This window comes from Panthera pardus, unplaced genomic scaffold, assembly GCF_024362965.1.
Source record: "Panthera pardus isolate Hobbes unplaced genomic scaffold, ASM2436296v1 HiC_scaffold_16, whole genome shotgun sequence".
Classification (NCBI taxonomy): Eukaryota; Metazoa; Chordata; class Mammalia; order Carnivora; family Felidae; genus Panthera; species Panthera pardus.
In genome coordinates, this window is record NW_026526721.1 from 42,070,441 (window position 1) to 42,214,619 (window position 144,179).

Below are 144,179 nucleotides of genomic sequence, written 5' to 3' on the forward strand. Positions count from 1 at the left end.
GACATCAACCTAAGTAGCACCAAGTAGTTTCAGAGTTGACCTAAGTGCTAGAGAACTTTAAAGACACTAATGAATTACGATTACATAGCAGATAACGATTACATGAAATAAATGAAAATCATCAGAATGAATGAATTCTTACTTAAAGCATATTATGTACCATTTAGGAAACCTGCTGAATACTTGGCCTGGGATGAAAGAAAATTTGAAATAAAGTTCCTTAATTTTAGATAGCTGTTCTGTGAATGCATGTGTTTAATAGCATTATAAAGTATCGCTTCTGAAGCACCATTATATTTGCAGACAGCATATTCTTAGGTCACAAAGTTATGATTCATATATATCAAGTCACTTAGCACTGCTGGCAAGTGTTGCCAGCCTGAAATATAAAACAGAGAGGATAATAAAACTTTAACAAGCAGCAATAAAACTAATGAAATATAATCTCAAATATACTACTCTAATTCATCCAGAGAGGAAACATGATCACCCAATCCTGAGGATGAGGAAATGAAGCCAGCTCCATAAAAACACATATTCATCACAGTAACATGGATCATTTTAGAATTACAACCAAAGAAAATTCAAGCCGGTTACAGTAGTGTAATTATCATGGCCAAGTAGATGAGGATGACAGGATAAAGCAACAGTTCACAAAAGCTTATTTTGGCTCCATATTTAAAGCGATGGAGGTGAAAATATCGATATTTTTTTAATAGAGGCAATCTTTCAAGCTGAGGACAGAGAAACTTCATGATAGTCAGATTGAGCAGCATTTAAGAAGTTAAGACTTCCAAGATCAATATGTAAGTGGGTCACAAGTTTATGTACATACAGTTTGCATATGCCTGTAATAGCCATGCAACCTAGTAGGAAAGAACTTCAAGTTGATGTTTATCACTGTGTCCCTTGGGTTGTAATTTAACAATTACAAGTTTCCCGCTCCCCACCCCCAACCTATTTCTTGTCATTCTCACCTGTGCTTGAGAACCTAAAATTCCAAATTTAAGAAGAAGCGACGAGACAGCAGGAAAGGGAAGGGAGAGTGAGAAAGGGCGGAGTGAGGAGAGGAAGGGGGCAGAGGAGAGGAGCAGTTTATTACATGAGCCCTGCCTCTACAGCTTTGGTGTTCTGCCCACAAAAGTAATTTAAGGCAGCAAGCTAAACAGAGAACAGACCTCTCCAAAACTGAAATCAGAAGAGCCAAGGAATATTGTCTTTTAATACACAACCTACGTGATTGTGCATATAGTATAGTTTATACATTCAAGTAAATTAGTAAAGGGAAACAGGTCAGTAGCTACCCATTCTCAGAAGCATCAGAAAGACAACTAAGGGTTCTGTGCTTGGTTTTCCACTGGGGAAGATTAAGGAAAAAAATTAGAGAATTCATATCAGTGATTGATTTCTTTTATCCGAGGAGACTAAGGAAACATACAGTGTCAGGTAGGGTCAAATAATGAATAAGCCAAGATATGGAACTCTGTTCAGGTGTGTTTAAGATAAGCAAAAATAATGGAGGAGAGCAAGATACTGTACAGAGATTATATAGGAGTTTGGAATTTCTATTAATCAAAGGGCAACCCGGATAGGCTAGTGGGAGTGTCTTCCTAATGAACCCACTAAGAGTCAGATTATCTGCTGCAGGTTGAACTGACTAAGGCATTTTTAAAAACTCAAACTAATAAGGTGCTTGAAAAACAATAATGGAAAAAAGTGTGTCACCTGAAAAATGTATGAATGATAAGAATGACTTTTTCTTTTTTTAGTCCTACACTTTATGAGTACAAGATAGAATATGAGGTTAAATTCAAGTATTAAGAACCAAATTCATCTTACCTTCTGTTGCCTCACTTTTCTTTTTAAAATATATGTGCTTCTCCTCATTGGTTTTATTTCAGTTTGTTTGATAGGAGCCTTAACGTTGACCACAAAATTGTCCCCTTGTAAAAGATAATTTCACTATTTCCCCCATCTTGAAATTTTAATATCTAGGCACATGACTTTCCATCTTAATGGTAGTAATTATTTAATTTACTACTCGCCTCTGAGAGGTGTCCTGAGAATTAATAATGCAAAAGGAAGAAAACACTTTATAGAAATGAAATGACAAGGTTTATAAGAGTTATACATTGATAAAGAGCTAATGCTATTATTTTCCTTCTGACTATAAATGCCTGATAATTCTTTTCACTAGAAATAAACTCAAGACAACATCTTTCACATCTACCTGCTTCCAGGGTTTATTACTAATTCTGTCAGTCTATGGTGGGGGAGAGAAAACTTCAATAAAAAGAGCATAAATTGACAATATTTTCATTATGAAGAACGTTCTGTGGAATTGCAGAACTAAATTAGGCCACATTTATGTTTTAAGTGGATAATTTCAGTTGTTCCATTATACAGTTTGAAAAGGAGTCTTTTTAGGGCTTGCTCTCATTATAGAGCATTCACTTAGCACCATCGTGTGGTAACTCAAGCACATAGCAGCTTATTTGGATTACTGTGAAAAGACCCCAAAAGAGATAAAATGGGCTATTTGTTTTGGTTCATTCTGATCACCTCCATTTTATCTAAAGAGCCTAGAAAGAGTTAGCTGCAGTAACCTCATGCCACAGATCTAAGCCAAAGAACTTGTTCTCTAGCAGGCTTGGATAGACTGGGTTTGAAGTCAGAACCACATCAACATAACTGATAAAAACACAGGGAGCAAGTAACATTTCCTATTTCAGAACTGTTTAATATTCTGGGTATTTTATATAAAATGTCTATCAACTTTTCAAAGTCATGTCATTTATATATTTCCAAAATCACAAGTTATGGGTAAAATGATGATTTATAACCCTAGTGCCATTTTTATCTAACTGAAAAAACCTGGGTACATGAATGGACAAGTTTAAGTGCACATAAGGGGTGTTTCAAAGCTACTTAAATTGGAAATGTTAAACATACAGCCCAATATCATGCTTTCCTCAATTAGATCATTTATACCCATTTTCAAAAGCACAAAATCCAACTTTTATTTTAACTCTCTGCTACTTAATTTTCAATGTCATATCTAATACTGAGGAATGGGTATAATAACAAGATCATCTTAACAGATTTATATTACAAGTTAATATTTTTCTTCTGAGATTAGAACATGGAAATCAAAAACAATAAGTTGGTAAGGGAGTAATTCTGGATTTAAATACAGAAGTTCTTATAAAGTGTCTGAATTTTTTTACAGAAACAAAAAATAATTAAAATTTAAATTTAGCAAAAACTACAGAGAAATGCAAATCTGTTAATGATTTCTCTCACTTTAGAAAGTATTAAATGAGCGGATGAAATTTTTACCTTTAATCAGTAGTGTAAAGCAAGAAAATGTGATTATTCAAACTCTATTACCTTTATATATTGTTTTAAGAAATGCCAAGTGTTTTCAAATATATTGCCTCAGACCATAAATTTAAACACACCAAACAACTTTGTGAGATGAAATCCTAATTTGTTTTCCTATTTTACTTTCTCCATTGAACACCAACCATAAATTGCTTATTAAATTTAGAAGATATAAAATTATCAACAGATATAAAGTCAGAATATGAGTAAAAAAAAAAAAGACCTGGTAAGTAAATATCCTAATGAAGAAAGAAAAGAAAGTATTGAGTAGAGAGGGAGCTTATCTAACCCAAAGATTAGATAAACTGTTATTTTGGCTATATGAGTGTCTATTATGAAAACAAAACAAACCCGGTAAATAGACATAACAAAAACATGTAAAATACCTAATGGAATCTTGACATTTTTAAAGGACTTAATAATTAAGGAAAGTGAGACCACAGCTGAGACAGTCCACAAGTTACTTAATTGCCTGCCAATCCCAGAAAAATTTAATTTAGTCATGGTGGCCTTGACTCAACAGGAGTGTCAGGGGCAGCTGCCAAATGGCAGGGCTACAACTCTAAAGTCTCCAGAATCTTCACCCCCATGAAGAAGATGAAGGGCATCTAGAAGTTCTGGCCATGAGGTAACATCAAGGAAGGAGTACTGGTCACCTTCATAGCTACATGTCTATTGTTTTAAAGAAAAAAAATGGAGGCAATCTTAGTCAACTTTCTTTTGACTGCAAGTTACAGATACTCATTTAAGATAGTTTTTACAAAGAACGGGCATCTGTTACATGGATAGAAATGTATAGTGCTACTCAAAGAGCAATCCAAAGACAGTGATGGGATTGGTTATACAAATGGAGACTAACTATTTTTAAAAGTTGTATAACATTTGATAGAGTACCCTTTTGTCTGCTGATTCTTTAATGAAATCTGTATTACTTTCCTATGGCCATTGTAACAAATTACCACAACTTGGTGGCTTGAAACAATAGATTTATTATCTCATAGTTCTGGAGGCCACTCAAGTCATTTTCTTTCAAGGAGGGCCTTGAGCTAGTGAAGCATCTGAGGCAGCATAACCAGAGGGCAGGAAGCCCTCGAGAGTTTACAATCACCATTGCCTCCCAAGATGGCTATAAGCCAACAACTGATTGGTGAGGGAATATGGAAGCCCAGCAACTTTGCCTTGAGTTAAGACAAACAGTGCATTGTATCTTACATTCCAAATTCCCCTACTGAATAAGGCTGTCACCACCCTTGCTTGAAATAGCACTTGCTGCTTACTTTCCCTCTCTTGCTTCCCTCACTCCCTTATCAGTTTATCTGGGAGCGCTTTTTTAATAAATGACTTGCATATGAATCCCTTGCTTAATGTCTTATTATATTGAAGAAAGTGACCTAACACTAAAGGCATTTCACAGAGACCTTGCTTAATGCCCCCTTAGACTGGGACACCCGACAAAAGCTATCTCACACAAACAGATGGCAGTATAAGCATCCAAACCTTATTGAAGAACCAGAACTAGATCCATCCAACTTTCCCTCTGGGCCTCCAGAGCCTCATGAACTATTCATGCCTATTTTATCTTTGTCTCTGCATGCATCCATCTCTGCTTTACTGTACATGACCGTAACTTTCAACCTAACTTTTTGGTCTCTATAATTTTCTTCCACTTAAAATAGTGACTCTCCACAATCTGCTAATGAATTTTATAGTGGTTTTATATAAAAGAAGTTTATTTATTTCAATGAACTTCAATAGAAAAAAAAAGGATCACTCTCTAGCTTTGGAGACTACAAAACTCTTCATAATGATAAACCAGATTAATTACTTCTCAGTCTCATTCAAGCGTAGAATGAAGGTGGATCTGATGGACCCAGATTACATTGAGGTAATAATACTTAGTAGGATCGGTAGAGATATATAGTGTACAAATGACTGCCAACCTTCACCACTTTAAGGTGTTTCCTCTCTTTTAAGAAAAGAGGTGCATGCCAAAAAGAATAAAATAACTAGGAGCAAACTTAACCAAGGAGGAAAAATATCCGTGTTCTGAAAATTTTTAAATATTGAAGAAATTAAAGAGGACACAAACAAATGGAAAGATATGTCATGCTCCTGGATCAGAAGAATTAATATTGTTAAAATGTCCATAAAACCCAAAGCAATCTACAGATCCAATGCAATCTCCATCCAAATATCAACACCATTTTTCGCAGAACTAAAAGAAATAATGCTAAAATTTATATGGAACCACAAAAGACCCAAAATAGCCAAAGAAATCTTAAGAAAGAAAAACAAAGTAGGGCTTATAACAATTCCAGAGTTGAGCATATACTACAAAGCTGTAGTAAGCAAAACAGTATGGTACAAAAATAGACACATGGATCAATGGAATAGAATAGAGAGCCCAGAAATAAACCCATGCTTATGCAGCCATTTAATCTATGACAAGGAAAACAAGAGTGAATGACTGGGAAAAGACAGTCTCTTAAATAAATGGTACTGGGAAAACTGGGCAGTTACATGCAAAAGAATGAAACTGAACCATTTTCTGACACCATATACAAGCATAAACTCAAAACGGATAAAAGACCAAAATGTGAGGTCTGAAACCATAAAAATCCTAGAAGAGAAAACAGGCAAAATTTTTTCTGACATTGGCTATAGCAACATTATTTTTGGATATTTCTCCTAAAGCAAGGAAAACAAAGCAAATGAGCTATTGAGACTACATCAAAACAAAAAGCATTTGCACAGCAAAAGAAACCATCAAGAAAACAAAAAGGCAATGCACTGAAAAGGAGAAGATATTTCCAAATAAAATATCCATTAAGGAGTTAATATTCAACATATAGAAAGAACTTATACAAGTAAACACCAAAAGTAAAACAATCTGATTGACAAATGGGCAGAGGATCTAAATAGACATTTTGCAAAGAAGACATCCAGATGGCCAACAGACACCTGAAAAGATGCTCAACATCACTCACCATCAGGGAAATGCAAATCAAAACCACATGCCATGTTGCTTCACACCTGTCAGAATGGCTAAGATCAAAAACCACAAGAAACAACAAGCATTGGTGAGGATGTGGAGAAATAGGAACCCTGTGCACTGTTGGTAGAAATGAAAATTGGTGCATCCACTGTGGAAAACAGTAAAGAGGTTCCTCAAAAAATTAAAAATAGAACTACCTACTCTATGATACAGCCCTTGCACTACTGGATGTTTACCCCAAGAATACAAGAATACTAATTTCCCCTATGTTTATTGCAGCCTTATTTACAATAGCCAAATTATGGAAGTAATCTAAGTGTCCATTGACTGAGGAATGGATAAAGGAGATATATGTATACAATGGAATATTACTTGGCCATAAAAAAAGAATGAAATCTTGCCATTTGTAACAACATGGATGGAGCTAGAGAGTATTATGCTAGGTTAGATAGGTCAGTCAGAGAAAGACAAATACCATATGATTTCATTCATACGTAGAATTTAACGAAACAAATGAACAAAGGAAAAAGAGAGAGGAAGAGAGAAACCAGGAAACACACTCTTAACTATAAAGAACAAAGAGAAGGTTACCAGAGGGGAGGTGGGGGGGGAGGGGAATGGGTGAAATAGGGGAAGGAGATTAAAGGGTACACTTATCTTGATGAGCCCTGAGAAATATATGGAATTGTTGAATCCCTAAATCCCTAAATTGTACACCTGTATGACTACAACCGTATGCTAACTACACTAGAATAAAATCTATTAAATATACATATTTTATTAATTGAATGTATATATTTTTATTAATTAAATATACATTTTTTTTTAATTCAGAGAAAACAGTATAACCAAAACTGCGGAAACTTAAAATAAAACTCTGAGGGCAGAAGCTCATTTGCTGCTTTTTTTTTTTTTCCTATCCTTAGCATTTATCACAATGCTTGCCATACAGTAGCTGTTCAGTAAATGAATTGTTCAGAAAATAAGTGCATTGAGAGTTAACTGAACTGTGGAATGCATAGAAGAAATTCAATATAGAGAATGACAATGGAAACACAGGCAAGGAGAAGTGCAATAACCCAAGTGAGAGAGGAAGTGAGCAGAGGGCAGAAGTACTGTAAGTGGTAAGTGAGAAGAGATAACAAATCCCAAAAATATTTCAGTGGTAGAATTGACAAGATGTGGTAACCGAATGAATACATACGAAGGAAGCGAGGAAAGAAAGAAGCATGAGGTCACAGATGAAAGGTTCGCAGAGAAAGCACCCAAGTGAATGATGATCCTTTTATTTAAGATAAAGAACACAACAGGAAAAACAGACTTGCAGGAATTAATAAAAAGTGCAATTTCGGGCTCTGTTAATTTTGAAATGCCAGGGATGTGCTGGGGACGTTCTAAAGATACAGAACAAAAGCTCAATAGAAGTCAGGCCAGAGATACATCTTTGGAAGTCATTTCCAAAGAGTTTGACCTCTCAAAATAGAATATGCACAAAAAGGGTCTATATACTTAGCAGCACAGTAAGTTTACACTAAGTCATAGGAGACTACAGGGTGTTCTCCTAGGACAAGTGATCTCAAGAATTGGCAATGGGAAAACAAATTTTAAAACTAAGCTCATGGCACGTAGCTCTTGCTGAAAGAATTCAGTTTCCAGGAAAACATTAAGAAAATGATTCTCAGAATGTGTCGATGCAGAACATCCTTAGAGGACAGGCCGAGGCAAATGGAAAGGTATCGCATGATGGGTAACTGCGAATACGGATGAACAAGAATGGCTAATGTCGCTTTGAAGTTACTTTTTAAATAACTGTCATCAGGTACATCAAAACTCTACTGAGTGCTGCACCTTTGAATTCATTGTGTCAGCTGTATTTAGAAAACTGTGGAGAAAGAAGTTTATCTTCTACACTTGGGGTGATGGTGTTCTGACGGGGATGGATGGTACTAGAAGGATAGTGAAATAGTATATAAAATGAACTACATCAGAAACAGCAGGAACTCAAAGTCAGAAGTGACTGAGGAAAGCTTAAATGCCTCTCGCTGCCACACAGAGTCACCAAATCCCCAGAGAGTTGGAGGGGGACCCACAGTACATGGTTATGAGGTTTAAGCAAACACAATAATCATTCCCAAGGACAGACTACCTCACCTGACATTTTAGTTACAAGTTTTATAAATTAAAGAACAATAAATATAATATCAAGTGGAATATAAAATCCACCTGAATTAAGATAAAACTCAGACCTTCGAAGTAGTTTTGTGCTTAGGGTGAACAATTTCATGTTATGCTTCCAAACCTTCACAAGACAAAAGTTCATTCTCATTTGCTGTTGGAGCTGTTTTTTCAGTTTGCAGAACAACTACAACAGAAGACAGGAGATGGAATGAGAGATTGTGAAGTCAACCATGGAAGTGTATAAAGTGAATAGAAAGCCAAATATGAAGTTTTTAAAAATTCAATTTAAAGGATGGCTTTCCCAGAGTTGGCCCCGCACCCAATGTTTTCTTTCTTTCTTTTTTTTTTTCCCCAGAGGGGATGGAAACAGAATCCTGAAAGAGACATAGCACAAAAACCAAAGACCAACAGTGTTTCAGATCAAATAGTAGGCCCTGGTCAACAGGGTCAAATGTGGTTAAAAGGTCTTTGAAAATTATAATTAAGATCTTCAGTTTGGTAAATGAGAGGTGACTTTTACAAAAACAGTTTTAGTGGAATCTGGGGCATGGGTTAAGTTGTAAATAGATGACTTTTTAAAATGAGCAAAAGAATACGATGGCTCTCTTGAGAAGTTTAGAAAAGCAGGCGGCAGTCAAGAGATAAGAATGGACTAAAGCCTTTCACAGAGTGGAGAAATCATGGACCAGGGAAACAGGTAGAAAGAAGAAAGAATTGATTAAGAATGCAAGGAAAGGGAGGCTGAGTGGCTCAGTTGGTTAAGTGCCTGATTTCACCTCAGGTCATGATCTCACGGGTGTGAGTTGGAGCCCCGCGGGGGGCTCTGTGCTGTCAGCATGGAGCCTGCTTCAGATCCTCTGTCTCCTTCTCTCTTGGCCCTTTCCCTGCTTGCACACATGCTCTCCCGCTCATCTCTCTCTCTCCCTTTCTCCCTGTCTCTCTCAAATAAATAAACATTAAAAAAAAAGAATGCAAAGGAAAGAGGGTATTTGGGGGCACAGGGTACCAACAAAGTGGAGGCAATATGACAGAGGGACCGCTGAGAAAAGAAGGCGTACAAGAGGTGAAAAGCTAGGAAGTGTGTGAGGCTTCTGCCTTCTCAGAGGATTTAGACACTGGTGAGAGCTGAAGGCACAGGGTTGAGCTCAGTCATGAAGAGATAACAAAAGTTTGTTAAATATGGTCAACTTGAGAGAAGTAAAAGAATTAGTGAGTACGTTGTAAATGCACTCGACGCCACCAAATGACTTTAAAATGGCTAATTTTATGTTATGTGAGTTTTACTTCAATTAAAAAAAACAAAAAACAAAAAACAAAACAAAACAAAAAACTGGTGAGCAAAAGCGGGAGCCTGAAAAGCACCCAGTCAAGGTTAGTGCAAAGCAATAGGAAGGGAGAGATACAGGTTTTGCTCAAAGACCATGACATGTTCTGCCAAATACGTTACAGTTCTAGTTTGACTTTACTGACCTGAAACAAAGTTAAGACTGAAATATGAGTCTATCTTCAAAGGCAGACAGAGAGAAAAAGCAGTATTGTAGGCAAAAATATTATATGTACAAAAGGAAAAAAAATGTAGTCAGATATTGGGCTTTTAAATCAGGAGGGGGAAAAACAGGTCTGTTAAATGTAAATAATGGGAGATTTTTCCCTTTGTGATGGAGTAGAGTTCATTTGAATTATTCCCAAGGATGTCAAGGTCATGATGAAACACTCCTTTTGTAAGAGTATTTGAAAAATAATGACATGACCAGGTTGATATGAAAGTTGAGGATTTCCTTCGAGACAGTTCTGGCAAGATTTGTGGGTGTGGGTTGTTCTACAGTAATATGAGTCATCTGTTTTGCCTGGGACGTGAAATTCCAAGAATGAGGAGGAAAATAGGATGCATCTTTGCATGTCAATATCTTCCCTACACGATAATCTCTCTTTAGAGTGCAATGCCTTTTGCCCTAAATCATCTGGTTGTGGACTTGCATAGAAATGGCTTGTTCTTGCCTCCTTTTAGAGACAACAGAAACACAGAAGCCTTCAATGTTTTCCTTTATATCCTGCAAATGTTCTGCTATAAACATTCAGCTCCAAAAAACTTCATTATTGTGATATTCTCTTTTAGATGAGATAGTAGGTGAAGCATAACATACTTCCTCTCTGTGTGCTAAAAAAGCGCTTACGGAAACTCACGTGCCTCATTCTTCCCCACCTTCTTGCTTGTTCTTCCTTTGACCTTCCCTAGTGCCTCATGATTTTAATGAGCCTTGATTTTTGAAGTATCCATGAAGTCACTGGTATTTTAGGAGGCAGACAGATTGTCCAGAAGCATCTGTGGATTTAAAAAGAATAACAGGTATTTTCCCCATATGAGAATATTTGCAAATTTGTTGCAAGTTGGAGAGGAAGTAAAGCAAATACTTATAAACAGAAGTATTTAACAAATATGTATGACTTAACAAATGCCAGGCACTAGCGTAGAGATAATGCCCGACTTTCATAAAAATTGCAGTCCCTGGGAGGGCACATTGTAAATAATCAGTGTATATGAAAGTGTATAAGTGGGATCAGTTGCTACAAGGGAAAATGGATAGATTAATTTGAAAAAGTCTGGATTAAAGTAGGGAGGGCTCCGTTAGTGGATGAAGACAAGGGGATTAAGTGGTAGATTAGTAGTACCTGTGAAAAGCCACAGAGTAACTGACCTAATGAGGTAGAGATAATGGCTGGGGAAGTACTGTGATAGGAGGAGAAAAGATTATGAAGGACCTGGGAAACTCTGCAGGGAACTTACACATAAAACAAAGCAATTAGTGACCAAGGAAGTAGTCTGTTTTTAAAATAAGCTTAAGCAGACTCATCACTTTTGTCTACAATGAGGATTTACTCTTAGTCTTTTCACTGGAGAATTTTGCAGGTGAGGGAAAAGGTAGGAGTCAGAGAAAGCACCTGGGGACGTGTGGTAACTTGTCATTTTGTCTCTAGTTGCCTTCGGTTTTACTTACGAACTTAACTGAAAGCATAAGTGGAGAGAAACTTCATGCAAAAGGCTTCTTTAACACCTGAGTAATTAATGGGGTGCCTGGGTGGCTCAGTCAGTTAAGCGTTTGACTCTTGATTTCAGCTCAGGTCAGGATGTCATAACTCGCGAGATAGAGCCCCACGTCGGGCTCCGTGCTGACAGTGCACAGCCTGCTTGGGAGTCTCTCTTTCCCTCTCTCTCTGCCCCTCCCCTGCTTGCTCACTCTCTCTTTCTCTCAAAATACATAAATAAACTTAAAAAAATAAAAATAAATAAAATAAAATTTAAGTTATTAAGAGCAAAAATGAAAGTCATCTGATCATAGTGTTAAATTTGGATAACTCATAATAAATATTGAGCTGCTTTTCTCAGCCCTTAGATACACTTTATAAACAGTACATTTTATTAGGCAATTAATGGAGCTAAATATTTTTTCAACGTACTTTATTACTGAGTAGTCGCATAAATGTAGAGTAATAGAGAATCCTAAGAATAACTTCGAAATATACGTTATTTTCCTGACTTTACCTCACCATGGTCACGAGACCACTTTTTTGGATCTAACAGCCTGACGCTTTCTAGTTTCTGGCCAGGCAAATTAAACGTGAGTAATAATAACACAGATAAAAAGCTACTTTCAGAAACACAGTTTTGTTCATTACAACTGACATTTTTCATACCAATTATTTGAATTATTTAGCATTTCCCATTCTGCCCACCCCCAGAAGGGTCTTATATTTATTTTTAACAAAAGAGATCTTATCCTTTCTCACTCCCATCCATCTTGGCAACTGCTCTTGCTTGGGACCATCCCGCGCCTAAGGCAGGAAGAGGGTGGCCACAAAGACGATGAAAAAGTCACTGGAGTGAATCAACTCCAGGCTCCAACTCACTGTGAAAAGTGGAAAGTACGCACTGGGGTATAAGCAGACTGGAAGTGATCACACGTGGCAAGCAAAACTAGTCATCCTCCTCAACAACTGCCTGGCCTTGAGGAAATCCGAAACGGAATACTGTGCCATGTTGGCCAAAACGGGCGTCCGTCACTACAGTGGCAATACTATTGAACGGGGTGCAGTGTGTGGGAAATACTGCATAGTTTTGCACAGCGGCCGTCATGATCCAGGTGATTCTGATGTCATTAGAAGCATGTGAGAACACACCGGTGAAAAGTAAACCGTGCAAAAGTCTTCTTTAATAAAACCCGCTGGAGCACGTTAAAAAAATAATAATAATTAATTAATTAAATAAAAGGGATCTTAAAAATTAAAAAACAAAACAAAATAAACTAAAAGTTCAATTGAATTGGATTTAAAATTAAAGTCAGAAAATAGAACAAAGCATTAAATAGTAATTGCCTATATAATTGACCAGATTGTGGAAGATAATTTTTATTTGAATGAATCTATGGTCTACAAATGAGGGTCAATTTGAAAATGGAATTCTAGAGTTTTTCTTCTTTTTAACTTTCTAAACCACATAATTGGCTATCTGAAAATTCTATAGAAGAAGCATAATATGTCAGTGTTTTAAGTAATTCCTAGAGGAAGCAACAAAGACATTTTAATACTTGCAGAGGAAAGGCATCAAAATGACTTATGTGAGTTAATTATATTTTATATTTCTTACCTTCCCCCTCACATAATTTACCAGGGTGTCAGAATCTATTTATTTTATTAAATACACACTAACATGAGTGCTTAGTGGACTAGCATTTCTGTTCTTGCACCATAATGAATCTGAATGAATGTTCTAGTGACGCTGATTCAAATTGTGATGGTGAAAGCATATAGCATTAACACATCTTTCAAGGTTTTCAAAGTTTGCTTTTTCCTAAATCTGGAACTGTTGGAGGAAGAGACAAACTTAAGCCATTTTGACCAAGTAGAAGGTATACATTCTCCTCTCCAATTCAAAAGAGGAACCAGGAAAACAAAGCAGCCTGTTACCATTTTCAAGACAGACCTGAGACAAAATTGGAATGTACAGATGAATGAAGTTGGATCTTTAGTCCACTCCTTTCAAACCTAGTTTGTGGACTTCTAAATGGCAAATTTCTGGTCTTGCACAGTAGAAGATTTTCAATCTTTAATAAAGGCCACTATTTTCATGAATCTTGGAAATCCAGCCAACTTCCCTCTACTTAATAATAACAATAATAAAAATGCTAATAACAAACACATATATTACTATGGGCAATTTAATCTTCAAACCAACCCAATAAACCAGGCATTATTATCTCATGTTACAGATGAGGAAATAGAGGCACAGAGACAATAAGTAACAGTGCTAACAGCTAGGTAGTGATGGAACTGGTATTTAAACTAGTCTGGCTCCAGATTTCATGTCCATAATAATAACATAATATTCCTCTCACTTTCAGGGCACATGGGTGGCTCAGTCAGTTAAATGCTTGACTCTTGATTTCAGCTCAGGTCATGATCTCATAATTCATGAGATTGAGCCCTATGTCAGGCTCTGTGCTGACAGCTCAGAGCCTGGAGTGTGCTTCAGATCCTGGGTCTCCCACTCTCTCCACCCTTCCCCCACTCTCTCTGTGTCACTCAAAAAGTAAATATTAAAAAAAATATTCCTCTCGTTTTCTCTGTTCTCTTAAATTTTAACATCAATCTAATATGAATTTTATAAATTTTTTTAACATTTATTCATCTTTGAGAGACAGAGAGAGACAGAGTGTGAGTGGGGGAGGAGCAGAGAGAGAGGGAGACACAGAATCTGAAGCAGGCTCCAGGCTCTGAGCTGTCAGCACAGAGCCCAACGCGGGACCCCAACTCACTGGCTGCGAGATCATGACCTGAGCCGAAGTCGGACGCTTAACCGACTGAGCCACCCAGGCGCCCCTCTAATATGAATTTTAGACTATAGTAAATGTAATGGGCTGGATGGTGTACCCCCACACTCCAAAAATACATGCCTACATCTTAATCCTTTAAACTACAGATGTTACTTTACTTGGAAAAAGAGATTTTTTTTGCACGTGATTAAGTTAAACATCTTGAGATGAGAAATCATTTGGATTATCTAGGTGGACCCTAATTTTTTTTAAGAGAGAGAATGAGGGAGGGAAGGAAGGAGGGAGGAGGGGCAGAGGGAGAGAGAGAGAGAGAGAGAGTGAGAGAGAGAGAGAGAGAGAGAGAGAGAGAGAATCTTAAGCAGGGTCCACACCCAGCACAGAGCCTGACACTGGGCTCAATCTCAAGACTGAGATCATGACTGGAGCCAAAACCAAGAGTTGGACACTTAACTAAGCCACCCAGGCACCTCAGATGGGCACTAAATTTAATGGCAAAGGCCATTGAAAGAGACAGACGCACAGAGAAAAGACACACAGAAGGGAAAACAATGTTAAGAAGGAGACAGAAATGGAGTAATGTGGTCACAAGCCAAGAAAACCGAAGAATGCTGACAGCCACCAGAAATTAGAAGAGGTAAGGAATGGATTCTCTTCTACAGCCCCCAGAGGAAGCATGACCTTGCCAGATTTTGAACTCTGGCCTCCAGAACTGTGAGAGAAGAAATTTCTGTTATTTTCAGCCACCAAGTCTGTAGTAATTTGTTACAGCAGCCTCAGGAAACTAGTATAGTAAACAATGTGTTGGTTTTGGATGACTACACTGGAAACAGATTTTGAGGAACTGTTAAGAGTGGTATAGCTCAGACAGACTTGTGAGAGATGATTCTTGAATATTCAAGAATTTTGCAAATTTGTTGTTAAGTTGCTACCAATCAGGCATCCCCTTACCCCCTCAGAATCACTTGCCTATTTCCCCACTACCTCTACTTGATACACTACTGGAGCTGGGTGTTCTCTCTTGGCCTAGGTCTCATCTTTTCACAGCCCTCACTTATTGAGTCTAGTAGAGCTCTGGATTCTGGCAATAGGCAATGTTTTCCTTTCCTCAGGAGAGGCATCTTATGCCCTTCAGCAAGTTTTGATTATTACTGTTAGTGTGTATAGGGAGAAGAAGTGTGGAGAAAGCAGGATAAGAATATGAAGTGTTGCTAAACAGCAAAACAGGGGCTTCTATAATAGACCTGTTAGAAACGCTAATTAAGTATCAACACATTCAACACCTCCCCCCACCTTCTCTCTACCTGCCTCAGACACACATATACTTCTATTCTAAAATTCAGCTTGTATTTCATAGGATAATTCCTGAGATCAGATATTCTTGAGTCAAAAGATGTTTCAAATCAAAAACTGGAATATTATAACTTCCCAAAACCCATAGACATGCTTCTACTGTCTGAATATCTGTTGATTTACCCTGTATTTTTTCCTTCTATCCCAAAAGTTTTACCTAATTCCTAACTACAGGAAACCTTCCGCTGTGTATTGAATTGTGCTTGCCCAAAATTTATATGCTGAAGCCCTAAACCCTAGTTTCTCAGAATGTGACCTTATTTGGGGACAGGGTCTTTACAGACCCTAAGTATCAAGTCAAAATGATGTCATTAAAGGAGCAGCTGGGTGGCTCATTTGGTTGAGTGTCACACTTTGGCTCAGGTCATGACTTTGGCTCAGGTCATGATCTCACGGTTCATGAGTTCAGGCCCCACATCAGGCTCTGTGCTGACAACTCAGAGCCTGGAGCCTGCTTTGGATTCTGTGTCTTCCTCTCTCTCTGCCCCTCCCCTACTCGCATTCTGTCTCTCTCTCAAAATGAATAAAATTTAAAAAAATTTTTTTAATTGTTAATATGTGTCCTAACTTAATATGGCTGCTATCCTTCTAAGAAGGGGACATTTAGAAACAATTATATAAGGAGGAAGATGATGTGAAGACATGGCAGGAGATGGCCATCTGTGAGATAAAGAAAGATGGAGGAACATATCTTCCCTTCCCAGTCCTTAGAAAGAGCCAAACTTGCTGATATCCTGAGTTCACATTAAGCTTCCAGAACCATGGGAGAATGAATTTTGTTATATAAGCCAAACAGTTTGTGCTATTTTATTCAGCATCACCGGCAATCACATTCATTCATGCATAATCTGAATAGAAAAATTGGACAAAGACAGAACCAAGAAAAATTATCTAGACTTACCCCACTTATGAGTATATAAAAGTGTCAGAATATAGTATAAATAAAAACCCTTTATTTGACAAATACAAGGATAGTTCAATGTTAGGAAATCTGTTGATATAACTAACTACAGTATATTAAAGAAGAAAAAAATAATCCCAGTGGACACTAATGACATACATGATAAGCTTCAATAAGCAATCTGGAAAAAACCTAGAAAAATATAAAGTATTACTGTTAAGTAATTTATAAATAAATTGATGAGTAAGTAATATTTTTAGATATCAACAGCAAATTTTAACTTAATGGTGAAATAGCAAAAATAATCCCATTAAAATCAAGAGCAATATAACAACAACTGTTAACAATCAATAATATTCTGAAAGTCTTAGCCAATATAATTAGTAATTAAAACAAATGAAGCAGTGTACAGAGAAGAAAAATTGCCACTATTTTAGTAGTAGTGAAAACAGTAAAAACCAAAGAAATATATGAGCCAATCAAATGGAACATTCAGTGATAAATAATAGATGATAGATGGTTTATAAGATAAATAATAGATGATATTTAATATCTATGATATATAAAGAGCCCCTAGACTTCAATAAGAAAGACAAACCATTGAATCGCAAAATACATAAAGAACAAGCAAGCCTCTTCTCCCCAACCAAGTCAACATAAAATTCCAATAAATGTGTGCAAAGTTTCTCAGCCCCATTCGTTATTAGTAAAAGACAAATAAAAACAACAAGCTGCCACTTTTTTCTCATCAGATTAACAAAACGTAAAAAAAGATTAACACTATGAAGCATTGGTGAGAAAGTGGAAACAATATTTAAATACATTTTGAGGGAATAAAATTTGGTATCTGACCAAATAGAACGGTAACATCAGAAAGCATGGTAATTTACAAGAGAACCAATCATTTAAACAGGTTTTACCAAGACTCTCCAAAGCAATATAAAGATAAATTCAAGAAAAAATTTAATATTGTATTCCAACCAGGGTTGCTTTAAAACATTTCTGAAGAGCCAGAACAGGCAGAACGTGAAACCTGGAAAAGAGTTGGCCTCAGTAGATCCCACTGCCAAAGTGGTATCTCCTCCACAATGGAAGAAAGTAATTTATAAAAAGGAGTTATCTGCTAGCATAAGTTTTATGCCAAAAGTTTGGTTTGTTTTAGAAGCATATACGTTTTCAGACTTTTCTTTCTGTATGAAAAGTATATTTCAAGTTAGAGGGTTTTTTAAACAAATATTATTTTTATAAGGTATATATATTACCTGCTAGAGTAAGTTACTTTTCCTATGGTACATGAAGGATTTTTTTGGCATGTGTTTTTAATAAAATCTTTAACCAAAAACGTGGCAAAACAAGACACGCTTTAAAAATGGGGTGTAGAAATATAGCTTTTATTGAATAGGTTAAGTAAGAAGGTTCCTTAGAAACAATGGAAAGTTTTACTTCATGGTGGGAATCTACAGGTGGTTGCCAGGACCGCTTCTTTGCAGTTGTTCACACTCCCGCCCCCCTCCCACCCATCTAGCTTCATGGGTGATGCATGTTCCTGAGATGTGCCTTAAAATCACCTGCAGAGTTTTAAAACTCTCCATGACCAAATGGCACACCAAACTGATTAAGTTAGAATCCTGGGCTGGAGTTTGGAGTCTGGGGGTGAGGCGAAGGGGATGGAGGTAAGTGGTCAGTATTTTTAAAGGTCTGCAGGTGATTTCGCTGTGCAATCAAGCTTGAGGACCACTGGTCTAATGTAAGCCCACCATTGTTGCTTTTCTACCTTGTTGATGGTTCAGAATGAACACTCGACCCAGGCTGAGCCACTCAAATATTCCCCTTGGAATTCTGGAACTGAAGATGAAAAAATATTACCTCTGAGCTGTATGTGACCTGAATATGCAAATTCAGAAACAGTTGGCAGCCATATTCCATGATGTTCCAATTCAATAGTTGAGGAAACCAGTATGTATTCTTATGGCAAACTATAGTTGTTCAGAGAGAAACAGCCATGAGAAACAATGTGAGGAAACTTTCCTCATTTATTACAGCAATCCAACCCTCAGGAACAGTTTTTACCCTTAAATTCTGTAAGTCAACTAAATACCTTTCTAAAAGTTATTTTTGTGTAAGCTAGTTCCAACTGAATTCCTGCTACTTGCAACCAATAGAATCCTAATTCGTTTGTGTCAGTAATAGAGGAGCATTTAGTGTTAAGTGTGGATACTCTGATTTTCTTTTAATATAAGGAGAGCTTTCTAAGAGAGCTGACGGTGGCAGATAGGGAAGCATGCTGCTTAGACCACCTTTGAGAACCTGCTGTTGGAACACAGCTGACTGACAGCTGCAGTTGTTCCCTCCCTGGATCCATCTGGAATGTTTCCCAGCCAATAACTTACCACAGTTACAGCATTTACGCCAGGCCACTCCTGCCTTGTGCAAAACTCTTCTGATGGACAATATTTTCAAGAAGTCCTCACCAACCTAGATGAAACTTTCTCAGAACTACACTGAGATATTAGACTCTTCCTATCAATCTATTTCCTTCTCTCTTTGTATGGGTATCAGACATACCTGGCTACCTGAAGATTCTCCCTACCCATTCCTGCTGTCTCCCGCTTTTTCCTTCACAGGTGATTCTCCCAATAAATATATTGCCTGCTGTATTTGCTAGGACTGCCAAAATAAAATACTACACATCAGGTGACTTCAACAAGAGAAACTTGTTTTGTCATGGTTCTGGAGGCTAGAAGTCCAAAAACCAAGGTATCAGCAGGTTTGTTTCTCCTAGGGCCTCTCTCTTCTTTGCCTTGCAGATGGCTGCCTTCTTCTCACTATGTCCTCATATGATTTTTCCTCTGTGTGCGTATATCCTGTCTCTCTCTCTCTCTCTCTCTCCTCTCTCTCCTTATAAGGATAGCAGTTGTATTGAATTAGGACCCCACTCTTACGACCTCACTTAACCTTAATTACTTCCTCAAATGCCCTATGTGTAAATACAGCCACATTGGGGTTTAAGGTTTTAACACACAAATTTTGTGGACATGCAATTCAGTTCATAACATCTGCCTAATACCTTCTTGGTATCTGCTTCTTGAAGCTTCCAAACTAATGCACTGAGCAAAGAGAAAAGGAGCTTTGTCAAATAGTGAGCCCTGCATCAGTGAAGGTGTTCACACAGAGCCTGAAGGATCACTTCTCAATGATATCATTTGGTCCTACTGATTAGGTTTCTATCTGAATTCCAGACTCAAATAAGTTTTTTTTTAATGTTTTATTATTTATTTTTGAGAGAGAGAGAGTAGGAGCAGGGGAGAGGCAGAGAGAGAGGGAGACACAGAATCCAAAGCAGGCTCTAGGCTCTGAGCTGTTTGCACAGAGCCTGACGTGGGACTTGAACTCACAAGCTGTGAGATGATAACCTGAGCTGAAGTCAGATGCTTAGCCAACTGAGCCACCCAGGTGCCCTCCACCCCCGCTTTTTTTTTAAATAAACATGAGCAGTAAAAAAGTAAACTGAAATCTGGAATACAAAGTAAAACCTGATTTAAATTAAGCCATGATATGCAAAGAGTCACATAATATACTTTTGCTTTCTGGGTTAGACCTCTAGTTTCTTTTTTTCCCATGACTATATTTGTACATAGGTGCAAGATTTTCACTCATGTAGCCCAAGTACCTACAAGTGTAGAACAAGTGTAGCATATTGTATGTGTTCCACAACAAAACTTTCAGAAGTTTTCCTACAATCGTGTGCAGTTCATGGCCTTCAGAAACCCCACAGATAATTCTCTGAGGTAAACAATCTGATCACCAGGAAAACTTGATGTTATTATACCAATAGTTTTCAAGCAGTCAGGGCCTATAAGGCTTAATCTTCCTTACTAGAAAGGGAGGAAGGAATAAAGATGGAAGGAAAGAAAGGCAGGAGCGAGGAAGACATCTTTGTGATCTTGAAGGGAGATTCATGATTAGATGCCATGCTCTATGCACAGAGCTCTTGTGAAGCTAGATTGAGCTAAGAGTGAAATAATTACTATTTAAAAGTTACAGATCCCTTGGGGCGCCTGGGTGGCTCTGTTAAGCGTCTGACTCTTGATTTCAGCTCAGGTCATGATCTCACATCATGAGATTGAGCCCCGCCTCAGGCTATGCACTGGGCTTGGAGTCTGCTTAAGATTGATTCTTCCTCACCATCTCTCTCTCTGTCCATCCCCTGCTTGCAGGCTCTCTCTATCTCAAAAAAAAAAAAAAAAAAAAAAAAAAAGGCTATATATCCCTAGTCTTTTCAGGCATTTCTAGAGTATTTTAAACAACAGACGGGAAAGTACAGATACCACAGAGTGTGAGGATTCAGCTCAAAATGGCCTGGCATAAGAGAAAAATTTTCTTTGAAAGCTACTATTTTTAGTTTCATATGCATCTGCCAAAGCCTTCCAAGAGCAACATGTTCAACAGCAAGTTTCACGCTTTGGGGAGATTCTGGAAAAATGTGGTGCTTGCAAGGAAAATAAAAACACATTACTTAAATTTCCAGACAATTAGTTTCCAAAACTAATTGTTCTACATGTTTTGGGGTCTATAACAAAGACAAAGGAATGTCAAAAATCGAGAGAAGCTGTTCCAAAGAGGTATAAGGAGATGGCTACATTACCTTAACGATTGATTCTACCGGAGGGTGCAATTCAAGCAAGCTTCTTCCTTCGTGGAATATGATATGACACTCTCTGTAACTCAGTAGTTTTCATAAACTTGTCATTTGCAAATATGACTGGATTTTCTTTCCTTCACTCCTAGGGGTTGCACATTTATATAACTAGACCACTATTAATAGGCCAGCAGCCACAGGCTATGATGCTTGGATTCTCATAAGACAGTGGGTTTAAAAGTTTTTGGGGTGCCTGGGTGGCTCAGTAGGTTAAGCGCCTGAGTCTTGGTTTCAGCTCAGGTCGTAATCTCACGGTTTGTGAGTTTGAGCCCCGCATCAGGCTTCACACTGACAGTGCAGAGCCTGCTTGGGATTCTCTCTCTCCCCCTCTCTCTCTCTGCCCCTCCCCTGTTCTCTCTCTCTCTCTCTCTCTCAGAATAAATAAAAACTTAAAGAAAAAATAAAATGTAAGTTCTCACTGTTCCAATTGTAGCATCGATCTCACACCATGTTTAAGAGTGCCCTCTCTCCTCTGCATTTCCCCAGATGTAATTCCTGACAATTCCTTTTGGTGTAAACTGACCGAGCCCCTAATTTCAAAGAGGTCAGAAATATGGCCAGAAAAATGCCAGCGATGCTAGTGGCAAGCCCTTCCATCCATTCCTGGCAGAATGGTACAAGAGCATACCTATGAATTCCCATAGAGGATTCCTTGGTGATGATTTGGGGGACACTCTGGGGTGTACCCTATTTAGCAGATACTTGGCCGAGAGCTCCACCTCCCAGCATGGAACATCATCTCCAGCCCCAAGTCTTATAGTCGCCACCCTCACCTTGGGTAAACTGAATGCGTCCCCTCTACTTCTTCTTGCCTTCCTCTATATTTCTGGTTCTCTTTCTTTCTTTTTCTCTCTCTCATTTCTTACTTTTTCCTCTTTTAATTATTACTATGTTCTTCTTGTTCCTGTGTTCTCTTCTCGGACATATTCTCTTTATTTCTACATCTGCCCCTTTCTTGTTTTTCTTCTGGCACTCTTTCACTCCTTCTTCCCATTTATATTTGTTCCTTCTGTCTGTCTGCCTATGCTTGGCTCATCTCCTTCCTACTTCTTTTTTTCTTTCTATGCTCATCTAGTCTTTTCTGTTTGTCTCTTTCTACCTTTCTTCTTTCACTTTTTCCTTTTAAATGTCTTTTCTTTTTTAATGTTTATTTTTGAGAGAGAGGGAGAGAGAAACAGATTGTGAGCTGGGGAGGGGCAGAGAGAGAGGAAGTCACCGAATCTGAAGCAGGCTCCAGGCTCTGAGCTGTCAGCAGAGAGCCCAACATGGGGCTGGAACTCACAGACCGGGAGATCATGACCTGAGCCTAAGTCAGACGCTTAACCGAATGAGCCAACTGGGCGCCCCTAAATTTCTTCTTATAAATTATCTCTATTTCATTATCTCAGTCTCTCTCTAATCCCTTTTCTATGTGGATCTCAGTTTGTCACTACTAATATCACCTACTCCTATCTAAGTGTCTAGAGGAAAGTAGATATTTCATTTCTTTTTATATTTTTTCTCTATATCATATTCTCTTCACAAATATCTGTCTGTGTCCTTTGCTTTTTCTCTTTCCTTTTCTTCATTTTGTATCTTACCAAATCTTTCACTGAATCTGTTTTCATCTTTCTCCTCTCATTTTCTCTTTGTCCTTTCCTCTCCTCCTGGTTTTGTTCACACACACTCTCATACCTGTCCCTCTCTCCCTTTCTCCTATCTCCACTTTTCACTGATTTTTTGCTTTATGTCTGTTTTCCTGTGTGCCCCCGTGAGCTCACATGCACATGGGAGACAAAAGGAGACAGAGGGAAGAACCCAGAGGCTGGATCCGTGCCTTGTGACTCTGGTTATCCATGGGAATCTTCTGATTCAGTTGTCTGCAATGGCGCCAGTGAATCTAATAAGCATCTTGGGTTGAGATTCACTAGTTTAATGATAAAAGCTCTTGACAACTAGGATTAATCATCTGTACTTCATGCAATAATCAATAGGGAAATAAGGGAGATTTTGAGAATTATGCTGAAATAAGATCTCTGTGTGAGAGATTACCAAAACATTATGGGAAAGAGGACTTGGAAGCAGAGAAACTAATGGAAATTCATATGTTCATATATATGTATATATATGTATATGAATATATATATATACTTAATGTTTATTTTGAGTGTGTGTGTGTGTGTATGTGTGTGTGTGAGAGAGAGAGAGAGAGAGAGAGAGAGAGAGAGAGAATGAGCAGGGGAGGGGCAGAGAGAGAAGGAGAGAGAAGGGAGGGGCAGAGAGAATCCCAAGCAGGCTTCATGCTCAGGGCAGAGCCCAATGCGGACTCAATCTCATGACTGTGAGGTCAAGATCTGAACCAAAACCAAGAGTCAGATGCTTAACTGACTGAGCCACCCAGGTGCCCCAAGAAATTCATATGTATCTTATTAGGCCTAATTTAAATAGCAACTCACTAGGCTTGCATTTGTAATCAATTTCTCCCTCACCAAAACCCCCTGCATACGGTTTATTCCCCTGTTGCACCTCTTACCAAACTCAGGCTCACATTTGAATTACTTGTACCATTTCTCTACTATCTCCTAGACTGTGAATATTTTTATGGGAGGACTAGAACATTTTCTCCATTGTTTTCCTAGGACAATATATAGCCCAGAGTTCTAATTATATACATTTTCAGAGTCATTGTCAGCATTTCCCTAATTTAATTAAGTAATATTAATTTGTCTTCAAAACTATCAAATTAATATTATCAGCTGAGACTCAAAGACATAGCAAGTTATATATAGAACTGAATACAGAATTTGTTCACACCAACAATTAACATTTACTGAGTGGTGGGATAACCGGCAAGGATAAAAGAGCAGTATAGATTTTTGAATTTGGACATGGACTCTTGATTCAGACGACCTAGTTTGGATCCCCTCCTTGTAACCTGCTAGCCACACGTACAAAGCAGGCTAGGACTGTTCCTATTTTCCAGGACAGCCAGCTGTTAATCCTCTGTGGCTGCCTTGTCCATGCTGAGTTGGCTCAGTAAGGTATTCATCCCTGAAGGCTCCAGCCTCAACCCATGTTCAATATAGCTCTGTTTAATTACATTTTATATTTATTATTTATATTTGTATAAAATAATTTATTATTATTTTACATTTATTTATTATTTGGCAACTCCAGATAATGATATTAGATTCTTCCTATGTCATTTAAATATTGACCCAACTCCCTGAAGATCAACTTGAAAAAAGATCAGATGTATCCAGTGGTTTTTCTGTCTGGAGACTACTAACAGAATAAGATTTTAGATCCCACCATTTGAAACTTTAGTAAGAAAAAGGATTTATCCCCTTCTGTAGGAGAAGATCCAATTTTCAAATGTAAGTTCTCTGGGAAGCCTTGAAGTCTGGTATAACAAGTAACCCATGTGTAAAATCATTGTCGGATGAATCTTGTTTGTAAGAAACACCCCCCGCCCCAAGCCACATGTACATGCATCGCAAAGAAAGATGGAGCCTCTATGAAGGTCACTGCATGTTGGAAGTTTTCTGTTTCTGATGGGAAATGTGGAATTGATCCCTATAGCTGTCCTCGTATCTGGGCATAATTAAGCAAGAATGTGAAAACTCCTCCGCAAAGAAAATTCATTTCCCTTCCTTCCTTTCCTTTTTTCCCTTTCCATATGCTTTCAGTTTTTGTACTTCTTTGCTTTTTTACACCAACATGATTGTCCATAGTTGTTGCCTGAATTCATCACCCATAGTACACCGTAGTAATTGGGAAAAAGATTACAGCCAGTAAGATGAGCTAGCACAATTTCTGGTATGAGTCAAACACTCAACACATATTACCTTTGCTTTTCTTCCCTTTCTGAGCTCCAGCATACACCTTACCCATAACTACTGATCAAATATTTGAGCTTTACACCTTTCAACTAAAGAACTACTGTACTGTATGAAGACTCACATGTATATTACATAATTATACCTTCTGTTCAAAGAGTTGATAGAATATAGATATTATTCACCTAATTTTTAGAAAATACCCCAGTCGATTATGTTGTACATGCTATAAAATATCTACAGTAGAAAAAAAAATTTGTTTCCAAAACTAGCAATGAAACCTTTGGTACCTACCTAATGTGACTGGTAGGTTTGGGAGTGATAAAACTGCCACTGGAAATGCATTACCAACAAGGACTTGGCATCCTTACCTCCTCATTCCAAAGACACAATCTTAACTATGTCCCTGTGTGGTTATCCTTTCATTACATCTGTTTTACTTTTCAGAGTTCATTGCCCTTCAACAATCACATGCTGGCAAGTTACCCTGGTAATTGAAGTTTGATTCAAGAATAACTATGAACTTCCACCTCATTCATTGTCTCATTCATCCTTTCCACTTAGGTTCTGCCTTTTCTAATCTAGAGCTTGTGCGCCCCCACACAGCCAAATTTAAGGAGTGTACCCGTCCCAGGTTTCCACGCCCATTCCAGCACAATCTAGTATCTCATCCTCGTGAACTCCAATTACTAACCAGCAAGAACCATGAGCTCTCGTGAACAGGTGTCCCACTTGTTTTGTAACTCACGAGAGCTACTGGTTAAAATGTGAAGCTAAGAGAAAGAAAAATGAAGCCAAAACTGGTCCGCCTGAGAAGCTGCTGGGAATAAAGCTTTAAAGCCTTCCACTCAATTCATACTGAGGCCACTGTCTCTCCTTCTGCCTTCATTAGGAAATAACGAAAATAAATAAAATAGTATCTGCTATGATCACAAGTATTTAGTACATGCACTTTTGTTTGAGTTTACTTCCCTGCCTTCCAAAAAAACACAGATATTTAAGCACCAACTCATGGTAATAAAATTAAATTTTACTTTTGCAAACATAAACATGAAGAAATGTCATTTGTAGCAAAAAAATTCAAATTAGAAATGTTTGTGTATTTCATTATTTAATTTCTAGGCAGCAATAGAGGTAAGAATTTTTTAATGTGGTTTGTATCACAAAAGGGTCTTGTTCTCTTGAAAAACAACCTTTTTTGAAATTCCAGGAAAGTTGAAGTACCATAAAATAATCAAGGCCTGCACACTGCAGGTAAAAACCCTTCAGCTATTATTGAAACGTAAGTATAATTACACACAGGAAAAAAATATCATCAGCACAGGAAAGATGCCCTAAGATTTCTTTGTTTTTTTCAAAACTGATGGACATGAGTGAGCTCTAATATCATTATGCTTAGAAATGGCTTCATCCAGATCCAACTGAACACCATTAATGCTCATTTCCATACAGCCATTATAAAAAGCATTCACTGGCGTGGCGCTGAACGGAATATCTGTAAAAACAGAACATTAAAATATTAGCCTAAGACTTTTGGCATCTTATTTGCTTACAACTAGAGGAACTATTCAGACTTCCCATTTCCAACCTAATTCTAATCATAAGGCAAATGTTAGTAATGTTATTCTATCCAATAAATTTATATTAAGTGACTCATGTATATAAAGTATTGTGCCTGGCACTGGATTCAGCATATCATGAGTTCCTGTGATTTCATAAACACAATCAGTCTCATCAAAACCTAAGATAAGTAAACACACTTGAAAAAGAGTCAAAAAGAGCATATTCTTACTTGCGATGTTCTACTGTATTATTTTCTCTTTTTAAAATTTTTTTTTGAGAGAGAGAGCATGAGAGCAGGAGAGAGGGTCAGAGAGAGACAGAGAGAGAGAGAAAGAGAGAGACAGAGAGAGACAGAGACAGAATCTCAAGCAGGCTCCATGCTCAGTGTGGAGCCAGATGTGGGGCTCGATCCCATGACGCTGGGATCATGACCTGAGCCGAAATCAAGAGTCGGACACTTAACTGACTGAACCGCCCGGGCGCGCTTATTATTTTCTCTTTAAATTTGAACAATAGTTTATAAGCATTTTTAAATCATTTTTTCCAGTCCAAGCTATAGCTACTTGGGAATCTTTTTAAAATGTCATGATAAATATATCTCTTTTATTATTGCTAGAATAAAAGCAGATTTCTGTATTTTCCCAAAAAATAGCTTCTTGCTGAGCATAAAATGGCAACTCATGATAGGGAATTCACTTTTATGTGCTGCTTGGTGTTCTAAAAAATAATTTTAATAATGCTTCAGTGACTAGTTTAGGGTCTTTGGGCCTTTCTACACTTTCACTTTCTTCATCAGACTTAATACTTGAGTTACACCCTTGAATTCCTAAGAGCTATGATTCATCTTAACAACATCCATCTCTATACTTGCTTCTTTCTTGGCATCTTCTCTCCATCAATTTAGTTCCCAATCCACATTTTTCAGCCTTTATTCTTCTTCCTTAGTGCCTTATGCAAAAAATATTCAGTTCAAATTTTCTACCTCTAGTTTGCCAATACAGTGAATAAAGTCCATACTTTTGTAGGGGCTCACAGCATTTTTTATGAACCCCTTTCAAGTCTGGCAGAGCATCAAAGATTATGCCACTATTATAAAAACCCTCAGAATCGTCAATTTTCCCTGATTTTTAATTCATAACATTCAATTCAATATGCCTATTTTGCATGTTAACTGGTAATTTACCTATCCCATTGTTTCTACTCCTAATATCTCAATTGTCACAGTTCTCCTCAATTTTCCTCACTCTTTTTCTAAACACATCTTACCTGAAGTCAATCTAAAGTGTTGGTGAAAAAGTCCTGGAACCACTAAAATTTGACAGTTTTACCTCTTTTGAACTCTTTCGTTGTCTGATTTACAAAAATTGCATTCAACTAATTTGTAAATAAGGAGGTAGATTTTGATATAGAATTCATTTATTTGAACAATAATTATACTTCCTAATAATTATCCACAGTAACTTAAGTAACTTTGTAATAATTAACAATGCTAGATTTTCTATCTGTCTAATCTATCACTTTAAAAAAAATTTTTTATGTTTATTTTTTTAATGTTTTTTTTTTTTTTGAGAGAGAGAGAGAGAGAGAGAGAGAGAGAGACAGACTCTGAGCAGGGGAAGGGCAGAGAGAGAGAGGGAGACACAGAAACCGAAGCAGGCTCCAGGCTCCGAGCCGTCAGCAAAGAGCCTGATGCGGGGCTGGAACTCACAAGCTGTGAGATCATGACCTGAGCTGAAGTCAGACGCTTAACCGACTGAGCCACCCAGGCGCCCCATAATCTATCACTTTTATAGAATCTTTACTTCTACCTGCCTCCTTAGCGCAGTAGGCAGCGCGTCAGTCTCATAATCTGAAGGTCCTGAGTTAGAATCTTTACTTCTATTCCTCAAAAACCCAGATAAAATTTCCATATACAAAAATGAAGGCCCTGAGCAGTTAAAGTAATATAATGAAGATTACTAGAAGTCCAGACATCAAACTCAGAATTTTCCTAGGAGAATAACCTGAAAATGGTATCAGAAAATATTCCTCAAAAACTCTCTCCCTCAATTATTTTTGCCATTTAAAACGAAAGATCGATGCCAATTTCATATTTTCCAATATTAAGTTAAAGATGAATGTGCTCTTCCTCCAGTTTTCCCCATCTCACGGTAAATGGAATCTCCACCCATGAAACTGGACATGCCAGATACCTAAGAAGGGGATCCCCACACCTGCCTTTCTACCCTATTAAAATTTTTAATGTTTATTTATTTGTTTTGAGGGGGGAATCATGGGGGGGGGGGTAGAGAGAGAGGGAGAGAGAGAATCCCAAGCAGGCTCCGCACTGTCAACACAGAGCCTGATGCAGGACTTGATCTCACGAACAGTGAGATCATGACCTGAGCTGAAATCAAGAGTTGCTCAACCAACTGAGAAACCCAGGTGCCCCAAATCCTATTAATTTTGTTTTTCACATACATCTCCAATCTAAACACTGTGCCATCTTCACTGCCATCATCCTAGTCCGGCAGCTTTCTCATCTGTAATATGGGCTTAATAATAGCACCTACCTCACAGGTCTATTTAAAATTAAAATTAAACAAGTGGATCCATTTGAAGCAGTCTGAACATGCCCAGACTGTTCACTAGGCACTGACTGATGACGGTATGCTTGTTGCTTCTGTTTGTTACCACTTCATTAGCCCCCAGCTCATCTCATCCACTTTTGCCTTCCACCTGTCCATCTCCATCCATCATGCATGGTATATTGATATACCATTTCCTTGCCTACAAATTTTTAAAGACTCCCATGGCTCTTACAAGAAGACTCAGGACCCCAGACCAGGTCTACAAATCCTCACCCAGTTCACAGCCTCATCTTGTACTACCATCCCCTTGCTCAATATGCTCTCACCAGACCCATCTTCTATATATTCCTCAAGCGTGTCAATCCCCCATTCTGTCCACATATAGACCATTTCACTTGCATATTAATTCCAATTCCTACCCCATTACTTGGTTAAGTTTAATCCTTCAATTTATCATATTTACATCTTAGCCTTTTCTGTAGAGAGCTCATTCCTGGCCCCCACAACCAGACCAAGTCCCCATTTTCAGGCTGTAAGAGCAATACCTACTATTCCTTTGTATGAGTTATCACTATTTTAACTATCCTCATATTTTCCTAACTGGTTATTTAATGACTGCCTCTACCACTAGATTGTAAAAGGTTTAGAAACAGGGATCATATCTTTTTTTTTATTACTATGTCTCTGGTACCTGGGATGTAGGTTCTTAATAAATATAAGGTAAACAAATGATGGATGAATTAAAGAATAAATGTTAAACTCACAAGACTATTTGAGGATGAACTGAAATAATAAATATGTTTTTTTAAATTTTTTTAATGTTTATTTCTGAGACAGAGAGAGACAGAGGATGAGTGGGGGAGGGGCAGAGAGAGAGGGGGACACAGAATCCGAAGCAGGCTCAGGCTCCGAGCTGTCAGCACAGAGCCTGACGCAGGGCTTGAACTCATGGACCGCGAGGTCATGACCTGAGCTGAAGTTGGACGCTCAACCAACTGAGCCACCCAGGTGTCCCAATAATAAATATGTTCTGACTAGGATAGTCAAATGCAGCAAAACTTGGTTAGTTTTAGTTCACTATTAAAAACAATTAATAAACAAGATGTACCAATAAAATGTCAATATAAATAAATCCCCAGGAAAAGACTAACGGATACCGGAATTTTGTCTTCCCTTCTAATGCCCTTTTATTAAAATGAAAATTTTAAAATAGTATCAATTTGATTAAAAACATACTTTGAAAGATGTTTTAAAGATAACTTTGAAAAAAAAAAAGTAAGAAGATACCTGGAAGGCCACCCAGGTAAGTGGACACTCTTTCTTTCATTGCTATGTCCAAAATGGCAAGTTGACTTTGAAGGTCTTCGGAGTAGATGATATCTTTTTTAAGTGGAGTCAACAGTTCCAGACTGGTTCTGTTGACCCTTACTTCCAGATGGAATTGTTCATTGGAACACAGACTTATGGCCTCTACCCGAGATACTACCGTATTTTCGATAGATACCAGGATATCCTGAAAAACAGAGCAAAGACAAAATATAAGCAAGTATTAATGGTAATGCCACTTAAGAGTGACTTTGGGGTTTTTAAGTTCAAAAACTGACTTACAATGAGGAAAAAATAAGTATGATAGAGCCTCCCAATTTAAATTTAAAAATTTTGTTATAATAATCATAACTTTAAAATATACATTAGCTTTACGAATTTCAGGGTCAGCTAAGATGTATAGTGGCTTCTAAAAATTCAGTAAGCCAAGAGAGTTGTTTGCCTAAACTCATGTCTTAAGCAATATTTTTCTGTTTGTGAGCCTTCCTAACTTCAACACTTACATGTGAAAGAGGAAGGAGCTGAATAACCCTTTGTTGGGGAAAAGACTTGGAAAATGTAAAGTGCTTTAGTAAGCACATGCCAGCGAGACTGAAAGGGTTTTGTGTGCCACACAAGCAATCCTGTTAAGACTTGGGACAAAGTGAGCGAAGAACTCCTGAGAGGGAAAAGCCAGGGTTCACCAGAACTAAGTTAGAGTATTCACCAGATGATATTCAAAACACAGAATGTTTTCATTTTGTTAACTTTTCAAAGTGCTGATACACAAAATCACTCAACTTGTTGACAGTGATCTATGCATATAACATATGTGTATGTAGAGGAAATGTAAAAAGACAGAAAATAAAATGGGGACTAGGAACATGGATGTTATGAGACGGTAGAAAGATAGTCTGAAATATTTACTCAAGAATCCAATATACCTATGTTAAGTCTCTACTTCACAAATACAGGAAATCTGTTACCGTTATACATGTCTATATCCTTGAACTCACTAATATGAGTCTTAAAATGGCCAGCTGACAAACTGTTCCAGAATGATCAATAGTATGTGAAATAATGTTATGAAACGCTGCACACAGATCTTGAGAAGGCAGTCTGACATGGAAATGAAGAAGGAGAAGGAGGAGAAGGAGGGGGAGCAGGAGGAGGGCAGTGGGGGGAGAAGCAGCAGCAGCCGCCATGGATTCAAACACGGAAAAGACCAAATAAACATCAAAGACATGGCATGCCTTAATGTCCTCTACTGCATGGATGTAGTGCTGAAGATAGGATTTCCATTTCATTAAAAAAAAAAAGGCAAACAAAAAGTTGAAATCAAGTTGAAATCTAAAACGTAGTAAGCTCCTGGTGGTAGACTGGAGATAAAAACTTGGCAGGATCTCTTAGGTTGCTTATGCTTAACCACCAGCAACTCTCTGCAATCATCATTAGTCTGCAAACAGCACATCTTTGTATTATTACAGACATGATTCAATTACACGTCTCTTTCCAAAAGCTACAGAGAACATCCAAACCAACCTGGGCATAAACACAAGCTTCTTGTTATAACTTGTTGGAATCCACTGTCGATGACACATGGTCAGAGCTATTAGCCTCTAATAGAAGGCTGAATAATACAGATCTTCTGATAACGGTCCTGTTTGCTTTTATCCAAGAGGTTTTTTCCTGTTCTTCCTCCTAATTTGAAATCAGAGTTGCCAGCAAGAAGCCAGGTGGACTGGTTTTACTTTTCTCTAGTTCTTTCTAATTTACTCATGGGAGAAAAGATTAAGAGTGCCAGAGAGCACAAAACATTATAATTAGGCACAGAATATCTGCGAGTGAATTTTAATCAGACTCACTTTTATGTTGTTAGCACAGACTCCCATGATAACTTCCAGAACTCTAAATAAAGGTGGATCTCTATGAACTCTGGGAAACCTCGAGGTAGCCTGTGTGTGAGTCTACCTAATCTTGGCTGTAGATGCAGTAACAGGCTTTTCAATTTCTCCTACTTCTTAGATCAGACCTTGGAAATAAGCCAGTAAGAAAGTAATAATAATGGACATTTATGGAGTCTTTACTGATGTACTAGAGACTGTGTGACAAATACTTTGCATATGTTATCTCATTTAATCTTCAAAATAGCACTTTGAGGTAAATACTGCTAATATATCCACTTTACAGATAACAAAACAAAACAGAAAAACAAGAATCACAAAGGTTTAGTAAAGTTACCTGAAGCTTTTCAGAGGCGGAGTCTACCAAAGACAAGGCAAAGGGCACGGTGTAACCAGAAACCAAGGCGAACATAACACCAGTGCCCGCGGATGGACGAATATTCAAGGACACGTTTACTTGCCAGCCCTCAGCGTTGGATATATTATCTGTTTAAACAATAAAACAGAAGTAGGATCAGTGTACTCCTAAAGTACACCAGAAGGAATTATTACAATCCTATTCATACTCAAAGTCATTTTCGTGTAATACTAAAGATTTTAGTTCTCCTTTCTCAATGATCTATATAACTTAGGCAAAAAAAAAAAAAAAAACAAAAAAAAAACAAAAAAACACAGAAAAACAAAAGCCATTTTTTTTTAAAATGCAGGCAAAAAACAAATAAATAAAGCCCCATTCTTCTGGTCTTTCTAGAATAAAATTCTAGATGTGGTATTTCAGATTATTATGAATTTTCCCTGTTTGCTCTTTTACAGATATTCCTTCCACCTGGATAATCACCACTGGTCAAATCTCAAGGTGGTCATATTTGAAAGCACACATTTAGAAGGAAGTTCACTGAATTTATTATAACATTTCTGAGGGAACACTCAGGTATAGCCCCACCACCCCACCATTCCTCATCCTTAAAGGGGGGGGGGGTCAGTTCAAAGCAGGGGGAAGGAAAAATAAGGATTTATACAAATAGGGGAGTTAGATATTTGATAGTAGAGAAATACTCTGAAATCAATTCTGGACTCTGAAATTCTAACAGGAACTCTTCTCCTGTGATTCTCTTGTCATAATAGTTAGTTAACATCCTTTTTATTCATTACTAGGTTAATTGTCTATCCCACTAGAGTACAGGCTCTACATGTCTCTAACACCATGTTGTTCTCCACAGCAGTCACTCAACAAATATGTGTTGAATTGATATGTTTCCAAAATAGTGTAATTCCTAAAAATATTAATCCACAATTTGAATGAAGTCTTCCTTATTTAATAAGAAGTAATATATTGCAATAGCCCAAATACCGCTTGTAGATTTTGAAAAGGTAAATGTCAATGGAGAAAATAATGACCCCCTGACAAGATGATCTTCCACTTAGCCACATCTAATGCTATTACATTTTTTCCTCCTAATCCTTAATTTCCACTCAAGAGAAAAAAAAAATATATACATATATATAAAATATAATCATTTTGAAATAAGTAAATTTACAATAAGATATTAACAAACTAAAACTAAAATAAACATGCAAATGTACAGAAATTATAATGTAACTTTAAATATTAATTTAAAAGTTGGTCACTTTTGGGCAGTATGGTACTGGCACAAAACCAAACACTTAAATCAATAGAAAAGAATAGAGAACCCAGAAATGGATCCACAAATGTATGACTAATTAATCTTTGAAAAAGTAGGAAAGAATATCCAATGAAATAAAGACAGTCTCTTCAGCAAATGGTGTTGAGAAAACTGGACAGCAACATGCAGAAGATTGAACCTGGTCACTTTCTTACATCATTCACAAAAATAAACTCAAAATGGATGAAACACTTAAACGTAAGACAGGAAGCCATCAAAATCCTAGAGGAGAAAGCAGTCAAAAACCTCTTTGACATCAGCCACAGCAACTTCTTACTCAACACGTCTCTGGAGGCAAGGGAAACAAAAGCAAAAACGAACTATTGGGACCTCTTCAAGATATAAAGCTTCTGCGCAGTGAAGGAAACAATCAACAAAACTAAAAGGCAACCAACAGAATGGGAGAAGATATTTGCAAATGACATATCAGATAAAGGGTTACTATCCAAAATCTATAAAGAACATATCAAACTCAACACCCAAAAAACAAATAATCCAGTGAAGAAATGGGCAAAAGACACAAATAGACACTCTTCCAAAGAAGACATCCAGATGGCTAACAGACACATGAAAAGATCCTCAACATCACTTATCATCAGGGAAATACAAATCAAAACCACAATGAGATATGACCTCATACCAGTCAGAATGACTAAAATGAACAACTCAGGCAATGACAGATGTTGGTGAGGATGCAGAGAAATCCCACTACTGGTATGAATGCAAACTGGTGCAACCACTCTGGAAAGCAGCATGGAGGTTCCTCAAAAAATTAAAAATAGAACTACCTTACGACCCAGCAATTGCACTACTAGGTATTTATCCAAAGGATACATGTGTGCTGTTTTGAAGGGAAACATGCACCCCAATGTTTATAGCAGTGCTATTGATAATAGCCAAAGTATGGAAAGAGCCCAAATGTCCATCAACTGATGAATGGGTAAAGAAGAGGTAGTGTGTGTGTGTGTGTGTGTGTGTGTGTGTGTGTGCATGTATACACACACACACACACACACACACACACACACACATATATATATACATATACACACACAGAATGGAATATTACTTGGCAATCAAGAGAATGAAATCTTGCCATTTGCAACAACGTGGATAGAATTAGAGTATATTATGCTAAGTAAAATTAGTCAGAGAAAGACATCATTTGACTTCACTCATGTGGAATTTAAGATATGAAACAGATGAACATAAGAGAAGGGAAGTATAAAAAAATATAAAAACAGGGATGGGGGCAAACCATAAGATGCTCTTAAATATAGAGAACAAACTGAGTGTTGCTGGAGGGGTTTGGGGTAGGGGATGGGCTAAATGGACAAGGGACATTAAGGAAGACACTTGGTGGGATGAGCACTGGGTATTATGTGGAGGGGATGAATCACTGGAATCTACTCCTGAAACTTTATTGCACTATATGCTAACTAATTTGGATATAAAATTTTTTAAAAAGTTGACCACTTTCAAGTTATCCATGAAATAGCTAATTACTTATGAAAGTGATTTTTTTCAGACACAATATAACTATTTTCATTTTCTTTTTTTTTAATGTTTATTTATTTTTGACAGACAGAGACAGAGCACAAGTAGGGTAGAGGCATAGAGGGGGAAACACAGAATCTGAAGCAGGCTCCAGGCTCTGAGCTGTCAGTACAGAGCCCGATGCAGGGCTTGAACTCATAAACCGTGAGATCATGACCTGAGCGGAAGTAGGAGGCTTAACCGACTGAGCCACCCAGCCGCCCCTCATTTTCTCTTCAGGGAGTTTTTCCTTCAAGCAAATTATTGTGGGCCTAGTTCTTTCCTGCATTCAGTCATCAACTTTAGTTGAAACATTTTTTAAAAATCATATACAGAACTAATGTTGAAGACATTGCATTAACTTATGTTAGGAATACAGAAAGTACCAACGTAAGATTCATCCTTAAAACTGTAGCAATACTTCATAGACTGCAAATAAACACATTTCACATATAATTTTTTTCTTGGGGCGCCTGGGTGGTCCAGTCAGTTAAGCATCCGACTTCAGCTCAGGTCATGATCTCACAGCTTGTGGGTTTGAGCCCCGCGTCAGGCTCTGTGCTGACAGCTTCAGAGCCTTGAGCCTGCTTCGGATTCTGTGTCTCCCTCTCTCTCTGCCCCTCCCCTGCTCTCTCTCTCGAAAATAAACATTAAAAAAAAAAAAAAAAAATATATATATATATATATATATATATATATATATGTATAATTTTTTCTCAAAGCAGAGATATCAGAATAACATTAAATTTATGACACAAAATTTAGTCACTCAAATAACGGACTCCTAAACAGAAAAAGACAAAGAACCTAATAAGATAGTTAAGATATAAAAATAGCTAATTAGCATCTGGAGAGATATTCAACTTCAGTAGAAACTGGGATAACCATACATAAAACTACAGGTTGTAATTTTGCAACTCTCAGATTGGAAACAAATCTCAAGCACAAACTCTCTTATTCTGTTGGTAGGAGTGTAAATTCATAAAACATTTTTGGAAAAGCATCTAACTGAGCAACAGGAACTATACATTTGCATAATCTTTGATGGACAGAATCTAAGCTTCTCTCCTACAGAATTAATCATATAAAAGTACAAAGATGTATGTCCTAGGATATTACAGATATATTATTTGTACACACAAAAACCTGGATCAGTCTGGCAAGAGCTCCTGTTCTGCTTAAGACTGTAGACAAAACTGGAAATAGCACTGCTCCTGCCCTTACAACCACAACAACAAAAGACCAATTATATACTTAAACACAATTTTTCTTGAACTGTCAGGGAGCTGTGGTCGCAGAGCAACTAACAAAGTAGAAATCTGAAGAAAGATAAGTGCTTCCATGGAAAGACAGGAAGAGTTTCCTCTCTTACTCAGAGCAGACACCAGATGCTATACAATTTGATGAGAAGAATTTAAATAAAAATATTAACAAACTGATAATTCCAAATGGGGCTCATATGAGAATACAGAAACCCTGGGAACTTCAGGCACATGAGGAATCCACACCCATTTATAGGCTCTTCTTCATAGACCTTAAATGGGTACTCAAGAGAAAAATGGGGCAGAGAAAGAAATTAGAGAAAGCTTCCCTCCTGGTGCAGGCCTAGAAGAGAGGAGCAGTAACCTGAAGGGAGTATACAAAGTCCCACCCAGATCCTTCTCTGTCTTCTTTAGGCAACAAAAGCCTTACAGCTTTGGGAGAAAGGCAACAAACTTTGTCATCATTAGGACACATGCAAAGACCCATTACATCTTCAGGTTAGGGAAAGGAAACTGGAAAAAAACAAAACAAACAACCAAAGAGCACCTACCATGGAAAAGAAGCAGAAAAACATCTTGAGTCTTGACCATTAGATATCTCCCCCGCTGGTGGTTGGGAGGGGGGAAAAGAAAAGTCAAAGGATACAACATCTGCCAAAAATTGAATCTGTACCAGAACATTAGAGAATGCTCTCCAGACCCCATTGCCTTGCTAGCAAATGTCAAGTAACAAGAGCATTCTTCTGGGGTGAAGCAAGACCATGGAGAGACACTTTCTTGAGGCATACCCTAAACAGAATACCTAAAACTAACGATGGATCAGCTATTAAGAAAAATCCTCTAGAAACCATTCCCTACCATAATCACTAGGTAACAATAAAGGAATTTGAAGAATACTCGTGGAAACAAGAAAGCTTAAGCAGCTCAACTCTTGATGAGACTGATTCAACCACCTTATTAAGGGCCTAGCAAATGCAGAAATATGCTCATTTCCAGACAAAATAATTATTTATCTGTCTCTACTATTCTACATAAGTTGCTCATCTTTAAACCAAAAATTATCCAATTCAGAAGGAAACAAAGAAAAACAACACATCGTCAAGAGACAAAGCAGTCAACATGACCAGTCTTAGCTATGACTCAGATATTGGACCTATCAGACAGGGAATTGAAAATAATTATGAATAATAAGTTGAAGGCTCAGGTAGAAAATGTGTACAGATGGGCAATTTCAACAGAGGGGTGGACATTTTAAGAAACAATTACATGAAAATGCCAGAAATGAAGACAAATCCTTTTGATGCATTAATCAATAGACTCAATACAACCGAGAAATGGGTGAACCTTAAAATAGGTTAATCGAATTTACTTGAAATTGATCGGGTTATGTGCCAATAATCTTTAAATAATAACATAAGCATATTCAACTACTTTTTCCCCCTAATATACTTCAAAAAGTTAGTTTAAAAAATATATAACAATAAGAATTAGCCTAACACCATTCCTGGCACATAGTAAGTACTCCATAATGTTTACTGAAGGAATTACTGAAGTTTGTCAATGAATAAATTTAGTCATTAATGAGAAAAGAGAAGTAAAATGAGAAATCACTTACTATAATCTATGCTAAATAGGGCAACTCCAGAACCAGGATAGTAGGAACCCTTCTCCACAGTGACAAGACAATGCTTATTTTGTTTTTCTTGAATAATTTCCTTTACTCCCGAAGCTCCTTGATTCATCAAATTCCAGCCTCGTATACATCCATCTAGACGAGGGTTAATCTAACCAATTGAAATATAGGTCAAGGAGTGCAACTTAAACAAGTCAGACTCAGAGTGGTTTAACTGAATATAGATGCAGTTTTCATTTAGAGGGAAAACCCTTTCTTTGACGACATTTTAAAATATTTTAAATGTTTCGAATTTTATCTAATTTTTTAAGGTACCCTTCAGATGGACAGTCTTTTTCAGTTTATGCCATCACAGAGCCCCACTGGGATCCTAATGATTTTTAACACCTCAAGTCCTACTGGCCTTTCCCAGCCAGAGATGGTTTTTCTGCTCTCAAGTTCCGTGTATGCTACTAGCTGTGGCCCTGGGCTGCAAGCTGCTTTCTTTAGTTGCATTTATAATATAGGTTTGTCTTGCCATCAGACCCTGACTGTCTTTGGGAACAAAAGTGTTTGCTTTCTTCAGTCAAAAAAGCATCCAGACTCGAGACACACAGTAGCCATTTTACCAATAGTTTTTGAATAATTTATTTTACTTTTAAAATGTCTTGATTTCTCAATTTCAAAGGAACAGATATATTGACTCTGACATGGGTGAACCAATTCAGGTTTTATATCATATTGCAGAAATCTTTCAAAAGTTATGGTAACTGAATTGCCATGAGTAAAAGATGGATATAAAATAGTAAATATTTAAGGTAGATCAGCAAGTATAATTGGCAGGCCCGTGACTTCAAATGAAATTTTTAAAGCTCTTCAAGGACAGTGATTAGTCTCCTTCATAAAACCTATTCCATGGTTATTAGACAAACATCACATGCAGAAAATCATCTTTTATTTATAACTTCAATTTATGACAGGCTGAAGTTGTACTCCCAGCAAAGATTTTTTTTTTAAGATTTTTAGAAGTTCTATCCTACACGCTATTCTATCTCCCAAATTTTAAGTCCTAAAATAGACCTAAGAAAATTCTTTGACTGGCTTCCATAAAATATTGTATTTTTGGACTCAAGTAAATGTATTTGTATCTGCAATAGCTGAATATGGACAGTTATGTTGACACTGAATTGATGAGAATTGAAAAGGCCTACTTCTCCATGGGTAACACTGGGGATTTATATGGGCTCAAAAACATAACATTCATTTTCTTATTTCCTTAATACAATTTCAAGGATCACTATGTGATTTTTCCTTGTTCAATTCAAGTTGTCACAGTTGGTGTGTTCAACAAAATAACTTCTTTGACTATAAGAAAAACACATCTTCAAATCTATTACAGACAAGAGGAATTCATCCATGATAAATGATAGAAGCTTGGATCATTACCGGTTTAATGAGTACATTCTCCCCTTTCCGAGGTAATCCTGCAAAATAAACTTTAGTTTCTAGAAATCCATTTGCAGGCTTAAAAAGGCTTCTGGGTTTATTTATATTCATTACGGCTTCTTTAGCTATTTTTACACTAATACTGTATTCTAATTCTTCCACAGAGACCTACAATTAAAAATACAGAAATTATCAAACAACCAAACATCACTGCATGTCATTTGAAACACTAAGATTGAAAAAATCCTGGTATTATTCCAGTAAATAATTTTTCAAAATAATCATTTTAATGTAATAATTAATTTGTCATAAACCCATTTGAAATGTCTAATTACTATAAAGGTGGTAAAAATGTGTTTTAAAGTGATAATTCTTGTCTGAAAAGTAAATGAATATTTTAAGGTAAAAAAATCAATATTATTCTTTTAAATTTAAACATTCAATTATAATACATCTTTCAACCCTAATGTGTAATTATACAAAATCTTAGGAAACTTTTAAGTGTTCTTATTTTGCAATTGTCTGGAAGTATACATATGGAATCAATAAGGGAAATAAATTTTTAATATAAATTATGAGAAATCAGTATCTCTAGTGTTCCGTTCATTACATGCAAATTATATTTTATTTCAAAATTCAAAAGTAATTGAGGTCATAAGGAAACACAATACATAAAATTAAATTGGGTTTTTCCAACTTGAAAGTGGTTTGGTTTTTTAAAAAAGATTGAAAGTGATGGCAAAAAACAATAAAAAATCCTCCCAAAAAGACGACTTGAAGAACCAATCTCCTCAAGCAAAACACTAGCACTCAAAATGAAAACTCTTCTTTTACTCATCAGTAATGGAAGTGAAAAGGTAGGCATGTTAAAGCACCACTATAGGAAGAGAAAAATTATGCTCTAATGTAAAATAACTTTGGTAACATTTACAGATTTAAAGTTGGTCAATGCTCTGTCCTCAATGCAGCCAATCAGTATCATTTTACTCAAATGACTATTCCCTTCTGGAGAAATTTTTTTTTTCAATATATGAAGTTTATTGTCAAATTGGTTTCCATACAACACCCAGTGCTTATCCCAAAAGGTGCCCTCCTCAATACCCATCGCCCACCCTCCCCTACCTCCCACCCCCCATCAACCCTCAGTTTGTTCTCAGTTTTTAAGAGTCTCTTATGCTTTAGCTCTCTTCCACTCTAACCTCTTTTTTTTTTCCTTCCCCTCCCCCATGGGTTTCTGTTAAGTTTCTCAGGATCCACATAAGACTGAAACCATATGGTATCTGTCTTTCTCTGTATGGCTTATTTCACTTAGCATCACACTCTCCCGTTCTGGAGAAATTTAAGTTAGCCTCTAGAACCTCAGTCTAGCTTGCTTCTGGAAGTCTTACCACTCCATCTCTGTCTCTTTTGGGGGCTCCTCCTTTTCTTTTCAACCTCTACAATAAGCCCCAGAGCTCAGTTCTCAGACCTTTTTCCCCTTAGTCATGCAAATACTTTTAAATGGGGGCTCTACTCTCCCACTCTAGGGCATTTGGAAAATTTGGGGGTGGGGAGGGTACTTAGCTGTTGCAATGAGTAGGATGCATGCTGACATTGCAAGATGCTGGATACCTGTAATAGGGAGGATCGTCATGCAAAATAATAAAATGCCCAATATCCTGCAAACCTTCTGAATATCCCTGCAGGATATTCATGCAGAGTGTACTCATGCTTATCTGAGTTTGGCATATATGAACACAAAACATTTTTTGTACCGTTTCAGCATGCACTGAATTTTTCAAGAATATCAACAGTCTTGCAAACCAAGGATAAATTGATGTTTGTTTTGCGTGGATCTTTACCAGGAGTCTCATACTATTTTGGAAGATCACCTTTACTGATGGTATCTATGCCTTTACAGTATTTGAATTGCCAATACAATACTCCAGCATGAGTCTTCATTTGCAGCTTTCACATTATTCTACATATAGGAGCAAGCTTTGACAAATACTGTGCTTGCACTTGAGCCCTTATATACTGAAATATGTATTATTTTCTTATAAATTACTTCCCTTTATTTCTTTGTATGGTAATTAGGGTATTATATTGGTTTCTACTAGGGATATGCAAAAGTAGCTTACATTATTGATGCATTTCATTATAGGACAGGAAAGGAGCATTATGAATATATGGGCACTTGATGAGACAGCTTAGAACCACAGATAAACAATAATCAATCTCATGGCTGTTAAACCCCTCTTTATGTTGAATATTCAAAACTTTTTATCTACCTTAAATTGAAGGCTGAAGCTCAAAAGTATATCCAGAATCTGATCACTTCTCACCACCTACCATCAACGCTCTAGTCAGAGATGCCATCTTCTCTCCACTGAGTTACTACAGTGGTCCAGTGGTCTCATAAGCCCATATCCTGTCTCATTCCTGTCTCTCTACTATCTAGTTTCCACAAAGTCATCATGTCCTGATTAGGATTATCTTCTTTTTTTTAGTGTTTGCTTATTTTGGGGGGGGGGGGGGAGAGGGAGAGGGGCAGAGACAGAGTGAGAGACAGAGAATCCCAAGCAGGCTCCACACTGTCAGTGCATGTGGAGCCCCGACATGGGGCTCGATCCCACAGACCATAAGATCATGATCTCAGCTGAAATCAAGAGTCGAAACCCAATCAACTGAGCCACCCAGGTGCCCCTAGAATTGATTATCTTTTAACATACATGCAAATTAAATCATGTCACTTCTCAAAATCATCTTAGGTCTTTCTACTTAGCATAAAATCTAATTTCTCAATAGAGTCCCCATGGCCCTACCTGGTGTTATTCCAGACCACATTTCTAACCTCATTTTCTATTCCTCCCTCCCTCCCTTACTCCACTGCATCTATGCTGAGCTTTGCGTTGTTCCTCAAATACAACAATCACATCCGCTTGCCTGATGGTCTGTACTTGCTGTTCATATGGCACAGAATCATCTTGCCCCATATATTGCTCATGATTTGTGCCCTCAAGTCTCCGGTCAGATGTGATTTCATCGGAGATGGCTTTCCTGATTCCACATGCACACTCACCATCATGACTCTTGCCTGGCCTTGCTTTTCCTTTTCCTCTGAGCACTAACCACTATCTGACGTAGCTATTTTGTTCATGCATTCGTGGTTAACATCTCACCACTAGAGTGCAAGCTCCACAAGAGTGGTGATTTTGTTTTAATCACTATTGTAGCCTCACTACCTAAAAGAAGGAACAGCACATAAAGCACTCAATAAATACCTTTTTGAATGAATAAAAATATGGTACAAAGTACCAATTTCCCACCAATATTGGAATTATACCTAAATATGAGATGTAATGATTTATAGCCTTATTTATTTCTATGGTTTATAACCATTTTAATTAACAATTACCCACATTCCATTTATTTCAATTACAACAATCCTAAGCTCTACATTTTAAATTCTTATTTTCAAAGTATTTTATTTGAGGGGCACCTGGGTGGCTCAGTTGGTTAAACATCTGACTTCGGCTCAGGTTATGATCTCACTGTTTGTGAGTTCGAGCCCCGCATCAGGCTCTGTGCTGACAGCTCGGAGCCTGGAACCTGCTTCAGATTCTGTGTCTCCTTCTCTCTCTGCCCCCACCTCTGTCTCTGTCTCTCAACTATGAATAAACATTAAAAAAAAGTTTAAAGTATTTTATTTGAAATTTTAAAATTATTTAAAATTAGTGAAGCAAATGGTACTAAGTGAACACTCCAGTTTGCTTAATGTAACTTAAGTATTAATGCTTAATGATTAATATAACTTAACTTTGTCAATTAAAGCAATTTAATCTATTTATTTGAGATATCTATTTATTTGAGATAATTTCCGTGTCTGCATAAATTTGCCTGAAACTGTACAAGTTATTAACAAACCAACAAAACTGTAAAATGGTAAAAATACCATGAAGTAATATTTTTTAAGTGAAAGATAGGGAGAAAAGAAATCTTATTTAAATGGCGGGGGAGAAAATTCATAAATTCCTAAAATATCAAATTAAGAATTTTTAAAAACCAGCCAGCATCAAATTTATTACCAGATTAAAGTTTTTCTCTGATTTCCTTATTATTCTTAAATTTTTAATGTCAAGTTGTATTCAATTTACAAAGGGAAATTTTGTTTTATTTAAAATATGGGCATATCATTAAATAATAGTTTATTTTTAATAAGAATCATAAATATAGAAGACAAAATGTATGGAACTGAATAGCTAGCTGCCTTCTATCCAATCCAGAAACCTGCCTCTAACATATCATTCATGGATAATTCATTAGTAAACACTATCTGCAACTCAAGATGTTAGCCTTGTAGGTAAATATTTACCTTCTTTATATATATTCTATATTACCTAAAATGTATCTAAATTCTCCTCCAAACAGCTGACATTTTCAATTTGTATCAATTGATCAGAAAAATTCTGTTTGCTCTCTTTTGCTGAAAAAGTAATTTTAGTGATTTTTAGATAGGAGATGTGGGGACACGAGGCAATAAAATGTATTCTTCAGGAGTGCCTGGGTGGCTCAGTCGGTTAAGTGTCTGACTTTGGCTCAAGTCATGATCTCATGGTCCATGAGTTCAAGCCCCCACTTCAAGCTCTGCACTGACTGTGCGGGGTATGCTTGCCTTTCTGTCTTCCTCTTTCTGTGCCCCTCCCCTGCTCAAGCTTGCCATCTCAAAATAAATAAATAAACTTAAAAAAATGGGACGGCTGGGTGCCTCAGTCGGTTGAGCGTCCAACTTTGGCTCAGGTCATGATCTCACGGTTTGTGAATTCGAGCCCCACGTCAGGCTTTACTGACAGTTCAGGGTCTGGAGCCTGCTTTGGATTCTGTGTCTCCCTCTCTGTCTCTGCCCCTCCCCCACTTGTGTGTGTGCGCACGTGCGCTCTGTCTCTCTCGCAAAAATAAACATTAAAAATTTTTTTTAAAAAACTTAAAAATGTATTCTCTAGGACAGTGGAGGAATAGCTGTATGAGCCAAGTATTCTACGTATAAGATGCAGTAGGAAAGATGTAGCGGCAAAGCTACGCTAATGAGAGCATTTGGAGAAGCCAGAAAATTTTAGTGATTTCTCTGACAGTTGCATCTGATCATGCGCAGACATTGTTTGGTCAAGAGTCAAGAGCCCCGGGGCACCTGGGCGGCTCAGTTGGTTAAGCATCCAACTCTTTGTTTTGGCTCAAGTCGTGATCTCACGGTTGGTGGGTTTGAACCCCATATCAGGCTCTCCACTGACAGTGTAGAGCCTGCTTGGGATTCTCTCTTCCTCTCTCTCTACCCCTCCCCGACTACCCACTGTCCCTGTCTCCCTCAAAATAAAATAAATAAACTTAAAAAAAAGTGTATTTAAGAGTCCAGAGCCCCAAATCTATGGCTATCAAAGGACAGATAGCCCCATTTTTGGTAAACCATATCTGTGCGCAACTGTACCTTATTTGCTACCTGTACTGTAATGATTTCACATTATATTGTATTAGTTCATAAGGCATCACCTGTTAAATTGTGAGGTGCCAAGTAAGCTCAAGAGCAAGGAAAATCTCTTGCCATAGCTCTAGTGCCTTGAACTCAGGAACTTAGCATTTTCATCAATTCTTTGTTTTAAGTTGATTTATTTTGAGAGAGAAAGAGACAGACGGCACATGTGAACATGAGTGGCGGAGGGCCAGGGAGGGAGAGAGAGAGAATCCCAAGCCGACTCCGCACCGACAGCACAGGGCCGGATGCAGGGCTGGAACTCACAAACCGTGAGATCAATGACCTGAACCAAAATCAAGAGTCAGATGCTTAACCGACTGAGCCACCCAGGAGCCCCAGGCACTTAACATTTTAGAAGTGCTCACTAAAGGCTTAGTTAATATTTGAGTGCACGAGTGGTAAATAAAGAAATGAAATAATGTAGTGATGATGTCACATGTCTTTTCAATATAGACCTCTTGCCAGATCCCACAGGCATATAAAGTGTCTCTTTTGGGTACCACGTTCTAAGGTGAAGCTGATTTCTCAGTTAGAACCTGCTGAAAACAGCAATGACTCTTGCAGAAAAGAGTTCTCCCCATTATAGATGAAAGTATTCCCTTCACGAAAACTTCCATTTTAGGCTCACTTTTAGTGATTATCTAAAAGAGCACTGTAATTGGTACTGGCTGGTATATACTCTCTATACAAATTGGTTCCTTATCTATATGCTAATATTTGAAATTGAATTAATTACTATATGTACTAGTCTTTCGATGTGTATTTCTATGTTACTATTGCATTTCTCTTTCATTTAAAAAATATTGGTGGCTATTCAGTATTTTTGTCCTTGATCAGTAGTATCTTTGCATAAACTGTTATGCCCGCTAATAACCTATAGGAGGGACATCAATAAGTCATTAAAAAAGGTAAAAAGTTATAGAGTAGTTTAAGCAAATAACTGAAAACAATGTTACAAAAATCCTAAATATATTCTGTGACATTATCATTTCTCAGACTATTTCAAGGATTTACAGCGTATGTAGTATACTTCATATAACATCAAATAAATCCAACTCCATTTTGATTTGGTATCACCATAGAAATAAATTATTAATGATGTTAAACTGTGTTAAAGTAGAGATATTCTTTCTAAAATCTATAAAACATACCGTATTCCATAAACCATTATTAATAACTTTGCCTCCAGTTGTGATTTTGGTTGCATATTCATTCTTAAACTGAATTTCAATCTTTCCATCACGAAGAGCAATCAGGAACCAACATGAGTGGTCAAGAGATTCTGCGTACAGGATAACACCTTCTGAATCATAGGTCCGGAAATCAAATTCAGCTGAAAATCTATATAATGGGCAAAGAGAGAGCCTTAATAGAGAAATAGGGAATGCTTAATGCATTATTCTTTTTCTCTTATACTAGAAACAGTAATATGTTGAAAGAGTCAAGTATTTCTTTCTTTCCTGGAATTAGTAAAAAAGTAGAGCACGATTAGACTGTTCATGTGTTATCTCTGGCTCTGTGTATGCTCAAAATCAAGGTATTATATTTTCTTTCGTATTCTTGGAGACTTTTTCTCCAGTGAACAGATGCTTTGGTACTTTTTCATCTTTTTTTGGCATTTGTTTTGAAGGTACTCTTGTAAATGCTGGAATTCATACATATGTACAAAATATTAGATATATTGTATCTCTCCTGGAGCTTTTTATACACTATATAATCTGATGTTAAGATTCCTTTTTTTTTTTTGGCTGTATCCTTGATTAGTAAAAGATGTTACCATCTCATGATTGGTTTATACATCAAAAGGCCTGTTTTCCCTGTGACTTCATATATGTCAGGAAGGAATCACTCACAGAGATATACAAAACAGCATCTGGATGACTGCAAACATAATTAAGTCTTTGTGTGCGGTAAGAAAAGTAAAGTAAAAAACTCTAAGATAGATCTGTTAGCTTGATTTAAAAACGTTCTCCAAAGCTTTAATTGTATAAATCACTACACTAGAGCACATGGAAGGAGACCTGAAAAGATATAGTCTAGTCATATGTTTGGGGGTACCTGAGTTTGGGTAATGTCTGTTGCTATTAAGACACTGAGTATATATGTAGCTATTACAGGGGAGGAAATATCTTATAAATGCTGGGTTAAAAACTAACATGTATCCGGGCCCCTGGGCAGCTCAGTCAATTAAGCGTCCGACTCTTGATTTTGGTTCAGGTCATAATCTCACATTTTATGAGTTTGAGCCCCATATCGGGCTCCACGCTGACAGTGCAGAGCCTGATTGGGATTCTTTCTCTCCCCCTCTTTCCTTGCCCCTCCCATGCTTTCCCTCTCCCTCTCTCTCTCTCAAAATAAATAAATAAATTTTAAGAAAAAATAACATGTATTGATTAGTGCCCTATGACACTGTAATGAAAATTAGCATTAACATTTCCAAGAAACCATCAAATCAAAATGATTGAAAAAAGACAAACAGGGAATAGAAAAAAATAGTTGTATAACTGTTAGTCACTTGAATTAAATTAAAATAAAGGTGATTTAAGTTAAAAAAAAAAGTCAGGACTTCAGATAATTTGCAAGAAAGGCAAGAAAGAATCCCCATAGAGGCACTATATGCAATGGGGAACAGACTTAACTTCAAATAGAACAAAGAAAGGCTGATGAAATAAATGTTTTAATCTTTAGAATTCCAAAGAAATATTTTAAAGAGGTTATGTGGAGGGAAGTATGTTGGACAGATAACAATGTAGTAGGGATTTACTGAACTAAGATTATTTTGTTTATTTACTTTTGCTTAGGATAAGGACCTCTATTCTCTTTCATAATCATCACATTTTGCTGATGTGAAGCAGGTATTATCTTGTCAAAACCCAAATCTGCGTATGCTCAGGATCTTCCAGAAGTTGATCCTCTTAGGGAGATAATTTCCTTCTCTTTGCAAAATCATGCTACACCAGTAACACAAAGAGTTGTGTTCTACATTCTTTCTGTCTGGAATACATCAGCATACCCCGGGGAACAATTCATTCTTTCTCTGAAGTTTTGTAGAATGAAAAAGAAGAGTGAATTTGTTAACTTTAGGGTAGGACAAGTATTTGATCATTGGAGACAGAGCTGAAGGAATTTGCAAAAAAAAAAAAAAAAAAAGGAAAAAAGCCACAACAAAGCACTAGTTATTCTTTGTGTTGGTTACCAGGTGGCAGTTTATAAACAGTTCATCAAGTTGTATATTTAAGATACGTGTTTATTTCTATACACACATATATATTAAACTTCAATAAAAAAGTTTAAACTATATAAATAAAGGACAAATAAATACTGGAAAAAATAATAATTTGGCTTATGTTATTCCGTGTTACAGCCCAAGCTATTGTGAATTGTCAGAAATGAATCCTCCTGATAGTGACTAAAGGTATGCAATAATTAACCTTTTTCTCTCTCATTCTCATTATTATCTTAGCAAGGAAATGTCTCCAGTCTATGTCACTAGATGACATTATTTGCTCTGAGATATTAAAGGGGAAAACCAAGTCTTGGTAGATAAAAGAGTGTTCAAGGAGCACAATTGCATTAGTGAATTTTAGAATAATGTTCCTTAAGGATACAATTTCTATGAATTTAGGTGAATTATTTAATGAATAATCATTCATGTATCTAATGAATTAAATTGTACATATGCATGCTTATCTAATTAAAATATTTTAAAATATGGATTCTGTAATCAGTCTTAAATACATTCCCTTTCTATTATTACAACAAAATTCTAATTTCCTTTTTTCTAGTTTCAATCATATATGACTCTTAGAAAATTTGATAATTAAAGGAGAATCATGACTCTAAATCATCAACAACTATTCTTTCCCTAGACACAACCTAACTACAGGAATAGCAGATAAGCTACTCAATCAACTAAAATCATGTGATGTGTTTCTTTAAAATACCACTTACACAATCTTATGAATTTTCCTTAGTAATTATGAATACAGCTATATTCTGAAAGCAATACTTCCAGCATTTTCTTTTTACTTAGCTTTTATAACATGTATAAAGAAGAATGAAAATTTGACAAATATATTAAATTTACTTTCCCAACTTCTTAGTAAATTTGTATTCACTAGAAATGGAAGAAGGATGGATTAAGGTACAATGATCATTGGGGAAGGTCAGCCTAGAAAGACCCAAATGATTTTAGCATGAAAATTACATGTGTGAAGGGGTGAATTAATGTTAGGGTTCCCTAAATTATCTGATTGATAATATATCTAAATTATCTAATTGGGAGTGCAATTTCATACATTTCAAACCTTTTTGGTCACTTTTCTTCTGTCCTTACCTGCTTACCTCTAGAGATCATCACTGACATTAGTACCTCACCTGGTGATTTCCGGCAAACGAAATTTTAAATATAAAACCACCCCTATGAACTGCTCTGCCAAGTAAAGTAATTCATAATTTTTGTCAAGGTTCAAGGGAAGGCACACTGGAACAGCCTGGAGAAAAGGAAACAAAGCACATAAAAAAATGCATAGATTATTGCTTGCTGTTTGTGTCAGGTTATACATTCTTTCTCTGGTTCCTAGTGATCTTGTCAAATGTATTCTTTGGGATACATTAAATAAAGAACACCCTTGGTAATAAAGCAACAGCTTTTACTTCCTTATATAGTCCATAAGTAAAACCTCCCAGAACACATGTTTTAAACTCTTGTTCAATGTGTGTGGCTTTATATTTTTGTCCTTAATATTTCCTTTGCAAATCTCAGCCCAAAACACAACCTTTTCCTTCCAGTAACAACATGTATCCCCTTAACTAACTGCAGTTCTGATGCTTTCAAAGAATTACATCGGAAGAAAAAAAAAAAAAAACTGGAGTCAGAAATCATGGAAGAATTAATATACCAATAAGTAGCATCTCATACACTCATTCATTTATTAAGAAAAAATTTTCTGAGCAAAAATATACTATCTAGACAGTGAAGCTGAAGTAGGGAAGTTGAAGGAAATTCATTTTAGAAAGGCTCCATTTCTGCTGTCTTCTTGCCAGGCCCTATTTACTCATGTTCTCTATTTCACTTTGAGTCTATATAGAAACCAAAGAAGCCATATTCCCACTCCAGGGGGGAAACAAGAAAGTTGATCATTTTCTGAGTTTTGTCCTAGGGCCCCCAAACACCTGATAACATCTAAGAAGAACCAGATCCCAAACATGTTGCAGGACATTAGCCTCGAATAAACCCCAGCTGATGCTGGCATCAACACCCCCTACCTTCTATGATTATAAAATAACAACTATTATCCACCACCACTTGCCTTTGATTGGACCCTACCTAGATTCCTGAAGGAACATGTATCCTGGACCCTTTCCAATATAAACCCCTAACCCTAAACAACGAAGAGACTCATTCTCTTTTCCTTCCTGTGTCCCCCAGACACTCTGTCTGCTATACTCTGTTATTCATGCTATTCAATAAACTCTGCTTTCACTTTCTCCGGTTTGCATTTGATTTCTACACTTTGCAAAGCCAAGGGACCTCTTGGATCATCCCGTGGGGACACCCCGCCCCACCTCAACCCAGGTTCTTGGACTCAGCCTGACAGCATCAAAGAGAATGCCTAGAAAACCTAGATAGGATAAATACAAGCAAATAGATTGTGTTAGTCTCCAAGGAATTTACAAAAAAGTGATTCAGAGTCATTAAATTTAATATCAAGTATTTTTTTCCTAAGAGTAACACCAAACATTAAAATGGAAAGATTTTGGGGTGCCTGGGTGGCTCAATCGGTTAGGCGTCCAACTTCAGCTCAGGTCACGATCTCACAGCTTGAGTTGGACCCCCGCATCAGCCCCCTTCCTGACAGCTCAGAGCCTGGAGCCTGCTTCAGATTCTGTGTCACCCTCTCTCTCTGCTCCTCTCCCGCTCATGCTCTGTCTCTCTTGGTCTCTCAAAAATAAATAAACATTCAAAAAATAAAAAAAATAATAGAATGGAAAGATTTTTAGGGATAAGTTTTCAGGCATACATACAGGGATGTTCTGGGGGAACTGTGCACACGGCACGGAAACATCTCATCTCCTCTTAGAACTTTAACAAACCTATTCTAAGGAAGATGGTGATGTGTAACTACTATGAATACTAAAATAATAAAAGGTTGAATTACAAAGTAGACATTCACGCGGCATGGAATTTCATTCAATAAAATCAAAGTTACTACATAGATATAGTATAATCTCACCTTCCCTGTCTTTACCAAGGAGGTAGCATATATTGAATGTTTCATTCTTGGACATAGACAGTTTTATCTTGGTAACACATACAGAGGTTTGTGTATATACATGATTAAATCATTATTGAGGTGGGGTTTTTTGTTTTTTTGCTTTTTGTTTTTTTTTCTTACTGTCTGCTTCATGATCATATAACATTTTACCTTCACTTATGAAAAGAAATGCCGGAGTTGGACCAAGAATCACTAACACATGATCCTTAGTTAGGGGGAGAAAAGCTTCAGATGTTGACCTATTTATTTCAGTGAAGGAAAAGCTACCCCCAACATTCAATTCCTGGATCAATAATGAATTAAATCCAAGTAACTAAAAGCAAGTTTGAGACATACAGATTAACAAAATCAACCTCTCTGAATTTTGATGTACTTAAACCTCACTGAATCCTATCCTGACAGTTATTTCCACCTGAGATTTTATGAGCCCTCTTGCAAGTACCAACATGACAAAATGTGATCAGACTCGTCAAGAGTGGGATAAAGTATATGTAGGAAAATGTTTCCGCTAAGGTTTCTACATAAGATTTTTTTCCTCACAAAGAGAAGTATGAACCTCAGCTTGTCTTAATTTTTTAAATAAACATACACATTGGATTTTGTAAACGTATAGGCTATACAGATGAGTGCTCTCTGAACTATGACCTTGCAGCCTTTTTCAAACCTAGTCACTAATTATCCCCAATATTTATGGCTTACATGACCAAAATTAGTAAATAGGCTGTGACTCTGAGCCTGCTAGATCTCTAGCAATTATTATAGAATATCTGTATTTCCCCGACTTACCTCAGCTACATGGAAATAAGTACCCAGTTCTCTCATTTTAGAAAAGAGACGGGAAGTTTAACGTTGCAAAATGTTACCTCACAACTCTTGTGATCTTGGGCAAGTTTGAATCCTTTTTTCCCATCACAATAACAAGAGTAACCTCCAGGGTAATTGACACAAAGTTGAGCACACATGTTCTCAGAGCATTCATCCACATCTGGGGTAAAAGAGAACATAAATCTTAATATCTTCTACATGTTCAATCCAAGAGGAGTATTCTGATTTTAGTGTAAGATAATCAGTGATAATAGATTCTTTAGTGAAAGGAATCTCTGTGACATGAAATCACATTTCAACACTTGGCAGAAAGTTAAATGAGTTACAAGCGTAATGCCTATCTATTTATACACCTAAAGCAACAAATGTAATGTATAACTTGCAGCAATAAATTATTAGTAAAAATATAACAACTACACTAATTTTCCAATTTTTGAATTTGAGGGAAAAAGGACTAAGAGTCTCAGGATAACTATCATTTCTTACTAAATAAATTCCATTAAGACTGCTTCACCATTCTTTTCTTGAAAGAAAAGAAAGGGAAGGGTAAGGAAGGGAGAAGAGAGGAAGGGGAGGAGGAGCAGATAGTGAAGAGAGGGGAAGGGGGAAAAGATCCCTTTTAACTGAAGGTTAATGTAATCGGGTATTAAATAATATCGAGATCATTTGACTTCCCATAATGCAGTGATTAATGGTGGCAATATATTTAAGGTTATATCTTTATTTCTTACCAATTAAAAAAGAAAAACACACCTCACGGTACTATAATCTCCCATATCGTGAAATCTTTGATATGGCCCTGTCCTCACTCCATATTTTGAGAAAGTCATTGTTGGAAAGTTGTAATGATACGCTTCATCTAAAGTCCACTTCAGAGCTACATAGGATCCTTGCTATTTTCAATGAATGAACCCTGCAATCTTTGAAAGTTCCCAAGTACATAAACGCATATATTCATGGCATATAAATTCCCCCATAAAATGCCTCAACATACAACTCCAAAATTAGTGATCCCTTAGCATTAAAATTAATTGGCATATAATTCAGTGTGCCTGGGTATCTCAGTCAGCTACGCATCTGACTTCAGCTCAGGTCATTATCTCACGGTTCAGGCTGACAGCTCAGAGCCTGAAGCCTGCTTCGGATTTTGTGTCTCCCTCTCTCCCTCTCTGCCCCTTCCCTGCTTGTGCTCTCTCTCTCTCTCTCAAAAATAAATAAACATTAAAAAAAAAGAACCTATTGCCAAATCCAAAGTAATAAACGATTTACAAAAAAAAATAAATGACATATAAAGTACTTTGAATATTGTACATAGGTACCACACATGCATCTTTTTTTTTTAAAAAAAGTCTGTCATTCTTGAATAAAACTACAGTATACACAATGAAGTTGGCTAATAATAAATCTGAATATTACCACAGTAATTTCTGTCTGGAGTCGTGGGAGAATAGAGATGGTATGTGGAGGGTATAATTTTTGATGAGTGTATGGGAGGTAAAACATCAAAATATCAAGAGAAGCACATATATTTGAGAAAAAAAACCTATTCTGGAATTACTATTGATTTAGGCAAATTAATATAGAGAGGAATTAGATTAAAGGTTATCTCCCAAAAAAGTAGATAGAGACAAAAGGTAGATTAGAGTTTAGGAGAGGAAGGAGGGGAAACTTATTGCTTAATGGTTACAGAGTTCTGTTTGGGATGATGAAAAGTTTTGGAAACAGATAGCCTTGATGGCTCCATAACCATGTGGAAGCAATTAATGCCACTGAATTGTACCCTTAAAAATGGTTAAAAGGGTATCTTATATCATATATACATATATATATATACATTTTTCATAGTGGAGACATATATACATATATATATGCATGTATATATATATGCATATATATGTATATATGTCTCCACTATGAAAAATCACTATTGATTTGATTAGTTTTAATTATGATATTAAGTTTATTTTGAAATTTTACAAAATTTAAAGGAGGATATGAGTCTATTTGCATATATCCATAATAAAAAAAAAAATCCCCCAAACATCTAAGCCTCTGGGGCGCACCTGGCAGTGTGCCTTCAGCCAAATGAAGTAATGAGTCCAAAGGGCTCTCCCAAATGCGCAGGTCCTGACAGTACTAATCAATACTTCTCAAATTTCTAGAGCTCAGTTATCATTTACTTATGATGAGATCTTTTACACGTATTTAATTATCACAGAACTACGTCATTTCCTATTTGAGAATAAATGACATAATAATACACGCACAGAAAATCATCCAAAAGCTTGGCATACACCTGAAGGTTTCTAACCATCCATGTAACACCTGTGTGATTTTTCAACTTATCTTTCATTTGCTTATGTTTTTCCTTCCAGGTTGAAATGCTTTTCGTCTTTGAATATTATTTAAATGATGTGAATGTATTTTTATCATCCACAGAAGATCTCCAATTCATACACAGCTTTGAGGGCAAACAGACTGCACAACCCCAGACCTAAAGACCATGTGTCTTACATACTGTTATTCTTGAAGGAAGCCAATGACCCCCAAACCGACCAAGCTACATCACGGAGCTTGCCATCGTAGAACATCTGATTGCTAATTCCAAGCAGAACCAGTGTTTCTAATAGGAAAGCAGGACTCAAACCCACCCTCTGTGCCATCAACAATGATAACCACCACAACTCTACCTTCACAAAACTTTAATGTGGGGTTATATCTGTAGCCTTCAGCACATTCACATTCAAAGTCTCCTGGAATGTTCTTGCACACAGCTGTGCCACAAATGTCTGGCTTCATTGAGCATTCATCCACATCTATAAATGAAACCAACAGATTAAAAAAAAATATTTTTTCCCATACCAGAGAATACTAGCAAAGAATGCTTGATTTGTGTTTCCTGGATCTAGTTTAATATATATAATGAGAAAAGAGAGTGGCCTGGGAATAACAAAATTTTAAATCTGTCACCATGTTTTAGTTTACTAAATATGATTTCTTCATACACACATACAGGGAATTTGATGTTTGCTATGTTCTTTATAGTTATGTAAAAGGAGAGGGCTGTAGTTATTTTCTTATCTACCAGGTTACATTACATGAATAAATGGGAGAAAAGATTCACCATATTCTCAATATATACCCCTAAATGCATGTTTTTGAAGTATGTTCTTAAAAGTAGATTCACTCTGTATTATCACAATCATAAACAATAAAAAAGAGGTGGCTCATCAGTCACTTTTTCCTTTGGAAATATACACTAGCTAAATCTGCATACTATTATTGCTGGCTAAAGTATTCAAGAGTGATTCAAATTTAAAATGGAATTGAGTAAGGTCTCAAAGTATTTATAAAATCCCAATACAAACTTTAGTGCTAAATTAATATCCAGAAATTTCAGACACATTTATTATATTACATGGTAGAGTAGGAAATAAAGTATTGATTGCAGCTAGTCACTAGATAAAAACATCTATGAGAAAAACAAAGCAAGAGACAGAAATAGTTCAATGGAGATGTAATTATTTTAGTGAACTTTTCTCATCTGTAATCTCTGGAGACAGACAAGTTCAGAATAGGAAAAATATTTTCTACTCTAAAAAATTGAGAGTTTAATTTTTTCACAGACTAATAACCAAAATTTCAGATAATACTCTAGCTAAAAAAAAGCATGCACAGAAATAATTGAATCAATTCCTGTGGTAAGGGAATTTTTCTGTATCATGACTGTATCAATGTCAATGTCATAGGTGTGATATTGTACTGTAGTTTTGTAGAATGTTACTGTTAAGGGAAACTCAGCAAAGAGTACATGGGATCTCTTTTTATAATTTCTTGCAACTGTATGTGAATCTACAATTACCTCAAATAAAATATTCATTTTTTTAAAAAGAGCTATAAAATCCATATTTTTAAATGAAAGTAGGGGCGCCTGGGTGACTCAGTGGATTGAGCAACCGACTTCAGCTCACGTCATAATCTCATGGTTTATGAGTTCGAACCCTGCATCGGGCTCTGTGCTGACAGCTCAGAGCCTGGAGCCTGCTTTACATTCTGCTCTACCCCTCCCCTGCTCATGCTCTGTCTCTCAAAAATAAATAAATGTTAAAAATAAAATAGTAAAAACATATGACTAAAATTATTTGGTTTCAGGCATATTGCAGAGAATTATTTAAGTCATATGAGTCCAAGTTATAGTACGTTGATTTTATTACTCTACACTGACATCTAATGTCTGATAAAAAGTTTCATTCTTCCATTTTTAGACAATTACTGGCAACTTGATCTCAAGCATATCCACATCTTGGCAAAGGCCTTATTGTAATAGCTATACACATATTCTTCTATCACCTAGTTTACAGATAAAGACTGTAAATCAGGATGCCTGGTTGGATCAGTCAGTTAAGCATCAGACTTCAGCTCAGGTCATGATCTTACGGTCCAGGGGTTCGAGCCCCGCATCAGACTCTGTGCTTGGAGCCTGCTTTGGATTCTGTGCCTACTTCTCTCTCTATCCCTCTCCCACCTCATGCTCTGTCTCTCTCTCTCTCTCTCTCTCTCAAAAAAAACAAACATTAAAAAAAACAGATTAATAAGAAAAAAATATTTGAAAAAAAGACTGCGTAAATGAAGTATACCAGAACACATGTTCTGGTCATCTGGGACATTCTGTGTGTGAGAACTTCTTGTAATAATTTGTATACATGTGTATTAACTCAATGGATAAGAATTAAATACCTTTTAATTAAAAATATAAGTTACAACTTCTTTAGAAGAACAGACCATTCAAGTACTAAGATGCAGAAGTATAAATGGGTATTATTTGCTTATAGAATGCATATGGTTCCTGCATTATGATGGCTTTCTATAATGTGTCCTAAGAATACTGGTATTCTAAATTTCTAACCTCAAACAGACCTTCAAATAGGCAGATGAGAAAGATGTATAGTCACAAATTGGGACAATGGTTCAGGAATAATTGTTAATGAATGCAGTTCACTTTAGAGTCATTTAACTGCACTTTAAATAATATAGTAAATTATACTAAACATTATAGTACGATGAGGGACAGATCATCTCTTGAATAGGAATTCAATCTGGGGATTTCCCAAAGCAGATATGAATAAAGTTGAACAAGGATACTTTATGTTTTAACTTACTAAATTTTCAACCTCACAGCAAAAAGAAGAGGAATAGGAGGAAGGAGGAAGGAAGAAGGAAGGAAGGAAGGAAGGAAGGAAGGAAGGAAGGAAGGAAGGAAAAATGGAAGGAAGAATGGAAGGAAGGAAGGAGGGAAGGAAGGAGGCATGGGAGGGAGGAAGGAAGGAAAGGGAAAATTGCTCCCAATTTCTAAAGGCAAAATTTAACTCCAGACTGGGAGATTTCATTTTTAGTCATCCACACACCTAGCACAAATATTTGAATATTTACCTATGGCAGATAAAGGAGTCAAATAGAAAGGACAACAGGCAGAAAGAAAAAGTAAAAATTGAAGGGAAACATAAAGACAAAGAAAAACAAAAGAAATACACTAGTAAAATGACTTACTGAAATAACCTGACAGGAATTTTTTTTAATCTGAAGGAAAAAAATTGTTATGACCAAAGATGAGATCTTAAATGTATAAAGAGAAAGAAAACAAGTTCTTCATCTTTCCCAAAACTGCAACAGGAGATAAGGTGCAAGAGGAAAGGTTTATACTGGATATGCAAAAGGTATTTCTAACAAGGAAATACGACCTACAGTGGAAGAGGTTATGAAGGATTGGATTATGGTGCACTACTTTGTATAGATGGTGTATACTTTGTATAGATGTTTACCTTATTGGAATAAAGGGCATAATATTATAGTGTCTGACAAAAGATACCAACAATGGTTTTGCAAAGACTCTAGTAAGCAAGGATTTGCACTGAGACTTCACGTTATCACCATTTGATGAAATTCTTTATTCAAACGTGCACAGGCACACACACACACACACACACACACAGAGTAAGAAAACAATAAAATACTCAGTAATAAAATACAATAAGAAAACACTGAAAAATTCTATAAATAACAAAATATGAGTATAAACATTAACCTAAAAGGCAGTCCCCTAGTATCATAAGGCTTCAAGGTGGATAATAACGTATATATATTAGAAGTACTTAGAACCAGACAGTTCCAAGCATTTTCGGGGGGAAATTCCTGTAGCGGAACTTTGCTCTCACACTTACCTTTACAGTCCTTCTTATTTGAAAGCATAACAAAACCACTTTTACAGGAACAGTGGTAACTTCCAGGTGTATTATCACATATCTGACTGCAACCTCCATTCACATTTGAGGGATCTTTGCATTCATTTATATCTAAGAAGGGAAGAACGGATTGTTTTCAAAGAGATAAAGCCTTTGGAGAACTTCCCAGGAGGTCAATCCGGACGAGCCAGGCGGGTTTACCATACGTACCATGTTCACACTTGTCTCCTTGCCAACCTGATTTACAAACGCAAGTGAATGTAGCTTGGCCATCTTTGCAGCTCATATATCCATCTTCATTGCATGGTAGAGGACTACACTGGTCTGGAATGGCTGAAGGAGATAGACAACTATTTAATTTTACCACGTGCCATGGTAAAAAAAGAATGATATGCCCTTTAATAGAAATCCTGTGCACGAAGCCTGTAATCAATACCAAAAAAAATTACAACCCCTTCCTTCAAGTGACACTTTTTCATAGAAAAGTGAGTCCATATTTATTTTTTATTTTTTTTAACGTTTTTATTTATTTTTGAGACAGAGAGAGACAGAGCATGAATGGGGGAGGGTCAGAGAGAGGGAGACACAGAATCCTTAGCAGGCTCCAGGCCCTGAGCTGTCAGCACAGAGCCCGACGCGGGGCTCGAACTCACGGACCGCGAGATCATGACCTGAGCCGAAGTCAGACGCTCAACCGACTGAGCCACCCAGGCGCCCCTATTTTTTCTTCTATGATTGTTTGCCTTGTTTTCCAAGCTCCACATATGAATGAAGTCACATGGTATCTGTCTTTCTCTGACTGACCTACCTCACTCAGCATAATACCCTTCAGCTCTATTCACGGTTCTGCAAATGGCAAGATTTCATTCTTTTTCAAAGAGAGGCAGACCGTGAAGCCGCCTTTTGACTATAGAGAACAGGCTGATGGTTGCCAGAAGGGAGATGGGTGGGGGGATGGGTTGAATGGGTGATGGGAATTGGAGTTACAATTGTGATGAGCGCAGGGTGTTGTATGTAGGTATTAAGTCACTATATTGCTCACCTAAAACTAATATTGCTTTTATGTTGGCTAACTGAAATTTAAATAAAACATTAAAAGAAAAAGGAAAAAAAGAAAGAAAACACATCACTTCCTGAAAAAAAAAAAACTGATTCTACTAAACAAACCTTTATAATTATTTTGCAAAAGGGAACTACTTCTTTATTTGCAAATATAGACAGTACTTAACTGTAATTTGATATTTTTCATATAAATTATTTTATTTGATCCTTAAAATGCTTCAGTGAGGTGTGCAGAACAAATAAAACTACTCAGTATCAACAGAAAATGAATTTGGGACTTCCAATTTGGCTAAGAAGAAGTAACATGGACTAGATTTATCTTCCTGCTCAAAATACATAAAACAGTGGTTTCCAGACACTGGACAACAGGTAGCAGAGTATTGGTGATGCCCAGGGGAAGGCTATTTTCTTCATAAAATGTTATAGCACCTTACCACGATTTTAAATGATATGCCCATTTGCTTCTTTACTAATTTGTGATCTCTCTCCCTCCACTAGACACTGCAATGGTCCCTTGGTTCCTGTACATTTCCACATCTGTTTCTCAAGCCTCCCCAGTTAACTCTGCAAGTTCCTTCCATCCTTCTAACACATTTCCCTTTGCTTAAGTTAGCTAAGGAATTTTCTGTGACTTGCAAAAAAAAAAAAAAAAGTTTTAAACCTAATCAAAACCTAATTACCCAATTTTTCAACAAACATCCTCATAAAATCATCAAGTTTTTTGAAAAGTAGTAATAAAATAGGTATTAGTTACAATGATAGAAAACAAGCTAATTAGCAAGTTATCAAATTATTTTCATATATTTTGGTAAATTAAAAATAAATAAAGTATGGACGCCTGGGTATCTCAGTGGGTTAAGTGTCTGACTTCAGCTCAGGTCATGATCTCGCAGTTTGTGAGTTTGAGCCCCACCTCTGGCTCTGTACTGACAGCTCAGAGCCTGCAGCCTGCTTTGGATTCTGTGTCTCCCTCTCTCTCTGCCCCTCCCATGCTTATGCTCTACTTCTGTCTCTTAACAATAAATAAACGTTAAAAAAATTTTTTTTTAATTAAATAAATACATACATACATACATACATACATACACACATACATAAAGTAGGGGTGCCTAGGTGGCTCAGTCGATTAAGCGTCCTACTTAGGCTCAGGTCATGATCTCACAGTACATGAGTTTGAGCCCCACATCAGCCCCACACTACCAGCTTGGAGCCTGACTGGGATTCTCTCTCTTTGCCCCTCCCCCACTAGGGTTTTCTCTCTCTCTCTCTCTGCCACTCCCCCACTCACACTTTCTCAAAAAATAAACTTTAAAATAAATAAATAAAGTATGAATTAAATATGTTTGTTCAGCAAACTGTTTTACCTGTGTAATTAAAACCAACTTAAAATTAGAGAAAATGCAGATAAATGAATATTTAGATAATGTCGATGCTATATGTACAGTGTTCACTAGATAAACATCCCAATTTACACCTTGCAATTTCACCTTTGTCTCTTTGACTCTCAATTGGGAAAATGGGTAATGAGAGACAAATAATCTACCAGAATTATCACTAGGCCCTATGTGAACTTTAGGGGGAGAAGGCTAATTTGATATTCAAACAGTTTTCACATTTAAGTTACTGATGCCAAAAGTTAGAAGAATAAACATGGCTCCACTTTGACCTATCAATCAACCGTAACATTTGGTCATACTACATGATTATGCAACAACATCCAAAATAAAACTGTTTGGGAATAAAATTCTGAAGTCAATGACCTAAAGCTTAGTAAACAAGGAACACTGTTCAATTTAAAACTTAGGTGGAATATTTATTTTGAGTAAAAGAGCAGCATATGCATTTGAAAAAACACTTTTCCAAATGATGTCAAAAATATCTCTTTGCTGGGCATAACAAGTCTTGTAGGGCTCATTCGTTGATTTTAAACATCAGTTATATTTACATGGTGTATTTACTTGCAGATTTTTATTTTGTTTTGCTTTGTTACTCAAATGGACGACAGCTTACCAGTGACACAGCTCCTTAGATCAGGGTAGGCATCGGTTGACTGACGTGCAGCAGTGAACAATCCAGCTCGGAAAGAGCCAAGACAATCTGGAAACACAAATGTAATCTTAGAGTAGATACATTTACCTCATCTGAAATCATGGTGGAAGTAGAAGTTATCCAAAGTGATAGAATATTTATGTTCCTGTGGATTTATAGGATTCAGCATTCAAAACGTGAGCCCTAAATGTTTCCATCCACCTTTTTGAAAAATTAAATATCTATAAGCAAGATGACAATACATACAGATGACAGTAAGGAAAGACAGATTTATGGAAGCTTCTTCTCAGAGAAGAACCTTAAAGCAACAAGTGAAACGATCTTAGGTTAACAAAAAAATTTATTCGCAAATAAGTCTATGTTCTTCATTCTGCAGCAGAGACCTAGAGTTACCCTCAAATCTGTAGATCAGAGCCTGATTTAAAAGCATCTATAATTAAATCAATAGACTAACTTAGTGTTTCTGGTCACTTTAGGCAACTTCTACTTCTCCTACTGTTGCATATAGATTAATATAATAATATTTGTATAATGCCTCAGTATTACAAAGTAGGTTTACTTCATTCATGTTATTCCTCACTACAACTCTGGGAAATTAGAGCAATCTGGCAGCAATAACAGCTGAAATAACAGATAAAAATACTTATATACTTAAAAAATAAAATAAAATACTTACTTATATACTTTAAATTAACTAGGAGTCATTTAGTCTCAACAACATAACATTTCTTAATAGTCCCTCAAGACAACATTATATAAATATATATGTATGTATATATACATGTATATATCTTACTTCATTGTACAGCTCATCACAACTTACTAAAAAAGTAGTATTTTTATTATCTTTTGCTGACTAACAACCCCTAAAATCAGAAGCTTAAATAACAACTCCATTTTAGATTAAATTTTAGGTCAAATATTTAGAAAGGGTTTGGTTGGGCTGTTTGTCCCTGCTGCACATAAGAGTCAGCCAGGGTGGCTAGGATCCGAAGATCCACTTCCCAGATGGTTTTTCACTCACATGGCTGACAGCTCAGGCTCCTTGGCATTTCTCTCTATACACATGTCATGTTTCAGGGCTTCTCACTGTGGTTGGGTTTCTCTTAGCAGGCTGGTCCTAAAGTGGTACTTCTTTCGTGGTAGCTAACTTCCAAGAGGAAAAAAGCAGAAACTGCCAGGCCAATGAAAGAGGCATTTTGTCACCTTTGCCACAGTCTACTGATCAAAGCAATCCCAGGGGTCATCCAAAGTCAGGGGGTAAGGGGGTACTATATTTTTATGAACACTTCATGCTGCTGCATAGAAGTTATTGTTTCTAATTTATTGCTTGTTAAACATTACTCCATGGCAAGCAACGACCATTTTTATAATCCCCTCTACCAATAAAAGATACTCAGGTTGCCCCCAACATCCCACCTCCACAGGTGCACTGTGATGGACATCTTCATATGTGTCTCATTAGTATATGCATAAGAAATAGATACCTGGGGGTTCCAGAATTGTGAGATCATTAGATAGGCAGGTACTTTGTGACTCTCTAGAGGTGCATTCCCACCAGAGAGCATAAGGATTTCTATATCTTGGCTGTCTAATTTTTGCCAGAATAGGTAATAAAGTGACATCGCATATTGTTTTTCTGATTTCTAGTGAGATGCAGAATACCGTTATGTCATCTAAAAAACTTTTGAGGGGCACCTGGGTGGCTCAGTTGGTTAAGCCTCCAGCTTCGGCTCAGGTCATGATCTCACAGTTTGTGGGTTTGAGCTCCGAGTCGGGCTCTATGCTGACAGCTCAGAGCCTGAAGCCTGCTCTGCATTCTGTGTGTGTGTGTCTCTCTCTACCCCTTTCCTGCTCATTTTCTTTCTTTCTCTCTCTCTCTCTCTCTCTCAAAAATAAACAAGCGTTAAAAAATTTAATAAAGAAATAAAAAATTTTTGAGTTTCTTCCTCCGAAAATTTTCATTACTTACTAACCATTTTTCTATTGGCAGTTATTTATTGTTCATGTGGGTTTGCAGAAATTTAAACATTTATAAATATCATCTCTCATTCTGTTATCTGTCTCTTAAACTTTTACGTCTCTTTTAAGAGAAGTTCCTAACTTTGTTGTAATCAAATTTACCAAATACTTTGCCTTATGGTTTGTGAATTTGCAGGTGTTTTTCCATGCTGTTGATTACAAAGATATTCTACTGTGTTATTTCTTTAATTTCATGGTTTGTCTTTAACATTTTTGTCTTTATTCCACCTAGAATACACCATTACATTTGGTGGTACTTAGGAACCCAGATTTATATTTCTGGTTAGAGTTAGCCATTCTCCCCCACACCATCTTCTCAACAACCCACAGTGATTTGTGGTGTCCTCTTTATCAGATATTAGGTTGGCATATATACATGGGTCTCTGAACTCTCTAGGTTGATTAGTCTACATGTTCTGACAATATTATATGGTTTTCTTTATAGCTTTGAATTAATATTTGATGAGGTACTTCCTCCTTTTATATTTTTAAAGGTTTATATAGACATAGGTGAACTTTTATTCCCTGATTTAAATGCTAAAGTGAACTTACTGAATTCCTTTAAAAAATCTGAAATTCTAAATGGGATTGCTTTGAATATATAGATCAATTTGCAGTTAACTGATCTCTCTTTAGCATTACTCAATTCAAGACCATGAAATATCTTTCCATGATTTCAGTTCATCCTCTATATCCTTAATTCACGTTTAAAATTTTTTCTATAGAGATCTTACAGAATTTGCAGCTATAGAAAAGGTATCATCTTTTCATTTTCTAGTGGACTACTGTTTGTGTAAGAACTACTACTGATTTTTATAGGCTAGTCCTAGAGCTATCTAAAAATCTCCTATGTGTTCTAATATATTGTCTACGGATCATTTTTATTTCTAGGCGTATCATTGCATCAGTTATAATTAATGCTAGGTATATACTTTGCCCATGAGCTATACAATTCCTATTTCTTTTTCTTTCCGTATTTCATTGGCTATAACTTCCGGTACTTCTCTTCTTGTCCTCAACCATAGACTATATCTAAACTTTACCCAGTAAGTATAATTACTGCAGATTTTGAGTTTTTCCTTCCTTCTTTCTTCCTTTTTTCCCATCCTCTTTTTCTTTCTTTCCTTCTTTTTTTCTCTCCAGTTGTGTGTATATCATTAAAGTGACCATACATGGCAATTTTTCCAGAACAGTCCTAGTACTGGGTAGTACTGGTCCTGGACAAAAGTATCAAAATTTGTAAATTATATGGTTATTCTGTATAACCTTCACCAAGTTCAGAAAGTTCCCTTAAAATTATAGTTTGCAAAAAGGTTTTATAATTAAGCTCTGAATTTTATCAACTGCTTTTTCTGTATGAACTGAAGTAATAATATACTATTTACATGGATAATTACATTGATAGATTTTCTGATGTTAAACCACTCTTAAATTTCTGGAATAAACCTAATTTATTATGATATACTCTCTTTGATACATTTTAGATAGATTGGATATCATATTATTTTCTTGTGTTGTTCTTACCTGATTTTGACTTTTTTAAATTTTTATTTAATTTTGAAAGAGAGAGACAGAGCATGAGTGGGGGAGGGGCAGAGAGCGAGGGAGACAGAATCCGAAGCAGTCTCCAGGCTCCCAGCTGTCAGCAGAGTCCAGTGTGGGGCTTGAACCCACAAACTATGAGATCTTGACCTGAGCCAAAGATCATGACCTGAGACGCTTAATCGACTGAGCCACCCAGGCACCCCTTACCTGATTTTGGAATCAAGATTATACCAGCCTTTCTGAATAAGCTCACAGCATAGAATCTTATTCTCTCTTCTAGGGCAATTTTATAAGAGAAAATTTAACTTTTTTTTTTTTTTTAATTTGGAAGAAGTCATCTCTAAAACATCTAGATCTAGGAGATCCAGAAGAGGGCTTTGGTTGAGGTTTTACTTTTTCACTAGTTATTTATAACCAAGTTATCTATATCTTCATGTAAAATTATAGATGTTTCCTACTTTTCTAGGAATGTATCCATTTTATCAAGTTTTCAAATATATTTTGGTATAGCTGTTTGTATTATTTTGTGATTATATTTTATTTTATGATACTCTTTATTTTACCATTATAAATTCAATCAATGTTGGACTTCTAGTATTTCTTCTTTTTATCCTACACCTTCTATTTTGGCATTTCCTCTTTCCTTCTTTTTCTTTTTCCTTAATTATTCTTGTTAAAGATCAGGCTAACTTAATAACCTTTGCACCAAATGCAATTTTGCTTTTGTGAATGTTCTCTTTTGTTTTGTTTTCCTTTTAACTTATTTCCATGTCTATTTTTGTTATTATTTTTTGCTATTCAGTTTCAAATTTAAGAATTTTTCTTGATTTGTATGTTTAGGTCATTTTGTAAATTCTCCAATGTGTTTTTTCACTGCTGCTTCAGAGGTCACCACCCAGTCCCCACACACGCTAGGTAAATCCAGACTTCAGCTTACCCATGGATTCCTCACATTTCTTGTTGTTTTTCATTTTATGTTGTTATCATTAGGGCCTGGAATGCCAATGTTTCTCCTGAGATGATTTTAAGAGAAGGAGTCAGCAGTTTGGGCTAGTTCGCCAACTTGGCAAGAACTAAATAACTAAAACTTATTTCTAACGTTTATATTTAGGCTCAGAATTAGCATTTTTCCAAAAATTTTCTCTCCCATTAATAAAATCATCCATTCTATCAGGTGATATTTTAAAGGCTCATATAAATGGTAGAGTTATTTATTCTATTTTCTAAGGAAAGAACACAACTCAAAAACTTATGTTTGTATAATGAAGCCCCAGAGTATTTCTGACCAAATTCTATGTTTCCAGTGCAGCACATAGGATATGTGGATAAATTGAACCACTTTCTAAGCCTCTGAATCTCTAAATCTAAACACTGCCCACTGTGTTAGTATTAGTGGTCTAATTTCTTAGGTGTCCTTATCTTGCTGCAAGTTTTCTGAATGAGCTATGATAATTAGTAAAATTATGTTAGATTTACCAAGGACAGGATTACAAAGTTTTTGTTTGTTTGTTTGTTTGTTTGTTTCCAATTAGGGCCACTGGCCTCTAGAATGCACATAATCAAATGACAGAAAGGTTTAAGTTAGGTAGAGCATTTCTTTTCTGTTTTCAGCAGTGGGATTCATTGCATATGCCTATATACATAAGTAAAGACCCAAATATAAAATATGAATCAAAAAATAAAACATAATAAAAAGTATATATTTTTTATATTATGAGTTGGTTAAATAATAATACTTTACATTTCAAGACAGTTCCGTGCAGTAAAAAACCTATCTGCATACATATACTTATTTGTTATTCCCAATAGGTCCAAAGTTAGAAAATATAATTATGGTGTACATTTAAATGCAGAACCTGAAAAGCTAAATAACTTGCTTAACCTGACACAGTAGAAATTTTTAGACCTAGGAGTAGAGCCCACATCTTGTGTTTTCATTTTTTTTTCCTTTGTTTGCACTTGTTTTTTCTACCAAGCTGCCACATAAGATAAGCAAAGAGAAGAAAAAGTTGAGTCGAGCCAGAAAAGAGGAAGTTGAGAAGCATAAAAGGAGAAAAAAAGCAAAGTATTTTATTAAAGGCACTTCCCCAGAATACATAATACTGTATTAAAATGTTATTTATCTTCATCCAAATATACTCTGTGATCAAAGGTCTGTGCTTCTAGAGTACTGATATCTGCAGAAACACAGCTTCATTACATAAACCTAAGAAACAAGAATTAATACTATTTTTTAAGCTTTTAATTTTTCACAGTCAAATATTATCTTTTGTTTTTAAATAAAATATGTAAATTCCTACCTAAAATTGAGTAGCTGAAGCAGGCTTGATATTCTAATTTTTCTCCATTTTAACAGTATAAACACTTAGTTTTTGTTTTAGAAAGTGAGTAACTTTACATGTGTAACTTTACAAAAGAAGAGAGCTTTTTCATGGATGTGTATCTATACCCCATTGCTCTTTAAGATACGGCAGCTAAAGATTTTAGAGAATCTTGCTGCATTTTCACATCTATAGACATGAGTAATATTAGTACACAGTTTTTATAGTGTCCTCTTTCCAAATTTGAAGGAAACTGTTTAAGTTTGTTATCAGCAGCTAGAAAAGGGAAGGAAAAAAAGAAAATGGGAATAGAGGGGAAGTCAGGGAAGAAAACTAAAAAGAACTAGCATAACATATTCCTCTATGTACTTTCAAAACATCATCTCATGTTATTTCTTGCTAGCAACGTATTGGTAAATTGCTGTTATCCATCTGACCACTGAGAAAACTCGGGCTCCTTGAGGTAAAGTAATTTTAAGATCTTGCAGTAGATACGTATTAGATTGGAAATTATAGAAAGAAATTATAATAAGTCAGCTGGAAAACACCCCGCAGCCCACAGAACATGGGTTCAAATGGGTCATGCCATGAAGATCTAAGAGATACCACTGAACTGATGTTTTACAACTGTTAACACAGGTAAAATGAGATGGAGTATATTGCAGTTAAGTCTCCTTGGCTCAGGATATGCCACATAAGTAAGAATTCAGACCGTCGTGGATACAAAACATGTAAGAGTAACCACTTCAGGAATTATGAAAAAGGGCACGTGGTTCTAAAAGGGTGTTCTACCCAGTAGTCTTGGGCTCTTCTCTTGCTAATTGTCCTGAAGGGAAAATATAAGAACATACCATCATTTCAGTATAAATTTTCCTAGGAAAAGGGGAAAGGTATAAATCTAAAGACCATCTAAAGATGGTCTCTGAAACTTCAGAAACAAAACAAAAGCAAACAAAAAGTAAAGCCCTAAACTATAATGAAACCGTCTAACTTCAAGAGAAATGCATTTAACAGAAAGAGTTATTTGCAACATTATATTAATAACTCTAAGCTGCATAGTTATTAATGCATATAAGATCACATTTCTACTATTCTTTCTCCAAGGAAGATTTTTCATTTCTGCAGTGCTTGAACCCTCAAATTGGCTTGGATTAGAGCTGGGTGGAAAGAGGTACAAATGGTGAATATTCTGAGCCTAAAGGAGGAGGGAGAGCATGCCTGTGTAGGTTGGACCTACAGAGAATTCCATCAGAAAAAGGGGATTTTTGCAGATTTGCAAATTATAGTCTACTTTTATTGTTTGGAAATATTGACAACTTTCCCAAGTAATATTAATATATCTCAACATTTGCTTAAAGCAAACTGGAGCCTTGTTATCTTTCATGTCTATTGAGTTGAAATCATCTAATCTATTTGGGTGTAGAAATACCACCTCCCTCCTTGAGAATCCAGAATGGTATTCAAAGGCAAAACATGGGTAGGGATACTTCAGGGAATGGTGAAATGATGTTTCAAAGAGAGATACTAGTAATGATTTCTGTAACTATTTAAATTATGATGATTTCTGTCATAAGCTCTGGGGAGTATAGAGATCTTTCCTTTCATTAAGAGATAATCTATAAGCTCCAGTTACAAAGTAAACAAGTCCTAGAGTATAATGTATAGGATGGTGACTACAGTTAATAATATTTGAAAGTTGCTAAGAAAGTGGATCTTAAAAGTTCTAATCACAAGAAAAAAAATTTACTATGTGTGGTGATGGATGTTAACTAGACTTACTGGGTAATCATTTTGCAATATATACATACACATATTAAATATTATGTTGTATACCTGAAACTAATCCAACATCATATGTATGTATGTTAATTATGTATCAATTTTAAAAAGATAATCCAGGGTGTCTGGGTGGCTCAGTTGGTGAAGCGCCAACTTTGGCTCAGGTCATGATCTTGCGGTTCGTGAGTTCAAGCCCCACGTTGGGCTCTGTGCTGACAGCTCGGAGCCTGGAGCTTGCTTCGGATTCTGTGTCTCCCTCTCTCTCTCCCCCTCCCCCTCACACTCTGTCTCTCTCTCTCTCAAAATAAATAAACATTAAATAAAAATTTTTAAAAGGTAATCCATGAAAGTTCACATGCTTATAAAGAATGTCCTGATATATAAATATAATGTATCAATAGCTCATAGACCTTTATAAGAAAGATGTGAGAATGAAAAAGGCTAAAAGTCAAAATGCCACATGGTAATTAAAGAACCATTTCAAATTTTTCTACATGTCTTTAAATAAAAGGACAGCAAAACTGAATATAAAATGAGATATTACTCCCAAGGCAAATTAAATTACATTGGATGGAATATATGGATGGAAGATTGGACTTGATCAAATCGAACTTCCTTTCCATTTCTAAGATTATATGATTAAGATTCTTGGAACTTACCTAAGTATTTTGGATAAAAATAATCCTAGGAAGAAAGAAAAGAGAAAAATATATCTTAGCAAGCCTAAATTTCACTATACAGTTAAAACTCAATTTTATCATGTGTTTTGTATTAATGATGCAAATATATTACATATAAGTATCATTTCCATGTTACATTTTTGCTATAGTAAAATATAGCAAGAGTAGGTAACTAATAACATTAAGTCAATAAGATGCTTAGCTTAACTCAATATTGATCAATAAAATCATGTCACAAAAGCTTCTAATCTGAAAACAGGCTCTATTGAAGATGTTAAATATAACATATGCCCTCTATTTGTAACTCCTTTAATTTTTCCATAATGATCAGATACCCAGGTGACACATTTCATGTCATGCTGATGACACACACCAGATTTAATGCTGAATAACAGTGCCATAATTTGAAATTATTAAAGTGAACATTATCTTTTAGCATCTTCTGTACATGTAATCCCTTACTTACAAATTGGTTACGTACCAAAAGCTTGTCTGTAAATCGGTAATTTGGGCTAAGGAATGTACTTTACCAAATGGAGAAAAATGTTAAAAATGATTTCTGCAGGTAACATTTCTAGGCTGGTTCCCCAAAGCCATCTTAAGCCACAATATATCTAATATGTAACATTAGTAACACAAAAAACCAGTGCTTCAACAGAAAAACATACTCTAGTAAGGAACATACCTGGTCCAGTATAGAGTCAAAGTCTTCACTCTTGCCTCCTCTCACATATAAACCTACACAACACTTACCTACTAGTTTATAAGGATGGGATCTCCCACCAAGTGATTCCAACAGTGGTGTTTTCCTCTACAGAACAAAAGCCAAGAGGACAAGCAACGACGAATGGGTTCAAAGAGAGATGATGTGAGGGGAAAGGAAGGTATTAGTGGCAGTGAAGAGGTAAGCAATAGGGTGGATTCTGGGAGTGCGGACTATTACAGCATGGACAGGGAGAGGCTGGGGTGGGATAGAAAATGAGAAGCAGTCACAAATGTTTTTTCCTTTCTCCCTTTTCTTCATTACTCTCTCTGTCCTCTTTCGCTTTCATATATGAGGCCAATGTCAGAAAGTGGAGGAGAGGAAGCACATAAATGAGGTTCCCTTCTCCACTACTTTCCATCTTCTCCACTATGGTCTTCTACCTCACTCTCCATTTGCTATTCAGAGGCTAAGCTACCAGAACATATCTATGGTATTAGACATATGTACTCAAGTATTTATGGGCAATGTAATAATATGATATCTCAGGGATGCAGGCTTGCCTTAAGTAACCCAGCAAAACAAAACAAAAATTAGACTGGGTGGGGTAGAGAACAGGCAAAACAAGAATGGCTGATTGCTAATAATTGTTGAAGTCTAGGGAGGTATGCTATATATACCACATATATGTGTGTGTGTGTGTATATATATATTATAGTATAGTATATAACAATATAGTATATAGTATAGTATATAAATACATACTATGGTATTTAAATTTCTATAATAAACAATATAATATTTTACACCCCACACAACAAGAGTACTGGTCTGCTATATTGTGTGAAATAAAATTTTGTTGCCTTGTCAATTGCTTACCCACACAAAACAACAAAACTGAGAGAGAAATGTGTTGACTTAATCCTGGAGAATATTACAAACGATTCCTTGGATATCTTGGGGGAAAAAATGTCTTTGAACCTGTTAGAATATGTAGAGGTAAAAGGATTAAAGAGGAACTGTGGAGAACGCAAGCTGTTACTGTCTTGGACAAGTTCTCTAATATAGACAAATGTTCCTGTTCATCCTCTCTCATCTAGTGTCACGGTCCCAGAAGCCACTGCCAAGCTGAAGGAGGTACTTTGTATATGTCTTCTTCCTCATTTCATGTTGGTTACATAGTTCATCTCAGGAAAAGTATCTGAGGTAACCCTGAGAGGTATCCGATTTGAATTCTCACGGTCATCCTCATCCTAACTTTTAGAGGCACTGTTTATAATCCTGTTTTCCACAGGCATATTAGAAAACACCCTCCCCCAGGGAAACTGGGGGACTACAGATAAGGTCGAGGGCTCCATATTTCTGTATGATATTTAGTGGTCTGTATGATTAAATTCTTCTAGACTAACTTGGAAAAATGTAGACACTAAATATATATATTCTAACCCCAGGAATTACTAATCATATTAGGTGGGCTCAGGAAACATCCCAAGGATCTTTGTTAAAGATTCTACTCAGGGAATATAATACAGTCATGAATTCTTCGTTAAGTATTCACTGGGTACCAATTATGTACCAAACTCTGGATCAGAGGGCCTTGTTTTCTAAAGCCTGGTAAAAAATGCCAATGGAGAGATTTAATGAAGTATAGTGATAATGCAGTCACACACACACACACACACATACACACACCACACTTGAGACACCTTCTTCCCCATCTACCCAATACCACCAAATTCTGGTTGGGAGAAAGTATTTATAAACCATGAGGTCAAAACCATTGCTGACTCTGAAGTATAAGGAAATCATAGTTTGGTCAGAGCACATGGCTATGGCAGCAGTGTCTCCCTAACAAAGCCCACTTTCCTTTGAAGGTACTCCCTACTGAAATGTTTCAGTGGTTACACGTGGAAGGCGATAGACACAATTGACTTTGTAAAGGAACACAAGGGAACGCGGATTCAAGCTGGAACTGTTCCGTCTTTCACTGTATGGCTAGTATGCTAACTTATTAGCTTTCATGAATTCTTACCGTTTCCGGGTTATTTTCAAAGATCTCCCTGGCTTCTTCCTTATTGCACAGTTCTTCAATGCATTCTCTTTCCAGATTACCCTTTTTGGTTTCTTCAAACATAGAATTTGCACGGCGTTTCCTAATCAGGACTTGTGAAGCATGCTGCTTTGACAAAACTGAAGGAAAAAACAAGTTGGGCGGGGGGGGGAGTAAGTCTTTCATTTCTCCACTTAAAATATTTTATTAAACAGTGAGAATTAAAATCATTGTCTGATTGTGAATTGCATAACATTTAAACTCAGTATAGGTGAACTGAGAAGAAAAAATGCAGGTACATAAGCACTTTGGTTAACAATTCAAAGAGCGGGTTTGGTGTGCAAACTATAGCACTTGTAGAATGATCCACACAAATCATTCAAGTTCACACACAAGGTCAAACATACCAGACAATATTTAATGTTCACTTTATTATGACCATACTGGAAAAAGCATCATGCTGAAATGTCTATATCAAAAGTTACAACCACACATCTTTAAAGCTGGAGTAACAAACCTTCTCAATTTTAATGGAAAACCACATGATCTCTGTAAAGATAGAGAAATGCAGGAGTACGGTCTAATCAGCTATTTGAAAGATACCTGATGGGCTAAAACATTTGATTTATTCATACAAAGGAAAATAGAAATCTTTGAAACAAGGAAGACCTTGTACCAAGCACAAAATACAGAAGGCAAAGAGAAAAAATTTGGTAATATCAACTATATAACAAATTTTAAACAACTGAAAAACAACAACAAAAGTAATAAAACAAAGTTCAACATCAAGCGACAGACTAGAGGAAAATATTTCATGATATAGAATGGAAAAAAATTACACATTATAGAATGTATAGACAACTTTTGCAAACTAAAACAATAACAACAGCATTAAGACAATGAATAATGAGAATGTGTGCTCATTCGGTGGCTCAGTCAGTTAAGTGTCCGACTTCGGCTCAGGTCATGAACTCACCATTTGTGAGTTCGAGCCCTGCACTGGGCTCTGTGCTGACAGCTCAGAGCCTGGAGCCTGCTTCGGATTCTGTGTCTCCCTCTCTCTCTGCCCCTCCCCTGCTCATTTTCTGACTCTCTCTCTCAAAAATAAATATTTTTTTTAACGTTTATTTATTTTTGAGACAGAGAGACACAGAGCATGAATGGGGGAGGGTCAGAGAGAGGGAGACACAGAATCCGAAACAGGCTCCAGGCTCTGAGCTGTCAGCACAGAGCCCGACGCAGGGCTCAAACTCACAGATGCGAGATCATGACCTGAGCCAAAGTCAGCCGCTTAACCAACTGAGCCACCCAGGCACCCCTCAAAAATAAATATTAAAAAAAATTTTTTTAATGAAAATTGTCTGGGATGCCTAGGTGGCTCAGTTGGTTAAGTTCAGCTCAGGTCATGATCTCCCAGTTTGTGAGTTGGAGCCCCATGTCCTGCCTCAGATTCTGTGTCTCCCTCTCTCTGTTCCTCCACAGCTTACTCTCTCTCTCAAAAATAAACATTAAAAAAATTAAAAATGAAAATTGTGGAATGCCACACCTATAGCATAACCTGATATATATATCAGCCATACTTGTAGATATGTAAGTATCACGTGGACAAATTCATAGAAAAGAGTTTGAGAAGACAAACTACTGATTGCAATTATATTTGAAAAAAAAAAAAAGACAGTATGAAGCTTTGGTGTCATTGCTTTAGTATGTAAACAGAACATTGTTTTATAGTACAAATTTTTTAAACCAAAAATAAAATCTACAAATAATTTTTTAATCTTGATTTTAACCACAAATGGTTCTTTCATTAAGATAAGCAAGTAATATAAATAGATAATTTTGTTTTTTTCTTATTTATCTTATTACCTGGTAAATAAGGCACACACAACAGATGACAATAGAAGGAAGAAAAAAAGCAAAAGAACTAATTAATCAAAAATCTTTCAAGAGGGAAGGAAGTAATGTTACTATTTCTCCTACTTGCCAAAACAGGTGTTTAAATGTGATGATTAAATAAATAAAGTGTCTGGGTTACATTTTTAGCTCTATGTTTTACCATTTTTATCAGTGTTCATTAAGATCAAGATTAAATCAAGGCTGTATGTGTCTAACAGATGGGTTTCTGTGAGCACATTACCTCCCAAGTGTGCTACTGACTGATAAATGGTAGTCCTATCCACAATGAAAGAGTCTGACATGGCCAATTATTTCATTTATTTGAAATAGTCTTAAGGATGCTACTTTATAATAAATATAGCAAAAACATGGCCCTTTTGAACTTCAAAGCAAATATGTAAGTTTTTCTGGGGAAAGCAAGAGCATCATTCTTTGAAAGATAAATACAGTGATTAAGTAACCAAAAAATCAAGGTCAAATGCACTTAGGAAACTAACCATAAACATCACTCTTTGGTATTTCTTCCTTATGGAATGTTAAGTTTTGGACTTTAGATCTTAATATTGGTATCTAAGAATATCTGGTCCCCTGCAAGGGACCCTGCTACAGGACACGGAATAGGTTTGATAACACAGACTATATTCACATTTGTGAAAGGGAAGGTTTTCAAGCGTCCAGAGAGAACTAAGGTAGACATTTAAAGGAATCCTTACATAAGTTTATAGAAGTAGAAGGAAACAAAAAAGCCTCCATTATTTCAGAGATGATGAAACTCACATAAAGAGCATGCAAGATAGTTACCCTAAGTTATAATAGCAAAATTAGGACTTAGATGCCAATGTCCAGACCTGTGACTATCCATTACCATTTGCTGCTTCTCAAAAAACAGACAGAGGGTTCGTTTTCTCCATTGATTAGAGGAATACTAAAAAGGAAAGTTATTAACACCTCCGTCCTAAAGGATAATGAAGCTAACAATAAAAAACTAATTTTGTCTAGATTTGGATGTTTATGTTTTATTTCATCTAGGTTCAAACCAATAATGCTTTAAATTGTCATGGTACTTAATAATTTTCAATGTGTATGTTATTTCATTTTGATCCTCACATAAATAATGAAATAAACTAGAGTGTAGAATTATCATCCCCACTTTCCTTGAGTTACTTAAACTTAAGCTGAGAGAGGCTTCATGATTTAGCCCAAGGTCATAGAGTTAGGATGTGGTCTCATGGGACAGGGATTCAAATATACCCATCCTTCTAATAAAGTGCTCTTTCCTCTGTATATTCTGCCACTAAATGACCACAATGTACTTGATTTAAAAAAAAAAAAAAAGAAATTATGTGACTGTGGCATGGACAAGTTTGATATCTTCAATAAGACATTTACTGCCCTTTAGAAAATAAACCCATCCATTTAACAAGTGTGCTTTCAAAGAAGTCTACTATTCCTTCTCAAAAAAATATAAACATGACATTACAGATCCGAATTAAAAACTACAGAACTGTAGGATGAGAAAAATATGTGCGTTAGAAGTGCTTTAACCAGATGCCTCCGTCTATCCACCTAAAAGCATCCACCCTGCTGGACTGCTCCATTATTAAAAAGTTCCATTATTTATCAGAATAGTCATGGTATATAAGCATATGTATGCTGTTTTTAATGATCTCCTTCAATACTAATCACAATTGTTCTAAGTAGACAGTAATTGTCCCATTTTATACATGAACAAACTACAACTCAGGGAAGCTGAGTTCATCTCACCAAGTTCACACAGCTGATCACAGAGCCAAGCCTGCCTCCAAAACATGTTCTCCTTTTGCATTACTACACTGTGGCTAGTCATTTGTTTCACTTCTTTGGGTCAAGAAGTATTTCAAGTAAGCCTTTGTTAAAACTCAACTTTGCTGCTTGAAATGTGTTACATTCAGATTCAAAATTTCAGGTTATTAGGTTCAGTTAAGAGTCTTTCAAGTTAGAAGAATGATGGAACTATTCACATTTTTAACTTATCTGAGTCCTCCCTTCTTCAAACAGTGTCCATAGCAGGTTCAACAACTACGTCAATAACAACCATTGTTCAAACATTAACTGGAATTCTTTCTTGACATTGCTTAACAGCCTTCAAATGTTCCTCTTTCTGTGGGGGCAAATCTTTGTTTTTTGAGCACAAAATTTGATTGTCTTATCTCCAAAAAAGTAATTTATTGTTATTGGTACTTCATCAAAGCACCTGTAATAAGGATAAGCGTTATCCTTATTAATAATTAAGCATTATTAATAATAAGTATTAGCATTGCCTCTGCTCACAGAATTTCCCAGTGTTCAATTCAGTTCTACCACGGTCACAGGGCGGTACTTTCCTCAGGCCCTTTTCCCACTTAAGTTTTCAAACTTGCTACCATCTGTTCGGGGGTGAGGACCACAGATCTGCAATTTGCCCAAAACTGATCAGTCAGATGTGAGTGAGGTTTCAGACAAGGGAGATGAAGAAGGTTCATGTTTTAGGAAAGTCCATCCTCTGAATCTTCTCCATTCTGTTCTCTTGTCCTTCGCAAAGCTGGTTCTCACATCCCTCCTTCCAAAAGCTCATCTCTTTTTTAGTTCTGCTTTCTGTCTCTCTTTTCCCCAGGATCTACTTATCTGGCATCCCAAGAATGAAAAACTACCCTAGAAAATGTGTCTGAGTTCTCTTGTAGAATTTGGGTTGACAGAGTGTTTGAATCCTTGTTTCTGCTTCAGTCTGGGATGAAGCAGGGGAAAATTGCTTTCAATGTACAAATAGAACAACCAGACAATACTCTGAGATATAACTGTGCCTCATATGTGTCAACTGTTGAAATGGCATGTTTTCATTAGTCAAAGCCTGAGAAACATAGACCTGCATGTAATATAGAAAAACTGTTAGTTAATAATGATGGGAAAACATATGCCCAGATATTACCAATTGTATTTAAAATAATCACATGATAATCAAATGTAAAATGTTTCATTTTTTTCCATAAAGATTTCTCCCACAGAATATTTCTAATTGAGGAAAGATTTTAAAATATGAAGGTTGCAGGGACTATGAAAAACCAAAGATAGATTTTTTTTTTAAGGCAGGCTTCAAACCTAGCACAAAGCCCAACGTAAGGCTCAAACTCATGACCATGAAATCACGACCTGAGCTGAGATCAAGAGTCGGACGCTCAACTGACTGAGCCACCCAGGCACCCCCCACAAAGATAGATTTTTAATTAGGCATTTGTCAGCCTGTATAATTATTACCAATTTTCAGAGAAGCTTGGGCTAGCTTTCAGGAAGATATGCTATGTCTGTATGCATGGTACACTTCAATCTTTTTTTAAGTCAATTTTTTGAAGACAGCTATTACACTTACTTTTCTCTAAAGTTCTTACTTTTGTTTACAATGAGGACTATGCCGCTGAGCAACTGATTCTTCTCATATTTTTATGTTAAAGGTTAGAAACGTGTTAGAAAAAAGTCTTCTCTAAAGGTGAATTATCCATTCTTCAAGACGACTAAGCAATAAATAGGCCAGTAAGAAATACTTTAAAAGAGTATAATGAATAGATCTGGATAAGAATTTAAATCTGGGAAACAAAAAGAGGAAATAATCTGTGAGTTACCTGTTGTACATATAAAGCTGAGTCCTGGAAACATCTGGATTAGAAGAGATGAAGGTCGGCTTTCATTTAGAAGTTGAAAAGCCACTGATGGCATTAAAAAAAAATGCGATCATCGACCCCCATTCTGGATGAGGAGGGAAACAATGCCTGAACTGTTTAGCCACAACTGGAGTGACATGGACCTTTCCTTACTCCAGGATTTAATTATGACTTTAATTTACAGTCCCTATTCTAGGGGGGGTGGGGATGGGGGAGAACAAATCAAACACTCTGCTATTGTTTACGCAAGGTTAAAACCTTTGATTGTAGCCATAGACAGAGAAAGTGGCACATTTCAGTTATTCCTTCCAAAACAACAAATACTTCTACCCAAAAGACAGCTTATTACCCAGAAAACAAAACAGAACAAAACACTACGTTAATCATTTCTTTCATTTGACTTGTTTGCTCTTGGTGAGTGATAAATTACGGTACTTCATTTGAAGGGACTCAGAGTTCAGATTTTGGCAAGGTGTGGAGAATTTTCTATAGTCCTCTCTTTTCTTCTCTCGACTACCACACTGCAGGCTATACTTCCTGAGGCTACAGCAGGAGGCCTCTTTTATGACGTGCACAAGATATTTCACGCAGTCAGCTCTCCTTGTCTTTTTTATCTCCTACACACTAGGACACCAAAACACCATCTGATTTTGACGTCATGTACCAAGAGGTTACAGCCCAGGAAAAGTTGTGTTTTTGTTCTATTTGACCTATTTGTTAGGATAGCATCAATTAATATTATTAGTTCACTGGCCTGTGTCTGTGTTTATGTTTGGAAAAGCAACAGGCAAACTGTTCCTGGACGTTTTTAAAGGCAACAATGAAAGAGTTGGCCTAATTCTGCACTATCCTACTTCCTGCAATATCTCCCAGATATGAAACAAGACTTAGAAAGACTCTAGATGCTTCTCCTTTGACTCCTAGGATATATTTTTCTTTAAGTGCTGATGTGAAAATGAGATTATTTGGAATATTGCTATAGTATTGAATAAATGCTTAGAATTCAATTTTTACATTTTTGCTAGCCCCTTGTTGACTTTCTAAAACGCTATAAGATACAGTCTAAATAACAATGGAATAACATAATTTCTTTTAAAAAAGGGAGAAAGCGATTGGGATAAGGAGTGGGAACAAGAAGGATAGTAAAACAAGTAATAAGGAAAGGTACACTTACCATACAGAAACTCAGGCTCACTTAAAAAAGTTAGCCACAAAATTAAAAAAAAACTACCTCTCTCATTCCATAATAACAAAAATAATAAATTAAGCAATTGTGTTCCACTTGACAAGGCATTATGGACTGAATGTTTGGTATTATGGTCTGAATGTTTATGTCCACCTCCCATCCCCTACGCCCTGAATTCATATGTTCAAGTAGAAATCCCCAGTGCAGCTGTATTTGGAAAAGGGGCCTCTAAGGAAATAATTAAGGTTAAATGAGGTCATGAGGGTGGGGCCCTAATACCATACGATTAGTGTCCTTATAAGAGGAAACATTAGCAAGCTTGCACACACACCCCCGGCCCCCCACCCCTTCTCTCTCCTTGCAAGCATGTGGGCCCTGAGGAAAGGCCATGTGAGAACACAGTGAGAAAACAAGGTCTGCAAGCCAGGAAGAGAGTCCTCACTAGAAACTAAAGTGGCCAAAACTTTCACCTTGGATTTTCCAGCCTCCAGAACTGTGAGAAAATATTTTCTCTTGTTTAAACCATGTAGTCTATGATATTTTTGTCAGAGTGGTCCAAGCAGACTAATATATAAGGCAAGAAGGTTGGTGACTATTTCTAGATGCTCTTTAAAGACATAGAAAGTGGTGTTTATGGTTAGTGATGTTAAAGAGCATTTATCTGTTCTCTATCCAAGACAGCATTAAAATGACTGCAGGATATTTTAAAAAGGAAAAAAACAACAACAGTTGAGACAATGGGAAGGGTCTTTGGCAGATAAGAACTTTAACAAATTCTCCAGAAGCTGGAAAGCTGAGGAAAACCTGTTAATAAATAAGGGAGAGGAAGCCTTGACCCAAAATACACCCATAGAGATATAACAGAAGTAAGAATGCTCTTGCCTTTGGGAAATAAAAGCTCAGAAAGACTGTAATACAGCATTTAGTGGGAGAGTGGGAGAAAGGCAACTAGAAGCAGAAGATTAATTTGAAAGTCCAGCAATGACACAGCACTGGTTTCCCAGTACATCACAAAATACATGAAGCAGTACACTTAGAGTAGGCTCAATAAACATTAATTGTATAAATGAATCATGTAATGAGTGTATGTAGAGCTACCTGCTAACTCTCCCTTTAAAAAAAAGAAAGAAAGAAAAAAAAAAGACCAGCAGGAAGCCACACAACGGAGTCACCTAAAGCCTACCCAGTACTGTTGCTTAAATATGAAGAGACAACCAAGAATCCTCAGAAATATGGAGGAAAAAAATTAACAGCTACCAATAGCATGAAAAAGAAAACCAATATGAGAAAAAACAGGTAATTCAGAGAAGAGAACTTTAAAAAAACTTTTTTAAAGTCTAATGAATATCATCATAGTGACTTAAGAAGATAATGAATCCGTAAAAGGATGAAAGTAAAATCAAAGAAAAAAATACTTCAAGAAATTTACAATATGATTGCCAGTATAGAAGGTTTGAAAGAAAAAGTTAAAGAAATCTCCTGGAATATAGAGCAAAATTTTAAAGATATACAAACATGAGAGTCAAAGTCATGAAGGATCAATTCCGGAAGAGTTCTAGAAAGAAAACAGAGGCTATGGAGAGAGGAAATTATCATGTAAGTACAGGCAGAAAAATTTTTGGAGCTGATGAGAAATACTAATGTTCATATAAAGATGGTATTAAAGACACAAAAGATAACTTAAAAATGTATACTAAATATCCTAAAATAAATTGAGAGGATCTGGCATCCATAAAACAAAAGTAGGCTGCTATGAAAAGGGAGGAGAGAATTAAAATACGATTTTGAAATAAAAAAGTTAATGGATAAACTGAAAAACAGAATGGACTACTTTTCTCTCCCACCCCAAGAAAGTCACCCCCATTTATATCCCTATTGCACTGACAAAAATTTAAAAAGAAGTTCATGTCTAATGTTGGTAAAGATGAGAGGAATTAGGGACTCTTAAAATCTACTTTTAAAACCAAATTTCCGGGGAGAAATCTAACAATATATACCCAAAGCCTTTAGACATTCAGCTAACCATTCTATTTCTAGGAAATTAATCTGAGGAAATAAATATGGACAAATGTAAAGAAACACTTATGAATATGTTCATCACAGTATTATTGATACAAGCAAAACACTGGAAATAATGTAAATCTCCAAAGATACATTTTTGGTTAAATATATTATGATGAACCTATATGAAAGAAAATTATAAATCTACTTTAAAGTGTGACAGAATTTATGGATATGAAAGCCATCATATCTTAATTTTATTTTTTTAATTAATTAATTTTTTAAATTTTACATCCAAGTTAGTTAGCATATAGTATAATAATGGTTTCAGGAATAGAATTTAGTGATTCATCACTTATACATAACACCCAGTGCTCATCTAACAAGTGTCCTCCTTAATGCCCTTTGCCCATTTAGCCCATCACCCTACCCCAAATCCCTCCAGCAACCCTCAGTTTGCTCTCTGTATTTAAGAGTCTCTTATGGTTGGTCCCCCTCCCTGTTTTTATATTATTTTTGATTCCCTTCCCTTATGTTCATCTGTTTTGTATCTTAAAGTCCTCATATGAGTGAAGTCATATGATACCTGTCTTTCTCTGACTAATTTTGTTTAGCATAATACACACTAGTTCCATCCACATTGCTGCAAATGAGAAAATTTCATTCTTTTTGATCACCAAGTAATATTCCATTGTATATATATACCACATCTTCTTTATCCATTCATCAGTCGATGGACATTTGGGCTCTTTCCATAGTTTGGCTATTGTCGATAGTGCTGCTATAAATATTGGGGTGCATATGCCCTTTCAAAACAGCATACCTATATCCTTTGGATAAATATCTAGTAGTACAATTTCTGGGTGATAGAGTATTTCTATTTTTTAATTTTTTGAAGAACCTCGATACTGTTTTTCAGAATGGTTGCACCAGTTTGCATTCCCGCCAGCAGTGCAAAAGGTGCAAATACTCGCCAGCATCTCTTGTTGCCTGGGTTGTTCATTTTAGCCATTCTGACAGGTGTGAGGTCGTATCTCATTGTGGTTTTGATTTGTATTTCATTGATGATGAGTGATGTTGAGCATCTCTTCACGTGTCTGTTGGCCATCTGGATGTTTTCTTTGGAGAAGTATCTATTTATGTTTTTTGCCCATTTCTTCAATGGATTATTTGTTTTTTGGGTGTTGCGTTTGATAAGTTCTTTATAGATTTTGGATACTAACCCTTTATCTGATATGTCATTTGCAAATATCTTCTCCTATTCCATCGGTTGCCTCTTAGTTTTGCTCATTGTTTCCTTCATTGTGCAGAAGCTTTGCATCTTGAAGAGATCCCAATAGTTCATTTTTGCTTTTGTTTCCCTTGCCTCCGGAGAAATGTCAAGAAGTTACTGTGGCCCAGGTCAAAGAGGTTTTTGCCTATTTTCTCCTCTAGGATTTTGATGACTTCCTGTCTTATGTTTAGGTCTTTCATCCATTTTGAGTTTATTTTTGTGTATGGTAGGAAAGTGATCCAGTTTCACTTTTTGAATGTCGCTGTCCAGTTTTCCCAACACCATATGCTGAAGAGACTTTTTTCCATTGGATATTCTTTCCTTCTTTGTCAAGGATTAGTTGGCCGTATGTTTGTGGGTCCATTTCTGGGTTCTCTATTCCATTCCATTGATCTATGGGTCTGTTTTTGTGCCAGTACTATACCATCTTGATGATTACAGCTTTGTAATACAGCTTGAAGTCCAGAATTGTGACGCGTCCAGCTTTGGTTTTCTTTTTCAGGATTGCTTTGGCTATTCAGGGTCTTTCCTGGTTCCATATAAATTTAAGGATTGTTTGTTCTAGCTCTGTGAAGAATGCTGGTGTTATTTTTATAGGGATTGGATTGAATGTGTAGATTGCTTTGGGTAGTATTGACATTGTAACAATATTTGTTCTTTCAATCCATGGGAATGGAATGTTTTTCCACTTTTTTGTGTCTTCTTCAATTTCATTCATAAGCTTTCTACAGTTTTCAGTATATAGATTTCTCACCTCTTTGGTTAGGTTTATTCCTAGATATTTTATGGGTTTTGGTGCATCATATATTTAGGTGAGACATCAAGTTCAAAATAATATTAGAAAAAAATAAAATAAAATACAAAATAAATTTAAAAAGGGGCACCTGGGTAGCACAGTCAGTTAAGTGTCTGACTTAGGCTCAGGTCACAATCTCATGGTTCGTGGGTTCTAGCCCTGCGTTGGGCTCTGTGCTGACAGCTGAGAGCCTGGAGCCGGCTTCGGATTCTGTGTCTCCCTCTCTCTCTGCCCCTACCCACCCCCTCCCAAAAGTAAACATTAAAAAAAAAAAAATAATAATAATAATAATAATAATAAAAGAAAAAAATAGTATTAGAGCACAATTCCATTCTTGTATTTATTTAATTTCTAAGAATGTGTATATGCAGACAAGGTTGCTTAGAAGAATATAAAGCAAAACAATACTTTGGTCTCTGGCTAATGAACTACAGATGGATTTTATTTTTTTGTTTAGTGCAATATTACAGTGAATATCTGTATTCCCAAATTAGATTATATTAATCATGGATTACTTGAATGGTTTAAAAATGTTAGGGAGTTGGTAGAATACAGCTGGTAGTTTAAGCTGGAAAAAGATGTTCAATGAGGCTAGAAGGTCAAGTGGAAGCCAAGGAAACTTTAATATTTAAGGAAAAACAGAGATCAACAAAACAACAGAAGTAGAATTAGTAACACACATATATAGAGAAAGAAAGAATAAATTTTTTTTAAGCAGGCTTCACACCCTGCACGGATCCCAAAGCAGGGCTTGAACTCATGACCCTGAGATCAGGACCTGAGCTGAGATCAAGAGCAGATGCTCAACCGACTGATCTACCCAAGTGTCCCAGGAGAGAAAGAAAAGTTGAAGATAATGTTTATAGACATAAAAGGAGGTCAATTTCAAAAAGATAATTTCAATAGTGTCAAATGTTGCAAGGAACTTATTAATAATAATTACCATGATTTGCGATGAGAGGTGAAATGTAGTTGGTTTAACAATAGGATCACCATTAAAATTCCCCATCACCAATACCAGCGGGAGGTATACCAGAAGGAAGAAAGGAAATAGAAACTGCTAGAATAAACTACTTCCTCAAGAAGTTCAAATGAGAGCAGGAAAAGAAAGAGGGGGTAATAACTTCTGTAGAGGGGGAGTAAAGGTAGCATTTTCCTAAAGATGGGAAGGTGAATCACAGAACAGCTGTAAAACTCAATGAGAAAATGCCAAAGACACCATTTTGAAATATGGAAACTATCACACAAACACATGAAGTTATAATTTCACCATTTTTATGAAGATTTAAAAGCCATTTTTCTTGAATGTGTCTTTTCAAAGTCGATTCCAAAAAAAAATGAACAAGAGGACTAAGAAGAATTCTACTAATGGCCTAGAACCAGTTTATATTACTTTACTTACTGTAGAAACACTCAGAATCTATTTAGATAAATATCCTTACTTCACTTCCCCTCAAGCCTGGAGGATTCAATTTCTATAGTTAGAACAATATAATATAAACAAAACTCTTATATGAGGTTGTTTCCTATACTAGAGTAATAACACAATTTATTATAGTTATTAAAAACAAAAAGGTATGGAAACCAATTTGACAATAAATTTCATATATTAAAAAAAAAAAGGTTAAAAAACTTAAATTAGATTGACCCAGGGGAAAAAAAAATAAAATAAATAAAATAAAAACAAAAAGGTAAACAAGGAATAAAAAGCATCATAACTCCCACTGAGTATTGTATGTAAATGATGAATCACTGAATTCTGCTCCTGGAACCAATGTTGCACTGTATGTTAACTACCTAGAATTTAAATAAAAATTTGAAAATAAAAAAAAAAGCATCATGCCTCTACTCTCTAAAGACACTCACTATTAAAATGTTATCCATTTTCTTCCAATATTCTGTGTGCACAGTATTTTCTTGTCTAAAATTAATGAATTATTAATATTGTTAATTAATTAATATTATTATAATTATTTACTTATGTATTTCCCAAATATATGTACAATAAAATAGGAATATTTAGGTAAAAAGGATTTGCTTCACTTAATAGAAAAAAGAGTCAAGACTACTATCTGTTTTTGCATCACCAAGGTGAGTTTTTTCTTTTAGTGTTAACAAAACATTTACCCCCAATCAAAGCTTAACAATTTAAAAATAGCTTGAGTTTTGCTAATGTCACATACCAACTTGACCTTTTTTTTTAAGTGTATTTATCTGTTTTGAGAGAGAGAGAGAGAGAGCAAGAACAAGCGGGGGAAGGCCAGAGAAAAAGAGGGAGAGAGGGAGAATCGCAAGCAGGCTCCCCACTCACAGAGCAGAGCCTGATGCAGGGCTTGAACTCACCAACTACGAGCTCATGACCTGAGCTGAAACCAAGGGTTGGATGCTTAACCAACTGAGCCACCCAGGTGCCTCCATCTTGCGCTATTTGATTCACTGACTGGTGACCAAAACCCCAATCACTTACCTGATAAAACGTCTCTTAAGACTTCTGCATTCTTTTGTAGCTGAGGTTCTCATGAGTCACTACTCACTCAGTGTGTTAGCTTTCAGTAAACTGTTCAACTCCGTTGCATCTTATGGAACTCTTCTCTTGGTTCTTAACCAACTTAAATGCGGAAATAACCTCTTCTGAAGAAACACTGGGGGTAGGTGGCAGGGGGAAGGTACGAAGGGCTATGGTTTACATTAAAGCAATTTTTGCAATTTAAAGTTGAGTCTCAAAAAAAAAAAAAAAAAAAAAAAAAAAGCCAGTTCCTAAAGGTCCTCTGTCCATCTCACATCTAATAATTTCTTCCTGGAGACCTTTTCACAAGCTGCATTCTCTTGCCTTGTGCTCGCTTCTTTTCTCCCTTCTCTGACATCCTCTCCCCTTCTGTATCCCTGGTTGCCTCCTACTGCTATCCCCTACTGCCACCCCTGTAAATTTCTGCTCACTTCTTATGCAAAACCATTGATCACTCTTTTCTGCTATCTCCTTATAGACCAAACATGATTCAAATTTTAAACGTGCATAGGAGTTACCTGGAATCTTCTTAAAATGCATATTCTGAATTGGTAGGTCTGGGGTGGGGCCAGAGAGGCTTCATTTCTAATAAGCTCACAGGTAATGCTCCCACTACTGGTTCATGAACTATTCTAGAACAGCAAAGCTATAGATCATGTGTTCAGGACTTCACTTTCTAAACCTAAAGCCACTTTTCAATCTAAAATAGTAACAGTTCTCACAAGAAATAATTTCAGTATCACCTATTACCCTATTTTTTTTCACCTTGCTACATTAACCACCAACTCACTGTCATCATAGTATGTCCCCAGCTTAGGTCTATTGGGCACAGTTAATTATGCCCTCCCTATTTAACAAGTAGTTATTACAACCTCACACTTTGTAAGTATATTACCAAAGGTAAAATAAGCAGTAAGTATTTGTGTTTCTCTTAGAGGAAGAAATAGTAATCTTAACCTTAGAGGAAAGAATTTGTAACAGAAACAATGCTGACCAAATATTCCATGTGCTTCCTTGGGTTGGAACTAACAGAACTATAAGCAGAAGTGAGTTTTGTCACTTCAGCACGCAAGTCCACCTCCTACACTGCTCTCCCTTCTCCTTCCTCTCATTGGAGAGATCAGTGCACTTGGCAGAGGACGCTTCAAATGAGATCTCAGCCCTGGTGGACCCCTTGATTTTAGCTTTATGAGACCCTGAGCAGGTCCCTGGACTTGAGCCTGGACTACAAGATAATAAATTGTGCTGTCTCAAGATGCCACGTTTGCGGTAATTTGTTATACAACAATAGAAAACCAATACAAAAGGCACGTGTAATTTTCCATCAGGCTGAATGTGTTAATATTGCCGATTCCATCCCATGTGCTAGCTAGGGCCACCAGTTTCAGTTCTAACAGTGGCTTGGTTGGCTAATGCCATCCTAGACAAAACCTCGGCACACCCTGAAATGACTGAAAATCCAGACATTCCTTGGCATAGTATTAAAGCAAGAATTCACAAAGACTAGGAGACAGACATTCTGGCTTGAATCTGTCACATTGTTCCTACCTATTCACTTCCTCACTTACCCATCCCACCTCCCAGTATGAAATAAAAGAAGGCATTTTCAAGATTATCACAGAAATAATTATTAAGGAACCCACTGGGCCTTCTAAAAGGGATTTTACTGGCTGTTCTCCCTGGATCAGAAATGCTGGTAGGAGAGGTTGCAATAGAAATGGGCTCCCAGATCTCAGGTGGAATGGGAAGAACCTGGGGGGTGGGTGGCTGAGCTTAGGTGGCAGCCCATATTCACACGAATCAAAGTCAAGGTGTTGTAGTGATTGAATGTTGGAGAAAGAATTAACAGGTGAAGATCCTCCTCGAATGAGATGGGAAGACAACCCACAAAGTTCTTCACTGGGTTTTTTTTATCCAAAAACTCAGTGGGTTAGCAAACAGAGGCTGTACTTCAGTCACAATACAAAGAAATCGCCACGTCTCCTGAATCACCAATCTTGAGTCAGTTGATGGATCCAGAACCTCTCGAATGGAGGAGAGGAGAGATGCCCTTGAAGAACCCTCCTGTATACTGTGAACTTTTCTCCTTGTTCTCTCCAAAGCAAGTTAACTTTATTGGGTAACTGCACTAAGGGAAAAGATCCCAAAAACCTTTAGTGATTATTAGATATTGGCCTTTAGGGAAGCAAAGCATCTAAAATCTAAGGTTTCTCATTAGAACTGAAGCTTACGGGGGTCAGTTGATTATGGGAATTGTGTACTAAAACTACCTAAAACTACCTATTGTGTCCAATAAAACTCAAACTCCAAACTGATCCATTCCCCTGAGAGCACTGAACTATTTTCAGCAACAGTTTGGTCATGCTAGAATATTACTGTCCAAAGTGAGAGACAACCTTTTATAAACCTAGGTGTCCAACACTAAGGTGGAAGAATACATATTTGTGGACCCCTCATTTTTGAGGCATATTCTATTTTTAGGTGTTTCTATTCTGATCTGTTTACCCTATGAATCCAAAAGGTGCCAGATGTAGATGGGAACCAGAATAAGAAAATGCTCTCTACGTATTTCAAAGTTCAATTCAAGCAGTCTGTCAGTCAGACTAGCCAGTGACCCATCAGACCCAATTGTGTCAAACTGTCCATAGGATGGCAGGGTACTTTGGTCCTATACCGGGTACCATAGCAAGTCCCAAAAGAAGAATTTCCGTAGAGGTCCTTCTGATTAGAGAGCAAGTCACATTTCTTTCTGCAAGTAACTAGTCTACCCTTGACAAACTGTTCCTGGCATCCTTTTGGACCTCAGTGAAATCTGCAAATCTGACCACAGGATACCTGGTGACCATGTGATTTAAATAGCTCATCGTGAACTGGCTGCTACCTTTTCCGTCTAGCCAGAAATTTAGTTATGACGGCAGTTCAACTGTGACATGTTCAAATGGTATAAACAAGATGGAACTAAAGGCAAAACTATGTGGCCTGAGCAGGTTGCTCACTTTTCTAACTTGAAGAAGTCCTCCTGTAAGCTCCCTTTACAGCCTTAGGAGGGAAAGCCCATGACCAACCTACTGAAGATGCAAATCAACCCACGGAAGATGAAATCTCTAGTTTACAGATACTTCTTTGTAATGTACCAATATGAGCAAGAGGTAGATCTGCTATGAAGATACAGCTTACAATGAACAAATAAACAAACTACAGCCTCCCTGCGGCTGAAATAGAATCCTGAGGAGAAATAGAATTTCTGGAGAAACAAAAACCTCACAATGGGCAGACATATAAGCAGTATTTCTCATTGTCCACTTTGCTTGGAATGAGATCAGGATCTATTCTGCTTCCTAAATGGTTGTAAATGGTCTGCTTAGTTGTTCAGAGACCTAAAAAGAGCTAGATATCAGGTCTAGCTAGAGACAAGGAAGTTTGGAAAGAATTGCCCAGAGCTGAGAATATTTCTTTTCCAGTTGAATACTCACAACATAGCACCACACCAGAGAAGTTCTTAATAATAAGAGGGGATAGAATGATCCACTTAAGGATTGTCAGTTGTGTTCCTTTCCAAGGCAATCTAGTACAAGGGTCACAAACTCAGAAATCTACAAGTTTTAGATAGATACCATAAATAAGAGAAGAGAATTTAATGAGAGATGACAGGGGATGCTTAGAATTGTGGTTAACTGGATAGAGTATATTCTATCTCAAGAAGGCAGCTTTGAATGTGTGTCCGGTATGACCAGATCTTCCTTTATTTGCTTTCCTTTTTTTTCTTTTTAATTTTTTTTTTAATGTTTATTTTTGACAGAGAAAGACAGAGCACAAGCAGGGGAGGGGCAAAGAGAGAGGGAGACACAGAATCTGAAGCAGGCTCCAGACCCTGAGCTGTCAGCACAGAGGGGGATGTGGGTCTTGAACCCATGAACCACAGTATCATAACGTGAACCACCCAGGTGGCTGCTCCCCCTTTAGTTGTTTTTCAAGAGAAGTCATAACACAAACTTTTTAGATGAAATTTCCTGATCTTTAAAATGCCACGAAGGCCAAATATACAAGTCCGTGGGTACCTTTGGTGCTAAGGCTATCTCGGGTTATCACTTGCTGTGTCACTGGGTCTACTGTTGTTCGATACACATACCAGGTGGCAAGGATGGAGACTACGTATTGACTCAGCTATACAGATTTTTCCTCCCTCAGATCTACTAGGCTCTTACTACTAAAAGACACCACATTTGCCGGCAAAATTACCATTCCTTCTGCTGTTAGAGATTAGACGCATTGCAAAATCCAATCAGATACCTGGTGAATGGTTGATTAATTAGGGCTCTTTTATCATGCAGGAGCAGCACACTGTTCCCAGACACAGAGATATTTATTCTGTATTTAGATTTAGTTTTTCTATCGGTATCACTGTTGTTAGGCTTACTTAATGCTTTATGCTAACCACACAACTTTACCTCTAACGAAAGAATTAACTCCACGGTTAAGGAAATACATCAATAGGATGTTGATTATGGTGTTCATGGGTCCTACTGTGTACCCTAATACCTGAAAGGAGCTAGCCTTATAGCATGATGGACTGACCAATTATTGAAGGTTCTGTTACTGCCTTTTCAGACACAACACTATCTTCCAAAATGTGGTTAAAAGATGTGGTATGTTTTGGGGGCCCCTCGCTGGCTCAGTCGGTAGAGTCAGCGACTCTTGATCTTGGGGCTGTGAGTTTGAGACCCACATTGGGCATAGAGCTTACTTAAAAAAATGTGGTACATGTTTTGTACTAGACATCATAAAATTTAGTGCTTTTTCCCCCTAAAGCTAAAATGCACAGGTCAGGAATAAAGGTAGAAAGGGAAGAAGTAGTTGTCATGATATGATGCTTACTGACTGTCATGGATTGAAAGGTGCCCCCTATAAAGATGGTAATGACCTAATCCCCCACTACTTACAAATATGACCTTATTTGGAAAAAGCAGTTTTGCAGATGATCAAGTTAAGACAAGGTCTACTCTAATCCAATATGATTGATGTCTTTATCAAAAGGGGGAATTTGCAATGGAACCACTCATGCAGAGGAAAAATGATGTGAAGACATAGGGAAAATGCCATCGATAAACCAAGAGATGTCTGAGGCTACCAGAAGCCAGGAGAGAGGCATGAAACAGATTCTCCCTCACAGCTCCCAGAAGGAATCAATCCTGCTGACACCTTAATCTCAGACCTCTAGTTTCCGGAACTGTGAGACAATAAATTCTGTTGTTTAAGCCACCCAGTTTGTGGTACTTTGTTACAGCAGCCTAAGAAATTAATTCAATGACCCATTCCCAGTGTTTTTGCTTTCTTCCCTTGTTCATCTCAAAATTGGTAAACCAAGAAGAAATGCATTCACCATGGGACTTAATATATTTTCACTGAATTAGAAGCTGAGACTGTTATGTAGCCATTTCAAGTTCCTTATTCCTGTTGAAAAAAAAATTAAGAAGATTGTGCTGGTATGACAATAATCAAGGCAAAAGAGTGATGTTGCCACATATAAATCAAGGCTAGAAGGAGTGCTGCTCCCTCAAGATGACTATTATGCACAATAGAAATTGTCAAAGAGACGGATACAACCGACCACAGCTAGAACAAGGCTCAGATTCTTCCTGAATAAGGGTGTGGTTCATCTCAGAGAGCAGACAAAAAAATCAAACATAAGGGAACTACCTGAAAGCAAGAGACAAGTCGAATTGGGTAGTGAAGGAGGAGGTCGTAAATACAAGGTCCAGCTCAAAAGAAAGAAAGACAGTTCACCCTAAAGTCAGTACTTGTATTCCCTCGCTGTCTTTTGATTATTATTGTTATATTATTATTGTTGTTGTTATTATTATTATAGTATTGGTACACTACAATGTACCATTTTATCCACAAGGCATAGCACATTGACATGAGAGGAGGCAGACACATCACTCAATGATCCCCTAAACTAGGAAATGGTAGCCTTGAGCCTCCCTCTTTGGATGTGGTGACTGGAATCTTCTAAGAAGGAGGTCCTTTCTGCTGTACCTTAGTTATTTGCATTATATGAAAAATATCTGCATTATACTTGAAATATTTGCAAATGGTGTTTATGGAAAGAAGGGCATATGTGAATGTTGTACAACCAATTAGAATGTGTAGACTTCTCTTGTTTCTGCTTCCTTTGCAGGACGCATCCCTTCGCTGGAGCTGTCGGGGCACTTCACCTGATTCTAGTGACCTGTCAGTCACAGGACTCTCCAAAACGATCAAGCTCTCTCTCCTAGGAATTTTGATCATGAGCGGGGACACCCAGGACTAGAAGGCAGTTAGAACCCAGTCATCTGATGGCAGCTCCTAACAGTGAGTGCATGAGTTCCCACTGTATAGATCACAGAAATGCCCAAGTTCCTGGCTTCTGTAGGCCGAGTTATTCACCATGCCATTCAGTAGTCTTCCAATAAATTCACTCAGCTTGCTCTTCCTTCCTTCCTTCCTTCCTTCCTTCCTTCCTTCCTTCCTTCCTTCCTTTCTTCCTTTCTCTTTCTTTCATTCCTTTTTTGTTCTTTCATTCTTTCTCTTTCGTTTTTTCTTTTTCTTTCTTTCTTTCTTTCTTTCTTTCTTTCTTTCTTTCTTTCTTTCTTTCTTTCTTTCTGCATTAGTTAGCAAGAGTTCATTACTGTTGCTTGTACCTAAAGAATATTGATATCTGTGTTATCAAGCTTCTCATTTTTTTCTCATAATATGTCGAAAATTTAAATACAGATCATTTAGGTGTGAAGAGGATATTGAACGTGGTGGACAGAAAAGGTCTATTATGAAGCAGTACTTATGTAACCTGGCATAGAATTGATGATAAGAGAATGTGGCAAAGGGTATTGTGGTGGTTGTAGCAGAAATTGTCTCTAACTCACCCCAACCTTAAAAATGTCTCTCCATCAGTGCAACATTTTGAACTCTGAAATAAAGGGAATATAAGAGAATACAGGTAAACAGTGAATGGAATAGTTAGGGAGAGAAGAGAGTGAAAAGGAGAAGAAAAATATGAGTCAGTAATGTTAAGAGTACACTCACTATATCCACCTACAAGAGGAACTCTGGATAGGGCCAAACTAGTCAGAGAAGATCTCTTTTCTCCTATTTCTCTTCACCACAATTCTTAGTGGCAAATGATGAAACATGTAGACAGTATATATTTTAAATCTGTCTCTCCTTTTCTGTCTCTCTCTCATATTTATTCTAAATATAAGAGATATTAAAAATCTTTCGTATATACAAATGTCTGCAAATTCAGTTAACATCTCTGACCAATTCTTGTTAAAAGAAAGATGTTGAACTGGACAATTCTAACAACTCTCAAAACTAAAACCGTGATTTGTAAACCTTTTTCTTGAAATAGCAACTATATCTCTATGGACTAACCAATGAATTATAAATCAAATATTTAGAGTTCTAATTCTATCTCAAATTTAAAATCTTAGGGAGTAAAAACATTCCAGCTGTATCTTGGTTTCCTCATCAGTTAACCAGAGATTATTTTTAATCCAATGAAACTATTCATATTTATTAAAAATAAAGGCAATATAAGGCCAACTATGCTTTATGTGATGTATTCGTACAATTAATTTCTCTATTCTATCAGGGTTTGTATATAACAAGTGCATCTCTTCATATATATGGTTTGATTACCTGTGTGTAATACATACAGACATTCACATCATTTTTAACTCTGTCTAGATTCAATGAAAATGTAACAATCTCTACAGAAAGAAAGGGTTTGCGATGACAAGGAGTGAATGTTGGAAGATACTTTTGCCTCTTTCTGGTTACCAGGCAAATATTTGATTGTTCTAATGAACCATATAAATCATAAATTCATACATGTGGTCTACATATAGGCTTAATGACAGTGGTTTGAATAGAAATGCTGCTATTGTAGCTCTTTAATATAAAATCAACAGATGATGTTTTAACCTGTAAACTAGAATTTTAAAATACCTCATTCATCCTGATCAGTAACTGATACAAACTAGTGGAATATTAGTAAATTCCTACTGAATTCTCCTAAAATTACCATCTTTGAAAAGTTTCCACAGGAGCTTGAAGCAGCCTAAACGTTTTTGCAATTCAAAGTTTATCTCTCCCATGCCATTTCCTGAGAATAAAATGTAGCACAAGTAAGCATTTTTAATCAGGGAGTATGCTTAAACTTTAGAAAACAAATTAACAGGCAATCAAAATGTACTAAATGCCTCAATATTCCTTATATACTTTACAGAGAAAACTCAATATCCTGCCTTGAATCCACCCGTGGGAACATAAAGAACTGGAAATACAAAAATAAAGTACAAAGAATTCATGCCATGACCTCAGATCAGTGACAGTGTCAAAAATAGTACAAAATGATCCGAGAAACACAACATTTAACAGTCCTTTTGATTTCAAGGTTAGAAAATGACATCTGCCTACTGCCATGCAAACCAGCAGTGATCCTAAAACAATTGTTTTGTCAATGTTGAGATAAGCAAACCAAGCTCAAAGTCCAGAAATTGCAAAAGGGAGGTAAATTGCAACAAGGGGTGCTGCCTGGGGACAGCCACTTGTACAAAGGGTATAAAATATAGTAGGTTGCCCTTTCCCCCCTATTGTTATACTGGAAGGTGCTCATCCCTGTCTTCTGACTGGGAACTTCAGCTGTTGAGGGCCAGTGGGTAGGTGTTGTAATTCCTTCACTGATATTTAGTGTCACCCGGGTTCTTGAATCTGTCCTGTAGGCAGCGCTTGACTCCCAGAGCAGGGCAATATCGCCCCTGCCCCATCATTACACTGCCCGCTAGATCCCCGGCTGCCTCCATCAGCCCGGAGATTGTCGGGACTTACTGGAAACTTTCTAGCAGGCTGCAGCCCCAGACGAGAAAATCCTATTGACAGGGCTCCCGGTTCAGAGGGCGCTGCTGGGGAGAGAAGACAGGACGCTATTGCTTACTCACAGTTTGCCTCGGAGACGGGGAGCACTAGCACGAGGCACGCCAGCAGCGCCCCACAGCGCCCACCCAGGACCCTCATCGCGGAGCGGGCGGAGGCGCGGGCGGGGACGCGAACCGTGGCGCGGCGCGGCGGGGACCTGCGAGCCGGGGCGCCGCTCTCCGAGGACTGCGGCGCGGCGGCGCCTGCGAGCGAGCGCTCCGGTGGAACAGCGGGAGCCGGGGGCGGGGGGACCGCCCGCTCCCAGCCCCCAGCCCGAGAGGGGAAGTGATAACGAGGACTTTTCCAGGAAGCTTTTCGACGCTGGGGGGCAGGGCTCCGGGAGAGTGTTGGAGGCCTAGTAAACACGGTGGAGACACCTTCCTCGCCCGCTCCCGAGCTCCTGCGTTTCGTTCCCAGCCTCCGCAATGTGAACTTGCCCGAGAAGGGAAGTTAAACGCAGTGGAAACCTCTAGCGAGCTAGGGTGAGAGGCTCAGGGGCCGGGGAACATTGAGGACTCAGAAGACAGGGTATCCGAGCTAAGATGGAAAAATCATGCTGAGACACTCTGATGTTGGGGATGAAGACATTCATCAAGTCTAGAAGCGAGTAACTCCAGGAAGGCGACAGAGAAGAGAGAGAATGGAAACAAATGGGATAGTTTTGATCATCTACATTTTTATTTTGTTTTTGCATTTATGGTGTAAAAAAAAAAACTATAGCAAAAATATGTTTTGAGAAGGAAATGAGAAATATATCAATTCCATCACCTTGAGACAGCTCGTTTTGGGTTTTTTTGCAATATAACCCCTACTTTTTGTGCTTAGACATACACATTTGAAATGTTATGTAATGTTTAAGGGGGCATCTGGAACTGAAACGCCTGATTCAAATCTCAATACTTCTATCACTAGTTCTGTAACTTAAATTGCTTAACCTCTATAAGCCTCAGTTGTATCATCTGTAAAAGGGGATAATAATGGGTTTTCATAATGTTAATGTAAGGATATTTTAAAGTGTATTTATTTATTTTGAGAGAGAGAGAGAGAGGGAGCGCAAGCGCCAAGAGTGGCCAAGGAGAGAGGGAGAGAGGGAGAATCCCAAGTGGCCTCCTCACCACCAGCGCTGAGCCCCACACCCCATCCTGGGCTCCCCACTCCTGGGCTCCAACGCACCCTGAAATCAAGATTTGGACACTCAAGCAACTCAGCCAACCAGGCGCCCCTGAAATCACTATCATGAGATACTGTATTCCCATATTCATTACAGCATTTCTCAGAATAGCCAGGATTTGGAAACCACAACCTAAGTTTAATCAATGGATGAATGGATAAAGAAAACATATGATATAGAGTTAGAGATAGATATAGATATCTCACATTTATACATGGCTTTTGGGATATTATGCTAAGTGAAATAAGCCAGACAGAGAAAGACAACTACTGTACAGAATCACTTATATGTAGAACCTTTAAAAAAAAAAATTAAAAAAGAGAAAATTCATAGAAATAAAGGAGCTGAGGAGTAAGGAAATGGAGAAACACTGATAAAGGGTATATAAACTTTCAGTTATAAGATGAATATGTTCTGAGAATTCAATGTGCAACATGGTGACTATAGTTAATTATACTATATTATATACTGAAATTTGCTATGAGAGTAGATCTTAAATGTGTTCTCAAAAAAAAAAAAGGTTAACAATGTAAGGTGATGGATGTGTTAACTGTAGGAATCATTTTACCATGTATACATATATTAAATCATCGTATTATACACTTCAAATATGTTATAATTTTATTTGTCAATTATCCCTCAATAAAGCTGGAAAAAGAAATCAAGTAACATTTAGGCTGCTAAATAATCTCTGGGAGAAGAAATAAGAGTCTCAGCTAGAATCATGACAGCAAGATGGTTTTCATTATTAAGAATACACTAGATGATCACACTATGGTGAAATAGTCATGAAAATACAGTGGCTTAAGGTAAGTGATTAAGTGTTTACTTCTTGCTTATGGGAAGTTCACTGCAGGACTTCCTAGGCAGACATCTTCCATGTGTTGGCTCAGCATTCCACGCTGTTTGGGTTTCATAGTACTTCAAAGTTAACAACATAGTCTCCCACAATTACCATTTCGCTCACATTTCACTGGACAAAACAAGTTGCATGACTTCTAAAGGGTAGGAATAACTATCGTATATGCTTGTAAAAGGAAAAGGAAAAGAAAACTGAAAATAGTATGCAGTGCGTATGTCTACTAAACCACTTACGGTATTGAAAAATGAGTACTCAATTTAGTTGACTAACTGACCATCTATATGTGACACCAGAAATATTTGGTAATGTATCATTCTCAGGGAAGACAAGAAGTAGAGCTGAGGTTGAGTATATTTTGGGGGGGGGGGGGAGAGTGTTGAGTACAGTTCCAGAAATCCTGAAGAAACACCTGCATGGTAAGTCCCTTCAGGTACAGAAGTAAGTAATTGGATTCTTCAAGAGAACATGTTTTTCTTTATTTTTTATTTGTTTACTGAGAGAGAGAAAGAGGCGGAGAGAGAGAGAGAGAGAGACAGAAAGAACAGGGGAGGGGCAGAGAGAGAGAATCCCAAGCAGGCTTCTCGCTGTCAGCATAGAGCCAGATGTGGGGCTAGATCTCAGGAACCGTGAGATCATGACCTAAGCTGAGATCAAGAGTTGGACACTTAACCGACTAAGCTACCCAGGCACCCTTAAGAGAACATGTTTTTGAAAAGGAAAGTAGAAGGGAACGCCTGGGTGGCTCAGTTGGTTGAGCGTCAGACTTCGGCTCAGGTCATGATCTCACAGTCAGTGAGTTTAAGTCCTGCATCGGGCTCTGTGCTGACAGCTTAGAGCCTGGAGCCTGCTTCAGATTCTGTGTCTCCCTCTCTCTGCTCCTCCCCCACTCACTCTCTGTCTCTCTCTGTCTCTCAAAGATAAATAAATGTTAAAAAAAAATTAAAAAAGGAAAAAAGGAAAGTAGAAGGATAAGGTCAGATCCTGGAGAATACATATTGGAAGCTGAAGGAAGAGTGACCAGTGAGATCAGAAGAGAACCAGAATAGTATGTAATTGTGAAAAGCCAAAGGAGGAAAGAGTTTTAAAAGAGTTAACTGTATTAAATGTATTAAGTAATGAAAAAGAAAATGAGAACTGACTTGGTAATTAGGAAGATAGAGGTTACATTTAAAAATGTGTTTTGCATAGTTTGATGAAGCAGAAGCCCAATCACAGTACATTGATAAAAAGAGGGAACAGAAAAAAAAAAAAAAATAGTGCTTTAAGCTTTTAGTGGTAAACTACCAGTTTAAAAAGTTAGATTGTGAAAGTAGAGTCATCAGAAGCTTACCCCTACTCCACCTGGAAATTATAGCCAAAGGTCTAGGAAAAGAAAATGGGGAGGGATGTATTTCACATGTTGGATCAAGAATAAATAATCAGGGGCACCTGGGTGGCTCAGTTGGTTAAGCGTTGGACTTTGGCTCAGGTCATGATCTCACAGCTCGTGAGTTTGAGCCCCATGTCAGGCTCTGTGCTGACAGCTCAGAGCCTGGAGCCTGCTTTGGATTCTGTCTCCCCCACCCCTGCCCCTCCCTCACTCATGCTCTGTCTCTCACTGTGTTTCAAAAGTAATAAACGAAATGTTAAAAAAATAAATAATCAAAGGAACAGGATTTCAGAAAAGTTGAGAAGTGATGTTTGTCAAAGTTGCAGGAAAGAGGTTAACCTTGGACAAGATAAGGTAGATACCTTCAGATATTAGAAAATGAGAAGAAACAGATAACAGTGAGAAAAGAAAATTCATGAAAGTATAATCTAACTTTCCCATTAGCACTGTAGAATAGAAGTATTATTGTTTCTGGATAGGACAGTCCAGGCAGAGGAAGCATCTGGCATGAAGGGCAGGTTCACTTAGGAAAACCAGTAGAGGTCATGCAGCCTGCAGTGACTGGAAACAAAACTGAAGTTATCAAGTTAGGACAATAAAAATACTAAACAAGGTCCTACCAATTTGGAGAAAGAGGTGGGAGGTCATGTGCCATAAATGTTTATTAGGCAAACGACACCAACTTCGAAATCTGCCATCTGTTATTTGTTAGAAACTGCACTTAAGCTTTATTTCTCTCATTTCATCATCTTAGCATCCCCACAGTGTAGGTATTGTCATTGACATTTGGCAGATGGGGTGCTTGGGTTCAGAGATAGCAAGCTGTAAGAGATGTATATGAGTTTGAATTAGGGTTACATGAATGAGTGAAGAACAGAGAACAATTTTAAAGCTAAATCTATTGTAGTCCCAAACCATTATTTTTCCCCTGGATACGCTGGACATTACAGGGCCCTCTCTCCTCTTACCAAGATTTTAAAAAATTTATTTAAGTAGGAACAGAATAGACACACAGGTTCCTACAGACCATGCATGCATTTTTTTTCCCTACAGGAATGTACTTGTCATTTTTTTTTCAATGTTTTTAAACGTTTATTTATTTTTGAGACAGAGAGAGACAGAGCATGAACGGGGGAGGGTCAAAGAGAGAGGGAGACACAGAATCTGAAACAGGCTCCAGGCTCTGAGCTGTCAGCACAGAGCCCGACAGGGGGCTCGAACTCACGGACCGCGAGATTGTGACCTGAGCCGAAGTTGGACGCTTAACCGACTGAGCCACCCAGGCGCCCCTTGTCATTTCTTTTTCAAAAAAATATAAAAACAAATGCAGACATCACATACCTTTGTAAATAAAATAAGACAGTACAAAAACAGCATATCATCATCTCCATCGTGCAGAAACCAAAGAGCTAGCAACCGAATACTTTCTAAAAATCCTAGAAAGTATATTGAAATGTTAATATTGGTTATCTTTGGGTGGTGAATGTGAGATCTTGTTTTCTGATCTTATGTTTTTTTCAGTGTTTTTCACATTTCCTACAATGAACATACTATTTCTTTTGAAATCATAACCCCCCACAATATCATTTTACATTTTCTGTAACAAACAGCAATAAACATTATAGAGATTAAAACGTCACTGTCATCTGAGTTATTGGATAGTTAGCAAATGAGTTTTCCCCTCGTCCTTAACTTATAATAACTGTCGCAGGGCATTGTTTCTGCAGTTGTGCAGTCAGAGTCTACCGGAGTCCCAAAGGATCCCAGTCCTGCTTGATAAAACAAAACAAAACAAAACAAAACACGCACAAGACCTAAGTAAGCTCTCTGGATCTCAGTTGGGGTTAGAGACACACGAGGAACAACACCCTCGGCTGGCAACACATTTTGTGTGGGTATACAGAGAGGACTTGCCCAAGATCTGTCGGGGATTTTTCAACTCATCTGTGGACGCTCCGGTTGCCTAGTTACGAGCGCCACCTCCCCGCCCCCCGCCGTCCCGGGGGAAGGGGAGCCCGACCCTTCAGCCACTCAGCGGCCCGCACCACGGGCCGACGAATGCTGATTGGAGAAGCGAAAGGCGGTGCTTGGGGAGGGCCTTCCGCGCCTGGGAGAAACGTCAGCGCGTCGACGCGGGGTTTTCACTGGCGGGGCTCCGCTAACACTACTCGGGTTTGGGTGTCTGCGCCTTTGGCCGAGCTGTGCCTGGGCGAGGAGGCCGTTGTTCGCTCGCCGGCCGGCGCGGTTACCGGGACTTGGCGCTGGGACTGACCACCTCGACCCCACTCCAGACTTCTCCGCCTCCGAGGTGCCTCGGAACGGCTGCGGCCGCCGGGACTCGGCCCGGGGCAACTAGGGGCCCTTCCTCGCTCGGGGCTCGGATGGGAGGCGTTGGGAGGAGCGGCCTGGGATGTTCAGTCTGATGGCCAATTGCTGCAGCTGGTTCAAGCGGTGGCGGGAGCCCGTCAGGTAAGCTGCACCCGGCTGGCCGGTGCCGTCCTAGGGGATTTGGACAGTTGCCCCCTGAGGGGCCTGTTGGGGCGCCACCTTTCCTCCGGGAAGAGTCGCTCCCAGGCCGTGGGGGATGGTTTTGCTCCCAGTTTGAATCGTCTCCGAGGGAGAGAGCAGGAGGTAGCTTTTTTGCCTAGTTACATTTCAGATTTCTCAGAATGCGTACTCTTATTATTTAAACGGGTTCGAATTTCTTAAGAAGTTGTGTCTTTTGCGTATGGAGTTGGAAACTACCCGTTGTGTGTTTTTCCTGACTTTTGTAATGGGATTTTTTTTTTTCTTTAAACAGAGAAGCATGGGATACAGTTTTTATAACATCCACACATTATTTTCCAACACCCCCCCCCCCCCACCCCACACACACACTCACTCACTCACTCACTCACTGTTTTAAGGAGTTAGGTTTGAAATCTGGCTCCCCTGCTTAATAATTACATGAGTTAACCACTTTGGCCCCTCCTTTGTCATCGATTAAATGGGGGTGATAATCTCTGTGCCTTAAGAGTGTTGTATTAAGTGAGAATAGCTGATGGAAAGTGTCTTTCTAACTGTAGTGTAGCTTCAATTTTCATGTAACATCTAGTTAAGCCTTTAGTTGAAAAAGTCCACTTCTTAACCTTTCATTTTGGAATGCTAGATGTATTAATATTTAGCACCTGCTACTTGATATCCATTCATTTGTTGAGAAAATACCATGTGCCAGGTACCGTGCTAGGAAAGAGTCCGTGAAAATGACACTTTTTTAGGCTTACCCTATGAAGAAACCTTAAATTTGTTACTCCTTATAAATAATGTTGACTTTGGAATTAGACCAAGAGTAAATTATAACAAAGTTTTGATTTTCTTGTGATTTCCCATTTCCTAGTGAGCTTCAGTTATTCAGCATTTTGTCAGAGATCACAGAGAAGACTTTTGGGATACAAGAATAAACCTAAACTTTTACCCCAAAATTTTTTGTTAAATTTTATTGTCAAAAACATAAAGTCTCTCTTTTGTCTTCATAGCATTGATCTGTTTTCTTTAGTGTGCCAAACATGCGCAAGCCTCTCTTACCTAAAAAAAAAAAACCCAAACCAAATGTTTTCTATTGCTGCTGTAACAAATTACTATTAACTTAGTGACTTAAAACACAAATTTATTACCCTGCATTTCTGAGGTCAGAAGTCTAAAATGGGTCAGCAGGGTTGCATGCCTTCTGGAGGCTCTATGAGAGGATCTGTTTTTCTTTGCCTTTTCCAGAGGGGTGGGAAGGGGGGGGGTTGGGAAGAGGTTGCCTGCTGTCCTTGGTTTGTGGCCCCCTTCCTCCATCTTCAAAGCCAATTGCATAACATCTCTTTTGTCTGATCTTTTACCAGGACATTTAAGAGTCCCTTTTATAAGGACTCTTGTATTGAATTGGGCCATCCCAAAATAAGCTTCCATAAGAGATCCTTCACTTAATTGTGTCTGCAAAAGCGGTTTGCCATGTAGGGTAACATATTCACAGGTTCCATCGATTAGGATGTGGACGTTGTGGGGAAGCCGTTATTCTGTGCCCACCATGATAAACAACCCTCTGTCCCTGCAGCTATGTTTGCTCTTTCCCTTCACTCCAGATGGAAGAGTTGGCTATGGATTCCTGTCTCTGACACTTTAACTCCTTTCCTCTCATGCATTCCTTAACTTCCTACATTAGGAGACTTCTGCCCAGAAGTTGTTCCTGCTACACCAGATGCTGCCTGGTTATTAAATCCAATGGATTCTTTTCAATCTCTTGGCATCATTTGACACGTAAGACCATTCTGTTCTTGAAATTCTCTGATTTTATTTTTTCTGAATTAAAAAAATTTTACCTTTCTATCTGTTGTCTTTTCTGTCTCTTTTTGGCATTTAGCCTTTCTTCATCTCACTCTCAAGTCTTCCCCAGGATTCTGTGTTCAACTCTCTCTTTTTTTCCGTATATTCTCCTTTCCTGGGCAATTTCACCACACAGAGACTTCAGCGGCTACTTAAACATTGACTCTCAAGTTCATATTTCCAGCAAAGACTCCTCTACTGCTTGAAGACTTACTTATCCTGTTCCACAAGAATCCTCAATCCCTGCGTATCCAAAATTGAACTTTATGTCCTCTCTCATTTCTATGCTGAATTGCTTCTGCTTTCCTTTTACCCAAATCTAGCCAAGAGTGATTCTAGATACCTCTTTGTGCTTTGTTCTCTCAAATCATCAAGTCCTTTGGTTTCTACCTGTTTAATACCACTTATATGTCTTACACTCTTTTAGCCTTTCCATACCCACTGCTCTGTTTTAGCTAAACTTTCCATTATTTCTCCCCCAGATGTCTTTGACAGACTTTCCACTGTTCCCTTCTGATAGATTCTCTACACTGTTGCCAGTGGTCTTTTTCCTTTTTCCTCCTGTTGTGCCAGTTTTGGGGTACTTAAGTTCTCTAGCCCTCCATACCTCACCAAATGCCCTTCTTTTTTTTGGCTGTTCCTAATCATTCCTCACTTGTCAGTTGGGCAATTCTTTCAGGAAACTGTCTTTGCATTCCAGCTAGATTCTTTACCCTTTCATTGTGTTTGCTTTGCACCTTGCATTTGTCTCTACTTATCCATGTTTTGTAATGAAATGTTTATTCAGCTCTTCTCACTGGTCCTCTAGGATGGCTTGATGGCATGGATGGCTAAGCAAAAAAGTGGCAGATATTAGTTACCCTCAATCTCATACCCAAAGATTCCCATTTTGGTGTAGAATCTCTTACATATCTGTAAAGTTTCTTTTTATTGAAGTGTAACTGACATACAATATCTTATTAGCTTTAGGTGTATATCATAGTTATTCAATATTTTTATACAGTATCAAATGATCCCCATGGTAAGTGTAATTATGATTTGACATTATACAAAGTTATTATAGTATTATTGACTGTATTCCTGATGCTGTATATAACATCCCCATGAATTATTAATTTTATAACTGGAAGTTTGTATCTCTTAATCCCCTTCACCTATTTCACCTGCACACCATCTCTCCCCACTCTGGTAACCAAGTTTGTTTCTTGTCTCTGTCTCTGTTTTGTTTGTATGTTTATTTGTTTTTTAGACTCCACATATAAATGAAATCATATGATACTTGTCTTTGTCTGATTTGTTTCACCTAGCATGATACCCTCTAGGTCCATCCTTGTTGTAAATGACAGTATTTCATTCTTTTTCTTGACCAAGTAACATTCCATTGCATATCTATATAGTTCCTCTTCTAAATCTGTCCATCAATGGACACTTGGGTTGCTTCCGTATCTTGTGTATTGTAAATAATGCTGCAGTGAACATGGGGGTGCATATATCTCTTCAAATTGGTATTTTTGTGGTTTTTTTGGATAGATACCCAGAAGCGGAATTGCTGGATCATATGGTAGTTCTATTTTTAATTTTTTGAGGAGCTTCCGTACTATATGTTTTCCATCATGGGTGTGGTTGCACCAATTTACATTTCCACTAATAGTGTATGAGATTTCCCTTTTCACCACATCTCCACCAACACTTGTTATTTTTTGTCTTTTTGATAATAGCCAGTCTGACCAGTATGAGGTAATATCTTATTATAATTTTGATTTACGTTTCCCTCATGATTAGTGATGTTAAGCATCACTGTGTGCCTGTTGTCTGTCTGTAGTTGTCTTTGGAAAGATATTTGTTCACGTCCTCTGCCTGTTTTTTAATCGGGTTGCTTTTTTTTTTTTCTTTTTTTGAGTTGTGTCTGTATATTCTCCTAAGTTTTATACATTTGGATATTAATCCTTTATTGGATGTATGATTTGCAAATATATTCTCTCATTCTTTGCCTTTTTGTTTTGTTGATAGTTTCCATATGTGTGAATTTTTAAACAATAGATAATAGAGTTGCTGTTTCACAGCTTTTTATTTATTTTTGCTCTAATCATAATTAACATCTTTTTGCAACATTACACGTTTCTCATCTTTTTAAGCAGAATAGTGTGTTCTATACATTCACCAAAGAATGTTTAATCATTCCTGTTATTAGATATTTAGGATATTTAAAATATTTCACTATTGTGAGCAGTGCTTGGGTGGGCATCCTTATATAAATATTTTTAGAAATGGAATTCAAGACCAAATGGTATGAAAAAGTTTAATGTATTTGATATCTGTTGCCAAATTGCTCTTCAGCAAGGCTTTAAAGAAAATCACTTGTTACTCCCACCAGAAGTATATAAAAGTGCCTTTTTCCCCTCAAAAAGTGAGAGTCATCACTTGTTTTTTCCAAGTTATAGGGGGAAATGCTATCTGCTTTTAGTTTCTATTTTCTGAGTTCCTAGTAAAATTATTTTTTCCCTTGGACTTTTGTATTTCTTGTTTTGGGAACTTCCCAACGATTTCCTTCTCTATTTTTCTATCGAGGCAAGTGCATTTTCTTACTGAATTTTCTAAAAGAGATTTTAAATGTATATAGTAGTAACCATTTCTCTGTAGTATATATTGCAGATATATTTTTTTTGATTTGTTATATTTGTGAATTTTTGGTGGCATTTGAAGCATAACCATTAAAAACTTTTTTTTTATTGGGCGCCTGGGTGGCTCAGTCGGTTAAGCGTCCGACTTCAGCTCAGGTCATGATCTCGCAGTTTGTGAGTTCAAGCCCTGCATCGTTCGGATTCTGTGTCTCCCCCTCTCTCTGCCCCTTCCCTGCTCATGCTCTGTGTCTCTCTGTCTCTCAATAATAAATGTTAAAAAAATTAAAAAAAAAATTTTATTTAAATACACCACTCTTTCAGTGTAATAATTATATTCCATTATATGTATCCAAGATTATATTCACCTACACCTTTTTTCTAATATGTTCATATTTTAATTTTTAACATTTAAAACTCTACTGAAATTTATTTTGTGTATAGGGAACAGGCTTCATCCTGGACACAAACCCCCAAGTCATGGTGGTCAGTATATTCTGGACCTTGTAAACAGGTCCTTACCCTTACATATTATCATTTACATATTTTGAATGCCTATTATTTATACCAAGTAGCATCTTGGTATTAGTGCATTAGTGCATATAAAATATGATAGAATATGCAAGAATTGAAAGATGATTTCCAAGATTTTTAGCAAGAATAGAAAGCAGGATTTTGGAAGCAGTATAATTTTGCCTGGATCTTGAAGAAATTTGTGCTTCCCAAGCTTCCCATGGGCATGAATTCAGAAGTGGCTCGCCTAACAGAAGCAGAAAATTAATATCAATTTAAATGAAAAAAAATTGGCAACAAGAGTTATATAATATTATAATTAAAAAATAGGTAGGGGCACCCGGATGGCTCATTCGATTGAACGTCTGGCTCTTGTTTTCAGCTCAGGTCAGGATCTTCCCGTTTGTGGGATTGAGCCCTGCGACACAGGCTCTGTGCTGACAGCATAGAGCCTGCTTGGGATTCTCTATGCTACTCCCCCCGCCCCTCCCCGCTCCTCTGCCTGGCCTCTGCCCCTTCTCCCCCTGCATGTGCACATGTGCACGCTCTCTCAAAATAAATAAACATTAAAAAATAAATTAAAAGTATTTTTACTATTAATGTAAACAAAAAGAAAAATATACTAGGTACTCATGTGCCTATCACCCAGATTTTACAAGTATTAACTTTTGGTTAGCACATTTCTGCTTTTTTTCTAAAGAAAAATAGATAACAAATCTTTGAAGCTCCCTATATCCTATTCATCTCCTACCAATCCATCCCCAGAAGTAACCACTAGCTGGAATTAGTTTCTTGTCTACCTGTGTTTTTTGTTGTTACAATTCAGCCTATCTAAGCTTTACCGCAAATTTATTAGTAAATTGTCATTCATTTGGCCAAGTCTAAAGGAAGAGACTTAGATGTTACAGTAAGCACTGCAGATTAATGCTTTCTGTACATCACTGTGGTGTTTGGTAAGGCGTACATAGCCATGTTTTTTGGTTTAAATAAATATAACTATAAATCCTAGGCCATTTATAGAAATTGCTGAGTTTTTAATTTGTTAATTAAGCTGTACATACAGATTAGCAAGGATTATCTGATGTGCTGTACACAGAACTGGAATGTTTCACATTTCTTTTTAAACCCCTGTGGCTTCTTGTTTATCCTCAGTACGAAGTTTAGAATTTTAGGATAAAAAGGACTTAGAGACATTCGTATTCTACCTCTTTATATTTTAGGAATGAATAAATTGACACTAAAAATTTGACTTAAGATTTCAGAGTTAGCATATGATCTCAAGTTTGGTCCTCTTGCTATTTATTATTATTATGGTCCTCCATAAATTTAGGTAGTGATTTTGATGTAATATTATCCTGAACTCCACAGTTTGAATTAAAATGTCAGCAAATAATGCACTTGTACAATAAAATCACGCCATAATTTTTTTTTGGTAAATATTTTTTATTGTATCAATTTTTTTTGTGGTAGGTTTTTTCTTTCTCTTGTACATTTATCATAAAATAATGTTCCCACGTGTCTTCTCCTACATGTGTCTACATTACTTTTTAACTTTGGAACTTGCTTTATGTGGTTCCAAATATTTTCAGTAATATCAATTTGATGTGTCAGGTTTTTTTAGTGTTTTAGTGAAATATTTTATTTTGACTTGCAAAATATTTTTGAAGTTAGAAATAGTTTCTATGTAATTATCTCATTTGAGGTATTGTCTCCTTAGTTGATAGATCAGGAAGTTTAGAATTTTAGATGTTCAAATGATCGCAATAAAATCAGAGAAGATTAATAATTCAAATATTTTCTGAATCTGAGTTCAAAAGCCCAGTATTATGTTGCTTATATTTCTTACATATCAAATTATTTATCTGTTACATACAAAGAGACTTTGAGATTAAATATATAAAACAAGCTTTTGACTCTTAATCCCTACTTTTTTTTTTACTCAGAATTACTTCAGTTTTAAAAATCTTTCTCACCATTAATTATTTCCTTGAAAACTTGGGCACGTAAACTTCTTTGGTTTGGTGTAAGAAGATAAATAATTGTGATTACGTTTTCTAAGATTAAACGGTTACTTTTATGTGAAGATTAATATAAATTAAATCCATTATAATACTTTACCAACTGAAAATTATATATTTTCGTTTTACATAATGTTTAGTCAGGCAAATGGGGGAGTCAGAAAATATATTATGCTGTGTCATTCCGTAAAGATGCTTAATGTGTGCCCAGCACATTTGATCCTGGGGCTCCTGAGCTGATTGACAAGTTCCAGTAGAGGAGACTATGTGAGAAGTTGCATGAGAAAAATTAAGGTCTGTTTGCTGTGGTAGCATTGGACGGTCAGGAAGGACAGAAAGGACTAGGGGAATAGCAGGACTAGTAGGCCTACTGGAGGAGAGTGTCAGAAGAGGAGTCTGCAGAGTTGGGACTTGAGTCTGTTTAAGGATTTTAAGCAGAAAAATGCTATAGTTAGATTCCATCGACATCATGATTAGGTTTTATTAGCCGGATGCAATTCATGACCTCAGTATCCCTGTTACTAGGTAATCTACCTTCTGTTAGGTCCATAAACTAGGTTATGATTGTGACAGACCTAAGTCTGGGGTGATACTTGCAAGGTTCCTTGATGAAAACGAGCCACATGTTTATCTCTGTGCATGTATATAAATACTTTCTAAAATATTTTTCGAGAAAGAGAGAGACAGAGTGCAAGCCAGGGAGGGACAGAGAGCTAGGGAGAAGCAGGCTCCAGACTCTGAGCTGTTAGCACAGAGACTGACGTGGGGCTCAAACCCAGGAACCATGAGATCATGACCCAAACTGGAGTTGGATGCTTAACCGACTGAGCCACCCAGGCGCCCCTGTGTGCATATATATGATGCGAATAAATGACAGGCTAAACAAATGGTTCAATAGTAATAATTCAATAGTAATAATTATTACTTTTTACAAACCATTGTACTTAAACTTCCCATGGAAACTTCTGTTGACTAACTTCTTATTAGCGCTATAGCCTTGAGTAACTTGTACCTGCTCTGCTTGCAGGGACAGTAAGATGTAAATGATAGGATAAAATAGCTTTGAACTGTTGAGACATACTGTATAAATTCAAAGCATTGGTTATTGCAGGATTTGGGAAAAGATGAGAGCATTTTCTTCTGAGTTACTTAATTTGGGGCAATTGTATAAAAGATACTTTTATTTTGCAAAACTTTGCAGTATTTGATATTGATTGTCTCTTCACCCCTCTGGAAACTATTCCCGGTGCAGCCATTTCTTTGGTCTCATTTCTTTCTGACTGCAGTTTTAAGAGTTTTTTCAAAGGTTCTTGGGGTGCCATGTTCCCCTGGCTCTTCTCCGTCCTGTGCTCTCCCTGGGATCTTTCATCTCTTCTCATAGTTTTAATTACCAGGTGTGTCTCATAAACCCAAGACAGATCTTTCTGCAGCTTCAGACTTCAGTGTGAGATGAGCAAGCACTGCTGTCGACGTGTGTAAAACTGAAACCTGTTCATTCTCTTCTGTAATCTGGTTCCTGCCTGTTTTTGTGGTCTCATCTCATGGACTCCCTAGCTTAAATTTTGTGGTATAGTAAGAATAGCTATTGATTGAGCATTTATTTTGTGCCACAGACATTGAGCACTTCACTTGCATTGTCATATTTCATTTTACCACATCCCTATGGGATAGTTGTTATAATCTCATTTTACTGATAAAATTCTAAGAAGTTAAATAACATGGCCCAGCTCATATAGCTTGGAAGTGGCAAATCTGGGACTTGAATACAGGTCTCTCTAATACCAACTGTGTGCAAATATATCAGATTGCACACAATCCCTGTTATTTGTTCCTGATAAAAACATAGTCCTTCCCATCCCAGCCTTTCTAGTTTGATATATAATTAGAGACTCAGGGATAAACTGCAATAAGAATGAAGTGATAACTTCTGGGAAGGTCACATTGTTAACTATTTGTTGATACTAGTTCCTAAAGCAGAAGTATATCAGGTTTCCTTTACACTCAATGTGTAGTTGTAGTGAGTCGTGATTATGTATGATGAGCCTCTAGCAAACATGGTCTCCTTTTGTTTAATACGGCTCTACTGAGGTGTGCTCTTAACCCCTGGGTTTAGCAACCCGATATCCTGCCAGTTCTCCCCTCCTTGGTATGGTATCTTCCCAGGCAGTGTTCTCAGTCTGGAATCTCTTCATTCTCCCTCCTTCTATTTGCACCTTTCCCTTGCTTGGCAAACTTCTCCACTTTAACAATTTAGCTGAGGCATTGCCTTGTGTAAAAAGCTTCCCTGATCTTCTGTATCTGTATCTCTAGGCTAAAATTATCTTGCCCTGTATTACTTAAACATCTTGCATATATAGATGTGCATATTCAACTGTCATAGTGTCACAATGTGCTAATATTTGTTTATGTTTTAGTCACTCTCATTAGAAGATGAGTACACTGAGATAGAAAACCATGTCTCAGGCATTTTTGTGTCTGTAATGCCTAATGCCTAATGTACTTTTATTGAATTACTGCCTGATCAAATGACTAAATGATTGTTTTTTTTGCTAGTGTCAACTTTTCCAGATGCTATGAACTTAAGAACACTGTATACTGTTTTTTTTTCAATTGAAGGATTAATGTACTTGATCAGCAATCATAAGATTAAAGGACATAGAATGTCTTCCATTTTTGTACCACAGCCAACTGTTCCCAGTGATAATTTACCATACTTTAAGCAGGTGTAATGACATGTACATTTTAACATGTGTTAGATTGTACATCTTCATGTTTTAAAACGTTGCATAGGATTTTGAGTGTTAGGTGAATGTTAACCTTTTAAATCCATTCTATTCTGAAAGTATAAATTCAATGCTTTGTTATCAGAGATTGCAGTAATTCATGCTGATTTTTATTTGTACTGGTAATGTTATGTTTATTCATTAAGACTTTAATGACCTCAAGTATTTAATTAAAGTCATGTTTTCAAGTATATAGCATAATGATCTAAAAAATTAACTACTTTCAACAGTAGTCAAAGTAAAAAAGAAATCTAGAGAGGCTTATTTTATGCCAGTCTCAGCATAATTATAATTTTCCAAAGTGATTTGTATGTTTGAAGGACTTTTTTTGTTTGAACCTAATATTTTAGTAAGAAAGGAAAGCATTTTTTTTAAGTTTACTTATTTATTTATTTATTTAGAGAGCACAAGCAGGAAGGGGTAGAGAGAGAGAGAGAGAGAGAGAGAGAGAGAGAGAGAGAGAGAATCCTAAGCAGGCCCCACACTCTTAGCGCGGATCCCAGTGTAGGGCTTGAACTCACCAGCCTTGAGATCACGACCTGAGCTGAAACCAAGAGTCAGACACTTAACCGAGTGAGCCACCCAGGTGCCCCTAGAAAGGAAAGCTTTTAAAGTAAAAAGCAAATATCTTTGGTAGCTAGCTTTAAGAGCAGTGTTTCAAAATGTGTAATAGCAATTACTTGGAAGGTTTTTTAGGCCGACAGACAAGAATGGAGAGAAAACGTTAAGATGCAACCTGTGTAATACAGAAGGAAGGACAGCAACCTGTTTCTTGTTGTAAGGTATAGGAGGGCTAGGGATTGTGGATGTTTGTGTGCTGCTCTGTACAAGGTATATAATTAATATTTATAGAATAAATGATGCACATAAGCATACTGTGGGCATTTGTTCCCTCATGGTAATTGTTTTGGTTTATGGTCAGGTTTGAAGCATGGTGGATCTTGAAATGCATCATACATTTTTCAGAGGACAATTGAATTTGTTTTAATATCATTTTAATCTAATTCATTGTATATCTAGTAACTTGAGTTACCTAAAATATTACATAAATGTGACATTATCCATCCATCTCTTTTGGATAATCATTTATTGTATTTTGTTTAGGGAATTATTTTGTGTTTAAATCTTATTTGATATTTAGTAGTTATGAATTCTTCAAACAAAATAATAAATTTATATTCTTAAAAATCACACACAGTTCCTTAAGTAAATTCATATTTTTCAAAGTTGATAATGCAGGCAAAATTTCTGTATGCACAGAGATATCTGGACCTCAAATACAACCTCAGCTCCTTAAATTCGTGCCAGTACCATACTATCTTGATGATTACAGCTTTATAATACATCTTGAAGTCTGGACAGCTCCTTAAATTCGTAATCTGTCATGGTTCTCTTTGACATTCCCATTGACCCCACCACTGGCTGACAAGGTTGGGGTAAGGGGATGCTGCTAATTGTGGCTTACTTTATTCTTGTACTTACTCAAGCTTAGATATACTTCCATTCATTTCCCATGGTGGGTAGAGATGGTTGAAACATTTAGAAGACTAAGGCTCTTGGATAACAAAGGAAATTAATATGGAGAGTAAATTAACTTCATTCACAAAAACCAAAGCCCTCAACTACAAGGCCCCGCATGATCTGGCCTCTGGTGTCCTTCCCTGCTCCCTGTCCTTCCCTGCTCCATTCTCACTGGGTTTTACCACATTGACTTGCATGCTGATGCTAGAACATTCCTGCATACCCTCATGTTAATGCCTTTGGCCTGGGTGTTCTCTCTTGCCCTAGATATTTGCATGACTAACTCCTTCAAGGCCTTGCTTCGATTTTACCTTCTCAAGAAGGTCTGCCCTGATCACCCTAATGTAAAACTGCAGCCTGGCTCCCATCTCCATTCCTGCCTCCCTTTAGCCTGCTTTACTCTATATTCTTCTTTTTATAGTAACTAATCACCTTCTAACATACTACATAGCTTATAATGTACTTATTTCTTACATTTATTATTACTGTTTCTTTTCACTAACGTGTAAATTTAGTAAGGGAAGAGTTTCTGTGTCTGTTTTTGTTTGCTTTTTTTTGTTGCAGTCATTTGAATAAAAAGGTGTATCTCAAATACCTAGAACACTGGTGTCTAGCGTCCAGGGGGTGGTCAGTAACTATTTAATTGGTTTAATAAGCAACCAGTTTGGTTTTTGCAAGACCCAGTGTGTTCTTCCTCAGTGTGCAACCCCTAACTTGTCTGCCTCACACCTCAACTCTGTCCTTTCTTTTTGTTGTATGAATCCTTTGAAGACATCTGGAATTAAAAACAAACAAACAAACAAAAAAACTCAACACAACATATCCAAGAGAGTCAGGGCTAGAGGGATGAAAGAACACCCCTTCTAACATCTAAGCTCTGTTTTTTTAAACTCTTCTTGAGATGATCCTCAGTGAAGATGAGTTGGCAGAAACCCTGACTGTATCGCATAGGAATGTGGCCCTGTGGTTTTAACACAACAGCTGTGTTATGCTGCGACTTTCTCTCTATATTCCCAAATCCATGGTGTTAATGAATGGTCTTCCCTCTTGTATTGTGCAGTGGTTCAGCCTGAAACAGAAATGAGCTTTAGTGGTAGACTGAATTGCCAAGATAATAGGACCATTATAATAGGTTTGTTCCTTTATACCTATGCCAGGTTTAAGAAGTCTCTAGGAATTAAGTGACTTAGGTTCTGGTTTTGACTCTAAGCAACTTGTCGTCTTACAAGTCTGGGTTTATGTTTCTTCGATTGTAAATTGAACTAGACTTTTTTTTTTTTTCTGATTCTCTGAAGTTTAGCTATGTCATCAAAAGTATTTTAAGCTTTATAATTTTAGGAACACTCTTCCAAAATATGTTAGCACTTAATAATCATGTTATTATACCGTATTTAAGATTTATACTTGGAAAGGTGCTGCATATCTAAAAACAGAGCTGAACACACCGTTGGTGTGTGTGAATCTTTAGCCATGATAAATAGCTCATGTGTTAGAATCCTTTTCCTTCTTTCTCTTATTTCTTCTCTACCTTTTGTACTCTCTCTTGTACAACTTTCTTTTATTTTTTTCCTTTTTTGCTTATAGAACAAAAGGATGACACTTCAAGGATATTTCTCAAGAATTTTGTTTTTTGAATCTGTTTCATTCATTACTGAACTGCCTGGGGTCCAGCAGATTGTCCTATACGTAGTAGATGTTCCTTATATGTTGCTTGAGTGAATGAATTTGCTTTTATTTTCCCCTGATATTGGATTAACTCAAAAGTGATTTTTAAATTTTTATTATTTTAAGAAAGGTGACTCTTGTGATGGTGGGACTTGATAATGCTGGTAAAACGGCAACGGCAAAGGGAATCCAAGGAGGTAAGTTGAAAATGTTTCTTATTAAATTACTCTGAATTATTTATTTATGTAAATTGATTTGTTACATAATCATTTGGTACAGATAGTATACACTCCATCTCTTTGTATTCTTAGTAGACTTGTGGCTAATATGGGGAATAGATTCTAGCTTACTAGTACCAGCCTATTAACATGTTTCAGATGTGAATAAATGCAGAGGTGCAGAGGATCCTTGAGGTCTTTGATCAGATAAAAGGCATTACATCTGTCTTCTCAGCACAGGAGGGAAAAAGTAAAAAAAGGACATGCCCATCTTTAAGGGTACCTATCTTCCACTTGCATTCTCTTGGCCAGAATTTAGTCCCAAGGCTGCACCTAAATCAAACGGAGGTAGAAATACAGTTAGCCAGCATGTCTTTCCTTGCGCGTCTTGATTGTTTTTCAATATGATACGTAATTTTTATAGTTATGTTAAAAGTAGGGCCTCTTTTTTACTAAAGAGTTTTATGTCACTTATATTACATCTCATTGGATGTATTTACTTAGTCTTAATTTAATGCTGTTTACTACAACATAGAAGCAACTGTGCTAGTGAGTTTGTTGTGTACCCAGAAGATGTAGCATCAGCCAAGCATGAGTATGAATTGAGAAGAAACTTAACATATATTTTTTGCTGAAAAAGAATGTTGCAACAAGATACGCATACCAAATAGAGGCTTTTATTTATGGAGGTTTATGAAAGAAAATTAACACCTTGCAAAACTTGCTTTTGAAGGAAAATGTTTTGCCACCCCATATTCTACCATGTAATATTAGATATAAATTGTGTATTATCATCTGTGGATTCTTATGGTACCCCTCGTGCTATCTCCTAGCTTATATCCTCGCAGAGCACTGACTGTCATCATCTTATCCAGGGGCTGGCAAACTTCTTCTGTTAAAGAGCCAGATAGTAAATATTTGAGACTGAGGATCACGCAGTCTCTTTCCCAACTATACAACCCTGACATAATAATGCAAAAGCAACCATAGGCAATATGTAAACAAATGAGCATGGCCACCTTCCAATGAAACTTTGTTTATGGACACTGAAATCTGATGTGTTATGAAATACTATCCTTTTGATATTTTTTGCAGTTATTTTAAAATGTGAAACACATTCTTAGCTTGAGGGCCATATAAAAATAGTGAGCCAGATTTGGCCTGCAGGCCATGACTGCTCATCTAAACATCTTCACTTCTTCCATTCTTCAAAGCCTTACATTCAAGGGAGTAGAATCTAAGAATCAGACTATCTAATTTCTTGTGTGTGCTTAGAACACCCTCTTTCCATTAGGATCTTTCTCTTCTGATTTTCACCTCCATATATCCATCAGTTTCTCTTTCTGAGTTTAGAAAAAAATACTCAGGGTGTTACATCATGAACAAAAAGTCAAAGCTGCTTTCCACTTTGAGCTCCCCTCTGGTTCTGTTTTTGTTCTTTATCTCATATTTGTTTGCTCCTCAGCCTACTCCACTGGCTGATTTCTCACCTTTTTTCTTTTTTTAAAGATTCCAGTTATGTAGAGCTACATGAAATTTTCCAGTGGAACCTTTTCATGCTTTTGTATTTGTTTATGCTCTTCCCACTTGTCTTAGTAGAGGGAATATCTGGTTTTAAAGCAGAATATCTAAAAATCTCTAAAGATGGTTTTTTTGTTATATAGTCTCCTTTATGAAGTCTTTTCCAACCTCTTGCTACCTTTACCCATTCCCATCACCATCAGTAGACTTGGCTACTTCCTCTGCTTTGGACTATACTTACCTATACCTGCTTGTATCACTACTTAATTACCTCTTTGTTCCTGTATCTCTTCACCTCTCCAGACCATAAATTCCCAAAGGGCAGTTTTACTCATTTTGGTGTCTCAGTTCAGCCATGCCATAGGTGTAGTAGGTGGTCTTCTTACAACATATCTGCCATGGCTTCCACTCTTCAGCTTGTTTCTGCCTCATTTCTGTTTCTTTTCTTCCCTTTCTCCCTCCCCCCCCCCCCCCACACATTTCTTTTGGGATATATCTGCTTCTCTTCTAACTGTAGTATCTAAATCCACATCCTCAGTGTCTTTCATCTAGAATGTTATAGCTTTCTAATCAAGGAATACTTTCCATACCTTGACCTTTGCTTCTTTCAATCAACTTCTCTTTTTTTATGGCTGCCAAAGTGATTGTAGTCATTGGATATAGGTTCAGTTGTCCTAACAAGAGACCTAAAATAACAATGGCTTAACAAAATAGAATTTTATTTCTCATAATAGTGCATGCAAAAGTAGTGTAGGGCTGGCATAACACCCCCATGGTGTTATGTTCCTTCTCCTCTTTTTTTTTTTTTTTTTTTTTTTCCCCTGCCTACCTGGTCCAAAATGGCTCACTAGTACTGTGCATTTCAGCTGAGGGAAGAGGTAAAGTGGAAGGGAGGCCATTTTCTTTTCCTTTAAGGGCATGGACTAGAAGCTGCCACATCACTTCAGTGGTATTTTGGAGCTGGCTCTTACTTGCTCTTATTGGCTTATATCAGCTATCGAGATCCAGTTAGGTATATCCCTTCCCAACCGTGTGTTCCGGTACCTCACACTGGTAGTTTGAAATTGGCCATAGTGGGAGTATTCACACCATGGAAAATGACAAACACTACATATCAAAGTCCTGCAAGAGAGGTTAAACATTTAATGCTATACCACTAGCTCACTATCTAGAATATGTTCTAATAGCCATTCCTAGCTGCCACAGAGGCTAGGGATTTAAGTCTTTACCCTAAATAGGTATGTGCTCAGCTAAAAAACTAGGATTCTCTGACTGTCCAGTGCAATTTCCTAATAATTTCTAAGGAACAGTTGTTTTTTGGGTAGCAAAATTCTTCTTTGTGTAAATTGGTCCCTAGCATTGTTGGATATTAAAATATCTTCATTGTATTACAGTTGTTTGTTTATGTTTCCCCTTTTCTCCTCTATGTAAGAGCTCTGTAAAGTCAGAAGATGGATCTTATTATTGTGTATCTAGGACCTTGCACGGTGCTTAGCATACAATAGATGCTCAATAAATAAGTTATCGATGATATATTTCACTTTATCTTGGACTTCGCAGAGATTGTCTTAGCACATATACTTTACCGAAATCCTCAGGGTTGGGGACCATTTGTCTTTGTACCCCTGGTTATTATATGATCCCTGATCTATAATAGACACATGATAAATGGCTACTAGCATGAATGGATGGATAAATATGTGGCATGACAAAAGGAAGGATGGATGTAAGAACAGTAGCTTCAGCTGTCATGGCAGTCTGTAATGTTGAGCCACTATGTACTTTGTGCTAAGTACTAAGGATACAACGATTGGTTCCAGCTACTGGGAAGGTATAGGCTATTGTGAGGACTGGCAAGAAGACAGAATATTATGATAGTGCAGGTGATACTGAAAGTAGGAAGGAATTATCAGAAAGGATTTATAGGGAAGTTGTATCCAGAACATTTAGTCCTGAGTCTTGAAACACAGAACCGTGAGTAGGAACCAGAGGAAAGGATAGACAAATCAGGGAGGGAAGACTTTTAAAGTTCTGACCTGGATTTGAGTCCTGGCTCTGCCTACCCTATAACCTTAAAAAAATTACCTAATTTGAATTGGTTTCCTGAGAATGTTGCCATCATTTTATCTGTGCTTATGTTGCTCTCCTGCCTAGAATGTTCTTCTCCCTTCTTTATTATAATTTTGTGGTTTTTAAGACTTCATTTTTATTTCACGGCCTTTCTGAAGCCTTTGTGTACCATAACTTTCCCCTCCCTCCTCTTTACCCTTTTCCTCTTGAATGCCCTCAGTCTTAGTCTGGGCTGCTATACCCAACCATAGGCTGGGTGGCTTAAACAACAGTTATTTCTCACAGTTCTGGAGGTTGGAAGTGTGAGGTCGGGGTGCCAGCATGGTTGGGTTCTTGATGAGGGAGTCCTCTTCCTGATTTACAGACAATTATCTTCTTTCTGTGTTCTTATGTGGTGCAGAGAGACACAAGACAAACTTTCTTGTGTCTCTTTTTATAACGGTAGTAATCCCATCATGGGGACTACACCCTCATGACCTCACTGAAACCTAATTACTTCTCAAAGGCTCCACCTCCAAATACCATCACATTGGGGATTAGGGTTTTAACATAGGAGTTTTGCAAGGTGGTGGGGGAAAGGGGGGGCATGGACACATGTAATCTATAACATCCTTATAGTATCCTCTCCAGACTTTTTTCATAGAAATATAGATTCTTGTGTTAATTCCATTAATACATATCTGTTGATATTGTACTGTATGTTCTTTGAGGACAGCAACACTATCTTATTCATCTTTACATCCTAATGCCTAACAAATTCCTGGTACTGAGTAGGTGTCTATACGTATTAGTTCCCTCATCCCTACTCCAGCATAGTTGATTTATTTGCGTTGATAATTTCCTGGGGGTACCTCTAAACTCGTATTCAAAGATGGCTGCCTGTTTTAACTATGGAAACCAATTCTGGCCTGGATTAGATCCATTTGTTTTAGATGTCCAGGGTAATCCTGTTTTAGGAATATCACGCTGCTTAAATTGCTTCTAAACTTTTCTTTTTCTCCTAGATAAAGAAGACCTTAGAAAAGTGTGACTTGTAACGTCTCTGCTAACTTTCTAGGGAGTTGTTTAAATTTTTTTTTAATGTTTGTTTATTTTTGAGAGAGAGAGAGAGCGTGCGCAAGCAGGGGAGGGGCAGAGCGAGAGGGAGACACAGAATCCAAAGCAGGATCCAGGCTCTGAGCTGTCAGCACAGAGCCTGATGTGGGTCTCAAACCCATGAGCCGTGAGATCATGACCTGAGCCAAAGTCAGAGGCTTAACCAACTGAGCCACCCAGGTGCCTCTAGGGAGTGGTTTAAACTACACTAAAGTAGTTGCTGAAAGGGAGTAGTACGTGGCAAGTCTGTTGCCCAGTCGCACCTAAGCCTACCAGCAAATGCCTTTCAAATTTATCTTTGTAATAGCAAATATTCTGTTGAATGTGGGAATAATAACACCAGTGTTATTCAACAGAGCTTCCCGCAATGATAGAAATGTTCTGTATTGGCTCTGTCTAGTAGTAGTGTGGGCCACTAGCCTTGTGTGGCTCTGAGCACTTTAAATCTAGATAGTTCAATTGAGCAACTGAAATTTTAATTTAATTTTAATTGATTTTAATTTAAAAAGCCTAGTGTAGATTGTGGCCATTGTAAACAAAGTCCAATGGAGTAATGTTTGTTGTGGATTCTGGTGGTGAAGAGAGAGTGAAAGAGACAAACATGAAGTTTGAACTCTTCTTCATAACCATTGAGTCACCAGGTTCTATTAATGTTTCATGAGTTCTCTCTTTCCATTCTTCTCATTTTCATATCTCTCTGAAAAGTGGCCGTCACTCTCATTTCTAGTCAGCTCTAGAGATTTTGCAAAGATGTACCTTAAAAAAGCACTACTTTAGTCACATTAATTATATGATTGGTCTGCTGAAATACCTTCAGCTTCCATTTCTCTGTCTTCAGAACTCTCTTAAGTCTGCATTCCCAATCTTAAGGGTTTGCGCCAAAGTTCAGTTTGTACTTTCTTTCCTTTGCTATTTCTGCTACTTAGCTCACTCTTTTGCCTGTCTACATACTACCTAGCTTTAAGGCCTAAGTCTGAGCTCTTAGTTGAAGTCTTTCTTGAACCTTAGTTATCTTTTTAATGTTGTCATTATTACCACCCCCTTGGCAGTTATAATCATGCATCCTGTGCCTTCTTTGTATTGTCATATACAGAAGTCCAAAAAAATTCAATTTTAAATTTATGAAAACATATGAAACATGTTCCTTAGAAACAATGAAATCTGCTCTATGTTTGTAAGCTGTCCTGAAAAGTTTTTTTTATTTCAATTATAGCTTTAATTCAGTAGTTTGAAAAGAGTGGTCCTACTCTTCATAGCTTCTCCCATTCTTTGGTTCTTCTCAACTATTCTCTAAATATTCAGTTTTTCTGTATAGCTTCACAGAAATTGTAATGGTCCCTGGGGATGGCTGTAGTGTTGAAGGGTTGAAATTTTTATTATTTGTAACTTGGAGAGTCAATAGCCTTAAAGGCAAGAGTTCATTTATTTATTTATTCCTTCTACAGATATTTATTAAGTACCTGTTATATGGTAGACATTATTCTAGGAGCTGGGGTCAATACAAAACAAATAAGCAAAATACAGACATTTTTATCTGCATGGAGCATAAATTCTGGTTGGATATTTTATAGTATCTACCCTTCTCCATATCTACCAGTATGCTTAGATGTAAAGCTTAGTGTGTAAGCAAATAATAAACATTCCAATTAAGACTAAATTATGAAAAATACTTTTTATGTCCTTTAATTTGTGTAGTTAATGTTATTAATTTAAAGTCTAAGGTTGTTTCTTTTGTGTGATTTGAAACAGAGTATCCTGAAGATGTAGCTCCTACTGTTGGATTTTCCAAAATTGACCTCAGACAAGGCAAATTTGAAGTCACCATCTTTGACTTGGGAGGTGGAAAAAGAATTCGGGGTATCTGGAAGAATTACTATGCTGAGTCCTATGGGGTAATATTTGTTGTGGATTCCAGTGATGAAGAGAGAATGGAAGAGACAAAAGAGACAATGTCAGAAGTGCTAAGACATCCTAGGATATCGGGAAAGCCTATACTGGTGTAAGTAATGTTGGTGTCATTGTAAACACAGGAGCAGTGGCATTAGCCAATAAAAAAATTTACCTAAGTTCCAAAATAAGCTAAAATAAGCTGAATAAGCTAAAATCATCATGTCCTAGTATAATAAAATGTATGCAGTTAACGAGATTGTTTATATAGTGAGACCTTATTGTGATGTTCTCTGTAGGGATTAAGGGTTGAGGCTATATTATAAAGAAGAGTTATACTTCAGTCTTCTGGGTATTCAAATGTAAACTCTTTGTTTTGTTTGATAATTTACTTTTTATCAAATTTTGCATTTTGAAATGACCTATTAATAACATTCTAGAATGGTTTTCAGAAAATTTTTTGCCCTCTTTTAATAACTTATTTATGTTTTGCCTTTGTCCTGTTTTTCTTAAAGAGTATTCTTGTCTGGAAGTTATTTAAAAAGTTTATTCTTCTAATGCCACACTGATTTCCAAATTTTTATTTCTATATTTCCAAATTGAATATGTGATCTGTGTTATCAACTTAGTCATATGCTTGTATCACTTTGTCCAGCTGCCTAACACTCTTTACAAAGTGACAAAGGACTTTTACACCACCTGCCCTCATAGCCTTTCTGCATAGTAAACACCAGATGGTGCTGTACCTATAAGACGTAGTATAAAGTGAAAGTTCTTTAAGTTGCTCTTAAAATCAGAACGAGTTGAATGTGTGCCCTTGCCTTCTTGTCCTTTTTCCTCATGCTTGTTTCATTACTGAGGATTAAAAAAAAAAACAAAAAAAACAACCTGCTTACCACATGGTTAAGTGGGAAATTATAAGCAGAGTTTCTTAGTGGTTCTCAGTAGTAAATGAACATTTTTAAATGAGGCAGTTTGGAAGCTCTGATTACACGAAATAAGACTTTATGGCATTATTTATTGGTACAGGTTTTATGGCTTAATTTTTACACATTTAACCAATTAGAAAAGTGATTTGTGTAATAAATTCTTACCTTTATTGAATCTGAAGGAAAGTTTAATAGACATATATATGAAGAATGAATTTTGTTGAACCACATAGGCTTAATTAGTCTCTACACGTTTAAGCAAAGAACCAGCGTCTTCTAAAGTAAAAAGTATTAATGACTGAGAAGACTGATGCTCATGTGTAACATAATCGTGTGTGTAGTTTTTAACCTAATAGTCATTTACTCAATTTATTCATTTATTAATTCGTGCATGTGTTAATGAAGCAAATATTTACTGAGCATCCACTATGTGCTAGTCATTGTTCTGGTGATGGGGATACCGCTGGGAACAAAACAATATAATCCATGGGTGGCCTCAGAAGCTTACATTCTAGGGCTGGAGACACACAGTAAATGTAATAAATAAGTTATAGCAGACATTCGGTGATAAGTATATTGAAAAAAAAGTAAAAATCTCTTATCCTATGGTGGTGGTATGGCAGGGGTATGTTGCTCTTGTAATCAGGATAATCATAGTGGGTCTTACTGAGGAGATGACACTTGAGGAGAGAGAGGCAGTCAGGCAGATGTATGTGGAAAAGCCCCGAGATGGGAGCCTGCAGTTCATAAGCAACTGCAGTTATCACTGAAGAATCAAATAACAGCAGGAGGCCTACTTCCAATTCTTTCACCTACCTCACCTAATAGATTATCAGAATAGAGGTGAAAAAACCCAGAAAACCTCCAACTAGGGGATTGCTTCACTGTTATAATTTTGTGGTCAGTGAGATCTCACAAAGACATGAGAGTTCATTATGGATACTATAATATGCTTGTGAAATGTAGAATGATTTGCCATTTGACCAATTTTCATCTGGGGAATTTTACAACCAAAGGGTTCTTATTAATAAAGGTAAACTGCTTTTTGAAATGAGTGTGCTTAAAAAGTATACAAAACATTCAAAAAGAGCACATTGTTAATAAATTTAGAACATGTAGGGAAGAGTGAGTTCAAAAACGTCGATCAAGGGGTGCATAGGTGGCTCAGTTGGTTAAGCATCGATTCTTGATCTCGGCTCAGGTCATGATCTCAGGTTTTGTGAGTTCAAGCCCCACATCGGATTCTGTGCTGACAGAGCTTGGGATTCTGTCTCTCCCTCTCTCTGCGTCCCCCCACCCCTAGTCCCCGCTCTCAAAATAAATAAATAAACTTAAAAAAAAAAAAGTTGATTGACCATGCAGAGCCAACCACTGCTAACATTCTGATGAATTTCCTATGCATAGTTTTGCAAAATTCATAATATATACTGTTGTATATAATATATAATAATTTGTACCTCACCTTTTTACCTTTTATGTATTTTTTTAAGTTTTACTTACTTTGCGAGAGAGAGAACGCATGAGCAGGGAAGGGGCAGAGAGAGGGAGAGAGAGAATTCCAAGCAGGCTCTGTGTTATTAGTGTGGAGCCCAATGTGGGGCTCGATTTCATGAACTGTGAGATTATAACCTGAGCCAAAATCGAGAGTCTGACGCTCAACTGACTGGGCCACCCAGACTCCCCTTAATTTTTATTTAAAAAAAAAAAGTATATATATATACACACATATACGTATATATGTATATACATTTATTTATTTATTTTTAAGTAAGCTCTCATGACCCCAAGATCAAGAGTCACATGCTTTTCTGACTAAGCCAGCCAGGAGCCCCTGTATTTCATCGTCTTTCATATGTTTCTAAACCCCTCTTAAATATCTACCCCAAACCTGTGTTTGGAAATTCTCCTGTTTACCTTTTTCTCTCTGACCTACAAGTAATTCCTCTTGTTGATATTACTGTATTAATATGGCTTGAGTCTCCACTTCCCTCTCTATTCGCCTTGATGTGCTTCCTTTCATCCCCTCTACATTCCTCCCCTGTGTTACTTACTGGTCTTGACCAGTCTCTCTGTTGTCTATTCCATCCTCCAAGCTCTCCTCTGCATTGCTAGCAGGAACCTTTTTCTTTTTTTTTTTTTTTTTTGATGTTTTTCAACTTTACAAAATTTGATGTTTTACCAAAAAATTTGATGTTTTATAAAACTGGTACATGCTGTAACAAGTGAAACAATGCAGGAGTATATAAAGAATGTGAGAGCTCTTTTTAGCATACACATTTGATCATTTTACAGTTCCTCTGCTTAAAGGCCTTCAGGTAGTCTTCACTGCCCCATGCAGATAAGAAATTGTGCTTAACTGATACAACCCTAGCATGTAATAGGTATGACATTGAAGAGTCCACTAGGTAATAAGTGGGAAGAACCCTGCTAAGCTCAGTGCTAGGAGCTCTGGTGGGTTGTGGAGAGGCAGGGCAAGGTTACTTGAATTAGCAGGCAGGCTCTAGTGCCCCTTGTTGCACTTAGCTGCTTCCTTCCAGTCCACAAACATCTGGACCGATCAGGAGCAAAATTTAATGACAGCATCTCATCTCTTCTTCTGTTTCTCCCTTGACTGAGCCTAAACTAGCTGATTTAGGACCCACAAAGCCTCTCAGAACTAACTTCAACATCTAGATAACTTTCTCTTCCCACCCTAGAATGATGAACAAACAGAGAACAATATCAGACCTCTGAGAAAATTCAGCCATTCAACAGAAGGAAATAAACCTGAAAAATTAGAGTATTGTCTATAATCACAAAACTGCAAATTGGTGGAGCCGGAATTCTTTCATGCTATGGGAGCAAAGTTAGATCAGCACAGTAGAAGGTCCTAGACAGTCTCTGGCTCTGCCTGACGTGCTGTTGCACACCAGCCTGATAGCATGTGTCACTGCAAATGAAGCCTCAGCCAAATGTCACTTTATGTCACAGCCTTGAGAGTTCTCTTGAAAGGTCAGAATCATAGAACATCATTAGGCTTCTGTGCTTTATTAGCTCAGAAGTTATGTTTTACAGTTCTATAGCTTTACTACTTAATAAGCATAATATTTTGATGAAAATCTCTGAAATAATGGTGAAAAATTGACAAACCATGGGTTTAGAGAGAAGATGAAGAATCTGGAACCTGAATTCTAAGAGCTGGTGTGCATTTGTTTATGAGTCTGGCAAGTCACTTTACTTCTTTGGACTTAGTGGTTAAATACCTCTTGTATTAAAAGTAGATATAAAATATTGTAATTCTGTTTTTTGTATCCAGCTGTATATAATCATGTGAACCATTTCAGTAGAAAAGTAAAAGTGACTGAAGAGATTAAAAATAGATGCTATTCAAACTTTTTGCCCTGTAATCATGTTAACCTGTTTATTTACTTAGAAAGTGTTCCTTTTACTCCCCTAGGTACAATAGAGATTAACCTGTACTCTGATTAAGGTATGCAATATATTATCTACCCTCATGTACCCCTGTATACTCTTGCTTTAACAATTTATAACTTAATTTTAAAAAAATAGAAAAAAGTGAGTAACATTTGCAGTAGTATGAATAGCACTGGAATCAACATACCCTCCAATTTCTTTTTTAGTTGAAACATAGTTGACATGTAATACTAGTTCCAGGTGTACTACATAGTGATTCAGCAATTGTGTATACGTTACAAAATGCTCACTGTGGTAAGTGTAGTTACCGCCTGTCCCCATACACTTACTACATCATCAACTGTATTCCCATGCTGTACTTTTCCTTCCCATGACTTATTTATTTTACAGCTGCAAGTTGTAACCTCTGACTTTGAAGTCAGACAGGCCTAGGGGAGGTTACTTGCTCTGAGTTTCCGTGTCTACACTTGTAAATAAGGATTTTAGTAAGTGTGTTGTCATGAGAATTTCAGATCATGTATTTAAAGCAGCTAGTGCAGTGCTTTACCAGTGGCTTTGCAAGTGTGATTGATGATGGATATGAATAGTTATTGTTGATGATATGCTGTGTCTGGATGGAGATGAATTAGGAGAGCTTTTAAAATGTCTCATTATATGAATTCAGGCTACATGAAGCTTTTGATTACAGAAAATGACATAGTTTAGTAGGTGAGAACATGAGCCCAGGTGCTCATAGTAATTTTACCAGTAGATTTTCTAATATTGTCCCTCTAATGCTTAGTAAGTTTTTCCCTTTGAGGTAATCATTTTAAGGGAAAAAAAATACTTTTAGTGCCTAGTGTGTGGATAACATATAAAATATGTTAAGCAACTAATTAAGTATTCTGTTGTTTTTGTTGCTTAGGTTAGGTGATTCTTTTTTTTTTTTTTTTAAGATTTTACTTTATTTTGTTTATTTATTTACTTTTTGAGAGAGCACACGCTCTCTCGTACATATGAGCTGGGGAGAGAGGCAGAGGAGAGAGAGGGAGATTCCCAAACAGGCTCTGTGCTGTCAGTGCAGACAGAGCCCGACACAGGGCTTGATCTCACAAACCATGAGATCATGACCTGAGCTGAAATCAAGAGTCGGATGCTTACCCAACTGAGCTACCCAAGGCGCCCTTCTCTACACCCAACATGGGGCGTGAACTCACAACCCCAAGATCAAGAGTCACGCTTCACTGCACCACTGATTGAGCCATCCAGTCCTCCCAGGGTGATTCTAATTAGTTTTAAAATATAACAGTGAAAATTATATGCGATATATTGCTTTGCCATGAATCTTTCTGTGTTGTCTTTCTGTAAAAGCACTATGTGCAGATATAAATACTAATAGAACTCTACAGTTTTACAAACGCTTTTGGACATAATTATGCTAGTGAATATTAAATAATACTTAATGCTCTCAGTTTCCATGATAAACAATTTGGGAGCAATTATAAACCAGTATCAGTAATGTCATAGATAAAAGGATATAGTGCAACTTCAGAAGGGGCAGAAGAAATTTATCACCACCTGATTAGGTGGAGAGTTTGTCATTGGTTTTAAATTTATCTTTTTTATAAAGTTCTTTAAACATTAGGAGCTGACATAGATGAAACATCTTTTTCTCTGGTAATACTTGATAATTGACACAGCAGAAAGCTCTTCAATTTCTTTGTATTTTATAATTTAAAATTTATTTTATAGCGTTAGGAGGTTATGTATATGTATATTCCTGTTATCCATCAACTCCGCTGTGCTTTCAACTAATAATTTTGCCTCCTAGTTCTTTAAGGAAGTAGAAACTTATGTAAGAATTCTTTCATTTAGGACCACCAAATTTGTTCAACTATCTGCTTTTATTCCTAAATATTGCCTTTTCTCGAGACTATAATAGGGAAAAAGTGCTTCTGCTCCTATCCAAGGCCACCTTCTCCATTTGTACCATAGATCCCAATCCTTTCTACTTTTGCATATAATCCCTTCCATTTCTTATATCAAGAGTTTGCCAGTGTGGATCGTTCCCATTAGCAGGATGTGCTCTTGGACTTCTTAACTTTAAGTGTTATGGAATCCTTTGACCCTGCATTCTTCTCAAGCAGTTCATTCCTTTTCACAGTCCTCTATTCACATAGCTGGAAAGTATACTTCGTAGTGGCTGCTATACTTCATATCGCATTTTCTTCAACGTACTTCTCTTGTGCTTCTATCCCTGCAAATCCTTGAAATGGCTCATGTTCGAGTCAACGATTTGTCTTCACTTTGCCAAATCCATTGTCAGTTTGCTGTTCTGATTTTACTTCAGGTTGACTTCTTCCTAAACTTTGTCCTTTTAACACTCTGCATTGTAGCACACTTTTTTGGTTTTCCTTATACTTCATTAATAGTTTCTTCTCAATCTCCTTTATTAACTCTTCCACTTTAGGTGGAAATTTTGGAATACCTCAGGCTCTTCTCTGGGTATTTGATTTTTTTGGATCTACAAACTTTTTAGGTAACTTCATTCTAAAATCACCCACCTCTGGGGCACTTAGGTGGCCCAGCAGGTTGAGCCTGTGACTCTTGATTTTGGTTCAGGTCATGATCCCAGGGTCACGAGATCATCCAATCAGTCTCCTGTAGATTCTAGCTTTGAAATCTATCACAAGTTAGTCTCATTTTTTTTTCATCGCCACTTATATAGTACCTAGTAGTTAAGAATTTGTTTTGGAATCAGACAGCCTGGGTTCAAATTCTGATTCTCACAGTTTCTGTGGCCTGGGACAGGTTATTTAACCTCACCATACCTAGTGTTTTTGTGGGCAAAACTGTAAAATTATTAGAACAATGCTGAGACATAACACACTTTATTAACCTTGAGTGTTAGTAATGCTACCCCCACCACCACCTCCATTCCCATCCTAGTCCAGGCTTCCACCATCTCTTACTGGGATTGCTGCATTACCCTTCTGGTGGTTTTCTATACCTGCATCCTTGTCCTCCACTCATCTGCCTCAAATCCATTCTAACCCACATACAGCAGACAAGATGATTTTTCTCAGATAAATTACATAATGTCATTTTCAGGCTAGAGACAGTCTCAGGGCTTTACATTGATTATACTTGCTGTAAACTTCGGACTTACATGGCCAACAAAGCCTTTCATCTAGCCCCTGCTGACCTTTCTTAACTTTATCTCTTACCTCATTACTCCTTTCTTACTATGATACAGCTGTACTGCTCATTTTTCTTTAAACAGAATAAGTTATATCATCCTCAGGTCCTTTGTACTGTGCCTGGGATATACTGTTCCTTGTCCTCATCATTTAGATATTCATTTAATGTTCCCTTTCAGAGAGGCCTTCACTGACCACCCAAGGAAAAGAAGCCATTCCAAAAGTCAGTTTCTCAATACCTTAAGTTTCTGCCAAGAGCTTAACAGTATCTAATATTTGTATTTGTTTTTTACCTGCTTTCTCCATTAAAATGTGAATTCCAAAACTCTATTCCTGTGTGAGTTTAGACTATATCCCTAGACCATTGTGCAGTGTTCAGCTTCACCGTAAAGTGATAGAGAATCTTTTGAGAATGCAGTTGCCTTTATTTTTTACTTTCTTTGCCAACCTTCCTGATCTGTACTACAATGTCCTGAATGGACCCAAGTTCAGGAAAACAGCGCCTTACTTTCTTAGGCCTTAAGCTAGATTCAGCTCTCAGTTACCAACCAGACTCTTCATTCAGTACATAGTTGGATTTTTCCATGATTTGTTGACCACCGAGTTAACTTACCCATCTGAGCATAAAAGATTTGACACAGCTTCTGGTTTGATTTTAATATAGCACTTTTTGAGGTCTTGTTTCATGCACTTAATTTACCACTGAAATGCTCTCAAATGAGCCAGAAGGATTGGTTAAGCAGTTGTCACTTACATTCATCTTGTTAAGGCATTAAAAGTTACAAAATACATAATAGAGCTTGGTACCTGAATGGAAACATAAGATCATTGATCTCATTTTTAGTAGTTAACTTGTGAGTTTAAAGTTAACTAGCTATACTGTTTTTGGTTTAATAAATGACTTGCTTTGTCCCTGACTGAAGAAGTTTCTGTTGGTCTAGCAGATAAGGGCTGAAGAGGAAAATTATGACTTAATAATGATGAAAGATATGTGAATGGATCTGTAAAATGAAGAAAGATGCTGAAATATGGGACATCCTTCATTCTACAACTGGAAAAAATGTCTAAAATAGCTTCTTTATTTTGAGCCACAGCACGGGCAACACCAACAACACAATACCTTACAAGGATTTCTTTTTTTGTATTTTACAGCAAGTCCAAATTTCTCTTTAGTAGTGTTAACATATTCTTTTGTACCATTCACTATCATTTCGATATTGTTGATGCTTTCTCCTTGTTCCTCTACTAAAAGAGATATCTGAATGAAAAGGTCCCTTAAATCTTTTATTTGGTTCTCCAAATTAACAAGTTCCTTGTGTCTTTGTTCTATCTCTGAGAGTTGTGCTTTAGTGATAGTGATTTCTGTAAGTAAGCTTTCATTAAAAACTTCCCATTTGCCTTGATAAAGCATATCATTTACTTCTTCTTCAGGCACTTCTTTTCCAGCAACTTCAAGCTGACGGAAAATAAATGTCTTGCACTTCTCCTGCTTTGCTGCTAATGTGTCATTGTATGCAAACATTGTTTGCTGAAATTGGCGGAACATCGCAGCATGCTGAGATTTAAGTATCCTTGTCACCACTGCTGATGGACCATTTTCAGCCTCTGACTTCTTAACTTCTTTTACTAAATCATCCAAACCTCTGTTAATGTGTTCTGCTTGTATTTTTATCTCCTTTGTAATGCTAGACTCTCTCTTAAGTAGACTAAACCTTCTCATTGAAGCCACCAGACTTCTCTGTTGCTGCCCAAATTTTTGAACATCATCTGTCAAATTGTTAATACTCTCCTGTAGTTTTTGGATCTCATGTAAGTGTCTCTCAGCTACCGGCTCTCTTTCATAAATAACAGCTTGCTGCAAAAACACCCCTTGTTCTTCTGCTTCTGTAGTCAACACATGCCTGTCTCTGGAGAGTTCGATTTCTTTTGTTCGTTGCTTTAGTTCTTGAAGTCGGTCTTTCATCTTCCGTTTCCTTTTAAGAAGCAAAAATGATTGTGTTGAACAAAGAAAAGTTTGGCATTTTCTCTCAGTAACGGTTGGCTTCACATAGCTAATGTGTGTCTCCCAGGAAAAATCCTCCTAGTTTTCTGAAAAGAGTTTGAAAAATTAGAAAAATCAGTAAGTATTTCCTCATAAAGATAACTGAATAGGAAAAGTAATGTAAAATAATTTATAAGTTACTGCATACCCTGTGGGCCTACTATGAGTCCTGTTCGGTTGGGTGAAATAGCTGAGAAAGCAGTGATAGAGATACAGTTGCCCCCAAATAAGTAGTTCAGTCTCATCTCATGATTCTGCCATTTAATAGCTTTTTGTGCATCTAGAGGATATATCTTAAAATGGAAGATTTGACCATATCTTCAACTTTTAGGAGTAAAAGGGCACTTTGAAAATGCCCTTATTACTAAAGATATTGTTCCTAATTAATTTGGTCTATGTAATGTTAAACTCATTTGCTAAATATGCATTTTAGTGACAGGGCAGATTCCATAGGAAAGATGGAAGCAATATAGATAATATTGGATTTTTTTTTTAATTTCTGAGGCTTCTAGATTGATTAACACATTTGACATAGCACTGTTTTTTTATCCATTATATACACACATATATATATATGTATATATATATACATATCCATTATATCCACATATGCTTGGTTTGATTATGCTGACTCCTTATTCTTAGCATTCCTTTGCAAAGATATCCAGACTTAGAACAAAATTTCTACCAATTCATATTAAGTGCTATTTTTTCAGAAATGACAATATATAAAATGCTATTTTTGGGTGCTGATAGGGTTGACATCACATCCTGTGTTGGTCGTTATCCACAGGATTAAATTTGGTGTACATTATATATACACACACACATATACATGCACACACATATATATGTATATAATTTATGCAAACAGCCATGGGATAGTACCCAGGCTGTAGGAAATGGGGTGCCAAGTTAAAGTATATATAATTTATATATACATATATATGTGTTTAGGTCTATACACATGTATGTATATACATATATAATTTATATGTACATATATTGATTTATGTATATGTAATATATATACACTCATTGTTAGGCGTATATATAAAATGAAATGAGTAAGGGGAATGCAAACTGATGTATTCTCTGGAAAACAGTATGGAGTTTCCTCAAAAAGTTAAAAATAGAACTACCCTATGATCTACCAATTGCATTACTAGATATTTACCCAAAGGATACAAAAGTAATAATTCAAAGGAATACATGTACCCCTATGTTTATAGCAGTATTATTTACTTCCAAATTATGGACGTGTGTGTGTGTGTGTGTGTGTGTGTGTGTGTGTGTATGTGTATATATGTTATCTCACTGGAATTTAGATAAAAACAAAAATATATTTAAAAAGACAATCTATGTTAATAAAATACTTTATTTTCATAGAACATCTTGACTTAAGAAGGGCATTTAATAATGCCTTTCATGATATTTTTGCAGATAAGAAGCTGTTGGGGAGTTACAAATAGTGTGTTGAACCACACATAATATCAGTATAAGCCAGAGAAAAATCAGCCAGTATTGCTAATGTTATGCTGTTATGCTATGGGATGTAAGTGTTTGATATTGCTTATGCAAATATTTTTATCAGTGATTTGGGTGTTGTCACAGAAGGCATACTTATCAAATATGTTGATGACACATAATTTGGAGAGATCTTCAAGTACAGAGTTGGGATTCAAAGATTAAAATAGCATAGAACACTCTACTAAAAGGAACAAAATTATGTTTAACCAGGACGGATATAAAATATTGCAACTAATTGTTTAGAAAGCATCTTTACATCTATAAAATGGAAGATCCTATCTTCATGCAGTGCTGATCAAAATAACTGCAGGTTTTAGTTGATTATGAGCTTTATATCAGAATAATCATTATGCTTTCATGAATAATATTGTCATGTCTAGATTGACTAAGAAAGATATTTGTTCCACTGACTTTATGTTAGTCAAAGCAAATGAGAGAAGGACTGTGTTAAGTTCTGATGTTTTGAGATAAGAATTCAAAAATTGGGAATTTCCATACTATCACGGGAAGGTTGAGATTGGAAGACAATCTCAGGGACATAATACAAGGAGAATCACTGAAAAGAATGGAAATACTTTTCCTGCAACAGAGATGTAGGGAGTATCTACAACTGTTTTCTGAAATGTGTAGGTCTGTATGTATAAGAGGGACCAGACTTAACTTGGCATTAATCCAAGAGACATGAGTGGAAATTACATGGAGAGAGGTTTGATTTAGTGTAAAGAAGACTTTTCAAATGAGTAGAGTTGTCCCAAGATAGAATGAACTGCTTCATGAGTTAATAGGCTTGTTGTCACTGGAGATGTTCAAGATTCTTGATTGATGACCCAGTTGATGATGTGGAAATGAGGCCTGCATTGCACGAAAAGTTAAACCAGTGTCCTAATAATATTCCTTTGGTTTTAAAGGACTGACATTCTGTCAAATAATTATTGAGGCTTACTATATGCAAAGTTTTAAATACTGTAGTATTTATTTAATAGTACCTGTCCTGGAATAATTTACTCTCTGAGGGGAGATGGGCAATATACAATTAAACAAATAAATGAGACAATTTTAGATCTTGATGGATCAATTAAGCAAATCTTCTCTAAGGTGGTATTTGAACTATGAGACCTACTGTTGAGAAGATGAAGAGCCATGGGATAGTACTCAGGCTGTAGGAAATGGGGTGCCAAGGCAATGAATGGGATTCCAGAAAGAAGCCTTATAAGTTAGCTAATCAATTTCCACATTTTTCTTATGGGAAAGTTGAGAATCAGAAAAGTTAAATGTCTTACCCAGAGCTTGTTAATGGTAGTACTGGTTAAATAATGCAAGATTTCCTGGCTTCTAGGCTAGTGCTTCTTCCAGTGTGAGATCTATAATATATATTTCCCAGAATATATATATATATATATATATATATATATATATATATATATATATATATAACATAAAGCTGGGATCATCTATATGCTCTTTTGTATTCAGTATTTTATTAAATGTCTGATGATCATGCTGGTGAAGATATTTAAAAACACTCAAAAACATTGGGAAGTGATTGTAGAAACTTTTTCTCATGTGGCAACTTTGTGAAAGCAGAATTACCACCCATAATTTACTATATACTTCTGGTAAAGACTCACCCTCTTTCTGGTGTAGAGGGAGGTTGATGCTAAAAAGTCAGTTAGCTTAATGATGTGTCTTGAATAGCTCCCTACTGTTCTTTGTTGGGTTTAGCATTATTTATTACTTCCTTATCTATATGCTCTTCTGGTATTACCTTATTGATGCTGACAATAAACCCCTCCCCTTAGTGCTTAGGATGTCAGGTTGCTTGTAAACTTTGTCTTTTTTTATTTTTTTATTTTTTTTGGCTGAGGTAATTTCTTTATTTTACACTGCTTTTCTTCCAATCTCCCCCTCAACTTTATTGAGGAATAATTGACAAATATAATTGTATATTTTTAAAGTGTTCAGTGTGATGACTTCATATACATTGTGGAATGATTACCAGTTTCAATATAATGAATACATCCTTCACTTCACATAATTAGCCTTTTTTTTTGCATGTATGGTTAGAATACTTATGATGTACTCTGAGCAACTTTCAAATATATACACCATATTATTAACCACAGTCCCCATGCTGTACTTTATATCCTCAGAACCTATTTTTCTTTAAATTGAAAGTGTGTACTCTTTGACCTATCTCTGCTCATTTCAGTCTTTCCCCAGCCACCATTCTATTTCTATTCTGTTTCTATGAAATCAAATTTTTTTTTTTTTAAGATTCCACATGTAAGTGATACAATACAACATTTGTCTTTCTCTGTTTGGCTTATTTAACTTAGCATAATGTCCTCCAGTTTCATCCATGTTGTTGCAAATGTAGAATTTCCTTCTTTTATTTTTTAATTTTATTTCTTTTAATTTGCATCCAAATTAGTTAGCATATAGTGCAACGATGATTTCAGGAGTAGATTCCTTAGTTCCCCTTACCCATTTAGCCCACCCCCCCCCCCCCACAACCCTCCAGTAACCCTCTGTTTGTTCTCCATATTTATGAGTCTCTTATGCTTTGGCCTCTCCCTGTTTTTATATTATTTGTGTTTCCCTTCCCTTATGTTCATCTGTTTTGTCTCTTAAAGTCCTCATATGAGTGAAGTCATAGGATTTTTGTCTTTCTCTGACTAATTTCACTTAGCATAATACCCTCCAATTCCATCCACGTAGTTGCAAATGGCAAGATTTCATTCTTTTTGATTGCCGAGTAATACTCCATTATATATATTATATATATATTATATATATATAATATAAATATTATATACATTATATATATTATATATATTTTATATATATATATATAATATATATATATACCACATCTTCTTTATCCATTCATCCATCGATGGACATTTGGGCTCTTTCCATAGTTTAGCTATTGTCAATAGCGCTGCTATAAACATTGGGGTGCATGTGCCCCTTCGAAACAGCATATCTGTATCCCTTGGATAAATGCCTAGTAGTGCAATTGCTGGGTTGTAGGGTACTTCTGTTTTTAGTTTTTTGAGGAACCTCCATACTGTTTTCCAGAGTGGCTGCACCAGCTTGCATCCCCAAAACTTTGTCTTTTTTAAATTGGCTTTTAAAATATGATTTTTTTTCTCCTCAAATTAGCACACATAGACAGTTTAAGAAGTCAAATCACTTCAAAGCTTGTAAAGATATACAGCCAACCCTTGCCTGCCCCACCACGCCTCATTTCCATTTTCCCATTCCCAAAGGCAGTTGTTTCCAGCCCCTTAGCTGTATGTTACTTTTAAACTCTCTGTTTCTAGGTAATTTGCTTCCATAGGTGTTTCCGCTTTTTCAGTTTTAAATATTCTATTGTATCTCTGCTATGAAAGATGTGGTTTAACCACATTATACCCCCAGTCTTCCCTCAATTTTTCCCTCTCAGTATAGTTATATCACAATTTTTGGTTAGTATTCTGTGTTTACATTATTCTGACTACCCAAATATTACATATACCAGAGTCACAAAAGGTAGTATGGCTATATTTTCTTTCTCAGATAATTTTTTTCATTGTTTCTAGGCCTTTTCAGTGGATAAGGCTAGGAAATGTGTATTTTCACTTTAAGAAAGCTTTTTGTTGAAGTATTTGCACATATACAGAAAGTGTCCCAAATAAAAATGTATAGTTTGATGATTTTTCACAAAGTGAACACATCCATGTAACCACTACTCAGATCAAGAACCATGTAACTTTTAAATTTCTCTTGAAAATACTAATTACCTCAGGTTTTTAGTTGCTTAATTTTGTACATGTGCATTACTACTTCACTCTAAACTCTTGACTTGAACTGAAAATACCCTCTTAATATATTCAAATATAGTAGGTATTCTTTTTCTTTTATTTCATGTTGTTATTCCATCTTCTGAGGCTTCTTTCTCGAAACCCTCTAGTATGACCTGATTTACTACACAGCTGCTATGTTTGGATATTTTTCTCTTTTCTTGTGTATTATCTCCTCCTGATCCCTAGTTCCTCATCTCTATTCTTGGTTTATTCCCTTGATTTGGGGGCATACCATAGTTTCCTTTTAAAACATAAATGTGGTGATCACTTATATTTCTGAAAACATTTTTATTCTATCCTTAATACCGGAATGACAGATTTTCTGCAGATATAATTCTTACTTGGAAATTATATTCCATAGAATTTTGAAAACCTTGCTGCATTTTTATCTAACATTCTTTGTCGCCCTTAAGAAATCTGCCATAGAATTCCTGGTATTTTAAATAGGATCGTTTTTTTCCCCTTCCTTTCATAAAAGTCTTGGCCTTTTCTTTTTTAATCTCAGTGTTCTGAATTTTCACAATAACATGACTTGGGGTACATCTTTTTGCATTTATTTGCTGGAAGTTGAATGATTTTTCAGTCTGGAAAATTGATGTATTTAGGATTTTTTTCGGGGGGGGAAAGGAGGTTCCTAATTTTTCAAAAACTTCATCTTTTCCATTCTCTTTGTATTACTTTCTTTAAAATTCCCCTTATTTGGATGTTAACTTTCTTAGCTATTCCTCTAACTTTCTTAGTGTCTGAAAGGTAAAGGGACTTGCCAGAGGCCACATAACTAAAAAGTGGCAGAACCTCATTCAGATACAAGACTACCTGATTGCAGATCTGTTCTTTTTCTGATTTCTATAGTGACTAGAAATAGGTTATCCTAGTGAAATATGCTCTAAATGAAGTTGATCTATATCAAATAGTGTTTTTAGTATAAGTACTATAATAAATTAGTATAATTACTATAAAGACTAAAAAATAAAGTTCTTGCAGAAGGTAATATAGTATATCAGAGCTAAAATAATTATGTTGTTTGCAGCTTTATTATAACCTGTAGTATAATTAGACCAAATTAAGCACTTTACAGTTTAGAAGAGGAAAAAGATTTAATTCTATCTCATATACCTATGTTACAGAAAGTCTCCAAGAATCTTTGAATCCTATCCTTGATACCATGGTAGAGATAGGTATTGTTATATTTTGTTTAGGCTCACAGTCATAGGCTGAGATAAGAGAGATAAGAAGTAATACTTCATTTCTATATATGTACACAGATTTCTGTTTTCTACTAACCTGTTACTATGAATTCTTACAGCTACAATGTATATACTATGCTTTATATAGTTATGTTGTTTTTTGCACTTTTATTTTTGAAAAAACTGACTTTTATCCTTGATAACATGGGAAAAAGAAAAGGCTGAGTATTAGAGGCTCAGATGAGAGATGGGGGTGGTAGGGACCAAAACAAAACAGATTCTGATTTTTATATTCATGAAAATTAAGTCCTGTTTAATGCTTATCTATGGCTAAGTAGTTTTTGGCAATGCTTAAATTTCACAGTTCTCAAGAACCGCAATGTCCCCAACTTTCTCCTTGGTGGCATGGTTTAGAACAAATCCTGAAACAACCCCCTCTAACATTTTTATGGCTGGATAGATATGGTTTTGTTTGTTTGTTTGTTTGTTTGTTTTAATTAGCAATAAGTGATCAGTGCCATCAAAAGCCTTTTTCTCAAGCATCATAGTTTGAAAAAATGTTTTAAGGAATAGAATATTTCAGATTGCTATTGTAACACAGTATGCCTTTGTAAGTGCTTTTAGAAAAGTAAATTTTACTGTCACTGATTTTGGAAACCAACACATTTGACTCTCACCCTTGTTAAGGTTGTCTTTTCCTGGGTTTCTGTTCTTGAAAGATTAGTTCCCTAGTGTACCTCATTTTAATATTTTTTTTCACATTTTAATATTTGAATAAAACATGCTTCAAGGAATCCTTCAAAATATATTGATAGTATTTTCTATTCATTAATATTAATAATTTTTCCAGAAAAAAACAAGTAAATATTCCACATCTTTTATTCTGTAGGTGTAAATATGTTACTGATATTAAAGAAAAAACAGACTTCCTTTCAGTGCTATGTATCATGGCATGCATATTATAATAAATAATGTTTATATAAAATCAGCGATACAGTTTATACTGTGTTGATCTTCATTTATAGATCCAATGCCTTTCTTTCTTTTCTTGTTTTAAATGTTTTATTTTATTTTTTTGAGAGACAGCATATTTCTTTTGAACATTTAATTTAAAGTGTATTTATGTTAAAGATACCTTAAATTATTAAATTATTTCTGGTTTCTTAGGAATAAATTCCTTTGTTGTGGCCACAGACTGTTTCTTCTGGTGGTGGGCAGCTGTATTTTGTGACCTTTGTCAGTAGTAGGTGATTATATTATACAAGGATGTCCTGAGTGCTCTGCATTATGGATACATCCTTAACCCATTTTTTTTGTTTGTTTGTTTGTTTGTTTTTGGCATGACTAGGGCCCTCTGGAGTTTGCCTTCTTAGCCCAGGTACTATAAATATGGGCTTGATTTTTCTCTAGTGATTTTTCTATAGCCCAGGTATATACATATGGGTCTGGATTTTTTTCTTACTGATTTTTATAGCCTCAGTGGATACCTCACCTCCCACTGTAATCCTGACATTAAATCCAACAGATTTTCCTGTAACTGTATATGAACTATATTCTATTTTTTTCTAGTTTACCACTTTAGGAAGCTCAGTTTTAGTCCCCTATTATGCACAAATTCTAAACTGCAGCCTCTAAGGTAAAGTATTTGTATGGAGTTAGCTTTAATTCCTGCTTTCCATTTTGGCTGTGTGTCGCCTCTTCAATTCTAGCATCTGGAAATTTCCCTTTCTTACTTCAAATGTAATGATGCAATTTTAAATTTTGTGTTTTTTCCCTTAAGACTACATCAAACATGTCTACATTTTTTTTTTTTTTTAATGTGTTTTATTTTGAGAGAGGGAGAGAGAAGTCCCAAGCAGGCTCCGCGCTGTCAGTGTGGAGCCTGACGTAGGGCTCCATCTCACAAATCATGTGAATTGAAACCATGAGTCGAAACCTTAATCAACTGAGCCACCCAGGCACCCTGTACTTCCATATGTTTGTAGCAAGAGGGTGGGATATCTGTATATCTTGACTGAAAGTCATAGGTGATTATCTTTACAGAGTTAACATAGTTCAGAATGTTCCTTAAATTCTTCTTAATCTGCCCCAAAATTGACTTAATGTAGGAGGTACTCAGTTGCACTTACATGTTACATATAAATTGTATTTCCTAGTAGTTACCTTTTCATAAGTACATGCATAACTATTTCCAATTTAACCTCTTAATTTTACAGCTTCATAAATTAGAATATTAAGTAAAGTGAGACATATAAGTATATTAGAATTTGAAAGTTGGAAGAGACAGAGTTCATGAAGCCATAAATGTGTAATTGCTTAGGCTACATGAAATTGATGAGACTACCATTGTATATAATCTTTCTGTACCTTAAATGTATTTTTCTTAATGTTGGAAGATTTCTATCCAAATATGAATCCTCTGTCAGTATGTTTAGCTTACTGTGTTGCTATACAATTTTTAATTGTACTGTTAATAACTGACTTATCTTGAGCTTAAATAGGATATTTGCAAAAAGAAAGAAGACTAATTTATAAATATGGTAATCAACTTTGACAATTTGTTCTGGGAAATAGAAAAGTAAACTTTGTATGACGTAAAACTTTCTCCACCCTATTACAAACAGGGAACATTCTCAGAAACAGAAATATGAGTAAAAATTACCTAATGCTTTAAGAAACATATACCTTGAGACAGATATTTACAGATTTATAGATTTTTTTTAGTAAGAAATTTCTTTCTACAGTTACTGTATTAAATACACACTATTTTAATAAATGTAACCAGTTTTTATCCAACATGAAATAGAGTATTCTTTTGCTTTTATGTGTGAAGACAACTTGTAACATTTTCCTAATTCAAAGTGAAAGCATCTGTTCATGGAAAATTCACCTCTTGGGCTGCTTAAATATGGAAAGCAAACTAAAAAGAAATATTGAAAATTGCATATATTTTCTCAGAGTTTAAATTCTCTTATTTTTTATAATGCAGTCTTTCAGTACTTTTTTATTCTCCTCATTTGTTGTAAATAAATTGTTAAATTACCTTGCATAATGTAACAGTAAGACCATTTTTGTTTAAATATTTAAGACTTTGGTATAATTTTGAACTCCCACTTATCTTATTAAGCTGTACATACATGAAAAGATTTTTATATTAAGTTTAAAACTACATAGCCATGGAGACAATGTGTTCTAAATATATCATAGCCAACTTTCAAGTCCACCCTTAAAACATTTAATAAAAGTCATTATTATTTTGATTGAAAATGGGCTATTTATTAAGATCTAACATGGTAGGAATTATAAAATAACTTTGAAGAAATATCAAAAAATAAAATAGCTTTTGGTTAAGCTTCTATAGATTACTTAATTCTGAACGTATCAGACTACCTATATATATGTTGCATTTAAATAGTACTGACTTAAGTTTTAAAACCATCAAATCAAATATATTTATATTAAGTTTTATAATTTAAGTACTTAGGATATACTTAAACATTAAAATATAGAATATAGAATATACTGAAACATTAAAACTCTGAGTACTTTGATATTTTTACTGTAGTCCTTTTATAACAAAGTTATTATCTAATTTCTTCCAATTTAAAAGATTTTCAGAAACAATGAAGAAATTAAGATCTTACAGGAAATTATCTTAACTTTAAAAATATTATACATGTGTGTCAATGTGTATATGTGTATGGGCATAAGCGTCTTTTCACAATTAAATGTAAAAGTATTCTGAAAGTAAGCACAGTATGACTAATTTATAGTCTACAAAAGAAAGCATTTTAAGTTTGTTTTTAGAGGATCTGATTTTCTAGTGTTTCCAAAATGAGAAGTTATTTTTTAAAGGAATTAAAAGAAAAAGTTGATTTTTATTATAGTGGTTTATTTCAAAGAGCTCTAAACCCAAACCTTATTCAAGATATAGGAGTATAAATGAACAGATCAGTTACCTGGTCGAAATCTAAGCAAACCAGTAACTTTAATTATCTGTTGAGCTATTTTTAAATGTCACACATTTCAGTCTATGGATGTCTTGCATTGAAAAGTACAAAAAAGTAGTTTTATTTACCTTTGTCTTGTTCTTTTTGTTGCTTTTCCACCTGCAGTGTTGGAGTCCTGCCCTTGAGAGAACAGCTGAATTATCTGTAACGTTTCAATCAAATTATTGAAGCCTGTGTCTTATAGTTCACAAGCTAATTTCTGTATGGTTTTCATCTAGTTAATGTAATTGAAAGCCAAATAATGAAGTCAAATAAGTTAGACGTAGAGTTGTCCTTTTGCTGTTAGTATCAAATGAGAAGAACAAATTGCTTGCTTCACACCTGGAGGATCCGGTTTTGCCTGTTAGCTGCCTATTCTTTAGATTAAAGGAAGATCGTTTTCATTGGAGCTAGCCGGTAACAGGAAGTCCTTGTTAAACTGCCTACATAGAGCATTTGGCACAGGCTCTGTAATTTTGATCTTGTATTATGCATAAAAGATATTACGAAAAAGGTGGTTTGTCTTTAGATAGATGTTACTTTGCTTTCTTTAGGTATTAAAACTTGCTAAATGTTACAGAATTTGGAATAAATAGGAATGGAAACAAGCTTGGGGTGAAGCCTTTTTGTTCCATTTACTCTAAAATGATTGAATTCTACTTTATTTTAGGAAATCCCAAGGACTTAACTATGAAATCATTGAATTTCAGAACCATACCAGCCAGAAAAGAGCTCATATTTAAACCTTCCACTTCACTCTTCTTTTTACTTATGCTTGCTATTTTCACTTTGAAATAGTTTCAGTGTAGAAAACCTAAAGGTGTGCAGCAATATGTGATACTGTTTATAATATACAGTATAACAATTCAAAATTAATTTTCACTGGAGTGAAATACTTACAGGAAGTATTAGAAATGAAATTTCTCTCACCTTACTGAATTTTCTTACTCTCCCTTTTTTGCTGCTTGAGTTGTTATGATTTGAGGGTAAGAGGAGGGAAATTGCTATAATATCGTTGGAATGTTTCCAAAATAAGAAATAACTCCATCACACACTTACTGTTCACAGCACTCTTTGTGACAACAAATCACTGGAAACAACACAAAAGCCCTTCCATGTAGGCCTGGCTGAATAAATGGAACATCTGTATAATGACCGTTTTATTCATTAATAAAGAATATAGTAATAAAAAAGATTTCTTTATACTACAGGGTAATTGTAGAATTTACAATTAAAAAAAGCATGCTAGTGCACAAAAGTGTATATAGTGTAGTAGTTTTTGAGGCAAAAAGGAAAGGTGGATATACACACAAATACTCCTCCCCCCCCACCAATCAATAATGGTGAATTTCCATAGTCTCCAAATTGTGTACTTTAAAATACCATTTCCCCCATATATATGTTTATATGTTCAAAAAGAAGCAATGGGAGGATGAGCTAAAAACTAATGAAAAAAGTTACCTAGATGAGAATGGAAGGAATAGAGAGAGGGACAGGGAAAGAGATGGAAAATAGTTCTGATTGTACCTTGTTTTTACAGTTTTGAATTTGGAACCATATAAACGTTTTAAAAATTAAATCTTAAAATAATAAAACTGTATGTAAAAACCAAAAGAAGCCTGAAACAAATGAACGTGGCTACATATCTAGATGTTGGCATAGCCACACAGAGAAGCATTATTCCAAGTAATTTTAAAAACCAGTATTTTGACTCATTCATCTTTTGTGGGATGTATGTTAGAGACAAAAATAACCACAACGAGATCTTAACCTGCATTTGGAAGTATTTTTAGTAATAATATTGGTATTGTTGTGTTGAAACTCTTTATACTGTATGATAAATTGTTAATGTCGGTGTGATTACAAACTGAAGTTTTTAAGTATAAGAAAAAAGAACTACAAATTAAGCTAAGTAAAAACTAATATTTGATTTAAAATGGAAAAATCACTATGAGCTCATGATTTAATTTTTTTCTAAACCAATTTTTCCTAGCTCTATCCACTGAAAGGGTCTAGAAGCAATGGCAAGTCAATAGCAGTAAATGCCCATAGTCCCCAGATTGTGGTCTTTAAAATACCAGTTCCTTCTTTACTGAAAGGAATCAGGGCACCTTAGAGAAACTGACGATTTCAGGTCTGGGACATTGTTTCTTTTCTTTCTTTCTTTCTTTCTTTTTTTTTTTTAAAGTTTATTCATTTTTGAGAGAGAGAGACACAGCATGAGTGGGAGAGGGGCAGAGAGAGAGGGAGACAGAATCCGAAGCAGGCTCCAGGCTCTGAGCTGTCAGTACAGAGCCTGACGTGGGGCTTGAACTCATGAACTGTCAGATCATGACCTGAGCTGAAGTTGGCCGCTTAACTGACTGAGCCACTCAGGCGCCCCTGGGATATAGTTTCTTATGGGAAAGCAAAGAAGCTATCAAAGATTACTGGAGTTGTGCCAAAAGAACACAGGAGCTAGTTCAAAGAGGACTCCCAATGACCAAAAATCTGTAACTTTGAGCCTCAAAAAAGAACACTGACTAAAATAACCTAAAACACATTATCATATACATGTATGTTGGAAGATATTTAAGTAATCTCTACCCCCAACGTGTAGGCTCAAACTCCGGACCCTGAGATCAAGAGTCACATGCTCTTCTTCTGACTGAACCAGCCAGGCACCTCTAAAATCCATGAGTTCATAATGATATCTATCCCTCCACAAACCAAAGAAAGCAACTTGATTACCTTTGGAGGTTAATAAGGCACCAATTCACTCTTAGGAAAACTAGGAAATGAAGCAAAGGATCAAACATTTATGTTGACTTTTATCTGAATTGTATTTAAGCATTACCGAGTAGTTGATGAAAGTTTATTCTTTAGACAATACATAGCTAGTAAATTCAGCAGGAATATAGAACTAGAAAAATCATGATTTGATAAGCTCTTGTAAAATAATGAAATTAAGCAAAGGTCATTATGCCTGTTAAAATCATTAGATGAAAGAAAGGTTAGTTGGGAACTTTATTTTGGATGAATCCAG

At 36.6% G+C, this 144,179-nt stretch overlaps 3 protein-coding genes and 1 pseudogene across 7 annotated transcripts in view; 2 read left to right on the plus strand and 2 right to left on the minus strand.

Annotated features, from left to right (window-relative positions):
• The first annotated feature begins 12,419 nt into the window (after nt 1-12,419).
• Nucleotides 12,420-12,746, plus strand: LOC109255338 (60S ribosomal protein L30-like; annotated as a pseudogene).
• Nucleotides 12,747-26,162: 13,416 nt separating this feature from the next.
• PROS1 (protein S) lies at nt 26,163-95,685 on the minus strand. Its single transcript, XM_019429961.2, has 15 exons — nt 95,403-95,685; nt 73,078-73,235; nt 70,322-70,346; nt 61,957-62,043; nt 59,095-59,217; nt 58,864-58,995; nt 55,336-55,461; nt 52,684-52,805; nt 49,920-50,035; nt 46,694-46,883; nt 40,037-40,204; nt 38,594-38,762; nt 32,833-32,981; nt 30,574-30,799; nt 26,163-26,648 (listed from the first exon to the last, which is right to left on the minus strand). Exons 1-15 carry the CDS (start codon nt 95,476-95,478, stop codon nt 26,488-26,490), a joined length of 2,028 nt encoding a protein of 675 aa, XP_019285506.2. The 5' UTR covers nt 95,479-95,685; the 3' UTR covers nt 26,163-26,487.
• A 5,236-nt stretch (nt 95,686-100,921) lies between these two features.
• The window catches only part of ARL13B (ADP ribosylation factor like GTPase 13B), a 69,188-nt gene continuing 25,930 nt past the window's right edge, over nt 100,922-144,179 (plus strand). For 3 of the 4 annotated variants that reach the window (XM_019429962.2, XM_019429964.2, XM_019429963.2), the window contains exons 1-3: nt 100,922-101,250; nt 114,373-114,443; nt 120,900-121,149. In XM_019429962.2, the coding sequence (XP_019285507.1) occupies nt 101,192-101,250; nt 114,373-114,443; nt 120,900-121,149 (380 nt within the window). In that variant the 5' untranslated portion in view covers nt 100,922-101,191. The remainder of the gene's footprint in view (nt 101,251-114,372; nt 114,444-120,899; nt 121,150-144,179) is intronic. The other variant, XM_019429965.2, reaches the window with a different exon arrangement.
• Nucleotides 129,202-141,476, minus strand: STX19 (syntaxin 19). Of its 2 annotated transcripts, none has more exons than XM_019429967.2 (2): nt 141,244-141,476; nt 129,202-130,532 (listed from the first exon to the last, which is right to left on the minus strand). In XM_019429967.2, the coding sequence occupies exon 2, from the start codon at nt 130,520-130,522 to the stop codon at nt 129,638-129,640; it is 885 nt and encodes a 294-aa protein (XP_019285512.1). In that variant the 5' UTR covers nt 130,523-130,532; nt 141,244-141,476; the 3' UTR covers nt 129,202-129,637. The 2 variants fall into 2 exon arrangements, with proteins under 2 accessions (XP_019285512.1, XP_019285511.1); XM_019429966.2 differs by having other exon boundaries at nt 129,202-130,647.

Coding starts and splice junctions, on each gene's coding strand:
- STX19 (XM_019429967.2), bottom strand. CDS start 130,522: ATGAAAGACCGACTTCAAGAACTAAAGCAACGAACAAAAGAAATCGAA.
- PROS1 (XM_019429961.2), bottom strand. CDS start 95,478: ATGAGGGTCCTGGGTGGGCGCTGTGGGGCGCTGCTGGCGTGCCTCGTG. Junction 59,218..61,956: donor TCTAAGGAGCTGTGTCACTG/GTAAGCTGTCGT, acceptor TATCTCCTTCAG/CCATTCCAGACCAGTGTAGT. Junction 46,884..49,919: donor CGTTTGCCGGAAATCACCAG/GTGAGGTACTAA, acceptor CCCATTATATAG/ATTTTCAGCTGAATTTGATT.